General features: G+C 45.1%; 1 protein-coding gene across 5 annotated transcripts; it reads left to right on the top strand.

Moving 5' to 3' along the window:
- The first annotated feature begins 29,523 nt into the window (after positions 1–29,523).
- Positions 29,524–107,100, top strand: ETAA1 (ETAA1 activator of ATR kinase). Of its 5 annotated transcripts, none has more exons than XM_029593605.1 (6): positions 29,524–29,901; positions 32,535–32,672; positions 38,517–38,593; positions 58,315–58,433; positions 84,851–87,021; positions 104,424–107,100. In XM_029593605.1, the coding sequence occupies exons 1-6, from the start codon at positions 29,703–29,705 to the stop codon at positions 104,534–104,536; spliced, it is 2,817 nt and encodes a 938-aa protein (XP_029449465.1). In that variant the 5' UTR covers positions 29,524–29,702; the 3' UTR covers positions 104,537–107,100. The 5 variants fall into 5 exon arrangements, with proteins under 5 accessions (XP_029449465.1, XP_029449467.1, XP_029449466.1 ...); XM_029593604.1 differs by having other exon boundaries at positions 29,525–29,901; positions 32,532–32,672; XM_029593607.1 differs by lacking the exon at positions 32,535–32,672.
- The last annotated feature ends 37,079 nt before the right edge of the window (positions 107,101–144,179 follow it).

Here is a 144,179-nt window from a genome sequence, read left to right as displayed (position 1 = left end):
ACCCCTAGGTTTCTTACCTTGGGTGAGAAAGTAGGGGACATAGGCTGTTGAGTGATGCTTAGTGGTACGCTGCCATCTTGTGTGATTAGGATGTATTCTGTTTTTTCAGTGTTGAGTAACAAATTCAGCTTTGAAAGGAGGTTGTTAATGTGGGTGAGACAGGCATTCCAGAAGAGAAGAGTTTTTCACAGCGAATCAGTGATAGGTATCAGGATTTGAACATCATCAGCATACAGATAATAAGTAAGTTTCAGCTCGGAGAGTAGATTGCAAAGGGGAAGAAGATAGATATTGAAAAGTGTCGGGGATAAGGAAGAACCTTGAGGGACTCCTAGGGAGGAGATGAAAGGGGGGGATTCTTTGCTGTTAATCTTGACTTTATAATGCCTATTTTGGAGGAAGGATTTGAACCAGTTTGGTACGGTATTTTTGATGCCGATCTCCTCTAGCCTGTCAATAAGACACTGATGATTCACTGTGTCAAATGCAGCCGATAAATCTAGGAGGATGAGGAGACAGGGCCTTTTCTTTTCCAGGTTCATGAGTGTGATATCTGACAGCGAAATAAGGAGAGATTCTGTATTTCTGGCTTTGCGAAATCCTAGTTGAGCTGGGGAGTGTATATTGCTATTGTCCAGAAACTCGGAAAGTTGTTTGTTGACAATTCTTTCAAGGATCTTGGCGATGATAGGAAGGTTTGCAATAGGACGAAAGTTTGCTGGGTTGTCTGTGGAGAGGTTAGTTATTTTTAGAAGGGGTTTTAAGATAGCCAGTTTGAGAGGGTCCGGGACATGACCTTGTGCTAAGGAGGCGTTGATGATAAGCGAGATGGGTTTAGAAACTTCAGTGGCGCTTGAGATGAGAAGATTGGCAGGAATCGCATCTACCCTATCATCTATATATAATCTATATATAATCGAATGTACCCTATCATCCTGGGATTACCCTGGTTGCAGTCGCACCAACCCCAATTTGACTGGGCATCCTTGGAACTCTCCCACTGGGGCCCAGGTTGTCATGGAAAGTGCCTTAACGAGATTGCTCCTGTCATCTGCATGCCTACAACTCCAGTGATGCTGGGACTGCCGCCCCAATATGCATCTTTCAGTGATGTGTTTTCCAAAGAAGCTGCTGACATTCTTCCTCCGCATAGGTCCTATGACTGTGCCATAAGACTGAAACCCAATACTGAACCTCCTAAAGGACGTGTCTATCCACTCTCAGCGATTGAGAACAAAGAGATGTCTGAATACATCGAGGAGAATTTACAGAAGGGGTTTATTAGACCATCGAAGTCTCCAGTCGGCGCAGGCTTCTTCTTTGTGGGGAAGAAGGACGGTACCTTACGTCCTTGTATCAATTACCAAGGTCTGAACGAGATCACGATTAAAGACCGCTACCCCCTGCCTTTAATCTCAGAGCTGTTTGACCAGCTTCAGGGGGCCAAAATATTCTCAAAACTTGACCTGAAGGGGGCCTACAACTTAGTTTGCATTCGCAGTGGCGACAAATGGAAAACAGCCTTCAACACTCGAGACGGCCATTTTGAGTATTTAGTAATGCCCTTCGGCATGTGCAATGCACCCGCTATATTTCAGAACATGATGAACGACATCTTGCGGGACCTGTTGTACATGAGTGCCGTGGTATACCTGGATGATATCCTGATATTTTCTCAGGATCTGCCCACTCATCTAGAGGATGTCAAACAAGTACTACGCCGACTCCATGAACACCGGCTCTATGCCAAACTATCCAAGTGCGAATTTCATAAAGACTCCGTGCCTTTTTTTGGCTATATCGTGTCTAAAGATGGCTTCCAGATGGACCCTCAAAAGCTAGAGAGTATCAAAAATTGGACCCAACCTACCAGCCTGAAGGCCCTGAGACGATTTTGGGGGTTTACCAACTATTATAGAAGCTTTATAAAGAACTACTCTTCTTTAACAGTACCCTTGACCGCAATGACCCGCAAGGGTGCCAACGCTTCAAAATGATCTGCGGAGGCCATTTCCGCTTTTGAGAAATTAAAGACTGCCTTTTCCACGGAACCATGCTTGCGGCATCCTGACCCCAACAAGCCATTTATCGTAGAAGTTGACGCTTCGGATGTCGGCGTGGGGGTTGTATTGAGCCAAACTGGAGACTCTAAATCTTTACATCCCTGCTCTTTCTTCTCACGACGTTTCTCCCCAGCAGAGAAGAACTATGGGATCGGAGATAAAGAGCTCTTGGCTATTAAGCTAGCATTCGAGGAATGGTGGCCTTGGCTTGAAGGCGCTCGGCATCAAATAACCGTATTCACGGACCATAAAAATCTAGAGTATCTCCGCCATGCGCAATTTCTTAACCACAGACAAGCCAGATGGTCCTTATTCTTCAATTGTTTTGACTTTGTGCTTAAATATCGCCCCGGAGCCAGAAATACCAGAGCTGATGCCTTGTCACGCTCCTTTCTCTTGGAGGATGTTCCTGAAGAACCTCAGCAAATAATGGACCAGAAGAGAGTCATCTTGGCGACTACATATTCTGTGCCCGCTGGTAAGACCATCGTGCCTAAACACCTCAGGAAGAAAGTGGTCTTTTGGGCGCATGATTCCAAGCTGGCTGGCCATCCTGGTCAACGCCAAACCCTGCTTAACATCCAGAAGTTCTATTGGTGGCCTACTATCAAGAAAGATACCCTATCCTACGTGGCATCTTGTATCAACTGTGCCAAACACAAACCTGGTTCTGGCCAACCGTGGGGATTGCTGCAACCACTGCCAGTTCTGGAACAGCCTTGGTCACACATCGCTACTGATTTTGTAGTCGATTTACCCCTTTCTGGAGGAATGAATACCATCTGTGTAACAGTTGATCGCTTCAGATGGCCCATTTTGTGGCGCTGCCTGGCTTACCTTCAGCCTTGGAGCTTGCGAAGCTCTTCATATCGTACATTTTTCACCTTCACGGTCTACCAAGACACATTGTTTCAGACCGAGGATCTCAATTCATGGCAAGATTCTGGAGGGCCTTGGGCAAGTTATTCGACATCTCTCTAGACTACACTTCAGCCTATCATCCGCAATCAAATGGCCAAACAGAATGGATGAATAGAACCTTAAAACAGTTCATTCGAGCCTACGTGAGTTGCCGTTAGAATAACTCGGCTGAACTGTTACCTTGGGCTGAATTCTGGTATTGATCCAGATCAACTGGATCAATACCTTTTGAAGTGGTATATGGATGCTCTCCAACTTCGCCACTTCCACTGAAGCTCTCAGTGACGTCCCCAGCAGCTCAATCTACTGCTGATGAAATCCATAATCTGTGGACTCAGACGAAAGACATGCTAGTTAAAGTGAGTGAACGTGCTAAGAAGTTTATGACGCTCACCATTCTCAAGCGCCTGTCTTCAAACCTGGTGACAAAGTCTGGTTATCTACCAAACAACTCAGACTGAAGTTATCCTCCACTCGTTTTGCTCCTCGCTACGTTGGACCATTTCCAATCCTCCGACGTCTTGGCAACATCACTTACAGTCTGAAGCTACCACCCAGACTAAACATCCACTACGCTTCTCACATTTCACTCTTGAAACCTCTCATACTCAGTGAATTCTCTTCCAAGACTCAGGAACCACCTGCCATCAATGCAGAAGATGACCTAGAATTTAAGGTCGAAGAGATTCTTGATGTCCGAAAACAAGGCAAAACACTTGAATACCTTCTTTCTTGGGAAGGTTTTGGCCCCGAAGAAAACTCTTGGGAGCCTCAGGCTAACATCCTTGATAAAGAGATGCTCCATCAATTTCATCTCACGCATCCTTTGAAGCCTAAACCTGGTACCCGCAGAGACCGCCCTTTGAAGGGGGTACTGTTACGACTGTTGCTGCCTGACATCTCCACTCCGCCCTCCTTACATCTTTGGCGACTCCTCCTGCGGTTGATGGATGTCTGGCTGCCGCAGCGTCTGCCTGCCGTCCTCTCCAGTGTCCCCGGTCCAGCTTGGGAGCTGCAGCTCGCCATGTTGTTCAGCTGCCATAGGGCGCTCGTGCCGCGCAGCCCTGCTTCTTAGTCCTTCTTTGGCGTGAACCTCAGGGGCATGCCTGTGATGACATCAAGCATCCTGAATACAAAAGCCTACTCTATTTGCTAGCTAATCGAGTTAGCAAGGTACTCCTTACGGATGGGATTTGCTCTCTGAACTAACTACTCTGCCTCTCCTTAATTGGACTTACTCTATCGGGGTACCCGCTCCTCGGGGGCCTCTCTCATTTCTTTAAGGTTGCTGTCTGGAACTGGTACTCGCTCCTCGAGGGCCCATGTTCCCGGACTTGCTGCCTGAGCTCACTTCTGCTTGGAAGAAACTGCTACCTACACCATCAGTGAGTTACCATCTATATTCTCTCAGAGCTGTTCCTTGGAACCAAGTACTCGCTCCTCGAGGGCCTGCCTCTATTCCAGCTTCTGTGTTACCTTCTGAAAGAAACCACTGTGTGAGTAATCAACCAACGAGGCTCTATACCAGAACCCTGTGTATGCTCCACTGTACTCACTATCTCAGTTTCTCTCCACTACAGCACAGCTGTTGAGGGATCACTGTTCCAGTGTCCTGAGGGACTACAAGCCCAGCCGGGCTTCATCTCTACTCACTACTGCCACCTCTGGTGGCTTCTCAACTCTGTTTAATAAAAGATAATTCTGTGTTGTGTGTCCTAAAGCTGAGCCTGACCTGTGGTCCATCACAGGACTTCCCCCCGTGGGCGTGGTCGTCTGCCACAGTGTCCAAGGGTTCACCCAAAACCTTACAAACAATAACAGGTATACTTGCTCAAGGTAGAAAATAAAGCAGGAACAGCATCACAGAGCAGCGATTGGCTGAATTAGAAAAATGCTTTGCTCTATGTTGGCATTCTGGTCTCCTTGTCAACCTGTCTGACCCACTCTATGACAGGGCTGTGAGGTCACTTATGAGTCACAGGAAAGGGCTGGTTGCTATGGATACTCCCACATGACTTTCTCCTATTGCAAAAGGCTGATGATAAAGCACTGTGAACCAAACGAATGAAACTAATATGATCTGTTTCATTTGTGGGGCTCATCATTCGTTTCACGGACCCACGAATCAAACAAATAGGGACCTATTCATTGAGGATGCCACATTTGTTGAAAATGAATGCACATCCCTAATACATACAGCAAGATGTACTAAATAGTATTTTTTTATTTTAAGGTAAAACTTTCAATAGGACGCCTAACTGGCAATGTATGTACCTATTTTTTAGCCTACATAAACCAAGCTGATTTTCAAAACAAGGTACCTGCAGACCCTGAGTTTGCATACCAGGTTCTTATATGGATATAAAAATGCACATACTCTTAAAGGTGAATTTTAAATGTTGGATGCATGTCGAAATTGGGAGATGGGTATGCATCTGGTACTTGCAAGTCCACCTGATTTTATAAGGCGGGAGGATGCAAGCACAAGTGCTGATGTACCACTATCTCACCTCAAAGCAAAAAGGGGTGTGGTGTGGGCATGGGATGGGTGGGTGGGTGTGGTGTGGTGTGGGTGGGGCCAAGAAATGTGCAACAAGTACCTATGCACCTGGGTGTGCGCCCAGGTCCAGTGCCCTCTAACTTTATTTTTGCTATGGAAGAGATGTAATTTAAAAAAAAAATTGTAGGCATCTGTGAGGTGATAGAGAGCTCTAAGGAACTGGGGGGAGTGCAGACTAAAGAACCAGAGGGGGGTGGAAGGACCTAGCAGAACACTGGGAAATCCGATGGATGAGCTGGTAAAACAGGTCCTTAGCTGGATGCACATTTGTTATAAAATACAGGCAGTTGCGCTTCCTTAAGTCAACTTACACTGCTGAGCATGCACAAGAATAAAATTAGGTGCACAGATATGCCTGCCTAGGCTATTTTATAACTGTATGTGTATGTGCACACATATTATAAAATTTCCGAGTCTCTGGGCACATGCTGACATACACATGTATATGTGCTCACACACTCCCATTTGAAAGTTACCATTTCTGCCGCATAACTTTACTTCTGCTATGGATGATGTATAAGTTATAAAATAAAGATAGACAGATTGGTGGGGTTTTAAGGGTCAGGAAGTCTTATTCCTTACCTGGGTGAACTGGGAAAACTGGTAATGCTATCGGCGTGTGAGTCTTTTAAAATCCCCCCACTTATTCAGTAGAAGCAGCATTTGCATGCATTGATCCAGGTCCACTTAAAATTATGCACATATACATGCGTGGTCAGGCTATTTTTTTACATGCGTCCATATACGCATGTATGTTATAAAATGGTGGTATCCTTGGGCGCAGGTTGACAAATGTGTGCACATGTGCGCCTGCGTGCCTGTATAAAAGTTACTATCATAGGGAGAAAACCCTTAGTAATCAGGCCCTTAGATTGCAAGTTCTCTGGGGATGGGAAAATACCTAAAGTACATGAATGTAATCCATTTGAAGTGCCTGAAAAAAGCGGAATAAAAATCAAATATATAAATATAAATGAGTTGCTACAGCAAATTGACTAACTGAACAATAGCAAATAGTATTCTCCTAAGAGTTCTAAAAGAACTCAAATATGAAATTGCAGAACTATTACTGGTAATCTGTAACCTATCATTCTGATTTGCCTCTGTACCTATTTACACGGGCGGATTTTAAAAGCCCTGCTCGCCGGCGCGCCTATTTTCCATAGGCCGCCGGCGCGCGCAGAGCCCCGGGACGCGCGTAGGTCCCGGGGTTTTCGAAGGGGGCGTGTCGGGGGGCAGGACCCGATGACGCTGCGTTTCGGGGGCGGGACCGGGGGCGTGGCGCCGGCCCGGGGGCGTGGTCCAGGCCTCCGGACCAGCTCCCGGGTCGGAGGACGGCGTGCCAGCAGTCCACTGGCGCGCGTAGATTTACGTCTGCTTCTCGCAGGCGTAAATCTAGGAACAAAGGTAAGGGGGGGGTTTAGATAGGGCCGGGGGGATGGGTTAGGTAGGGGAAGGGATGGGAAGGTGAGGGGAGGGCGAAAGGAAGTTTCTTCCGAGGCCGCTCCGATTTCGGAGCGGCCTCGGATGGAACGGAGGCAGGCTGCGCGGCTCGGCGCGCACCGGCTGCCCAAAATCAGCAGCCTTGCGCACGCCGATCCAGGATTTTAAAGGATACGCGTGGCTATGCGCGTATCTTATAAAATCCAGCGTACTTTTGTTTGTGCCTGCTGCGCAAACAAAAGTACGCGATCGCGCTGTTCTTAAAAATCTACCCCTCAATGTACTTCAATGCTATATATGTAAAATGTTGTGATCTACCTCGGGGACAACAATATATAAAAAGCATAAATAAATAAATAAATAAATAAATAAATAAATAAATAAATAGGTAGAAAATGTAACACCATTTTGCAAAAAGGGCTCCGGAGTGAGCCAAATAACTACAGACCTGTGAGCCTCATGTTGGAGTGGGGTAAAATGATAAAAGCTATGGTTAAGAACAAAATTACTGGATATCAAGATAAACATGACTTAAAGGGGAAGATCCAGCAAGGATTTAGGAAAGGGAGGTTGTACCTTCCTGACCTATTAGAATTCTTTGAATATGTGAATTAGCATGAAGATAAAGGCGAGCCAGCTGACATAGTATATTTGGATTTTCAGACGGTATCTGATAAAGACCCTCATGAAAGACTCCTCAGAAAATAAAACAGTCATTGGATAGGAGGTGATTGGTAACTGGTTAAAAGGAAGCAAACAGTAGAACTAAACAGACAGCTTTCCCAATGAAGAAAAAAGATTATAGTGGTGTACCCTAGGGATCTGTAGTGGGACCTGCATTTTTTTAACTTATTCATTAATGGGTCGATTTTAAATCCCCAGCGCACGTAAATACCGGGAGATATGCACATGATAGGGCCGCGCATGAGCTGTAAGCATTTTCCAAGCAGTCTGGCCACGAGTGTATCTCCCGGTACAAGCAGAAGTGCCGGGTTCCTAAAAAGGGGCAAGCTGGGGGAGGAGCAGGGATGGGGCTGGGGCCAGCCGGGAAGTGCTATTAGACGCTAACCCGGTAAAGCATGTCCCAGCAGCCGGCCGGCACACAGAACTTACTTCTGTTCGTGAGACTAGGTAAGTTTTAAAACAAAAAAATTTAGGTGAGTTGGGGGGAGTTAGGGATCGGGGCAGAGGGGAAAAGGAAGGATAGTTAGGGGTTAGGGAACTGGGTAAGGCCTGATCGCATTACCACATGCTTTTAAATAAAATCCCCCTCCTTGCGTGCGCGAATGGGCACCCACCTGCGCACCTATATAAAGGAAATTCGAATCAAACAGTTACCAACAAGGGCCCTGAACTTGGTGGTCGGTGAAACAGATAAGTATGGGAAAACAAGTGTGGGAGCTTGCTGGGCAGATTGGATGGGACATTTGGTCTTTTTCTGCCATCATTTCTATGTTTCTATGTTTCATTTCATTTCTATATATGTATGTGCGGGTATCAGATTTTATAACATGCACACATGTTATACAATCAGCGTGTCCATGTGTGTGCGCCATAAACCCCTGGATTTATGCATGCAAGCCTTTTAAAATCTGGTCTTTAGATTTGATTTGGTTGGGGAATCATTTTGGTATAAGCAAGTGTGGGAGGTGTATCATCAATATTATGGTCAAACTGTATCCTCTTCTCTGTAACCCACTGTATTCAGATATTACTGTCTTGTCTTGGCTTGTAAGCCTGATATTGACATTCTGTATGGGCTGTGTTTAATAATGTTTTTCTTTCTGTTTTATGCTGTATGCCAAAAAACTGGAAACTTATTTTCAATAAATAGTTATAAAAAAAAAAGGGGGCTTCTGATTTTGAGTTTTAACTGATTAATATTGATAATTAACATCCCTCTCCTCCGTACCATGCAAAAAAATAAAATAAGTGTTTATTGGATAAACACTAGAAAAACACCACTTCCTCTAGTACTCTCTCAGTCCTCCCCTTACCTGCCTTGGAACTTGACTCTATGTTTGGCTTATCCATACTGATAAAATGAATTTAATTTAATCGGAAACGGAACCCAGCAATAGCATTTGCACTGTGAAAACAGCGATAAACACTGATTTTTTTGTACACTCAAAGAATCCCTTAATAGCTGGAAAATAAACATGTAATACAAATGGCAACTTCCAAATTGATGAGCGTGCACACATTTGCATGCATACATTGCCCCACGCCCAGGGACATGTCCATTTTATAACATACACTCGCATATGCACGCATATTATAAAATAGTCTGGCCATGTGCACATGTGCGCCATTCTCGCTTCTACTGCATAACCCCAGTTAGCCCCCAATCCTTAAAACTGCAAAGATCTGCCTAGTTTTCTTTAGTTTTTAATTCTCAAGTCATCCATAGCAGAAGTAAAGTTATGCGGCAAGGAACCCTGGTGCATGTCGGGGCGTTTAAGTATTTATGCTCACATCTCAGGTTCACGCCCTGTTGTGGAAGTGGACCCTTGGGCCAAGGGAAAGTTGGCACAATCTGCAGGGAGGAGCCCTGCAGGTCTCCTCCTTTGGCAGGTGGAGCTGGCTGAAGCAGAGACCAAACTGGAGCTTCGCCAATACCAGCCTATGTTCCTATTAGGATTGAGTCCTCAGGTGCCAAGGCCATCTGGTCTTAGGTGAAGGCTTCTGGAGATGAAGTCGTTGCAAGCCAGCAAGGAGAAGGAGTTTTGCTTGATGTGCTTTGCTTATGCACTTTGCTGTAGAAGCAGTCCTCGGTTTTCTCTTAATGTCTGAGCTTCAGTACGCAAGACTGTAAAAAAGTCATGGCTCATGTTCATTGTACTAGAAAGCAGAGTCAGGACAAGCAGTGGTCAGGACAGGTGGCAATCAAATAAGGAAAGGTTCAGGATGAGGTCAGAGGCAGGCAGTATTCTTGCAGTGTTGAGGTTCATGCAGTGGTCTGGGCAGGCAGAGTTCAGTCAGAAGTGGAATCAGGCAGTGGTCAGGGGCAGGTAGAGGTCAAGCAGTATCAAGATAAAATCCAAAGTCAAGCCAGAAGTCCAATTCAAGTCAATTCTAGAAGCTGGTCCGAGGTGAAAGCCAGAAGTCCAATCCAAAGGGCGAGGAACGAAGAGGAGGACAGGAAACGGACCACGGAGCAAGTTGAGGCGCTGAAGACAGATGAAGGAAAACTGACCAGGAAGACAAGAACTCAAAACAAACTAAACTGCCAATGGAACTGGGAAAAAGACATGGAAATACAGGAACTCAGGATCACAGCAGGAATCAGGAACCAGGAACACTGAAGCAAAGCATTTCTCTAAGGAGACGACCTAATGCCAAGGCAAGAAGCAAGTGCAGCAGTGGACTTCAAATAGTCTCCTAGTGGTGATGTCATCAATGGGCGCCATTTGCTTATTCATGCCATCGGCCCTTTAAGAAAAAGTAAAGTCAAGTGTGCATACCTAGGGAGGGCCCGGACCAACTCCGGCATCAGAGACCGGCCAAACACGGTGGCACACTGCAGGTAAGGAGAAGGTATCAGTGGTGCCCAGGCAGTGCGGCTGAAGCAGGAGCAGTGCGGTGATCGGCCGTGTCCCTCCTCGGGTGGTAAAGGATTTTGGTATGTCTTGCACAGTATGCCAGAAGATGGCCACGGTCATTCCAACAAGGAGCCCCCTGATTTCCCTGCCAATAATATCCGAGTCCCTGAACCAGGTAGCAGTAGATATAGTGGGGCACCATAGGGCATGGGGCATCAGTATATTTTAGTCATGGTTGACTATGCCACTCGGTTTCCTTGGGCCGTTCCCCTTCATACTGCATCAGCGAAGGTCATAGCGGGAGAACTAATCTGGATATTTTTGTCAAGTGGGGTTGCCCAGAATGCTTCTGACTAATACAAACTTTATGTCACAGTTCCTCAAACTGGTGTGGGCCTCATTGGGAATACAGCATATCAAAACCGCTGCCTACCATCCGCAAACAGATGGATTGGTAGCATGGTTTAACCGAACCTTAAAGGGCATGCTATATAATTGTATTCAAGGGGACCTCCACAATTTGGACCAGTTGATTCCCTTCCTTCTGATTGCTGTTAGAGGAGTCCTGCAGGCCTCCAAAGGGTTCTCCCCATTTGAATTATTATCTGGAAGACAACCACAGGGTGTCCTACAAGCCTTAAGCAATTTCTGGATGGTTAGGACCTTTCCCCCTACAAACATAGGTGGTCATATATCAAATCGCGTTATGGCTTTATCATGTGTGTTAGGGCCCTAACGTCCGCGATAATGCCATAACGCATGTGATAAATAATGCATCACGAGATGTGTATGCAAATTTGAAAAATTTAGTCAAGTGGGAGGAGTTTGGGGAGAGTAAATGAGGAATGCTTAATGTTGCGTGAGATAACAATGCACGCAATCGTGGGATTTAACGCTGGAAATAAGTACACCTTTTTTCCCAGTTTCGGGCAGGGAGAGAAAGACAGAGAGGCACACATATGTCAACTTTTTATACCACTGTATGAGGGGGCAGTAGGGCAAAGGGTAAGGTCAAGGAGTCCAGATGCGCAGTGAGGCAGTTCATAGCTGTCTGGAGGGCCTGAAATTTCTGGGCCAAGCCAAGAATGGCCTTCAAGAGGCTAGAACCAATGGGTCCATGGGCTTGGCAATCTGTTGCAGAAGTGGACCCTTGGGCCACGGGGGAGTTGGCGCAACCCATAGGGAGGAGCCCTGCAGGTCCCGTCCCCCCACCCCGTTGGCAGGTGGAGCTGGCTGAAACAGACACCCAACTAGAGCTTCGCCAATACCAGCCCACCTTCCCCTTAAGTTGAACCCTCAGGTGCTGAGGCCAGCTGGTCTTAGATGCAGCCTCTAGAGGTGAAGGAGGCAGTGGTCAGGGGCAGGCAGAGGTCAAGCAGCATCGAAGTCCAATGCGAGGACAATCCTGAAGTCCAATCCAAATCAATGCCAGAAACTGGTCTGAGGTTAAAGCCAGAATTCCTTTTCAAGAGGCGAGGAACGAAGAAGAGGAGGGGGGACAAGGGACCACAGGAGCAAGTCGAGACACTGAAGATAGACGAAGGAAAACTGACCAAGACGAGAACTGTAGATGAACCAAACTGCCAACAGAACTGGAAACAAGAAACAGGAACACAGCAACTCAGGAACACAGCAGGTATCAGGAACCAGGTAATGAAGTCAGGAATCAGAAACGCTGAGATAAAGCACTTCTCTAAGGAAACGACCTAATGCCAAGGTAAGGAGCAAGTGCAGCAGTGGCCTTCCAATAGTCTCCTAGTGGTGATGTCATTGATGGACTCCATTTACTTTCTGAGATCTAGGCATCATAATGGATAAATCATTGAAATTGTCAGCTTAGTGTGCTGCGGCAGTCAAAAAAGCAAACAGAATGTTAGGAATTATTAGGAAGGGAATGGTGAATAAAACGGAAAATGTCATAATGCCTCTGTATCGCTCCATGGTAAGACCGCACTTTGAATACTGAGTACAATTCTGGTCATCGCTTCTCAAAAAAGATGGAGTCAGAGAAAAGCTGAAAAGTACCCCCCCAGATATACTGGTGTGCCACCTGCGATCCCTCGGGGTGACCGCCGGGCTGGGAGCCGTCCCTGCTCCTCCCGCGTGGCATCAGGCAGCTTCTCCCCCATGGCCGGAATCCAAGATGGCCGCCGCCATCTTAGGCGCGAGGCCGCGCCTCCTCACCAGATTTAAAGGGACCTGATCCCTTTAACTACTTTCAGCTGTCTCCAATGAGCCAGAGCACAGGAAGTATAAAAGGAGGCTTCCTCTGCTCATTCCTTGACTTGGCAACGTCCTACGTAGTCAAGTCTGCTTGCTTCGGTGAGTCTTCTTGTGTTTTGGACCCTTGCTTCTTGGTTCGTGTCTCGTCTTGGTGATTCCTGGTTCCTGACTTCGAATTGGCAAGCGGTGATTCCTGGTGTGTGACTTCGGACTGGCAAGTGGTGATCCCTTGGTGTGTGACCTCAGACTGGTAAGCAACGACCCTCTGGCACTTGACCTCGGACTTCTTCTGGACCATCGTCTTCAAGGGCCCACCTAAGTCCCAGTGGCCCGGGTCCCTACGGGCTCCTCCCGGGGGGGCCGCGGGCTTCCAGGGGTGAAGCTCCAGTTAGCCCTTGCACCGAACTCTCAACTCCTTGACCTCTCAAAGGTCCACCTAAATCCCAGTGGCCCGGGTCCCTACGGGCTCCTTCTGGGGGGACCACGAGCTTCCAGTGGCGAAGACAGTTCCTCTCCTTGACGTCACGACTCTTCATCTGCCTCCACAGTCGCCTCAGTCTCCAATGCCGAGGGTCAGCTGGTCGCGTCTTCTGCTCCGCCTCGCCACCCGAAGGGAGAACCTACGGATCCACCTCCTCAGGTATACCATCCTCCTGTCAGTCCAAGCCTGAGCATAACAGATTGCCAAGTCCGTGGACCCGGCGGAGGTATCTGCCCGTCAGGCCATTCCTGGAATGGAGAAAAAGACCTCAGTATTGGCGGGATATCCGGAACCGGAAACCACTTAAAAGCCAATTGTTTCAGTCACCGGTCTTATATTCTCTCATTTTTATTTTATTTTAATAAAAATTTGTCAAAGTAACTGTTTTTGTCTATTTCTTTAATAAAAATTGTCCAGAATGACTACTTTTGTCTATTTTTTATTATTTGTTGGTGTAGTATCACTGTACTTTGATATTAATGATTTGATGAAATTGTCGTTTGTTGTTGATATTAAACAAAAATGCCTGTTTCTTTAATTTTTCCTTTGATGAAGCATCATTAATATCAACCATCAACTGTTAATTTTCTTTCTTGACTCTTACGATAATCACGTGGCACTTCTCAATAATTTTCTCCACAACATCAAATTGGAATGTTTCCTATTAGCCCTACTTGAAAAACTCTATCATGGTGTTAAAGATATGTTTATGCTTAAAACATTCTCTGCACCATATTGAATCTTTAATGGGTGCTTGCGGTATATGGCGCTTGTGGTATATAATTCTTTTGATCGCACTGCCGCAAAAATTGTTTGTGAAGTGTAGCGCTTGCGGTGTATGATTCCTTTTTGACCACACTGCCGCAACTTTTATTCAAACAGGTTAATTAACCTCTGCCAGCGTTCTATAACAATCCCGACATCTTATAAACTTTGAAATGGTGCACTTATCTGGCGCTTGTATCGTGTGTTTCCTGAATTACTGCGCCGCAGTGCCTCCGAATAGAAAGGTCTGCTTGACCGCCGCCAACGTGGCCGACGTTTCGCAATGGAAAACGCTGCTTCAGGGCGGGCTCTACGAAATAAAGCAAGAATCAATGTAATTACTAACTGGCAATGCATATGTTTGAAAAAAAATTTTTTGTACTCACAATCTTAACGTGTATCTCCTTTGAGTGTCGGGCTCAATCTGAAATTTTTTTCATGGCGTGACGTATGCATTGCCAGTTAATTAACCTGTTTGAATAAAAGTTGCGGCAGTGCGGTCAAAAAGGAATCATACACCGCAAGCGCTACAGTCTGGACCAGTTTCTGTCCGCCTTTCGGCAAATTTTTGATGAGCCTGTCCGCAAATCCACTGCTGTTTAAGAACTACTCCAGTTACGACAGAGTACTCGGACAGTGGCCGAGTATACAACAGAATTCCGTACATTGGCCACAGAGTTAAACTGGATGGAGGATTGCCTCCATGGAATCTTCCTGGAGGGGCTAGCCCCGCGCCTTCAGGATGGACTAGCAGCAAGGGAACTCCCGGATGATCTCGATGGCCTAATAGATTTAGCCAATCGCGTGGATCGTCGCATGTGTTTTCATCTTCCAGAAGGGAAGGCAGGAAGGAGGCCCTCGCCTGCTCCCAAGGCTGAAGCAGGAGCCCCTCGAACGCCGGCTGAAGAGCCCATGGAATTGGGCCGTGGGAGACTTTCCACACAAGAGCGCCGGCGGCGAATAAAGGAAGGACTTTGCTTTTACTGTGGCGCGACAGGCCATCAAATAGCCGCCTGCCCGGCATGGCCGGGAAACTCCCGGGCCTAGGACCTGAAGGAAGTCTCTTCCTGGGCCTAATCTCACCTGCACCTCCACTCACTCTACCAGTGGCGCTAACGTCTGCGGCCGGAGAATTCCACACGTTAACTCTGGTAGACTCTGGCGCCAGCGGCAACTTCATTATGAAGAGTTTGGTGGAGCACTTGAAGATGCCACAGGTCCGTGTTCTAGCTCCATTGGTCATCTCATCAATCCAGGGTAAACCCCTCCCGTGACATGTGACACACATCACGGAACCCGTCAAGTTGAGGGTTGGACTCCTTCATCGTGAGCGATTACCCTTCCATGTCTTAGAGCATTCTATACATCCTGTCATCTTGGGTCTCCCCTGGCTCCAGGAACACGGTCCCCAGTTCGACTGGAAGACCTTGCAGCTATCTCACTGGGGGCCAAATTGTCACAGCAATTGCCTCCAATCAGTGATTCCTGTCTTATGCTCCATCGCCTCTACCAGTCTTCAAGGCCTGCTGGCCTCCTATGCCTCGTACGCGGATGTCTTCTCAAAGCAAAAGGCCGAGATACTTCTGCCTCATCGACCATTCGATTGTGCCATCAATCTCCTCTCTGGCACTGAGCCCCCTCGGGGGCGCACCTATGCCCTCTCGCCTGTGGAGACGCAGGCCATGACACAGTATATCAAAGAGAATCTGGAGAGGGGCTTCATTCGGAAGTCAACGTCCTCAGCGGGGGCTGGGTTCTTCTTCGTTGGAAAGGACGGCACCCTTCACCATTGCATCGACTACCGGGGCCTGAATGTAATAACGGTCAAGGACCGCTACCCCTTGCCCCTCATTTCCGAGCTCTTCGATCGGCTGCAAGGTGTGAGGATCTTCTCCAAGTTTGATCTCCGAGGGGCCTATAACCTGATCTGCATCAAGGAGGGTGACGAATGCAAGACGGCCTTCAACACCCGAGACGGCCACTATGAGTATTTAGTGATGCCATTCGGGCTCTGTAATGCTCCAGCGGTGTTCCAGAACACCATGAACGAGATACTCCGCGATCTCTTGTATCGGTGTGTGGTCGTGTACCTGGATGACATTTTGATATTCTCAGATTCTCTGACCACTCACCGTCAGCACGTCGTCCAAATATTGCAACGCCTAAGAGAACATAGACTGTATGTGAAACTGGAAAAGTGCCTTTTTGAGCGGGAGTCCCTTCCCTTCCTGGGGTATATTGTCTCCAGTGAGGGTTTCCGTATGGATCCCCAGAAGCTGAAAGCCGTTCGGGAATGGCTGCAGCTGTCCGGATTAAAGGCACTCCAATGGTTTTTGGGTTTCGCCAATTATTACCGATCCTTTTACCCTCATTATGCGTCCATCGTTGCCCCGATGACAGCCCTGACCCGGAAAGGCGCGGATCCCAAGAACTGGCCTCCGGGAGCGGAGGCCACCTTCCATCGCCTCAAGGAGGCATTTCTGCAACAGCCGTGCCTACGCCATCCGGATCCGCAACGGCTGTTTGTCATCGAAGTGGACGCGTCCTCAGAAGGCATAGGGGCCGTTCTGAGCCAGACTTCCAAAAACCACAAGTTACGCCCATGTGCCTTCCTCTCTCATCAGTTCTCTCTGGCAGAGCGGAACTACGCCTTTGGCAACAAAGAGCTCTTAGCCATAAAGGTGGCCCTAGAAGAATGGTGTCCTTGGCTAGAGGGGGCACAACACCAGTTTACGGTCTATACAGACCATAAAAACCTTGAGAACTTGCATCGGGCACAACGACTCAATCCTCGACAGGCACGCTGGGAGTTATTCTTCACCCGATTCAACTTTGTTCTACGCTATAGACCTGCTGGAAAGAATATCAAGACTGATGCCTTATCACGTGTCTTCAAGGCTACAGAGACTTCTGATGACCCTCAGTTCATCATTGAGCCGTCAAGTGTCCTACTATCTGCCACCACGACTATTTCCCCCGGGAAAACTCTGGTTCCGCCGCACCTGCAGAGTCCTGAGCAATGGGAGTCCTGGCGTGGGCTCATGACTCCCATTGCTCTGGTCATCCAGGACAATCTCGGACCTTACAGACTGTGCCGATACTACTGGTGGCCTAAGGTCAACAAAGATGTCTGGTCTTACATAGAGTACTGTCAGTCATGTGCCCATCATAAGAGGATCCCAGGTTCGACCCCAGGCTTGCTTCAGCTTCAGCCTTTACCAGCTCCCTTGGAACCAATAAGAACATAAGAACATAAGACCCATCTTGCGACGGACTTCGTGGTCGATCTGCCGTCATCCAGTGGGAACACGGTCATATGGGTGGTCATCGACCGATTTAGTAAAATGGCATACTTCGTGCCACTCCCAGGGTTGCCGTCCGCACCACAGCTGGCCCAGCTGTTCATCCAGCACATTTTTAGACTACATGGTCTACCAAGAAGTAACCTCTCGGACCGAGGTCCTCAATTTACTGCCCGATTCTGGAGGGCCCTCTGCCAGAAGTTTGACGTCACCCTGGACTATACTTCTGCTTACCACCCGCAGGCCAATGGTCTTGCGGAGAGAATGAACCAAACATTAAAGCAGTCCCTCCATATCTACGTAAATGAGAAACAGGACGACTGGACAAGTCTGCTGCCATGGGCAGAATTTGCACTCAATTCTCATCTTTCCACGGCTACTGGATCTTCGCCATTCCAGATAGTCTATGGGAAGCAGCCACGCCCGCCGCAGCCAGTTCCCATTTCAGTCACGTCCCAGGTAGCCCAATTCTCTGCAGACGAGGTACACCGCCTGTGGATTTCCACACGGCGCACCTTGATCAAAGCGAGTCAGGTGGCAAACAGGTATGCCGATCAGCGACGAAGACCCTACCTGCCTCTGAGGCCGGGTCATAAAGTATGGCTGAACATAAGAACATAAGAAAATGCCATACTGGGTCAGACCAAGGGTCCATCAAGCCCAGCATCCTGTTTCCAACAGTGGCCAATCCAGGCCATAAGAACCTGGCAAGTACCCAAAAACTAAGTCTATTCCATGTAACCATTGCTAATGGCAGTGGATATTCTCTAAGTGAACTTAATAGCAGGTAATGGACTTCTCCTCCAAGAACTTATCCAATCCTTTTTTAAACACAGCTATACTAACTGCACGAACCACATTCTCTGGCAACAAATTCCAGAGTTTAATTGTGCGTTGAGTAAAAAAGAACTTTCTCCGATTAGTTTTAAATGTGCCCCATGCTAACTTCATGGAGTGTCCCCTAGTCCTTCTACTATCCGAAAGAGTAAATAACCGATTCACATCTACCCGTTCTAGACCTCTCATGATTTTAAATACCTCTATCATATCCCCCCTCAGTCGTCTCTTCTCCAAGCTGAAAAGTCCTAACCTCTTTAGTCTTTCCTCATAGGGGAGTTGTTCCATTCCCCTTATCATTTTGGTAGCCCTTCTCTGTACCTTCTCCATCGCAATTATATCTTTTATGAGATGCGGCGACCAGAATTGTACACAGTATTCAAGGTGCGGTCTCACCATGGAGCGATACAGAGGCATTATGACATTTTCCGTTTTATTCATCATTCCTTTTCTAATAATTCCCAACATTCTGTTTGCTTTTTTGACTGCCGCAGCACACTGAACCGACGATTTCAATGTGTTATCCACTATGACACCTAGATCTCTTTCTTGGGTTGTAGCACCTAATATGGAACCCAACATCGTGTAATTATAGCATGGGTTATTTTTCCCTATATGCATCACCTTGCACTTATCCACATTAAATTTCATCTGCCATTTGGATGCCCAATTTTCCAGTCTCACAAGGTCTTCCTGCAATTTATCACAATCTGCTTGTGATTTAACTACTCTGCACAATTTTGTGTCATCTGCAAATTTGATTATCTCACTCGTCGTATTTCTTTCCAGATCATTTATAAATATATTGAACAGTAAGGGTCCCAATACAGATCCCTGAGGCACTCCACTGTCCACTCCCTTCCACTGAGAAAATTTCCCATTTAATCCTACTCTCTGTTTCCTGTCTTTTAGCCAGTTTGCAATCCACGAAAAGACATCGCCACCTATCCCATGACTTTTTACTTTTCCTAGAAGCCTCTCATGAGGAACTTTGTCAAACGCCTTCTGAAAATCCAAGTATACTATATCTACCGGTTCACCTTTATCCACATGTTTATTAACTCCTTCAAAAAAGTGAAGCAGATTTGTGAGGCAAGACTTGCCCTGGGTAAAGCCATGCTGACTTTGTTCCATTAAACCATGTCTTTCTATATGTTCTGTGATTTTGATATTTAGAACACTTTCCACTATTTTTCCTGGCACTGTTCATCCGCCTGAAGATGCCATCAGCGCGATTGGCCCCTACATTTATTGGGCCATTTCCCATCATTCAACAGGTTGGTGTGGTATCTTATCAGCTTCGTCTACCGCCTTCACTCAAGATACACAACACGTTCCATATCTCCCTCTTGAAGCCCCTGGTGTTATCTTGGCCTTCCAGTAAGCTTCCGACTCCCCAACCTATTGCCTCCGAAGATGACCTCACCTATCAAGTCTGGGAGGTGTTGGACATGCGGAAGCATAGAAAGAAATGGGAGTATCTGCTCGCCTGGGAGGGGTTCGGCCCCGAAGAAAACACCTGGGAGCCGTTGGCCAATATACTAGACTGGGGCTTGCTTGAGCAATTCCACAGAGACCATCCATCTAAACCCAGGCCTCCAGGGAGGTGCCCTAAAGAGGGGGGTACTGTTGTGTTCTGCACCCGCGGTTGTCCGCGGGCGCACCCCCCTACCTGACCATAACGGCGACCCGCTGTGGCAGCATCGGGAGAAGAGCCGTACTCCGGTGCCCATTGTTCCCGCACAGCGGCGCGGGCCCCCGAGGTGACCACCGGGCTGGGAGCCATCCCTGCTTCTCACGCACGGCATCAGGCAGCTTCTCCCCCACGGCTGGAATCCAAGATGGCCGCGCCTCCTCATCAGATTTAAAGGGACCTGATCCCTTTAACAACTTTCAGCTGTCTCCAATGAGCCAGAGCACAGGAAGTATAAAAGGAGGCTTCCTCTGCTCATTCATTGACTTGGCAACGTCCTATTTAGTCGAGTCTGCTTGCTTCAGTGAGTCTTCTTGTGTTTCGGACCCTTGCTTCTTGGTTCCTGTCTCGTCTTGGTGATTCCTGGTTCCTGACTTTGGATTGGCAAGTGGTGATTCCTGGTGTGTGACTTCAGACTGGCAAGCGGTGATTCCTGGTGCGTGATTTTGGACTGGTAAGCGGTGATTCCTGGTGCGTGACTTCGGACTGGCAAGTGGCGATCCCTTGGTGTGTGACCTTGGACTGGTAAGCGACAACCCTCTGGCACTTGACCTCGAACTTCTTCTGGACCATCGTCTCCAAGGGCCCACCTAAGTCCCAGCGGCCCGGGTCCCTACGGGCTCCTCCCGGGGGGGCTGCGGACTTCCAGGGGTGAAGCTCCAGTTAGCCCTTGCACCGAACTCTCGACTCCTTGACCTCTCAAAGGTCCACCTAAGCCCCAGCGGTCCGGGTCCCTAGGGGCTCCTCCTGGGGGGACCGCGGGCTTCCAGTGGCGAAGACACAGTTCCTCTCCTCGACGTTACGACTCTTCGTCTGCCTCCACAGTCGCCTCATTCTCCAGTGCCGAGGGTCAGCTGGTCATATATTCTGCTCTGCCTCGCCACCCAACGGGAGAACCTACGGATCCATCTCCTCAGGTATACCATCCTCCCATCGGTCCAAGGGTTCACAAGCCTGAGCATAACAAATGGAAGGTCCACTGACTGGTTGATGTGGAAAGCCGAGACCACCTTAGGCAAGAAGGAGGGTACCATCCTCAGGGACACTCCCGACTCTGTTATATGCAAAAATGGTTCCCTGCATGATAATGCCTGTACTTCGGAAACACAACGTGCCAAACAAATAGCCACGAGAAAAACTGTTTTGAGAGTTAAATCCTTCAAGATGGTCCACTTGATAGGCTCAAAAGGTGAAGTGCAGAGGCCACAAAGAACCAAATTTAAGCTCCAGGATGGACAAAGCGCTCGTACCGGAGGACGTAAATGTTTGACACCGTGCAAAAAACGAGCAACATCAGGGTGACCCGCAATGGAAGAGCCTTCAATCTTACCACGCAGACAGCCCAAGGCCGCCACCTGTACTCGAAGAGAATTATAGGCCAGGCCCTTTTTCAAGCCATGTTGCAAAAATGCGACCAACCCAGTAAGAGCCGCGCTGACATCAGCGCCTCAGAGGGGGGACAGGAAACCAAGAAAAAAAGCTAAGGAAGCCCTTTAAAACAGGGCTACTCCCCGCGAAACTTCCTCTGCCGCCGGACCCACCTGCAAGCCGGGACCCGATCCAGCCAACAGGCCCCTACTCTGCCTCCAGCCAGCGACGCCGACCACGTGGCGCTCCCCTCCCTGAGCTCCTGCCCCGACCAACCCAGTAAGAGCCGCGCTGACGTCAGCGCCTGGGAGGGGGGCCAGGAAACCAAGAAAAAAAGCTAAGGAAGCCCTTTAAAACAGGGCTACTCCCCGCGAAACTTCCTCTGCCGCCGGACCAACCTGCAAGCCGGGACCCGATCCAGCCAACAGGCCCCTACTCTGCCTCCAGCCAGCGACGCCGACCACGTGGCGCTCCCCTCCCTGAGCTCCTGCCCCGACCAACCCGGTAAGAGCCGCGCTGACGTCAGCGCCTGGGAGGGGGGACAGGAAACCAAGAAAAAAAGCCAAGGAAGCCCTTTAAAACAGGGCTACTCCCCACGGCGCTGCGCGCCGGGCGTCACGCGCCGGGCGTCACGCGCCGAAGGTGCGCGACCAAGGGGCCTGCCCCTTGGTGCGCCCCTTAGTGTGCTCTCATCGTTCGTCTCCAACCCACTGACCAACTCCTCAATCTGACCAGACACCTACCTGACTCAACATAACGCTCACTCAACTCTCAACCTCCTCACTCAGCAGACGGACACTCACTCAACTCTCAACCTCCTCAAACCACCCCCTCGATCATATCCCAACTAAACTACTCCTATCGGTGCCAGATGCCATCTCCAGACATCTAGCAGATATCATATATTGCTCACTATCCCAAGGAATTTTCCCTGATGCACTGAAACTCGCTATCCTCAAACCACTGCTCAAAAAACCAAACCTAGACCCTAACGATCCCAATAACTTCCGCCCCATCTCAAATTTGCCGTTCATTGCAAAGATCATGGAAAAACTAGTCAATAACCAACTGTCAGACTACCTGAAAGACCACAACATTCTTCACCCTACGCAATATGGATTCCGCAAATCTTTAAACACAGAGACCCTCCTCATCTCCCTCACAGATCACCTTCTCATGGGGCTGGACAATGGACACTCCTTCCTTCTTGTACTTCTTGACATCTCGGCTGCATTTGACACGGTGAATCACTCCATCCTCCTCAAACTACTTACAGACATCGGGATAACAGGAACAGCATTCAAATGGTTCGACTCTTTCCTCAATAACAGAGGATACAAAGTAAAAATCAATAACAAAGAGTCTCATCGCATCAACTCCACAAGAGGCGTACCTCAGGGCTCTTCCCTGTCACCTACACTCTTCAATATATACCTGCTCCCCCTCTGTCAGCTACTCACGAAGCTAAAACTTAAACACTATCTATACGCAGGCGACGTCCAAATCCTCATCCCGATAACCGAATCCCTCTCAAAAACACTTAAATTCTGGGACAACTGTCTTCAAGACATCAACCACCTCCTAACGAACCTAAACCTAGTGCTGAACACATCTAAGACGGAACTGCTCCTTATTTTTCCCAACCTCAGTGATAACCTTCACCTGTCCCATACCAATACCCTGGTCAGCCAAGCAAGAAATCTCGGCATTTTAATTGATAACCAGCTAAATCTAAAGAGGTTCAACAACAACACAACCAAGGACTGCTTCTTCAAACTTCAGGTGCTAAAGAGATCAAACCGCTTCTGTATTTCCAGGACTTCAGATCAGTACTCCAAGCCATCATTTTTTCCAAATTGGACTATTGCAATTCAATTCTACTAGGTCTTCCCGCCTCTTCCACCAAACTGCTGCAAATGCTGCAAAACTCGGCCGCCAGAATCTTATCAAACGCCAACAGAAGAGACCACATCACACCTATCCTACAAAATCTGCATTGGCTTCCTATAAGCTTCAGAATCTTACACAAATGTCTCACCATCATTCACAAATCAGTTTACAATCAAACCCCCTTCGATATCCAATACCCACTCACTCTACACACGTCCCTAAGACCGATCAGAGAAGCATACAGGGGATCGCTTCACCCCCCCCCCCTGCCAAATCCACACTCCACTCAGCCACCAAAGAGAGAGCCTTCTCGACAGCGGCACCGAACATTTGGAATTCTATGCCCTCTGACCTTAGACTAGAACCCTGTCCATTGACCTTCAGAAAAAAAGTGAAGACTTGGCTATTCCAACAAGCCTTCCCTTAATCTGGGACCTCCCCATCTTCAGACTCACTCCAAGGCCCTCTAGTCATTGCATCCCCTTACCGCATTTGTAAATATTGTTGTATTGATATGGTTTAGTTCCGAATTCTTCTGCCATTGGCTCCTCTTATTCCCAGTTTGAGTACTCCTGTTTTATTGTAACTTTCATTTTTTCTTGGATATGTTAATGTTACTTCCCTATGTTCCATGTAAACCGATCTGATCTGATCCATATCAAGAATGTCGGTATATAAAAGCACTAAATAAATAAATAAATAAATAAATAAATAAATAATATAGAGGTCCGTCGTGGGGACACCTTCAACCCACTGCACCAAGAGTCAAAAACCTTCCAGACCCTAACATAGGCAATGGAAGTGGAGGTCTTGCGGGCTCTAAGAAGCGTGGAAATCTCGGCTTCCGGATAACCCTTCTTTCTCAGTTGTCTCTTTTCATAAGCCAAGCCGCTAGACAAAAGCGATCCACTTGATCAAAAAATACGGGACCCTGTCGTAGAAGATTCGGGATGTGTCCCAGACGCAAGGGACATTCTACTGCTAGGTTGATTAGATCCGCGAACCACGGTGTTCTCGGCCACTCCGGAGCCACTAGAACAACCAGCCCCCGGTGGGATTCTATGTGTCTTAGAACTTTTCCCACCAGTGGCCAAGGGGGGAACACATAAAGGAGAATGTCTGGAGGCCACGGAAGCACCAGAGCATCTACCCTTTCCGAGCCATGCTCTCTCCCGCGACTGAAGAAGCGAGCCGCCTTGGCATTGATCCGAGTCGCCATCAGATCCAAGCGTGGGGTCCCCCAGCAGCGAGTTATGAGCCGCATCACCTCAGATGACAGCCCCCACTCTCCTGGATCCAGGCATTGTCGGCTGAGAAAATCCGCCTGGACATTGTCCATGCCAGCGATGTGGGAAGCTGCGAGACGGCTCAGGTGACGTTCCACCCAGGCCATCAATAATTCCGCTTCAAAGGCCACCGGACGACTTCTTGTACCCCCTTGCCGGTTTATGTACGCCACCTTTGTCACATTGTCGGACAGAATCCATACTGCCTGGCGATGGACCAAGGGAACAAATTGATGGAGCAAACTGCCCTGGTTTCCAACCAATTGATCGACCATTTGGCCTGTTGAGGTGACCACCGTCCCTGCATGGACCTGGATTGACAGACTGCTCACCAACCTGTTAGACTGGCATCCGTCGTAACGATGATCCAAGGTGGAGGTTCCAAGTCCACCCCTTGAAGATGGTGCTCCAGTACCAACCACCAACTGAGACTGGTCCTGCCCGGTTCCAGTAACGGCAATTGCAGGCGATAGTCCTCTGACTTGGGGTCCCAGTGGGAAAGCAGCGCCCTCTGTAAAGGCCGCATATGAGCAAAGGCCCATGGGACTAATTCCAGAGTAGAAGCCATATGCCCAAGAACTTGCAAATAATCCCACGCTGTGGGCAAAGGGAGGGCCAACAGGCGCCGAACTTGAGACATTAAGTTGTCCATCCGCTGGCGGGGGAGGAACACCTTGCCCGCACGAGTGTCAAATTGGGCCCCCAGAAAATCCAACTCCTGGGACGGAACTAGATGGCTCTTGTCGAAATTGACTATCCATCCCAACCACAGCAGCCGTTCCAACACTGACTGCACCGCTACCTTGCAAAGTGCTTCCGACTTCGCTCGGACCAGCCAATCGTCCAGATAAGGATGAACTAAAATCCCTTGGCGCCGTAGGGAAGCTGCAACTACCACCATCACCTTGGTGAATACCCTGGGGGCCGTCGCCAAACCAAGGGGTAGGGCACAGAACTGGTAATGCTTCCCTAGGATCATGAACCGGAGAAACCTTTGATGGTGCGCTTGAATGCCTATGTGTAGGTAAGCCTCCATTAGATCTAAAGAGGCCAAAAACTCGCCCTTGTGGATGGCCGCAATGACCGACCTCAGCGTCTCCATCTGAAACCGCGGAACGCGCAAGGCCCGGTTGACCTGCTTCAGGTCCAGAATCGGGCGGAACGTGCCTTCCTTCTTGGGAACCACGAAGTAAATAGAATAATGACCAGTCCGGCACTCAGCTGATGGGACTGGAACCACGGTTCCCAGCGCCCGCAATCGAGATCATCTGAGCAATCACCTGTTGCTTGGGTGGGGGACCACAAGGTGACACCAGAAATAGATCGCGGAGCGGCCGAGCAAAATCCAAAGCGTAACCGTGACTTATAATGTCGAGAACCCACTGGTCTGATGTTATCTTGACCCATTCCTCCCGAAACAGGGACAACCTCCGTCCAATCTGTGGGACGGAGGAATGGGCCAGTGTCCCTTCATTGTGAGATCTTGTTGGGGGTAAAACTATGAAGGGCCCCGGAACATTGAGGCCTTCTGCCCCAAAAGGAATGCGCCCATGACTGCGAATGGGATGCTGACTGTCGCTGTGCGAAAGAAAAACCCCTCCCCGCACGAAACCTGCGCTGACCACGGAAATGGCCCCTGAACGTGCCTGACGGGCGAAACAGTCTGGGCTTGTCCTCAGGAAGCTTATAAACTTTGTTGTCACCCAAGTCCTTAATAAGCTGTTCCAGCTCATCCCCAAAAAGCAATTTTCCCTTAAAGGGAAAGGAACCCAACCGGGATTTGGAGGAGGCATCTGCCGACCAGTTACGGAGCCATAAAAGTCGCCTTGCGGAAACCGCCGCTGACATCATGCGTGCAGAAGTGCGAGGAAGATCATATAAGGCGTCTGCTGTGTAGGCGACCGCCGACTCCATGCAGTTGGCCTGTTCTGCCTCCTCCGTAAGCAACTGCTGAACCCAACGGAGAGTGGCCCTCTGCATGAGACTGCTACAGACTGCGGCCCAGACGCCGAGCGCAGAAACCTCAAAAATGTGCTTCAGTAAAACCTCCAGCTTCCGATCCTGAAGATCCTTAAGCACCGTTCCGCCAGTCACAGGAATGGTGGTATGCTTAATTACAGCCGTGACCGCAGAATCTACCTTGGGAAGCTTGAGGTTTAAGGATTCGCTCGGCATGGGATACAGCTTCTCCATAGCCCTGCTGACTCTTACAGAAGCCTCTGGAAAATCCCATTCCCTGGAGATAATTTGAAATAACTTAGGGTGGAATGGGAAGGTTTGCGGTGGACCTCTAAGTCCCACTAACACAGAACCTCCGGGAGAGGAATCCGCCTCAGGTTGCGGAGCGGGAATCTCCAATTCCCGCAACACATGTGGAATCAAAGGATCCAGCTCATCCTTACTGAATAAGCGAAGGATCTGGGGATCATCCCCTTCCACCTGCACATGAGTGTCCACATCCCCGCCCATATCCAGGGCGCTGGTGTCCTGGGAAGGACCCGCAGACTCGAGAAAATCAGGTTCCGCTGCCGGGCGAGGAAGACGAGCCCCTGCCCTCCCCTGATCCGGTGCGGCTTGGAACGCTTAGAGAAGAGGGCAGGGGAATCCTCCCAATCCGTCTCAGCCTCTAAATAGGCTTTGGGGAAGATTTTATAATTTTGCGCGAGCGCGTACTTTTGTTCATGCACCAGGCGCGAACAAAAGTACGCTGGATTTTATAAGATACGCGCGTAGCTTATAAAATCCGGGGTCGGTGCGCGCAAGGGGGTGCACATTTGTGCAACCTACTCGCGCCGAGCCCAGCGCGTGCTGCCTGTTCCCTCCGAGGCCGCTCCGCTCCCTGCCTCCAGCTGCCCGCGAAGATAGACGCATCGCACAGGCGAAAGCGGCCCCTGTGCGTGCAATTGGCCGCTCAAGACGTGACGTCACATGCCGTGACGCCAAACGTCGTGACGTCACATCTTGAGCGGCCCAATTGCACGAACAGGGGCCGCTTTCGCCCGTGCAGGCGTCCATCTTCCCCAGCAGCTCCGGGAGGCAGGGGAGCCGCGGTCCGCCGATGTCCGTCTCCCGAGGGGGGCTGCAAAAAAAGTAAGTCGCTTCGTCGCTTTACACTGCCAGTCCTCTCTCCCCTCCTCCCAGAGCAAGGCTGCTTTTCGCGCCTTGCCTCGGGAGGAGGGGAGAGAGGACTGGCAATCCCGAGCGTAGGATTGCCCGTCCTCTCTCCCCTCTCTCTCTTTCAACTTTTTTTTCCGTTTTTTCAATTTTTTTCACTTTTGTTGCTTTGGGAGGAGGGGAGAGGACTAGGGCTGCCCTGAAGACCAGCACCCATGGACGCGGCCAGGGCAGGTGAGCGGGGGCTGCGGGAAAGTTTGCCGCCTACCCTTACCCCTGCCTCTAACGCAGGGGTAAGGGTAGGCGGTAAATTAGTAGGTTAAACGCACGGCAAAACGGCAGGGTAAAAAAGCGATAGTCGGGGCGCGCGTTACTGGATGGTAGGGAATAGCTAATTCGATCGTTTACATGTAATATACATGCTGCGTGCGGAAGGGGTTACCCGGGGATTTAAGGACGCGGTAAGAGTAGGTTAAAGGGGATTGTGGATCGCAGGAAGGGCTAACGCGGCTGGAAAGTGAGTAGAAAGCGGGTTAGGAGCGGGGTAAATGCGGCCGCACTTTACTGGATTGACCTGTCAGTTGGATCTACTCTTTGGGATCTGCCTGGTACCGCCTAGTGGTCTGGATTGGCCACTGTCAGAGACAGGATGTTGAGCTAGATGGATCTTTGGTGTGACCCAGTATGGCTAATTTTATGTTTTTATAATTTTAGGATCCAGGAGGACCAGGACCTGATATTATTTGGGGGCAGGATCAGAGGCTGACACAAAGGCGTTAGATTTTCTTACTTTTTGGACCAAGACTAGGTATTCAATCATTGACTCAATTCCATGACACATTAAAAGTGAGATGCACTAAGGACTTTCTTTCATTTTGTTTCTACAGTGCCCTTGCTAATTTAGCAACCTGTACTAAAACAGAGGGAAGCATTCTCTCCATCTCCTCCCTTTAATCAAGTAAGAGGCAATGATGGTTCTCCTACCACATACTATCTCTGACAGCTCTGTTTCCCTCTCAAAGATAAGCCCTGTGCCCAATTGCTGCTTAACATCCTTCCTGTTAGCACCAGAAAAGCAATCTTAGATAAATAAAAATTGCTATTTAGATTGTGTGATTAAGTCCCCATAGAATAAGATATGTATAAACAGATATTGTTATATTTGTGGTTTCAACCTACTTGAGATTACCAGCATTCTAAATTTATAGTCTTAACCCTTTTTCCCAATCTCTGAGAGCGCCACTTACTGTTTGGGTATTGGTATCCTTAAGAGACCTTTGTTTTTAGTTTATATTTTATTATTTGCCAGAACTGTATCCGTGTTTATTATAACAAGTACAAAAACATAAGAGATCAGTAGGAAAAATGACATTTTTCCAGGTAAACATAATTTTTGTACTTGTAATAGTTACATTTCCTGGTGAAATAAAATAAAAACTGAAAACAAAGGTCCGCAAGTATCCTAGGGGCAGGACCATTGCCAGGCTAGACACCAGGAGGGGAGGGAAGGAACCAACGACAGGCTCCCTTCCGAAGAGCAAACATAAAGGTTCTTATTTCCTCGGTTGTTGCATAAGAGCAGCAGTGGCACCCTCCTGGTCTCCTGCCCAGGCAGCACCCATCTTATCTTCCCCTTCTAATAGCCCTGTCTAAGGAAACAGGGAAAACCTCTTAACATCCATGAAACCCTATCTGCGAGGGATTCTTGTCACAATCTCTTTATAGTTTGAGAGCTGCACTACTTTTGTTTGCACCTGATGAAGGAGGTATATCCTCGGAAAGCTAGTCAAGCCATGTTTGAAGTTAGACGAAGAAAAAGGTATGTGTTTTGTTGAACTAAAGTAAAAAAGAAAAAAAAAGTAATCCGAGACTCTGCTGGCATACAAAGTCACTAGCATTCCGCTCCAAGAATTGTAGCCTGGCCGAGAATAATACCAACAGCTGAAACCACGCCCACCATCCCGCGCGCGCGGCCACTCAGCAGAGAACTCGCCTCCTACGTGCCTAAGAGTTCCGGCGGCCTTCAGCCTGCCAATCACACTTACTTCCGGCCTTCCCACCCACCAATCCGCTGGAGGGGGCTGCACCTTTCTGTAAAATGGCGGACTTTGCGAAGAGCAGTTCCTGAGAGCCGATTTGCTTTATAGCGGTGCACTGTTCTTGCATTGGAGAATGTGTAGCCGCCTGGGACCATGACTAGCAGACAGGAGCAGAATGAAGTCCCGGAGAAAAGTGGTTCCGGACGATGAGGCGAAAAGCCGCGATAGGGTCGACAGGAAGGCGACCCCGGTCCAAAGCAACCTCGGTGGCTGCAGCAAACTGAGCCGAGGGCTGCGGCCTAGGAAGGAGGCTCAACCGCTTCCTGCCTCGCCGGCTGTCCCTGCAGCCAGCGGCTCCTCGGGCGCAGCTCAGGGTGAGGCCTTGGACTCCAGCGCCGCGCTTAATGGGGCTTCACGCGATCTCCGAGTTCGCTTTTAAACCCATTTCTGATCGTAAAAGTCTGCCAAATATATGAGAATGACAGTCAGTTGCATTCATAAAGTGTATTTTCTGATCCAAAGCACCACATTCTTTTCAGCTTTGTTTACTATGGGAATTGAACTGTCTGCACCCGTAGGGAGTCAAATTTACACATTGGTGCAAGATCTGCATATTCCTTTCATACATCTTTTAGGCTTGATCGATATTATCTGGGAAACCATTGAGCTGCTTATCACAGACCTGCTGCTGCAGTTGTTGGGGACATATAAATTCACATGTTTTCAGAGCTCTACCTGCCCCTTATCTTGGTGCAAAAGTGACATTTTTCGCTTTTAAAAACTTCACTTTTGGGGTCCATCTCCGTGCAATATGGGAGAACCAGGTTTGATTTCACAGCTTTGTTTCTGATCCTCTTACTGAGCACAGCAAAGGATGCTCTAGAAATAGTATTCATTACCCCTGGGAGAGGTATGGGGATAGTCTGAAAAATCGGGCAATGTGGACACCTGCTTCGATACTATTTGTGCTGGGTTCCCTAGAGAATTGTGTGTAGCAAGTACCAGAGGGTTGCTGTAGCAAGTGGAACATAAGTTAAAAAAGAATAAAAGTTGTGTGGTAGCTTACTAATCCAATTAACTGCCAGCAAAGTAGCAGAAGGTATCTATCTGGGCCCAGACGTGTGCTGGCAGCCCCACAATCAAATTTTCAGGATATTCACAATGAATATACATGAGATCAATTTGCATCACTGTATACTCAGTACATGCAAATTTTTCATAGATATTCATTAGAGATATCTTGAAAAACCCAACTGGCTGTGAGGTTTGGGAAGCACCGATTTAAGACACAGTTTTCTCTCTTAACTCTTCAGATCTCCTTATAAGAACTACAATGTTGGTATCTATACTTCTGATTCAGTTATTTGTAAGTCATTCTGACACATGGACATCCACCCCTGCTAAATTTCAAAGACATTAAAAAAGTGTCCATTAATATATCTGAGGCAACTGAATGTGAAAATCTTTCAAAATGACAAGTACAGTAAAGGTCCAGTTTGGCTCATAATTTTGTTTCTCTTTGGTCAACAAAAAAAAATTCACATTTGTAGATGGGACGTTGAATAGAATATTTTACCTTTGAGAGAGCAATTTTGCTTTACTAAAAAAAAACCAAAAAACAGACTATCCTAGCATCCAGCTAAGTGCAAAACAGGACAGTTGTGATTCTGGCTGGATGCTGCTGTTTTAAAAAAAAAAATGCCTTCAGAATTGCACTAAGTTGCTGCACACCACTGTGCAGTAGCAGTTTATGATAAGGTTCATTCCACCAATCTAGTGATGGGGATGTAAAGTAGAAGCACCCAGAAATCTAAGAGGAGAATTATTTTTCATAGATTGACCAGCACTTTAAAAAAAGAAACATTCAGATAGAAAAGGCATTCCTGCCCACTGCAGCTGTCTTTTACAGTAGAAATTAACATTTTTATAGCTGCAACTATATTCTCATATTTGTCCTAAAAAGTAGCATTTTCCTCTCTATCTGAAAAGATATTGAGTGCATTTCACTATTACTGTCCAAAATTCATATTGCACTAAATAGCATTTTTCAGATATTGACATATGTGGAATCTAATAATGTATAATTGATTTTTCAAGATATTGTATCAAATTTGCCTTTCATTTGGCAATGCTAAGAAGAAAAAATGGGACTGGAAGTTGGATTACGTCTATTCACTGTGTCTTTTACCCACTTTACCTTCATTTCAGATTGAAACATTTTAAGAAATGGTTGCTAACATTTTGCAGCAGTTGTGGAAAATAGTCACCATCCACTGTCATAAAGCTTACAATCTAGTGTCTCTTCAGCATAATGTTATTTTATTATTTCACTTGAATAATGCTTTCATCTGTATAAATGCTATATACTTGCACCAACAGGGGCTAAATTTGTTACAATCCTAATTCCATTGGGAGAATTATTTCTTCAGGTTAACAGACTAGTTTATACAGCCTTAGCTAGAATTTAGACGTCATCAAGAATATTAGCTTTACTTTTGAGAAATTCCACATGAAATGCCCTTGATGAGCCATTAGTTTGGTGATGACTTTGGGAAGGATGCAGCTTTTGGTGGTCTTTGAAGGTCTCCCTTCCAAAGTACAGACCAGGCCCCAATGCTTATCTTCTGAGTTCTCATGTTATCAGGGCAATACTTTCTCTGCTGGAGTCCAAACAAGGAGTAGAGTGAAGCTCCTTTTCATATGATGGGATAGCAGACTTGGGTAGTATTAAAAGGAGCTGGGGTTAGTCGAAGAAGGCTTACCAAAAATATTTAAAAAGAACCTTAGGGTAAAAATATCAGAGGAAAGCAATATAGAAAACTTATTCTGAAAGCAAAAATACTATTTAGCTTTTTTCAGATTTCTATTGTGCTAGTAGATGTATGTAGCACAGGTTCTGTGTCTCGGAGGTACTGCAGCTATAACATGTCTAATACTTTTTCTCACAAAACAAATATTCCTGTGGACCACAGTTTGTAATTACCTGCCTCTTTTATTTACATAGTAGAACAATATTTATATAAGACTCCAAAGCGATATTCAAAAAGAAACCAGTGCTTGTCTGCCTTCAGCTCCCCTTCCAGTGATGCAGAACTGCAGGAGGAAATCTTTTGGGATCCACAGTCACCAACGCTGAATGTATTTGGTAACTTGTAACATTGTGCTGATCTATATAGCAGCAGTATTCAGATGCATAATTTACCTAAGGAATTGAATAGAAAATACAAGAAATTAAGATAATCTGAATTTGCAGAGCTCAATCTGTCATCTTTTTTGCTGTCAAATTGTAATTTTTTTATTATGCTTGGATTTGAACCGTCTTCAGCATGTTTCGGTTGACTCTGTTGTCCTTTGTCTTTAAGATTGACAGTTTTACAATTTTTCTTATTCCCCCTCCACCTGTCTGCAAACATGTATAAGGACCTTTTTTCAGCTTTCATTTTTATTTTTTCTGGGAGTATATCAGTGTTTCTTACAGAGAACAAAACTGGTGGAAAATCAGTGGGAAAAAAATGTCATTTCCTAGTGTGTAGCCAGATGGACTCAGGACCAATAGGTTATGCTCCCCTGCCAGCAGATGGAGACGGAGTCAGATTTCAAAGCGGACATCACTCTACATACACCCCTGCAGTGACCTCAGCCCTTCAGTATTTCTCTGTCTCCTGCAGATGGTGGACGTATTTCTCCCTATAGAGTTTGCTGTACTTTTTGGAAGTAGAAATTCTACATTTAAATTGGAGAAAAAATTGAGCCCCACACTCCTGCGGTGATAGCTAAAGGTCCCTCCCCCAGTTGAGAATTCCTGAGACGATTTCCGAGATCCCTCAGAGGTGTGCCATGGTCTGGTAGCCAGTTCCCGGCGTGGACTTTGCTGCTTAAGCAGCTGAAAGGCAACGGGTGCAGGAAGCCGAGCGCAGCGGTGACGGCCAAAGCCCTCTAACCCTGCAGCCGGAGACCGTCTCTGTACTCAGCCGATAAGTGCTGAGCCCAGGTAAATAAAAAAAAAAGATTTACCTCCCGATTCAGAGATGGAGGGGTTTTTGGTCAGACTTCGGTCTCTTTGCTCAGCATGCTGTACCGATGTCTTTCCCGATCCTGTTGGGGTAAGGGGAAGTGGGCTTCCGAGCGTATTGAGCGGCCCCTGGGTGGGTTAGGCCCTGCTTTAGGCTTGGTTGGCACATTGAAAGGTAGGCTGCGGCAGCGCCATCTTGCGTGTGGCTTTGTATGTGCCGTATTGCCCTCCATGCAATGTCGGTAGATGAAGGTCATCGGCTTTGTGCCTGCACCGCTCGCATAACATCGCGCACGTACATACGCACACAGTATTCCAAGCGTAAAATACAGGCAAAGCTGGGCACACGGTCTGTGCGTGTGCCTCACCACGTCCCGCCTAGGTGCCCAAAATCTGTGCGCATAAAATTTTAAGCGCGAGCTGACAGAGTGCACACTTACTGCTGCCAATGGCTTCGACGACCAAAAAACATAAGCACCTTTCTCTCTGCGCTGCTTGTCATATTAGGGCTTCACAGTCTGACCTGAATTCCAACTTATGTCAGCATTGTGAGGAAGCGTAGTGAGAGTTGAATAAAGTTTTTGACCCTTAATTCCTTGAAGGTCCAGTTAGTAGCTCTCTCCTGTTTCAGGGGCAAAGTGAACGGAACCCACCTGTCATTGCATTCGGACGTAGCCCGTTTTCTGAAAGGGGTGAAGCACCTCTGGTCACCCCTATGGTGGCCAGTTCCCTTGTGGAATCTTAATCTAGTATTGGAATTTTTGGCAGGACCCTCCTTTCGGCCTCTGCGCAGTCTTTCCTTGCGTTTATTAACCTTGAAAACGGTGTTCCTGATGGCGATGTGCTCGGCACGTCGAATCTCTGAACTGCAGGCATTGTCATATTGGGAAGTGTTTCTCTGGATGATTTCATACAGCTTCATACTGTTCCATCCTTCTTGCCCAAGCTAGACTCGGAGTTTCATTTGAATCAGTCCATTTCGTTGCCATCCCTGGATGTTGTGTACTAGCTCCTGAAGGAGGAGGAGTTAGCAATCTGTTGGGATCTGCTAGCAGGTTAGCAATCTGTTGGGATTTGCTATGCGGATGGGAGGAGCCAGCAAATGAGAATAGCAGTCTGATAGAATCCCCTCCCCAAAGGGGAGGAGTAGCAATCTGTAGTGAACTGCCTCCTATGGGTCTACTAAGGAATGGCAATATGTTATGATGTAGACTGCAGAGTTGGCAATCTATACCAGCGGAGTACTAGAGATGGTGCTCAGCTGGACAGAAAGTAGATAGGTGAATTCTTGGGCCGATGGCAGATGACAGCTCCCCCAGGAGGGAGTCCCGAGAGGGACCACCGTCTAGACTGGAGTATGGAGACAGACACAGATAGTTCTTTTATTAGATAGGTAGTATAACCACCAGAGGTGGCAGTAGTGAGCTGGTATGCCCGGCAGGGCTGAAGTTCCTCAGATACTAGAACTGCGATTCCCAGGTTGCTGAGCTGCAAAGAGACTGTAGATAGTGAATAGACAGGGTATGCAGATATACATAGCCAGTACTAGATGATAACTCACATAAGGTCTTGATAGCTCAGTAGCTGGAAAGGGTTAGGCCCTCGAGTGAGTACCTGGTTCCAGGGAAAGCTCTGAGAGAGCGGTGGTCACTCACAATAATCTGTATCTGGAATAGCTTCTAGTCAATAGAGAATCTTCAGAGTGTTCAGGAACATAGGCCCTCGAGGAGCGAGTACCAGTCCTATCTGTAATCGGAAATAGAGAAAGAGAATGAGGCCCCCGAGGAGCGGGTATCCCTGGTAGGTCCGCAGAGGCAAAATTGCAAGGGTGAAGCAGGTCCGATGGAAATCCTGCAAGCAATCCTTTGGATGCAAGTAGTCTTGGACAGCCGAAGCTAGTCCAATCGGAGTCCTTGCTAACTCGATCTGTTAGCAAAAGTAAAGACCTTTTATGTTGGAAGCGGATGATATCAATACAGGGGGTCGCCCCTGAGGTTCGCCCCCCTGCTGGTATATACTTCGGAGCATGCACGCGCCCTACGTCATCAGGAACATGGCAGATCCGCAGTGTCGAGCCAGCCCCGGGACGCCGGGGAGAAGCGGCATGGAGACGCCGCGGCATCAAGCTGTCCATCAGGCACGGAGGGAGTCGCCACACAGGTAGAGAAGGTGGAGCGAGGGCGAAAGCAGGCACGAACGCAACATTGGATAATCACAAGGATGCGGAAGAATACCGACTCCGTCATTTGAATGTCAGTAAACTTTTGACGTGGTATCTGGAAGTTTCAGAACAAATCTGTAAGATGGATCACCTGTTTGTCCGTCACTGTGGAAGGAAGCAAGACGAACCAGGTTCGCGGGCTACCATAGCTCGCTGGATTAAAGAGGTGGTCACGGGAGCCTATGTGAAGGCGGAAAAGCCATTACCTTCTCAGGTTAAAGCTCATTCCACTAGAGCTCAGGCAGTTTCATGGGCAGAAGCTAGCCTGCTGTCTCCCTTCGATATCTGCTGAGCAGCGATGTGGTCCTCCTTGCATACCTTTTCCAGGTTCTATCACCTGGACGTGCAGGCTCGAGAGGATGCAGTCTTTGCAAGGGCAGTGTTAATCGGACCGAGGGCAGCCTCCCGCCCTGACCAGCTTTTGTACATCCCATTGGTCCTGAGTCCATCTGGCTACACGCCAGGAAATGAAGAAATTAATTACCTGATAATTTTTTTTTTCCTTAGTGTAGACAGACAGATGGACTCAGCATCCTGCCCATGGCACCATTCTTGGGCAGCCGAGGAGTCACCCATGGAGTGGATATCGATTTCAAGAGATTACAGGTAAGCCAGTATCCAGTCCCTAGATCAGGGCATTTATATATTTTTACTGGGGTTCAGTGTTTATGATTGGTTGAGTACAGTTATCTGTTTTTAATCAAGTTTTTTCAAGAGTATGTCCACAGTGGCTTTTGAAGAGAATACTGAAGGGCTGAGGTCACTGCAGGGGTGTATGTAGGGTGACGTCAGCTTTGAAATCTAACTCTGTCTCCATCTGCTGGCAGGGGAGCATAACCCATTGGTCCAGAGTCTATCTGTCTACACTAAATAAAACGAAATTATCAGGTAAGTAATATCTCCATTTGTTTCCACTGATTTTTTCCTCATTGATGGTTGTTATAAGAAACTGATAAATACCTGGGAGAAATAAAAATTGAAAACAAAAGTCTCTAAACATACACAAACACTGAACTAGTGTTGTTCTGTCTTTGAAAATGTGTTGTTTTTATTACATTTTCTGCCTTGTGGCTTACTGTGTTTACTTTTCTCTTTTCTGTTATCTGTCTTACTTGATAGGTAGTTCAGTATTTTTTTTGTTTACATTTTAACTTTTGGAACTGCTTATGCAGGTTTCAAGTGACATACGCAGTCTAATGAGAACATATAATAAAATGCCAAATATCTTCATCTCAACCATAATAAAATAAGTTGTTAAAAAAAAAAATCAGCAAAAGAAAGGAATTAACAATCTGGCTACCCAAAAACTAAAAAAAGTTAATGCCCATCTGAATGATAAATCATTTAGCAGATGTAGTGTATTTAGCAATTTATTCCACTGTATGGGAATAGTAGAAGGAAAAGCCCACATTTTCTGGCCCTGTGTTAATGATGAGTTCACTCAATGGTTTTACCTGTTTACCAATGGGTGCTGTAGAAGTAAAAAAAAAAAAAAAAAAAAAATCATCTCTGGACTTGAGATGTGTACTGTTAAGTATTAAAGTTCCAGAGTGGTATCTAGTTATTCTTGCAGAGTTAAAAATCAGTGCATTCCACATCTCACCTTAGTTAAAATAAAACTTATGACAGCACACGTGGCATAATAGAGTTGTTACTGAAAACCTGTTTCTGCCACATGTTGTGAGCCTTGGCCAAGTCACTTTATCTCCCATTGCCTCATGTAGTCACTTAGATTGTGAGTTGCCTGGTGCAGGAATTTGTGCTTGTATTTAGGGCACTATATAAATGTGGAAATAATAAAGATCTGTTGTTCTGAGCCCCATCCTGTCTCATCTTTTGTCGTGGTCGTCCTACATAGGAGGCCCTCTCAGTCATATCATGTCTATCAATCAGGCCCATACAGTAAACCGCGTGGGAGAGCCGGCGCGCCGAGGTGAACGCCCGCTATGTAACGCGCCCAGGCACCTCTCCTGGCCGCGCAATTCTGTATTTAAATTAGGGCCTGCGCTAATAAGGAGGTGTTAGGGACACTAGTGCGTCCCTAGCGACTCCTTATTGGCGGAAGCAGCAGCTGTCAGCGTGTTTGACAGCCGACGCTTAATTTTACTGGCATCAGTTGTTGAACCCACTGACAGCCATGGGTTCGGAACATGGACGCTGGCAAAATTGAGCGTCCGTTTTCCAACCCGTGGGCTGCGGGCAGATTTTTTTTTTTAATTTTTGGGGCCTCCGACTTAATATCGCTATGATATTAAGTCAGTGGGTGTACAGAAAAGCAGTTTTTTCTGCTTTTCTGTACACTTGCCCGGTGCTGTCTGAAATTAACTCCTGCCTGTGGCAGGAGTTAATTTCTGAAAGTAAAATGTGTGGCTTGGCCGCACATTTTGCTTTCTGTATTGCGGGTGAATACCTAATAGGCTCATCAACATGCATTTGCATGTGATGAGTGCTATTAGTTTCGGGGGTTGGCCGCACGTTTCCACGCGCTATTATTACCCCTTACTCTATAAGGAGTAATAATAGCGCGTCAAAAACGCGCATCCAAATGGGGACTAACGGTGCCCTCGGCTGAGCGCACCATTCTATATTGGCCTGAATATTTTTAAAATCACAATTGAATTCAATAATGCTGAAAAAAGTATGCCTGCAATACCTCATAGGTTTGTCAGTAAAATCTCTATATGCAAACTTAAGGCATGTGAAATGCTTTATTACTTAGTTATAGCAGCTTACTTTTTTTTTTTTCCACTTCCCAGGAAACGAGAAAAGAAAACGGATTGGCAGTACATGTACCGTTGAAATTTCAGAGATTGTTAATCGTATTCCTCCTCAGGTAAATACCACACTTGTGCAGAAAACAGAGCCTGATACTTATCCAACAATAAAAGCATTAATTTATACAACTCCCGGGGGCATAACTGAAATTTACACCTGATGGCCGTTTCTACTCCATTATATGACTCCAAACACGAAAGTGACGAAGTGTTACATAGTTTATATTGAACTTGGACTAAAAAGGCAAATTTTATGGAGTTAACAAATGGACCATTAGCACTACAGTCTTGCTTTTAAAACCCACAAAGCATCTCTATATTAGAAGCTTGAGTTATTTAGGAATTACTTTTCATGACTTTTTTTTTTTTTTTTTAATTATGAGTTTTGATAAAAATGCAATGCTATTGTGGAATGGAAAGTGAGTGAATGGACTCTGCCTTTTTTTTTTTTTTTTTTTTTACTAGTTTAGATAGGTCAAATCCCATTTTATTGGTGTTCTTTTCTATAAATTGTCACTATGCTAACAATTATGTTATGTAGCCAAGAAGCCCTTGGGCTTTTTCTTTTTTTTAGTTGTTAATCAATGGAAAGAACAAAAGAGATGACAGTTTTTTATAATGTAATTGATGGGAGTATTATACAATTAAACCTACTAATTTCAAATGTGCAGATTTTCAGTAGCCTGAAAAACAAGCACACATCACAGATCAGTTTTTCTGTGGTTAGTGAATGAAGAGGGTTTAAAATACAAAAAATTCCTTTTTAGGTCGATGGTTAAGTTCATATTTTGTTTGTATGATTACGCTTGACTGCAGGTGATAATGTTTGTTGTGAATTTGTTCTGACAAGGTATACCAGTTGTTAAAAAATAAATTGGATTTTTTAAATTTCAGTAGCGAACCCATTAAAAACATAAGATTTGCCATAATGGATCAAACCAAAGTTCCATCAAGCATAGTATCCTCCATGTCACAAGCACCTGGCAGGATCCCAAGGAGTAGATAGAGGTCCTGTCTTAGTGTCCAGTCAGATGAATCCAGAACAAGTGGGTTTATGCTCCCCTGTCGGCAGATGGAGACAGAACAAACTGACATCATAGTATATAAACCCCTCTAGTAACATCAGCCTGCCAGTATGCTCCATTTCCAGAAGATGGTGAACGTGCATCTCCCCACCGGGGATTGCTCGATCTGAGAAAAATTGGAGCATTAAGGAGAAAAGAGAGGATTTCCACCGCTCTTCTGCGGTGATACCATAAGGTTCCTCCCCCATTTGAGAATTCCTGAGGTGATTTCTGTGGTCCCTCAGAGGTGTGCCTTGGTCTGGTAGCTGGTTTTTCAGCCGGCGTGGACTTAACTGCTTGCGAAGCTGAATGGCAACAGGTGCAGGAAGCCGAGCGCGGCGGTGATGGCAAATGCCCTCTCTCCCCGCAGCCGGAGACTGACTCTGTACTCAGCCAGGTAAGTCTGAGCTCTGGTAAGTGTTTAAAAAAAAATAAAGAGAGACAGTAAAGGAGGGTTCGGTTAGGGCTTCCTTTCTTTCGGTCTCCATTCTTGGTGCACTGTTCTGATGTTGGTACCGCTCCGGGGGAGGTCTAGGGATATGAGCAGCCTCAGATGGCTAGACCCGCTTTAAGGCTTCTTGGTTGTACGCCTCGAAGTAGGTCTCAACGGCTTTTTGGGCGCTTCTTAGGCTGCCCTCTGCAGGATTGTTGGTTCTGCGTGAGGGTCTAGTTGTACATTCAGTTTTTCGGATTGCCTAGTCAGCCTTGTTGTGTGTCTAGGCTAGTGCTTACTTATGCGTCCAAGTTAAGCATTTTATTGTGCACCTGTCCCTTGAGCGGCTCTTATTCTATGGACACCTAGATATTCGGTGCCTAGTGTTGGGACACCTAAATATCGGACGCCCAGTTTTGGACGCCTGGAATTTTTGGACGTCTTAAAAAAAAAAAAAAAAAAAAAAAGCTAGACGCATACCTCCAGCTGCTGTTTAACACACTGTCGGGCATAATGGCACCTATACCTAAAAAGACTAAGCACCTTTCTCTTTGCTTGTCATATTAAGGCATCTCAGCTAGGAGTGCCCGCTAATTTGTGCCAACGTTGTTTGGAGGCTCAGGAAGTTTTATCCTTCTCTGATTTCATGAAGCTTGGTTCTTCCCAGCTGAATGTCGGTCTGGGTAACGACGGCTTAGGTAGGGCACCTGATTTTGGCACTCCCCTAACTGGTTCCTCAGCTGGGGATGGTAGCTCTGTGAGTATGCCCAGTGTGCCTCCTGGTTTGGACACTTCCACATTTTCCTGGGTGGACCTTTTCCAGGGGTTACAATCTTTTCTTCAGGCGCAATCCTCAACACAATCCACTGCTCCTAGAGTGGAAGAGCAGGTGGGAACTTTCCCTGGGCATGGATGATGATGCCAATCCTGATTCTCTGGAGGATGGAGAAATCGCTCCAGGTCTAGAACCATATAGAACTATGTTACAGTCTTTTCATAGCGATGAACTGCCAGCTGTGATCTCCCAGACCTTGGAAATGCTCAAGGTGCCTGGCACAGATCTCTTGTCTGAACCAAAGAAAAATCCCATTTTGCTTTCCTTACATAAAGCCTCTTCTTTCTTCCCAGTTTTGGAGGCCATGCAAGAATTGATTGATCTTGAGTGGGGTGCCCCAGAAGCTAATTTCAAAGGGGGTTGGGTTGTGGAAGGCCTGTACCCTCTGGATCCAGTGGTAAGAGAGCGCTTATGTTTTCCGAAGGTAGATATGCTTTGGGGTAGATTTTAAAAAATAGCGCGATCGCGTACTTTTGTTTGCGCACCAGGCGCAAACAAAAGTACGCTGGATTTTATAAGATACGCGTGTATCTTATAAAATCCGGGGTCGGCGCGCGCAAGGGGGTGCACATTTGTGCAACCTGCGCACGCTGAGCCCAGTGCGCGCTGCCTGTTCCCACCGAGTCCTCTCCGATTTCGGAGCGGCCTCGGAGGGAACTTTCCTTTGCCCTCCCCCCACCTTCCCCTCCCTTCCCCTACCTAAACCCCCCCCCCCCCCCCCCGGCCCTATCTAACCCCCCCCCCCCACCTTTGTCGGCAAAGTTACGCCTGCTGAAAGCAGGCGTAACTTTGCGCGCACCGGCCGGCAGCCCCGCTCCATGATCTGGTCCCGTGGGCTGGTCCGGAGGCCTCGACCACGCCCCCGGGCCGGCGCCATGCCCCCGGGCCCGCCCCCGAAATGCGGCATCGTTTCGGGAACGCCCCGACACCCCCCCTCCCCGCCCCTTTTCCAAAGCCCCGGGACTTACGCGCGCCGGCGCACATAAACCCGGAAGGATTTACGCGCGCAGGCCTTTTAAAATCCGCCCCTTTGTGTGCAGTTGCCAAGCGGACCACTATTCCCATGGAAGGAGATGCGGCCTTGAAGGATGCTCATGATAGAAAGATTGAGACTATGCTGAAGCATGCATTTGAAGCAGTGGCAATGACTTTGCAAATCGCTTCTTGTTATTCCTTGGTGGCCCGCTCTTGTTTGCTTCTCTCCCAGAAGGTTGATGACTTTGGGGTTAATTCCAGGGCAGTTATGGAACCAGCTGCTGCCTTCTTGGATGATGCAGGCTGTGATTTGGTTCGCACTTCAGCCAGAAGGGTGGCTTCCATAGTAGCGGCCAGGTGCCAGTTATGATTGAGAAATTGGTTGGCCAATGCGACCTCCAAGGCTAACCTCACCAAGTTGCCCTTTAACGGCTCGCTTTTATTTGGGAATGAGTTGGACAAACTGGCCAGTAACTGGGGCGAATATCCAGTTCCTCATTTGCCAGAGGATAAGAAACAGACGCAGCACTCCTTTTTCATGAGGGGTCGTGCTTGAGGATCCAGGCGTTTTAGACCCTACAGAGGAGCGACCTTTGGACTCAGCCTTTTGGTAGGTCTCGGTCCTTTCACCCCAGACAACCCAGAAAGGACACAGACTCGGGAAGTGGAACCCCCAAGCTTCCTAATGAAGGTTTGCCAACCCTCCTATGGGAACAGGAGATAGGGGGACGCCTCTCTCTGTTTTATTGGAGGTGGATTGAAATCACATCGGATCAGTGGGTCCTGGAAGTGATACGAGAAGGATATGCGATGGAATTTTGCAGTGTTCCTCAGGGACATGTTCATGGAGTCTCCCTGCAGAAGAAGCAGGCAGTGGAAAGTATATTGACAAGGCTCCTCAGTCTGAGGGCTGTGGTCCCAGTTCCTATGTCTCAGGAAAATACAGAGCGATATTCCATTTATTTTGTCATGCCAAAGAAGGAGGGCGCCTTTCATCACATCCTGGATCTCAAAGGTGTCAACCGTCATCTGTGGGTGAAACATTTTTGCATGGAAACTATAAGCTCAGTTATAATGTCTGTGCAGTCAGGGGAATTTCTGACCTCCCTGGATCTATCAGAAGCGTACCTTCACATTCTCATCAGGCCCGAACATCAGTGCTTTCTGCGCTTTCTGTGCCATTTTCAGTTTGACACTGCCCTTTGGTTTGGCCACCGCTCCAAGAACCTTCTCCAAGGTAATGGTGGTAGTTGTGGCAGAATTGAGGCAGGGTGGAATCCTAGTACACACCCGTATTTGGATGACTGGCTAATCCAAGCCAAGTTTCCGGAAGAGAGCCGTCTGGTGACTCAAGGTGATTTCCCTGCTGCAAGAACTTGGCCTGGTGGTGAACCTGGTCAAAAGCAGTCTTCAGCCTACTCAGATGCTGGACTACCTCTGAGTTCGTTTTGACACGAAGTAGGGCAAGGTGTTCCTGGTAGAAGCTCGAATTCAGAAGTTGCTAGTGCAAAGCCAACTGCTGTGCTGGCTGCAGGTGGAACATCTAAGGAAAGGAGTTTTTGGACGTCTTAAAAAAAAAAAAAAGCTAGACGCACGCCTCCAACTGACTAGTGCTGATGACGGATGCGAGCTGACAGCGCAAGGCCGCTGGAATGCAGAGGACGCTCTCTGGATCAGTCGCCTGGAAGCCAGAGCAGTCTGGTAGGCATGTTTACAGTTCAGCAACAGACTACAGGGTCATTCGGTTTGCATAATGTCTGACAATGCTACAATGGTGGCTTACATCAGTCAGCAGGGAGGAAGCAAGAGCCAACAATCGTTGCAGGAAATAGATCAACTTATGGAATGGGCAGAAGTGCATCTCCAGATGATCTTGGCCTCACATATCGCAGGCAAAGACAACGTAAAAGACTTTCTCAGCAGGGAGAGCCTGGAATCAGGAGAGTGGGCATTGTCAGTGAGCCATTTCATCTGATTCAGGATTGCTGGAGTCTTCCCTTTGACCTGTTGGTAACTTTGTGAAATGTGAAGGTTTAGCACTTCTTCAGTTGCAGAAGAGATCCGAAATCCTTGGGGATTGATGCCCTAGTACAGGAGTGGCCAGAAGACAAGTTGTTGTATGCCTTTTCTTGATGGCCCATGTTGGGCAGATTGATTCGAAGGATTGAACACCACAGAGGGATGGTGCTTTCAGTCGCTCCGGATAGGCCCAAGAGACACTGGTATGCTGATCTGCCGAGGCTCCTGGTGGACTTGCCTCTTTGACTGCCAGTGCACAGGGACCTGTTGTGCCAGGGATCTGTTCTTCAAGAAGATCCAAATTGATTTTTTTCTTACGATTTGACCCTTGAATGGGCTCGCTTTCTGAAACGTGGCTATTCCGTGGCAGTAATTTCTACCTTACTAAGAGCAAGAAAGTTCTTCACTTCCTTGGCATATGTGCGGGTCTGGAGAGTGTTTGAGGCCTGGTGCGAGGATAGAGGTATTCTTCCTGTCTTGGTCAAGATTCCGCTCAACTTGGAATTTTTGCAGGATGGCAATCATAAAGGCTTGGCTCTCAATTCCTTGAATGTACAGGTAGTGGTGCTCTCCTGTTTTAGGAGTCAGATTTGTGGATCCTTGTCGGCTCATCCTGATGTGGCCCGTTTTCTGAGAGGCGTGAAACATCTTTGGTCTCCCTTGCAGTTTCTGGTGCCCTTGTAGAGTCTTAATTTGGCATTGGACTTCTTGGCAGGCCCTACATTTAGACTGCTGTGTACTCTTTCCTTGCGGTTGTTGACCTCGAACACTGTATTTCTGGTGGCACTTTGTTCTGCGCATAGGGTTTCTGAACTGCAGGCCCTGTCTTGCCTGGAACCATTTCTCCAGGTGATTCCAGAGGCAGTACAGCTGCATACTGTTTCCTCCTTTTTACTGAAGGTGGTCCTGAGTTTCACTTGAATCAGTCCATCTCCCTACTGTCCTTAGCGAAATTTAGAGGAGTATTGTTTGTTGCGATCCTTGGATGAGGCATATTCTCAGATATCTCAAGGTTACTGAAACCTTGCGGAAGTTGGACCGTCTGTCTGTCCTTCATGGTGGTACTACACAGGAAGAACCAGCCTTGTGGGCTACAATAGCTCGCTGGAGGATGCCAGAAAGCCGTTACCTAGTCAGATTAGGGCTCATTCCACTAGGGCTCAGGCAGTGTCATGGACAAAAGTTAGATTTTTGTCTCCCATCAACATTTGCCGAGCTGTGACATGGTCCTCCTTACACGCCTTTTCCAGGTATTATCATTTGGATGTGCAGGCCCAGGAGGACTCGGCTTTGCACATGCGGTTTTGACTGGACCACGGGCAGCCTCCTCCCCTACGAGGGAGTAGCTTGGGTACATCCCACTTGTTCTGGATTCATCTGACTGGGCACTAAGAAATGAGAAATTACTACTTCCTTTTCTTTAGGTCAGTCAGATGAATCCAGCTTCCCTCCCTTGGTTGCCAATGATTGATTATAGTCCTCTTGTGTGGTTACAGGGATTACTGGTAAGTGTTAGTCCAGTCCCTAGACCAGAGTTATTACATTCTTGTCTGAGCCCAGTGTTGCCCATTGGCTGAGTATTGAAATGGTTATCTGTTTTTAATCAAGGTTTTTGCTAGTCTGTCCACAGTTGCTTTTGAAGAGAATGCTGGCAGGCTGATGTCACTAGAGGGGGGTTATATATTGTGACGTCAGTTTGCTCCATCTGCTGGTAGGGGAACATAAACCCACTTGTTCTGGATTCATCTGACTGTCCTAAAGAAAAGGAAATTATCAGGTAAGTAGTAATTTCTCAGTGCTGCTTATCTGAGGGATAAGCAGTGGATTTCTCTAAGTCTACCTTAATGGTTTGTAGATTTTTTTTTCCAGGAACTTGTCCAAACCTTTTTTAAAACCAGCTTCACTAACAGCTTTCACCATGTCCTCTGGCAGCAAATTCCAGAGCTTAAATATATGTTCCCTGCACATACCGGATCAGTCCAGACTCCTGGGTTTTGCCTCTGCACCAGCAGATGGAGACAGAGCAAGATTTGACTGGCTCTGCCATATATACCAGGGTACCACCCACAGTCAGCCAGTATTACTCTGTCTCCAGCAGATGGTCCGGGTGCTCCACTCACAGTCTGATTTAAAAAAAAAAAAACCAAAAAAAAAAAAACCAGGGAGATAGGTAGAATTGGTTTTGGTATTATTAGTTGATTTGAATTGGTTTTTATTTAAAAAAAAATAAAATTTGCTGAAGGAAGAAGGACTCCCGGTTGACAGTCTTCGTCTCCCAGGGGGTTTGGCAGGTCCTGAGGGGACCATCCCCCCTGGTTCTGCAGGCAGCTGTGGCTAAGGGTCGAGGGCCCTACCTGTGCCTTGTAGGCAGCCTAGCTTGGGGTGATACCGGGGAGCCCGGATCACTCACCCCAACCAGACCACTTCAGGACCCATTGGTGGACAGCGGAGCAGGTCAGGCGACGTTTTTATGTGTAAAAAAAAAAAAAAGACTTTTTTCTCTGGCAGATCTCTCTTAACTTGTTGCTGCGGTGATCCGTTTGTGGAGAGTGTTTTTTTCTCCTCCCTTCTTCGTTTTCGCTAGTTTTCTTGGGTCGGCCCGGCTACCCGATGCCACGCGGTCCGGCCTGCGTCGCGTGTGGGGCGGATCGCACACGCCTCTCGTGGGATGGGCTTTGCTCTGCCTGCATCCCCGGAGGTGAAGGGACCTCGCGGCCAGTCAGGGGGGTGCTTGTGAGGTGCAGTTTGATGGCGATCGCCATCTGGGAACTGCCTGCCTCGTCTCACAGACCGGGGCCGGTGAGCGCGGGAAAAGCCACTATTTTGGGAGCCGCTTCGATTGCGGCTCTGATCGGGGGGGGGGGAGATGGAGATTTCCCTCCCCCCCCTCGCAGCAGACAGCTGCGAGGCTTGTTCAGGCAGCATCGGCTGCAGGGGGAGGACAGGATGATGATACTGGAATGGATTCAGAAGGTTCCTGTTCGTCCTTTTCTTCAGATTTTATTTTAGCCAAGCATAGAGCCTTTAAGGCTCGCAAGGCCTTAAAGAGACATGCTCCTAAGTCCGGAGGCTTCGGGGCACCGCCTTCCCCAGCCAAGAGGCAGAGCCAGACGCTGGACCCGGGGAGATCTTCCAGGGCTCAATGTCCGTTACGGGCTATCCTACCCCGTGTGGATGCGAACTCTGCTTCGGAGTCCCCAGATCCGGAAGATCCAGATGAGACTACCCTGCCCCTGAGGGGGGTCGAAGGAGTCGGCGACCACACTCATAGAACTGCACGGCAGAGTCAGGTCACTGAGGGTGACGATCCTAAGGTGGTCCGCCTGATACGTAGGGATTAACTAGGTCCCCTAATTTCTGCAATCCTGGAAGAGTTAGGGATTGCGGCGCCTCCAGAGGAGTCTCGTTTTTGGGCTCAGTGGACCCAGTATTGTTGGGCCTGAGTGGTCCTCCTACAGCCTTTCCCTTCCATTTTTCGGCTATGGACTTGGTTTTTCGTGAATGGGATACTCCGGAATTGGGGTTGAAGGTCACAAAGGCTATGGATAAACTTTATCCTCTTCCAGAGGATGCTTTGGATATACTTCGGGTTCCGAAGGTGGATGCTGCATTTCTGCGGTGATGAAAAGGACTACCATTCCGGTTACGGGGGCTACAGCTCTTAAAGACCTTCAGGATCGGAAATTAGAGGTGCAGCTTAAGAAGATCTTTGAAATCTCCGCCCTAGGGGTCCGGGCGGCGATGTGTAGTAATTTTGCCCTGAGAGCGGGGCTTCGCTGGGTGCAACAATTGTTAGCCAATGAGGGCCTTTCCGAAGGAGAAGCATGTCAGGCAGGCTGCCCTGAAGCGGTAGTGGCCTATAGTGCTGATGCCCTTCATGATCTTCTGCGCACTTCAGCTCTTCCATGGTCTCAGCAGTATCAGCTCGCAGGCTGTTGTGGTTGCAAAATTGGGCGGCGGATGGAGCCTCCAAATCCCGTTTGGGTTCCTTGCCCTTTAAGGGGAAACTTCTCTTTGGGAAAGAACTGGAGGATATGATTCAGTTCCTGGGCGAGAATAAGGTTCACCGCCTGCGGGAGGACAGGACGCGATCCAGGGGATCCTTCTCGGCACGATCCCGATTTCGAGGGGCTCGCAAGTCTCACCCAGCTCATACAACCACTTCTTCCTTTCGTCGCATGTCAGCAGTCTTGGTCCCAGCCTTCTCGGGGCCGGCACTTCGGTAGGCCTGGGGTCTCCCAGATGTCTTCAGGTGGGAAGCCGGCACAATGATGTCAGGCCGGTCCATTCCTCGGTACCAAAGATAGGGGGCAGATTGTCTCTTTTACGAGGAATGGGCCATAATCACGTCGGATCAGTGGGTGCTCTCCGTGATAAGACACGGCTACGCTTTAGATTTTGCACACCGTCCCAGCCTGAGGTTTCTAATATCCCCGTGCGGATGTGCCGAATAACGGCAAGCGGTCAAACACACCTTGCATCGTCTTCTAGATCTGGGGTCAATCGTTCCGGTGCCGCCTCCAGAACAGAGAAGGGGATGTTTATTCCATATACTTCGTAGTTCCAAAAAAGGATTCCTTCCGACCCATCCTCGGCCTAAAGCGTGTCAACAGATGTCTGCGGATACCCCGTTTTCGCATGGAGACATTACGGTTGGTCATCGCTTACGTTCGACTGGGAGAGTTTCTGGCTTCTCTAGACCTGACAGAGGCGTTTTTACACATTGGGATCAGACAGAACCACCAGAAATATGAGATTTTTCATCCTAGGGAACCATTACCAGTTTCAAGCTCTACCATTCGGTCTTGTGACAGCTCCCAGAACGTTTACCAAGGTTATGGTGGTTGTGGCAGCTCAACTTCACCGGGAAGGCTTGCTGGTGTACCCGTACTTGGACGATTGGTTGATTCGAGCGAAGTTCGAGAGTCTGTGTCACTCGGCAGTACAACGGTTGCTACAGTTGCTGAAGTCTTTCGGTTGGGTGGTCAACTTAGCCAAAAGTCACCTAGTCCCATCCCAGTCGCTAGAGTTTTTGGGAGCCTTGTTCGACACCCGTCAGGGAAGAGTATACCTGGTTCCATGGCCTCAACGCTGGTATTGGTCCCGTGGTCATTCGTGCACATGCAGCCTTTGCAATCGGCCCTGCTTTCCCGTTGGAGTCCCGTTTCCGAACAGTTCTACCTTCCCCTGTCCTTGACGGAGTCCGCCCATTCCAGTCTAGGGTGGTGGCTGTGTTCGGACAATCTGCACAAGGGTGTTCCACTGACAGTGCCGGAATGGATGATGGTCACCACGGATGCCAGCCTTTCTGGTTGGGGAGCCGTTTGTTTGTGACAGTTGGTTCAGGGACTCTGGTCTCCAGCGGAGTCTCGGTGGTCGATCAACTGCTTGGAAACCAGAGCAGTTCGCCTAGCACTACGAGCTTTTCTTCCTCTCCTTCACGGGAAGTCGGTAAGAGTGCTGTTCGACAATGCAACCAGAGTAGCCTACATCAATTGGCAGGGTGGAACCAGGAGTCCACCAGTGGCATTGTAAGCTCGATTGTTGATCCAGTGGGCGGAACTTCACCTAGCCGGCATAGCTGCATCCCACATAGCAGGGGTGGACAATGTACACGCAGATTTTCTAAGTCGAAATCAGCTCAACCCCGGAGAGTGGGAGTTAGCGGACAGGGCTTATCAACTCATCTGCGACAGATGGGGCACGCCGTACATGGATCTCATGGCGACTTTCAAGAATGCCAGGGCCCCCACGCTTCTTTGCTCACCGCAGGGACACAGGGGCAGAGGGTGTGGATGCTCTAGTGTTGGCCTGGCCGACGACTGTTCTGCTGTACGTCTTTCCACCTTGGCCTCTGATCGGCAAGGTGCTTCGTCGCATAGAGACATACCCATCGGATGTGATCCTGGTAGCTCCCGAGTGGGCCCATCGGCCATGGTTCGTGGATCTGCTCAGTCTCGTAGTAGAAGGTCCACTGCGCTTCCTGCTTCTTCCGAACCTTCTTCATCAGGGTCCCGTTTGTTTAGATCAGGTAGATCGCTTTTGTCTAGCGGCATGCCTTTTGAGAGGAGGCATCTAAAAGGTAAAGGTTACTCGGACGCGGTCGTGACCACTCTCCTGAGGTCACGCAAGGTGTCGACTTTGCTATCTTATGAACGGTTTTGGAGGATTTTCGAGTCATGGTGCGTTGCAGGTCAGATTGTTCCCACTCGGGCGTCGGTATCTAGCATTCTAGCTTTCTTCCAGGATGGTTTGACCAAGGGCTTGTCCTGTAGTTCCTTGCGGGTGCAGGAGGCAGCCCTGGGCTGTTTGCGTGGTTCTGTAGGTGGGGTGGCATTAGCGGCGCATCCTGATGTTTCGCAGTTTCTTCGTGGGGCAAAATATTTGCGTCCACCGGTGCGTTCTCCATGTCCATCCTGGAATTTGAATATTGTCCTTAAGGCTTTGTGTGTGCTTCCTTTCGAACCGTTGAAGAGGGCGACTATAAAAGACCTCACGTTGAAGGTGGTATTTTTGGTAGTAATTTCCTCGGCGCGTCGGGTCTCTGAATTGCAGGTGTTATCATGCCGGGAGCCTTTCTTAAGGATCTCAGATTCCGGGATTAGTTTATGGACTGTGCCACCCTTTCTTCCGAAAGTGGTGTCTTCTTTTCATTTGAATCAGTCCGTGGAACTTCCTTCATTTTCCAATTTGGATTGGTCAGATCCTCTTTCCAAGGAGTTGAGAAAATTGGATGTTTGAAGGTCACTTCTGCGTTATTTGGAAGTTACTAACACTTTTAGGGTCTCGGATCATCTCTTTGTTCTCTGGAATGGCTCAAAGTGGGGTAATAAGGCCTCCAAGACCATAATCACCCGGTGGCTGAAAGAGGCCATAAATTCTGCTTACTTGCTTTCTGGAAAGCCTTTACCGGTAGGGCTTAAAGCGCATTCCACTCGTTCCCATGTGCCTTCCTGGGCTGAGTGTCATCAAATCTCCCCACAGGAGATTTGCAGAGCAGCAACTTGGAAATCGTTACATACTTTTGCACGACATTACAGAATCAATGTGCAAGATCCGAGCGGGGGAAATTTTGGTGTAGGCGTGTTGAGAGCGGGCCTCTCCAGTTCCCATCCCACGTGTGTACAAGCTCTGGTAAATCCCATGAGTCTGGACTGATCCGGTACGTACAGGGAAAAGAAAATTAGGTCTTACCTTCGATAATTTTCGTTCCTGTAGTACCAAGGATCAGTCCAGCGTCCCACCCGCTGTGTGCATAAAAGTTGGGGAGAGTCCGCTACTGCTATTTGTTTGTGTTGTCTTCTGATCTGCGGATTTTCCTGCTGTTCGTACCCTTATTTATGGGTCTGGTTTTCTTGTTGGGGTCAGTGATCCATATGTTTAGTTTCATTTCCTGTACATAGTATTGTTCAAGAATCATTCTGCTTTGACATTACGTAATACTGGCTGACTGTGGGTGGCACCCTGGTACATATGGCAGAGCCAGTCAAATCTTGCTCTGTCTCCATCTGCTTGTGCGGAGGCAAAACCCAGGAGTCTGGACTGATCCTTGGTACTACAGGAACAAAAATTATCGAAGGTAAGACCTAATTTTCTTTTAAGTAAAAAAAAAAAAAAAAAAAAGGCAAAAAACCTGTTCTCATATTTATCTTAAATGTACTACTTAATAACTTTATATCATGTCCCCTAGTCTTTGTACGTTTTGAAGGAATAAACAACTCCGAATGTGAAAACTTGCTTTGTGTAGCTGTAGTTTAAATTGCTCTTCCCTTCTCTTGTCCACATTAAATGTCATTTGTGTGCCCAGGCTCCCAGCCTTGCAAGGTCATCTTGCAATTATTTTCCTACGATTTGTAGAAAATTGCCTTTAAAGAACGTAGCTTACCTTTTTGATCTTACTAACATCTACAGTGTGGGGAGAGCAGGCTTAGACCTGAGGAGGAGGGGGAAGGATAAAATTTTACTGTGCACATGGAAGGGGGAAGGAAACTGACAAAAAGAATACCATGCAATGAATTCAGAAGTCTGTTCAATAGAGCTAATATTAGGACAATTTTTAAAGCCATTCATGCAAGTAAATATTGATTTTTGTACATAAGTTGGTTTTCTGAAAATTCTCACACACGAGGTGTTCTACAAATCACATACTTTTAGCCACATGTTTTGGAGACATTCCAGGCCAGCATTTTGGGTGGGATTGGAAAGTAGTGTATGTAGGTTGTATTTCCAAGTCTACATGTTATTTGTGGTAGAACATCTTTCTGCACAAAAAGTAGGTGCAAAAGTCTGTGCATGCTTTCATTTTGAAAATTGGGGCAAAATCTGCAGGTAAATAATACTCGTGGATTTTGTCCCACATTGAACAGATTGAAAATTGCTCGCTAAAGGTATAGATTCAGACCAGGATATAAAGTTTAAAGCTGTTGAATGTCATTCTTTAGTATGCTATAAAACTGCCTGCCTTAGAATGAAATTGTGTACCTGCATGTATCTCTAACGTGCTGCTGCTTTCTCACAGATGGGTTTTCCAAGGCATCAGATAGTTTGGCACTCTTAAAGGAGAAGTACCACCTCTCATTTCCATCGTCCTCGTATCAGGCTCCTACTTTCTTCATTCTATCACAAAGAGGCCGATGCAATAAAGGCGCATAGAAAGCAGGCTCTGAACAGTCAGCGCCCGCTCTCTTAACGCACACATGGCGCCCCAAAGGGGGGGCGCCATGCAATATTTAAATTAGGGGATCGCGTTAGCAAGGATGTGCAAGGGTCACTTGCGATCCTAGCGCATCCTTGCTAACGTTGAACCCACATGATTTTCGTGACTGCCATGTGGCAGTCACGAAAACCGATGCCAATAAACCCGGCAAGTGACCCGCACAGACGGCCAGATGGGTGGGGGTGTGCGCTGAGCGAAAAAGGAGAGGGAGGAAGCAGAGACGGTGCCAGGGAGACCCGCAGTGGCAGGAGTGGAGTTCCCGGGCTGTGGTGGGCGGTCCCCGGGAGAAAAGACAGCGAGACACCCCCTTAGCAGGGGCCCAGGAGAGGGGGGCAAGGCAGCCGCTGCTGCTTCTGTGTCATTCTTAGCCCCGGACAGCATGAAATCGCCATTTGAAAGCAGAGGAAACTGTCAAGAGAAGACGGGGAGGGCAGGCGCTGCTGCTCTGGAAGGCTAAGTAGGGTCATGCTTTGATGCTGTGGGAAGAAACATTCAAAATTGTTTTACCTTATTGGGTAAGCATTAAAATAATTGCGCTATATCAGTGAGTTTGTGACTTGCCTGGGGCTGAAAGTTATATAAAAAGTTTGTAGCCTTATTGTACACAGTTATATGAATTTCGGCAGTAGAGAACATTGTCTTTGACAGTTTTTCTTAGCTTTCAGTAAATGTACAGTCCTGTAGTGTCATGTTGGTGCATCTACAGTGCAGAGGTTACATAACCAAGTAGAGCTTTTGTACCAGCTATGCATTTATCCTGGTGGCATGTCTTTTGCTTATTTTCTTTGGGCAGCTGCAGTGAGCAATCTGCCAATAGCCCTCTGTTGGCCAGAAGAGACTGTATAGTACATTAGTCCACTTCCACTTAAAAAGATTGTAGTAATAACATAATCACTGCCTGATTCATTAAGACTTTTCTCCTATTCTGTGTCTAATGTGTCTATGAGTCTTGTGTAGTAGTAAGGTCAGTTTGTTCTCTATTTTGTGACAGACAGTGGAATAAAACTGTAGGAGGGAATGAGAAGGAGAGGGTTCCCCCCTGCTGTGTTACTACTTCCACCTTGTCAGGCTACCTGGCACTCAGGAAATGATTGTCTTCTCTTGTGCTACTTTAGTTGTATGGATGTTGTGTAGAGGTTAGATGGGGTACTGCACTCCTTTTCAACAGTACTGATTTGGTCTAATGTTTTAAAAGAAAACTATTCTGTGCAGTATTTCAGAACAAATAGTAAAGCAGACTCCTTAATTAAATATATAAATGTTAAATCAGTATGTTTGAAAAAAGCACTTCGGTTCACAGTCACAAATCTACCTATTACATCTATCACATATCATCATCACACTTAATTGTTTCACACATCTAATGATAAACAATGAGCTGAGCTATAATGGAGGGGCAGAGATTAGAGATACAGCTGAGAATGCAACAGTTCCTTTATCACTGAGCAATGCTGATTGTTTTTCCTTACATTCACCTTTCCAGGTACAGAGCTAAAGAAATAAATGGAAAGCTCATCTACTCTAACTGCATTTCCTGTTGATTGTACCACTCTTTACTGTACTTATTCTCTAACTTTAAATCTCTTCTCATAGAGCATTATCGTAGCTTGCCTTTGCTCTGTATTCATCCATCCAGAAATGTAGTCTCTAGGATTGTATACAGTATGGAGATGTCTTAGCAGTGATGTGTTGAAATGTGCCTGCCTGTGAAAAGAAATCTGACTTTGATGGATGGACATGAAAAGTGATAGGCACAGCAGCATTGCCACTTTATTTTTTCTGCTCATTGCACTTTTCCCACTGACCTCCAGCTTTCCTCTTTGCCTTTGGACACTGGACAGTTCTTTGGTAACCTGGTATGATCACCCCAGATGCCTTTCCTGTTTTTCTTCACCCCATCATTTACTACTCCTTTGAGCTATTACCGTACTTCCTAGATGTCTGTCTCTGCACTTCTTACCATTACATATTATCTGCTACTTTTGACCATTTATCAAACTTTTTAGATTTTTCTCCAGTTTTGTACTTTTTTCTGGTTTGTCATCTTGAAAAAAAAAGTCTCAACTTCCCTTTTAATCCCTCTATAGTATCAAATCCAATACTTAGGTTTCTCAAATAGGTCTGTTTTTCAGAATAACTAAAATAATATCAATTAACCTCAGTTTTTGATTCATTGTGAAGGTATTTTGAAAGTGTTGCAGCCATAGGTGGTCTCAAGGCTTTAGGAAGTTGCAGGTGATCAAGTTAACACATTTCAATTATGACTTATACTTAAATTTTTAATTATCAGGTGCATTTCATAGTTTAGCTTTTCAAGTGAATTGTTTAGTCTCTAGAACAGAATGACTAAAAAAAAGATTAGTCATGATCAGAGGTGGAAACACATTTAGAAAACTTTGACATCAGCTACATTTCTTAGGAGCCAGATCCAAAAAATTATGGTTTGTCTATTTTTAATACTGTTGGCTGTTTTTTGCATGTTTCTTATCTATATTTTGGATTTCTTTTTTTTTTGTTTCACTAATATGTTTTCATTTTATATAATATTTTGGTTTTCTTTTTGATATATTTTTTTTTATTTTGTTGGGCATTTTTGTTTAGGGTTTGTGGGTTTTTGTTTTTGTTTTTTTTTTTTTTTAATCTTTTGCTTCACTCATCTAGCTCTTGTCTTCTGAGTGAGCAAGGAGTAGCCACAGGTTGAAGCAATTCCACCCAGATTTGCCACAATGGCAGCAGCTCTGCCCAGGCCTACCCCATCAGCAGCTCTCTTTAGGCCTGAGACTAGGACAGCGGCTCTCTTCAGGCCTAGACCAACAGCAGTCACCAGGTATTAAATTTTAGATGCCCTGGCAACTCAGAATTTTCCACTCCTGGTCATGGCAGCAGTTTGTGTTTGATGTAGTTTTATTATGTAAGCAGAGTTCTGCACCACTGCTTAAACTTTTCTCCGAGGACAAGCAGGATGGTAGTCCTCACACATGAGTGATATCATTAGATGGAGCCCTGATGCGGAAAACATGTCAAAGTTTCTAGACTAGGCACACTGAGCATGCCCTATACCACATCTCCATGCAGGGTCCCTCTCCAGTCTCTCTCTTTTTCGTGGAGCAGTAAGCCTCATGGTGTGAATGAGCTCACGTTGGCTAATTTTGACCTTATGGAAAACTAGTTTTTTCTTGTGCTTTTTGTGGTTTTTCATCGTTCTGTTGCTGGGTCCCTCTCTGAGCCCTCCCATAGCGTTTCCTAGTCAGGGCTTTTGGTGGTTTGGATAAGTTTCCTTTCACGGAGGATTCCCTGTGGTGGCGGTGCATTGGTTATCCTTGGTTTGTGCCCCTTTTGTTTCATCCATCATGGCCACATCGAGCTTTTGGTGATGCCCCAGTGCCTGAGGACCATGTCCATCACAGATCCATATGAGATATGTGTTCTCTGCCTGGGGCATCGTATGATGTCTGGAGTTGCTGCTAATGTTCCCAGATGATACTGAAGGGATGTCGGCTTCATCTCGATAAGATGGAGCAGCTCTTCAGGTCAAAGAAGTCCAAGCATCAACAGCATCAGCATCAAAGGACCAAGGGGCTTTACCAATGGACATTAAGCCATTAGCATTGGTGGGACCATCAGTTATGTTGATACCTCTGGCAGATAGGGGCGCTGGAGACTGACCATCGTTGATCTCCTCTGGGCCGAGGATGTCAGGTTCCTCGCCATTGGCCTCAACACCAGTTCCCGTTGATGCACGATGCCAGGCACAGGGATGCACTGACTTTTGCTGCGATGCCCCTGAACTGATCCAGCAGTGAGGAGTGCCAATCCTCCATCAATGCAGGGGGTCCGTGACAGTCTCCACTGGTCCTGATGCCGGTCACTGATCCACCCATTCGGTGTTGGCATTGGCAATGTTCGAGGATGAACTAGAGCGCCAAATTCATCTAGCATCAACTGGGTACAGCAGGGCTTCGGTCATTGGCACTGAACCCATTGCTGCCCGCCCTCGTACCACTTCCAGAGAAGCTCAGAGTGCTCATCTGTGCATTACCGATCCAGCTGGCACCAGTTCCTAGGATGGCATCAGTGCTTGGCGGGGCACCAAGACCTCCCCTTACCAATATGGTGGTCGTTGCCAGTTCCTCTGAGGAGGAAGCTCCACTGAGGCTGACAGAGATGCTGAGGCCTGCCGTCCTCCATCCAGTTCTTCCGGTGCCTGCATCCCTGGACAAAGGCCGAGCACCTAGGTTCCCATCTCCTGAGGCTTATTGTGAGGATAAGGAACCCTATGATCTCTGAGGGATGACACTACAGAGTCCTACTTCAAAGGCTCTGTGTCTTCCTTCAGAACCTTCTCCTCCAGAGGCGTGAAGAAAGGCTCCACCCAAGAACTTGACCTTCGCATGTTTTGTGAGGGTGATGGTGGAAGCCATCCTGTTTCAGTTATTCACGGAGGAAGATGCCAGGCTCAAAATGCTTGTGATCCTCCAGTTCATGGAGCCTCCTAAGGAGATCGTGGCAGTCCTGGTGCATGAGACCCTTAAGGAGTTGCTACTGAGGATATAGGAACACCCCCTCACAGTGTCTCCCGTTGATAAGAAGGCAGTCGGGTTCTTCTTTATCCAGAAGACTGCTGGATTCGATAAGTGTCAGCTGCCTCACCAGTCGGTGGTGGTGCCTAAGGTGGTGATGGATTTCCATCTTAACCAGTCAGTCGTCTTGCCAATATTTTTTCCCAGGCCCCATTCGCACCAAGATGAATGAGCACTGCACAGTTTGGAATGCAAGCGAGCCTTAGCCTTCTATCTGGAGCAGAGAGAAGCCCAAAGACAGTCCACCCAACTTTTTATTTCTTTTGATAAATATAGGTTGGGCATTGTTTGGCAACAGCAGATACTATCCTATTGGCTAGCAGATTGCATCTCCTTCTGTTGTGCCCAGGCAGGGTCTGCATCTTGAGGGGTTATGTCAAGGCTCATTCATTCAGAACCATAGCAGCATCGGTGGCCCACTTGTAAGCAGCACCCATGGAGGAGATCTGCAAGGCTGTGACATGGAGTTCTCTCTACACGTTCACGTCTCATTCTTGTCTGGATAGGGATGCCCAATGCATCAAGGAGTTCAGCCAGTCTGTCCTTTGGAACTTGTTTGAGATGTAGAATCCAACTCTCCCAACTAGGGCCTGTCGTTTGGGTTCAGGCCATCTTCCTCTCTATTTCTAACAGCACCCATGTGGTTGCACCCATTGGCACGTGGTTGGGTGTCTGTTGGTCCCCTTTTGTGTTGGAGAGCAGTGTGTAGCTAGGGATTCACCCATGTATGAGGACTACCATCCTGATTGTCCTCAGAGAAAGAGTTGCTTACTTGTAATAAGTGTTCTCTGAGAACAGCAGGGATGTTAGTCCTCATGAAATCCACCCGACACCCCACGGAGTTGGGTTTCTCCTATATTTTATTATAATTAGAATTCTGTTACAAGACTGGAGAGGGACCCTGCGTGGACACATGGTATAGGGCATGCTGGACATGCTCAGTGTGCCTAGTCAAAGTTTTAAAAACTTTGTCATAAATTTTTCAATCTCCATCTGATGATGTCACCCATGTGTGAGGACTAACATCCTGCTGTCCTCGAACACCTGTTACAGGTAAGCAACTCTGTTTTCTCCCATGATCAACTAATTGTTGACATGTACAATAATGTCACATTTTGAATTGTCAGATTTATGATCATTGTGTAATTATTTTTTAAGGATAAAAATCAATCTAACTCTGAAGTAGCTCATCTGGCAATGTGGATTGGTGAGGATGCAATTCCATGTACACCGGGAGTAGTAAAAATGCGAGGCAGGACAAAGCTAAGTGATGCCAAGTAAGTATGTCTACAGTGCTGCATGTGTCTACTAATGCCATGAAAATAAGTAGAAATAATAAACTAAGTTATAATGAGTTTCTGCTTTTATGGTTTGTAAGCAAAAGCATACATTTTCCTTGTGTAATTATCCATTAATGAATGTTAATACACATTTCCTTAGTGGGTTATGCACCTCTGCCAGAAGATGGAAATGGAGCAAAAGCTGATGTCATGGCTATATAGTCCTGCCCCGAAATCGCCTGCCAGTATTCCCTGTCTCCAGCAGTTGGTGGACATACATTTCCCTTCAGGGGATTGCCTGTGCATAAAAAAAAAAAAGAAAAGAAAAAAAGTTGGAAAGCAGATATTGGAAAGACAAGCTGTCTATGTAGCACTGCTTGCCTCTTGAGGTGATACTGTGTGGTCCCTCCCTCAGTAGAGTGCCTTTAGTCTGGCATGGACCTAAATTCCAGTTATTCGTTGCAGGCCAAGAGAGGCTTGACAGTGAAGGCTTTAGCCCTACCCCCTCCCCGTAGCCGGGTCCTGTTCCTGCTCTCAGCCAAGGAAGGCTGAGCTCAGGTAAAAGGTTTTTACTTAAAAAAAAAAAAAAAAAAAAAGACAAAGGCGTTAGCAGGAGAAGGGTCTGGTTCCTTGGTGTTGAGTTGTCTCGCTTATGTCTCTGGGAAGTTCTGTGAGGTGAGGAGAGAGTGCAAGCTCGGGTTTAACAGCTGTTTGGCTCTGCCCCGCTCCCAGGTTTCTCCTATTTTGGTGCGTGGAGGGCCACGAGGTGGTTTTGTGCGTTTTTTGCTGCAGGCCATCGGAGCCAGCTTCTGCGTCCGTTCTCGTCTGGTTTAGTCGTCGGAACTGGGCATCCAGTTGGATGAGTGGCCTAAGCGTGTGGACTTGGATGCATGTTTTTTTGTACGTCCATTTTGGGCACGCTTACACGTGCAGTTAAGCTAGGCACGCGCCTTTATCGATCTGCACACTTACAGCATGGTGTAGAAACCTAAGCGCCTATTTATCTGTGCTGCATGCCATATCAGGGCCATTCAGCCGGAGCTTTCTTTAAGCCTATGTCAGTCCTGCCTGGATGCTTGGGGAGATTTGTCTCCTGAGTTTTCAGACTATGGTCCATTTCCTCGGTCTGAGGGGAGTGGAATCGAGAGAGACACGGCAGGGTTGTCCACTCTCTTGATTGATCTGCTGTTCGGAGCCATAGGGGTCACTGGCTTGCAGGACATCAGGTTCGGGCCTGGAGTGCACACATCCTCTTCCTGGGTAGAATTCTTCCCAGGATTGCAGACATTTTTACAGGGCTGGTCTTCGAAAGCAGCAGTGCCTACTAAAGTAGCTCCATGCCCGCTGAGTGCTCCTCTGCCTTTTTCCACAGTCAAGAGCCATGACGCAGTGCGGTCTGACAGAGCTCAAATGCAGAGGGTTCAGGATGATACTGATGATGATGGGGGTGCCTCTTCTGGTGAGGAAGGGGACATTCCCCCAGATTTGGAGCCATATAGAACTCTTCTCTGTTTCTTTCAGAGAGATGAGTTGCCGGGTTTGATATCTCAGACCCTGAAGACCCTTGGAATGGCTGGGCCAGACTCCATGGGGACGCAGAAGAAGGATCCTATTTTGGTCACCCTGTGCAAGGCTTCTTGTTTCTTTCTCCTCTTAGATATTATCCCAGAGTTGATTATCTGGATGAATATCTTGCTCTCTTGTAAGCTGTACATATAGCTGAGAGTGGGTAGCCTCTTTCAAGAAATCTTTTAGCCAAAATATATGACTGTTGTTTAAAGTCCTGATCAGATGAACAAATACGTCTTAGACAAAAATATTGGCTCACAGGCAAACCATTTTTAAATGCTTTAGGATGGAAACTATGATATCTAAGTAGATTGTTTTTCTCCATTTCCTTCCGGTATAGTGATGTTTTAATTGTTCTGCCCTCTTTGATAATGGAAATATCCAAAAAAGAAATTGTAGAAAAACTATAATTAAATGTACATTTCAAATCATTATCAATTAAATTTAGCCATGAAAAAAATTGCTGTAATTGATTTTCACTCATTGTCAGCCTAGCGTGCTGTGGCGAACAAAAAAGCAAACAGAATGTTAGGAATTATTAGGAAGGGAGTGGAAAATAAAACAGAGGATGTCATGCTTCTGTATCACCCCATGTTGAGACCACACCTTGAATACTGTGTACAGTTCTGGTCACCGCATCTCAAAAAGGATATTGCTGCACTGGAGAAAGTGCAGAGAAGGGCGACCAAAATGATATGGGGCATGGAATGGCTGCCCTGTGAGGAAAGGCTAAGGAAGTTAGGGCTGTTCACTTTGGAGAAGAGACGACTGAGGGGAGGGATATGATAGACGTCTACAAGTTAATATAAATCAGCTCTTTACTGTCTCTGATAATAGAAGGACTGGGGGGCTCCATGAAGTTAGCAAGTAGCTCATTTAAAACAAACTGAAGAAAATTCTTTTTCACTCAGTGCATAGATAAACACTGGAATTAATTGCCAGGGGATGTGGTTTCAGCAGTTAGTGTTACTGAGTTTAAAAAAGGTTTGGATAAGTTCCTAGAGGTTAAATCTATAAACTGCTATTATGGTAATTAATAAGCAATAGTAGATTGTGATCTGTCTAATGTTTGGGTACTTTCCAGGTACTTGTAACTTGGATTGGCCAAGGTTGGAAACGGGATTCTGGGCTCGATGGACCCTTGGTCTGACCTAGTATGGCATTTCTTATGTTCTTAGGGGTAGATTTTAAAACATCTACGCGTGCCGGGCCTATTTTAAAAAGGCCCGGTGACGTGCATAAATCCCCGGGACGCGCGTATGTCCCAGAGCTTTGAAAAAGGAGAGGGAGCGTGGCGGTCCAGGGGGCGGGGCGGGGTCAAAGGCTCCCTGCACAGTGGCCATTTGCCGCTGTCCTGGGGGTTGCGTGCTGGCAGGCTGCTGGCGCGCGCAACAGGTATGATAAAGGTTGGGAGGAGGGTCTAGGTGAGGGTTAGGGGAAAGGGAAGGGAGGTTAGGTTAAGGGGTTGGGAAGTTCCCTCCCAGGCTGCTCCGAATTTGTTATGACTCCCCAAGTAAGCCTTTATTTCTACAGTTTCCGCTAGTCCCTTTATTTTCCTTGAAAGTATGAGATAAGTGGAAATCTTTATTAATAGGGGAAAAGATTAATCTTTTGTAACCTCTGTAGCTTGTAATAAGCTTTTTTCTCCTGGCCTAGATTCTGTGGTGTTTAAGACATGGCAATGAATGGACCTCTCTTCTTTAGGTCAGCTGTAGATTCCGGGTCACTTTGTAGCTTTTAATGATTTAATGAATAAAGTCTCCTTTACAGTTAGAGAGAGATATTATCTCTATAAACATTTTTATTGAGTGGGAAGATTTTGGCAGATCTTGCTTAATGGAAATGACTGTTTGAAGGTTTATGCTCTGATCTTCCAAGGGCCATATTTTTAAACTTTACTCTCTACTTAATAAAGCTTTAGTAGCTAAACCTAAACATATTTTGGCTTGTGATGGTACCTAACTTAACAACGGAATAGAAAAGCTTTTAAATAAAAAATAAATAAATCTGGTGATCGAAATTGGTGAAGATCAATGGGTGACATTTTGTGGACATTAAAAAAGTTGTTTCCTTTTTGATTGTTGAGTGGTTATATACAGTAAAGTTCTCTTTTGGTGGTATTTGACACCTTATCGATTATATCAAATATATTCTGGAGAAGAGAATGCATGGAGGCACTGTGGAGAAACTGAGTCGTCTTTTCACCTATGGAGGGGGGTGTCCTAAGATCTAGGTTTATTGAGAAAAGATATCTTTAATTTTTGAAATAACAGAATTACCTGAAGATCCTAAGCTCTCTTTATTGGGCATTATGGATCTGGATTTGGCTATTCCTAAGAAAAGTTGTCAGTTGACTCTCCAAATAATTCTAGGAAGGGAAAAAATTTTTTTGCTAGGAAAAAACGTTATGCTTCCTGGGAAGGCAATGTTACAGTGTCTGATATGGAGAGTATACTTTCTGAGTTATTTAACTGGTCAAAAATTATGCTGTTACTAAATATCATGAGATTTGGAATTGGGCTATGCTCAGGGATTGTGATTATTCTTGCATGATGGGACTTAGCCTGCTAGTCTTTTTTTTATTTTTTTTTTTATTTTTTATGTTGAAATCTTTTATTAACAATTTGTTTGTGGAGCCTGCCATACAGAAAAACTATACAATGTATAGAATGAATCAAACTTACAAGTCAATGAACATTAAGCATAAAATAGCAAACTAGTAAGCAATACACTACGGTAAATAAAAAGTTACATTGTCAGTAATGCGGATAATCATATGCAAACATATGTAAACAAAAGGCACAAGAAGAAGAAAAGGATAGTGAAATAGGAGAGAAGGAGAGCAGAAAGGTTGAAAGGGAATGGCAGATAAATAGGAAAGACAAGAAAGAAGACAGAAAGGAGAGTAGGAATGAGAAGTGTGAAAAGAAAAGATCCAAGTAATATCAGGTGGGCAGATTAGATAAGTGGTGTGTCAGTAGCATTAGGGTTCAAGTTTAGATAAACATCTAATGGTTTCCACACTTGTGACCAAGAAGCTAAACGTCTAAATTTGATCGCCATAGCTTTTTCATATTTCACATATAAACATACTGAGTTCCACCATAGATGTTCAGATAACAGGTCGCTCTTTATCCAATTGGTGAGAATATTATGTTGCGCAACTGTGAGAAGGAAGTCAAGGAGCTTACAATGGGGGCTTGAGAGGGAAAGAGAAGGGTGAGCCCCCTTTAGAATAGTAATTGAATAGGATAGTGGGATTTCTAGTCTAAGGATAGCAGATATTGTTTGCCATACTTGGTGCCAAAAGGAGAGTGTATGGGGGCAGGAATACAACATGTGTTACAAAGTGGCCTTGGGAGAAGTACGTGACCAACAGTTATGTGAGGGAAGAACTCCAGCTCTGTGAAGTTTCCACGGGGTCCATACAGCTCTATGCATAATAAAAAACGTGGATTGTGTTAAGCTTTATCCTACTGATAAAGAGATACACATCATAACATTCCAAATATAATTCCAGGAAGTTGAGGAAATAGTAATGGACATATCCTCCGACCACACCTTAGATAGCGAGGACTGGGGAGGACCTGGAGACAAGTGTTTGATCAACTTGTTTAAACGAGAAGCCAGGTGTCCTTGAGGACCATGTTCCCGGTATAACTCTAATAGAAAAGGAGTTTTGTCTGGATATATGGTTGTACCTTGCAATGATGTGAGAACATTTCGGAGCTGCATCCAAGCAAAAAATTGAGAGCGGGGTAGAGAGAAAAAATCCTGTAACAGTGTGAATGAGCGAAAAACAAGATTATCAAAAACGTCTGAAAGAGACAAATTGTCGCTTTACTCCAAATAGGCCAATGTAATGGCCGATTATCAATGCGAAGGAGAGAGTTACTCCAAAGCGGACCATATTTTGATGAGCTCCAGGAGTAAGTCAAAGGTGGGCGTAACTTTTCCAGCTCCCAAAACGCTCTATGCAAGGAACATAGCAGTGGATTAGAATCTTTTATAGAGGATAGAATAGTGCCACGAAAAAATTCCATAGGTAGAGGTGAAAGTAAACTGTTTTCCAATCCAGGCCATCTTGGGCACTCCAGAGAGGGTAAAAATCAGGAGAAATAGAAGAATCCTGGCTGTAGCATAAAAGCTTGGTGATACCTATAGAAGTCAGGAAAATTAACCCCTCCCTCTTGTTTGCCAGCTTTTAATTTACTCAAGGCTATTCTGGGGGTTTTAGAATTCCATAGAAAGGATGTCAAAATCCTATCTACATAGGAAGTAGAAATCTTTAGGGAAAAAAATGGGAACCATTGCAAGTATATAAGTGACTCTAGGAGCCAATACCATTTTAATCATTTCTAATCTTCCCCACCAAGTCAAATGTAGAGGGGACCACTTAAGGGTGGTCTCTCTAAGCTGTTGCAATATTGTGGAAGCACATTGAATGACCGTGTCACCGGGATCCGTATAGAATCTAATCCCCAAGTATTTAAGACCTTTTTTTACTTTTTGTATCTGGTATTGAGAGATATCTACCAAAGAACCGGCATAGTTAAGAGGAAGGAGTTCTGTTTTATGCCAATTAATTTTGTATCCAGAGAGAGAGGAGTATTCAGATATAACAGAAAAAAGTTTGGGTAAGGAAGAAGATGGATTCGTAAGAAAAAGAACATCATCATCAGCATAAGCAGATAACTTAAACATTTCTGAACCCACAGTTACGCCAGTAATATCAGGATCATTACGAATGGCTGTGAGCAGTGGTTCCAAAGCCAGGTTGAAAAGTAGGGGAGAAAGAGGGCAACCTTGTCTTGTTCCTCTAAAGAGTGGAAAATGAGTGGATTTCCAGTTATTAATGTATAAAAAAGCTGAGGGAAAATGATAAACATGCTTGACCCAAGATAGGAACTTGGGACTGACGTCATACCATTGTAATACTTGAAATAGATAAGACCATTCGACCCTGTCAAAGGCATCTAATGAGATGGCTACCACCGGTGAGGGCGAGTGAAATTGAGGATGGTTAAGATGCAGGAAGAGTCGAGAATTGTTAGTAATCAAAAGGCCTTTAATAAATCCTGACTGGTCCAGGTGTATTATGGACGGCAATAAATTAGATAGTCTAGTAGCCAAGATTTTTGCGAAAATTGTATAATCCGTGTTGAGGAGTGAAATTGGTCGATAGCTGTTAGAGAGTCATCTCTCCCTGGCTTTGGAAGCACAATCACTGATGCCTCAGTGAACGCAGATGAAGATTGTGGATATTCTAGCATAGAAGAATAATAAGACAGGAGATGAGGAGCCAAAGTTTGTTGAAATGTCTGGAAGAAGTCAGTAGTGAATCCATCCGGGCCTGGTGTCTTACCAGGGGACATAGACGATATAGCTGCAGATATTTCAGTTAAATGGATCGGTTCGTCCAATTGTGATGTTTGTGTGTCCGACAATGTTGAATGCGGTAGTGGTAACAAAAATTCCTTTAGTCGTGTTGGGGAGAAAGAATCCTCTGATTGGTATAAGGAAGCATAGAAGTCTCGAAAAGCTTGCAATATATCAGCGTCTGTTGTTAAGATTTCTTTAGAAGATGAATTTTCACAATGTTGTTTTTGTCTTTCCTTTTCTTCAGTAGGGATGAAAGAAGGTGACCACATTTGTTATTTTCTGCATAGTAACGAGCCTTATTGTGGACTAGGTGGAGCTTCACTTGTGCACTGAAGGATTGATTATACTGAAATCTAGCATTTAGTAATGGTTTGAGAGTATTCGATGAAGGATGCTGGATATGTGCTTTCTCTAGTCTTTCTACTTCCTGATGTAATTTGATCAGTTCGGTTTTATGAGACTTATGCTTGTGGATGGTATAGCTGATAATTTCTCCTCTGATAGTAGCCTTAAAAGCTGCCCATATCGTGGGAGTGGGGATGTCTGACGAAGAGTTGAATTGAAAAAATTCCTCCATTTTGGTTTGGAGTGAAGAAACAAATGTCGGGTCCGCAAGTAAGGACGAGTTGAACCGCCACTGACGATCCATTTGTATTGGCGATTGGAAAGCGCAAGTGATAGTGGTCGCTGCATGATCCGAAATTAGGATGGGATGAATTTTAGGGTCCTGGATTCTGGGAGTCAGGGCGATGGAAGTAAGAAAATAGTCTATTCTCGAGTAGGAGGAATGAGTAAATGAAAAAAAGATGTAGTCTATAGCAGTGGGGTTAAACAACCTCCAGGGGTCAGAAAGACCATAGGTATGGACTAGGTGTTTTAGGGTCTGCGTGGATTTTGAGATTGAGGGTTTAGCAGAAGACCGTTTATCAAGTATGGGGTCCATGGGTTGGTTAAAGTCACCTCCTACTATGTAATGAGCGGGTTCCAGAGACAGCAATTGGGTGAAAGCCATCTGAAAGAAAATAGGGTCGTCTTGGTTAGGCGCGTAAAGATTCAAAATCGTGAATTTTTCATTTTGCAGTAGAATTTGAATAAGATTCCAGCGCCCTTCTAGATCAGCCCTTTGGTGCAAAACTTGAGCTCCTAATCTTCTATGAAGTAAGATAGCAGTTCCCCGTTTTTTCTTAACAGCTGGACTGAAGAATACTTGGCCTACCCATTGTTGTTGTAATTTTGTCGATTCAGTTTGAGTCAAGTGAGTCTCTTGAATCAGCGCTATATCGGCATTAAGTGATCGCAAATAAGTAAGAATTTTCTTCCTCTTGATAGGGTGGGAAAAACCATTAACGTTTAATGAGACTAATGTAAAATTGGGAATGATGGTTGCCATGGTAGATATTCACTATGAAAAAACAGCCTAGCTTGTCTGCCATTATTAGTTATAACTAAATAGGAGAAAGTGGGTCTAGGAAAGAAAGAGAAAGACATAAAAAGGAATGAGTCCAAGCAAGGTGACAGCTTCTGCCCATATGTTCAATAAAGACTGGGAATTTGAGGACAGAAACAAGAGAAGAAGCTGGGAGCTAGAGCCTAACAGTGGAAAACCACTGCAAGCAAAGGAAGAAATTAAAGAGCCTCTAAGCAGACAAATGGCTCCAGACCTTCCGCATCCACTTGTTCTAGAGTAGTGGATCTGAGAACACCAACGCAGAGCCAGGTTAATATATTCTACTAAAAAAAATGCAATATCCAATAAAGAAAAGAAAATATCCAGTAGCAGGCACCGCTGCTCAGATAGAGGCAGAGGTCACTGAATCACCTCTATCTAGAAGGAAGCTTCAGTCGTAAAACATGTAAAATGAAAATCACCTCCTCCTCTATCCTCATACTTGGGGTTTGGAAGTCTGATGAAAATGAAACAGTTGTCTGAAAGAGTCAAAATCATTATTACCGACAAAAAATAAATCCAATGTAGTCGTATAGCTGAGCCCAGCTATGAGGTCGTAAGAGTTGGCTCAAGAGGAGCAAGTAGGAATGATTTGAGAGCAGCGATCAATAAGAAGTCGTTATCATTTCAGCAGCTGTGTCTTGTTGCGCTAGGAATTGTTCTGCGTCATGAACGTTATGAAAATGTTTTGTTTGGTTACAAACTGTAACCTTTAGTTGAGCTGGATACAGAATCCCATATTTTGCTCCCATGGCCTGCAGCCGCGGTCTCATGGCAAGGAAAGCTTTCCGATGGTCGGCAGTAGTCTTCGCCAAGTCGGGAACAAACAGTATTGAGTTTCCTTGATATGTAAGAGGGGCTTTACTTCGGGCTGTTATTAATATCAGCAAAGCTTGAGGATATCTTATGATCTTGAAAATGATCGGCCGGGGAAACCATGGGTTTCGTGGGGGCTGAGAAGGGACCCGGTGAGCATGTTCTATTTCGAATGGGTGCTCAAATGTGATGTGTAGTAGAGCCGGGATTCATTCGGAAAGAAAGGTAACCATGTCTGTACCTTCAGCTCCCTCTGGTACTCCCAGGATCCGCACGTTGCTGTGCTGATTCCTGTTAGATAAGTCTTCAATCTCCTGCTGAAGCCTTTCAACGTCTTTAGAGATATGCGGCAAAGGCGCAGTAGTTACTGTGTTTCCAGGTCATCCAGTTTAAGTTGAAAGGAACCCAGTTGCGTTGTCACTGCGTGTAGTTCTGATCGAATGGCTGCTGTAGCATCGATATTTAGTTGAATCATATCTTTTAACTGTTTGAGCTCAGCAACCACCAATTCAGAAGACGCCATTGTTTTCGACGCTGGGGCCTTGTCCGGTGAGGGTGGATCCTGCTTAGCCCGTTTTGTGCCTGCTGCGGCCGCAAATGCCGCCTCGATCTTGCCAGACTTCGAAGTTGACATCTTTGTAAGTAAGAGGGAAGATGATTTGCAAGGGATATTGCAAAATTCGGAGGCTTTGTGTGGCGAAATGGATGGGAGTTTCGCGGAGCAAAAGGTTTAGGCGGCCATCTTGTCTTAGCGCTAGAGTGCCCCTCGCCTGCTAGTCTTTTAATTTCTTGTTCTCTTAGGTGACATGGTGATATGGGAGGAGGCAGGATGTGCTGAAGAGGATACAGTAGCTTTTTGCGTTTAATGGGTTTTTTTTGTTGATACCTGTGGAGGTATACAGTTAAAAAAAAAACAAACAAATAATAAAAATGCTGGCTAGGTGTTTGGAGTGATGTTAAGTAAAGACCCAAGCCTGTTAGGTTTATATTTGTATTACTGTCTTATTACAATATCTGAACTTAATGTTCCTTGTCAGTATGTCACCATGCTAATTCACTAAATATTTAAATTACAAAAAAGAAATATTAGCATAAATATGTATTAGATTAATTATGTCAATTAATCGGCTCAGTGTGCTGCAGCAGTCAAAAAAGCAAACAGAATGTTAGGAATTATTAGGAAGGGAATGGTTAATAAAACGGAAAATGTCATAATGTCTCTATCACTCCATGGTGAGACCGCACCTTGAATACTGTGTACAATTCTGGTCACCACATCTCAAAAAAGATATACCGTATTTTTCGCTCCATAAGACGCACCTGACCATAAGACACACCTAGGATTCAGAGGGGGAAAATTTAAAAAAAAATAAATTGTGCTAAACCGGCTCTGCGTCTGGGCGTCTTATGGAGCAAATTAGGGGAGTGCATAGCTTTTTTTTTTCTCCCCATTTTGTTTTCGGGTCTGGGGAGGGCCATTTCGGTCCACTCCCCAGATCAGAAAACTTTTCTTTCTCTGGGAACCCCCCCCCCATCCCAACCCTTTAAATTAACAACCTCCACCCCCCTGACCCCCAAGTCCTGCCGAATTAATTTCCTGCAACCCCCCACCCTCCTGACCCCCCCAAGACCTGCCGAATTAATTTCCTGCAACCCCCCACCCTCCTGACCCCCCCCCAAGACCTGCCAAACGTCCCTGGTGGTCCAGCGGGGGTCCAGGAGCGGTCCGGGAACGATCTCCTAAGCGTGAGCCGTCGGCTGCCAGTAAACAAAAATGGCGCCGACGGCCCTATGCCCTCACTATGTCACTGAGACCGACCGCTGCTGTTGGTCGGTCTCAGTGACATAGTGAGGGCATAGGGCCGTCGGCGCCATTTTGTTTACTGGCAGCCGACGGCCCTATGCCCTCACTATGTCACTGAGACCGACCAATAGCAGCGGTCGGTCTCAGTGACATAGTGTGGGCATAGGGCCGTCGGCTGCCAGTAAACAAAATGGCGCCGACGGCCCTATGCCCTCACTATGTCACTGAGACCGACCAACAGCAGCGGTCGGTCTCAGTGACATAGTGAGGGCATAGGGCCGTCGGCGCCATTTTGTTTACTGGCAGCCGACGGCCCACACCCAGGAGATCATTCCCGGACCCCCGCTGGACCACCAGGGACGTTTGGCAGGTCTTGGGGGGGTCAGGAGGGTGGGGGGTTGCAGGAAATTAATTTGTCAGGTCTTGGGGGGGGGGGGTCAGGAGGGTGGGGGGTTGTAGGAAATTAAGTCGGCAGGTCTTGGGGGAGTCGGGGGGGGGGGGGGGGGGGTTTGTTAGGTTTTTTTTTTTTATATTCGCTCCATAAGACGCACATACATTTTCCCCCCACCTTTGGGGGAAAAAAAGTGCGTCTTATGGAGCGAAAAATACGGTAGTTGCAATGGAGAAGGTACAGAGAAGGGCAACCAAAATGATAAAGGGGATGAAACAGCTCCCCTATGAGGAAAGGCTGAAGAGGTTAGGGCTGTTCAGCTTGGAGAAGAGATGGCTGAGGGGGGATATGATAGAGGTCTTTAAGATCATGAGAGGTCTTGAACGAGTAGATGTGACTCTGTTATTTGCACATTCAAATAATAGAAGGCTAGGGGGCATTTCATGAAGTTAGCAAGTAGCACATTTAAGACTAATCGGAGAAAATTCTTTTTCACTCAACACACAATAAAGCTCTGGAATTTGTTGCCAGAGGATGTGGTTAGTGCAGTTAGGGAATCCGGGTTCAAAAAAGGTTTGGATAAGTTTACTTAGGGAATAGCCACTGCTATTAATTGCATCAGTAGCATGGGATCTTTTTAGTGATGGGTAATTGCCAGGTTCTTGTGGCTTGGTTTGGCCTCTGTTGGAAATAGGATGCTGGGCTTGATGGACCCTTGGTCTGACCCAGCATGGCAATTTCTTATGTTCTTATGTTCTTAATTGCAAACAAAATATATAAATTGCAGTAAATTGCAAAAAGTCTATTCATTAGAAACATTTTCCATTAAGTATTTTTTATTTTAGATATCACATTTTTCAGCATCTGTGTGCCTGATTTTGTTCCTTTTAGATTTTTCTCCATTTCTATTCTTTTGCTTTTTAATTTTACTTTGTTCCTTTAACACTCTTCCTTTTTTTCAGAGCTCTTTTTACTACATCCTCTCTGTACAGATTGCCTCTCATCTTTCTTCTGCTACCAAATCTACTTTTGTCCACTTCCTCTCCCTCCTTCAGTTTCTTCTCCCTCTCGTTCACTCTGTCTCACCCTTTTCTTCTATCCACTTTTTCTCTGATACCATTATGAAGTTCTTTCTTCCTCCGTCCACCCTCCTCTTGGCAAACATTATGTGGCTTTGTTCAGTTTGACTCAATGTTCTTCCAGTTTACCTTGATAACATAGAATTCCAACAGGTGCTCTGTGACTCACAGAAAATTAATATAAAGCAGCAGGCATGCATTCAGGTGGACAGTAGAGAAAGTGGCTCCTCATAATCTAGTAAATGTGCCTGTTGTTTCCCTCGGTTCTGGATTAAAGGTTTTGAAGCACTTGCTGCAGATCTGTGAGTAACTGCAGGCACTGACTATAATACCTTTCAGCAATGATAAGTTTACTGAATGGGGTGCTAAGGATAAAGATTTACTAGGAGATGATTTTATATAATGTAGATTGCTAAAAGTCCTGAGCTGATTTTGGCTTCCTGGGATGACTTATCACATGTTAAACTGTCCGTGTTCATTAGTAAAGTAGACACTTGTGTTCTGGCTTATGTCTTCTCTGTGCATTGAGAACATGCACTAAATATTAGGATTTGAATTGGGCCTTAACTGATGTTAGAGTTACACATAGAGGTCTTGCCTGAACCTTTTATGCAGCAGTGATTTGTTTATTCATAAAGTCCAAATTATCAAATTAGATCTGTTGAGTGTTTTCCATTGAAATCATGGTATAAAAATACATGGTAGCTATAGGAATTTCAGTTAGCCTTGCCTTGGATCAGTAATATATTTAACATTCAAATCATATAGAAACAAAGGTCAACAAATAAGTTGTGGGTGATATATTTTTATTGGACTAAATACACTATGACTAGATTTCAAGAGCTATACCTCGCTTTCAAGAGCTATACCTCCTTTATCAGATCAGTGCAGAAATGAGCCTCATGTTAAATCAATGATGTATTTCCTAGCGTGTAGACAGATGGACTCAGGATCAATGGGTTTATACTCCCCTGCCAGCAGATGGAGACGGAGCATGCTGATGTCACAGTATATATAGCCCTGTAGTGACCCCAGCCTGCCAGTATCCTCCGTCTCCAACATATGGTGGATATGCATCTCCCTAAGGGGATTGCTTCGAGCTTTTTGTTTTGTTTTTTTTTAATTTATACATTTTATTGGCAATTAAAAAGAATTTTCCAAAACCACATACAATTGCCATGCATAGAAAATATACATCAAACCTTATTTACCATTGATATACACACTTGGCATATAAAGAGTCAAGTTTTCATTAAAGCTGGTCAAGACATAACTGCTTATCTATACCGATTTTACAAGTATGAAATCCCCATCCCTACCCCTCTCCCCCCACCCATCATCTGCATCATTAAGTCCGCGTGGGAGAAGTTTATGTATTCGGATATAATTTTAAAATGTTAATGCACGTTAAACCATTGATAATCCACTGGGAAGGAATTGCCATAATCCAAGTTAATTAGTTGTGGAGGACAACCATGTTTCATATCTCGACCAGGTTAGTAAGAATCTGGATAGAGCCCGTTGTTTGAATGCAGTAATTTTCCCCAGAGTGTGCATGGTAAGTACTTATGACTGAACATCCTGCAAAGTGGGAACATTCGGGTCCTTCCAGAATTTTGCTATGGAGCATCTGGTTGCAGTAACCACATATTTAATAAATCGATTTTTGGCTTTATCCCACCCCGGCACTTCTTGGTTCAGGGGAGCCTGAGGGGGAGTAAGACTTACCAACCCCCTCGAGGACAGAGGTAAGCCAAAGCGACACCTGTTGCCACAAATATTGGAGTTTATGGCAAGCCCACCAAAGATGAAAGAAAGTTCCCTTATCTTGACATAATTTCCAGCAGGAACCTGAAGATCTTGGGTACATGTAATGTAGTTTTTCTGGAGTGATGTACCAACAATAAAACAATTTATATCCATTCTCTATGTGATTGGCCGATATCAGTCCTTTCTCCAGTTGTGTATAGACCTGTTTCCAATCAACCGCCGACCAGCCACAATGTAAGTCCCGTTCCCAGGTTTTGATGTGAGCAGAGTCTAACTTAAAACTTCCATTTAGTAGAACATAAATTTTAGAAACAAGTTTTCATGCTTTATCTGCATGCCTACACATGTTTTCAAAGGCAGAGATCCCAAGTTCCAGGTCCGCCATCACTTTTCTATATAATATAGTGTCTGATCTGTAAATAATTAAATACTTCAACCTCGCATAAGTGATATCTGTCACATAAAGATTTAAAGGAAAGCATTCCACCAGTTTCCCAAACATTTTCTAGTTTCGTAATGCCCCTTGTAGTCCAGCTCCTGAAGGCCATAATGTTTTCAGATGGTCTGAAGGAGATATTATGAAATAAATGTGTGCTTAAGAAATAAGTCCTCTGCCCTACTAACAGTTTCTTCCACTGCTCCCATAATTGTAAAGTAATATGTACCATCTCAAGGAGATGTGACGGCCGTCTCCATGTGGACCGTGGTTGCCATAATATAGCATTTATAGGCAATGGACCCAGGAGTGCCTGTTCCAATAGCACCCAGGGTTTCCGCCTTTTAAGTTTATGCCAATCGACAGCAGCTTTAAGTTGGGTCGCCCCTTGGTAATAATGCAAATTAGGCATCCCCATCCCCCCCTGGGATTTGGGCAAGAAAAGTATTGTTTTAGCAACCCAGGGTTTTCTACTCTTCCATAAAAGTTTGAACAATCTCTGTTGCCATCTATCAAGAGTTTTAGTTGGGACAAAAGTGGCAGAGTTTGCAGGAGGTTTAGTATATGAGGAAGTATATTCATTTTTATTACTGCTAATCGGCCCTATCCATGAGATATTATAGCGATCCCATTCCTCCAAATCTTTGTAAATTTTGGCCAAAGAGGGGGGTAATTAAGTTGGAATAGATCACAAGTATTTCCTATATCTATGCCTAGATATTTTATCTTGTTTGAGGCCCATTTAAATGGATGAGATTGCCGTATCTACTCGGCAAGATCTATGAGTACAGATATATTAAGTAGCTCGGATTTCTCCCAATTAATTTTAAAGCCCGATACTAGGCTGAAGTCTGTGATCTCCTCACTGATTGCTGGGAGGGATTGGATGGGCTCAGTTATTGTGAACAATATATCGTCTGCAAACAACGATAGTTTTGAGGAGATGTCTACTATCTGTACCCCTTTAATTATGCTGTTATTGCGAATCCTGTGTGTGAAGGGTTCTAGGGATATAGCAAAAAGTAAGGGGGATAGAGAGCATCCTTGTCTCGTGCCCCTTCCCATTGAGAGAGGCTGAGAATATCCCTCATTTACTTTCAGGCAAGCCTTAGGAGCTTCATAAAGCTTTTGAATCCAACCAATAAAAGTCTCCCCAAATTGGAAAGCCCGCATCATTTGAAATAGAAAAGGCCAATGCACGAAATCAAAAGCTTTTTCAGCGTCCACAGCTAAAAGCAGTAATGGTATATTATGTGTCCGGGCCCACCAGATAGAGTCCACTGTTTTCCAAACATTGTCGGAAGCCATCCGCCCAGAGATGAAACCCGATTGGTCTGGATGTATCAGATCCAGAAGGAGATTATTGAGCCTGTTAGCCAGAATTTTAGCTAGGATTTTCATATTGATGTTAATGAGGGATATTGGCCGATAGGATCAACAGACTGTCGGGTCCCTCCCTGACTTCGCTATAAGGATAACTCCCACTAGATTAGCAGAGGGGGAGAGAGTTAATGGGCCTTGTAGCGAATTAAATAGTTTGACCAGGACAGGAGTAACAGTATCAGAGAATTTTTTATAAAAGACCGCCGTGTATCCATCTAAACCGGGTGATTTTCCCAGTTTCAGACTTTTGATAGCCCAAACCACTTCTGCTCCTGAGATGTCTTTAAGCTTCATGATATTATTTTGTGCTAGCTTAGTTTTTAATTTACGTGCAAGTTGTTTTCCGGCCTTATTTCTCCTTCATAATGAATTTGTTTGCTAAGCTCCAATTTATAGGCTATCTGCGCTGCACCCAGCTCCCCCAGTTGCAGTTTAAGATGATCGTTTTGGGCTAAGGTCTTACCTGAACCATTCTTTTGATGCAAATCTCCCAGACGTCGTAACTGCGCTAAGATGTTCATCCTTTCTATTTCGTTGTTTCTTCAGATGTGGCCCCCCTAGCTATTAAATTGCCCCAGATAACTGCTTTAAGGCAGTCCCATAAGACCATGGGAGAAGTGGCACCCGTGTCATTAAATTGTAAATATTCTAGCATATCTTTCCTGAGCTGTGTACAGAAACCTGAGTCTTCAGGTAGGCTATCATTGAGCCTCCAGTACTGCTGGCCCTTATCGTACTGTGAGATATTAAGAGTCATTCTAATAGCGTGGTCAAACCATGTTATAGGTTCGATAGTTGGGTGAGATATCTGATTGATACATCCCTTATCCGCAAAAAATAAATCTAGGCGTGAATAAGATTGGTTAGCCCTCGAGAAGAAAGTATAACTTCTGGACTTAGAATATTTAACCCTCCAAGTATCAAGCAATCCAAGTCTGGCTAGGCAGGCTTTGAGAGTCTTGTGATCCCTCCCCGCGGTCTGGGCATAGCCAGATTAGTTATCTAAATAGGGATTTACCGTGAGGTTGAAGTCACCCCCCAGAATGAGGTGGCCCTCAGCATTGGCATCTAAAAGCTGTGACAATTTCTCAAAGAATATACCCTGATTTGAGTTTGGTGCAATTATATTTATTAGGGTGTACTTCACACCCCCTATAGAGATAACTAGGAGTAGATATCGACCCTCTGGGTCCTGAAGGCAAGACATCTCTTCAAAAATAAGAGCTTTCCCTATTAATATTACCACCCTAGTATATTTATGTGCTTTAGACCTTGTGGCCCAGAATTGAGCAGGATATAAAGTGTTCTTTAACAGGTGCTCATACCGCCTTTTAAGGTGGGTCTCCTGAACAAACGCTACTGTTATCTGGTGCTGGGTCAGGTCTGAGAAGAGGCGGTGTCTCTTATCGGGAGAATTTAATCCCTTGACATTAAGGGAGAAAAAATTTCTGGTCGCCATTTATAAGCAAGGTAGTGGTGAAAATAGTAAAGAAACAATGGTGGCTGCTCAAGTTTGTGAGGAAGTAACCAAAATAACCTTTCGTGCCATTTCATTCTTATATAGTGCCTCCCAGCTTTAGAATATCCCATGCTTTCTCCGCTGTATGCATTCCCACGCTGCTTACAATTTTTCTTTACCCCCTTAAGCCCCCCCCCTGCGTTCTCCAAACCCTCGCAGTGTAACCCCACCAGGGAGGCACAACTGCATTCTTTAGGGAGGAAACAATCATCTCAACATGTTCACGTCCCTCCCAACAAAAAGTAACTGTTAAACTGAAAAAGATATGAAATTTCTAATCTCCATAGATTTTAACCTTTAAAACTGTTCATATCTTAGGCATCCGTAACTGATTATTCAAGACTAGTGCCATGACGTAAATATCCCTTATTGTGGATTCTGACTAAACGTATGAGTCAGAGTCATCTGGGATATAGAACACTTAAATCCAGCATCCAGAAGTGCAGTGATAAAGAGTGGTAAAGGCAATATAAACTCAAGTTTGTTCGCATGGCAGGGTTACAGTTTCCGGATTGCGCTTGAGTCTGCGGTCTCCCTTGGCCACCCGCTGCCAGCGGGGTGGGTCACCTCTCCGAGTTGTGGACTTCGAGGTAGCTTGTGAGTCTTCAAATCCTGGGTAACCCGCTTCCTTTAATACGCGAGTGGCGTCTGACAGAGTTTTAACTCTATGGGTTTCCCCCTTTAGGGAGAAGCTCAACCCAAAAGGGAAGAGCCAACGATAGCGCACATTAACTTTACTGAGAATGTCCGTGACTCCCTTCATTACCTGCCTCTTTCGGATGGCTACAGGGGATAGATCGGCAAAGATCATAATGTCTGTTCCCTGCCATGACCAGGTCGCTTGCTTCCTTGCAATCGCTACTATTTTTTCTTTAATCGCAAAATCATGGTAGCAGGTGATCACGTCACGTGGCTTGTTGTTCAGCCTCGACCCTAGGGCTCGATGAGCTCGGTCAAGTTTTACCGCAGTTGGGTTCTCCGCTGTTGAAGAATCAGGAGCTTCCAATAAGAGCATGGTGCTGATCTGCGCCACAACTGCCGCACTGTCCTGATGATCCGGCGTCTCAGGAATTTCCCGGAACCGCAAATTATGGCGGCGGGAACGATTTTCCATATTTTCGATTTTGCCTGTGAGTAGCTCCACTTCTTTCTGCAAGGAAGAATATCCCTCTCATGCCATCTTGATTTCCTCGCTGTTCGCTTCAGCTCTAGTTTCGACTTCAAAAATTTGCCGGCCATTTTCCGCGTTCTCCTCTTTGAGCTCCTCAATAGAGTTCATTATTTCATGTTTATTATTGTAGATGTGTTGTTTTAGGTCCGCAAACCATGTCTTCATCTCTGCCCGTGTCGGGAGATCATCTTCCTCCAGTGCAGTATCGCTTGCGGCGTCCCCCGATATCGGGCCGCCTTCTGGCATTGCCATGCTTGTTAGATCGGGCCCGTCGCTAGGACTTTGTTTGTGGTAGGAACATTTTCTGAAATCGATTGATTTTCTTTTTATCGACATCTGGGGGAAACGAGCTGTAAAACCTGTACTTCTGGTTAGGTATTGTGCCACGGATACCTGTGATGGTTGGAGATTTGCTTTATTGCTGGAGGAGACTCTGCTTTAGGCAGCCATCTGCTGAAGTGATGTCACTTCCTCTCCGCTTCGAGCTTTTTGGAAGGAGAAAAATTTAAATTCTAAATTAAGGAACAGAAAGCCCTGCTCTCCTTTGGTGAAACGTAAAGGTCCCTGAGGTTATTTCCATGGTCCCTCAGAGGTGTGCCTTGGTTCGGTAGCTGGGTTCCCGGCATGGAGTTAGCTGCTAGCTCAGCTGAAAGGCAGGTGCAGGAGGCTGAGTACAGCAGTGACAGCAGATGCCCTCTCCCCCTGCAGCCAGAGACCGTCTCTGTTCTCAGCCGGTAAACGCTGAGCTCAGGTAAGGTTAAGAAAAGCAAAAAAAAAAGTTTTACCTTTGAATCAGAGATAGAGGGGTTTCAGGACTTCCTCGGGTCTCCGTGCTTAGCGCGCTATCCCGAGGTTCGTTCCGCTACCGTTGGGGTTAGGGAACTGGGCAGCATGGAGGGTTGAGCGGCCACCAGAGGGCTAGTCCCGGTACTTAGGCTTTTTTCTTGCATGCAGCATGGTAGGCCATGACAGCATTTTTCGCGTGCTCCTATGCGGGCTCTGCTGCCCTGTACAGGCCGTCGGTGAGCACAGTGTGTCAGCTGTTTTGTGCTCGAGCTGTTCTGATGCACGTTTACCACAGCGATGGCACTGGTAAGCAAGAATCCTAAGCGTTTTCCTATTTGTGTTGCCTGTCATATTAGGGCTTCTCAGCTTGACCTGGCTTCTAACTTGTGTCAGCGCTGCTCAGACACTAAGGGAGAGTTGTCTTCCTCGGATTTTGCTAAGCCTGGCTCCTCCCATTCTGATGATGCGTTGGTCACATCCTTGACTGGGGGGATGCCAGATCTTGGTTCTCCCTTGACTTGGCTCCTCCGCCGGCGAGGGCAGTTCTGTGGGACCAGCTCCAGTTCCTTCTGGGCTTGGTCTACATCCGGCTGCTTTTTCTTGAATGAAATTTTTTCAAGGCTTACAAGCTTTTCTTCAAGTGCAGTCCGCTTCCCCCATTTGTCTGGTCGGACCCTCAGCCGATGGCTTCTCTCTCTTCCAGTCCTATGCTTAAGCACCGGAGCTCACCTTGGTTCCCTGCAGGTGTTCCCGTCAGGAATCCTGATGGCACTGATGATGAGGTTGATCCTGATTCCCTGGAAGATGGGGAAATTCCTCCAGGGTTGAAACCATATCGAACCATGTTGCGGTTATTTCATAGAGATCAACTGCTAGCCCTGATTTCCCAGATCTTGGAACAGCTGAGTGTCCCTGGGTCAGATGCCATGTCGTAGCTGAGGAAGAATCCCATTTTGGTTTCCTTATGTAAAGCCTCTTGTTTTTTCCCTGTGATGGATGCCATCGGGAATTGATAGATCTGGAATGAAACGCCCCAGAGGCAAATTTGAAAGGGGGGTTGGACATTGGAAGGCCTGTTGTACCCCCTTGTTCCAGCTGTCAGAGAGCGTTAGTGTTTTCCCAAAGTGGATGCACTGGTATGTACCGTCTCTAAGCGGACGACCATCCCTTAAGAGGGAGCAGCGGCCTTGAAGGATGTACATGATAGAAGGATTGAAGCTATTCTTAAGCAAGCCTTTGAGATAGTGGTAATGACGTTACAGATTGCTTCCTGTTGTGCCCTAGTGGCGCAATCTTGTATGCTTCTCTCTCAGGAGGTAGATGAGCAGTGTTGCCAAATGCCAAAAATGTTTATAGCCCAATCAATCACAAAATCTAGCCCAAAACTAAAAAAAAAATTGCAAAAACAAAAAAATGTTAATTATGCAAGATTCTACACAAAGTCCTGCATTGTATGCTGACAAATTGACAAAAATACCTATGGATATAAAAAAGTTTAAAAACAAGGCTAGAAAAGTCTAGAACTCTAGGTTGTCGGAGAGAAGATAGTGGACTCCTGCGCCGGTACCCTAGTTCCTTTCTCTCCACTTGGGTTTTCTCTTTTGCTAATAAAAATCAAGGGGGGGGGAATGCAGAAATTAGTATACAACTGAAAATGGCGGCCCCTAATTATAGTGTACAGGAGGTATATTTTCTGTAAAGTAGAAAAAAAATATAAGCAAACAAGTCATAGGCAATACCTTTTTCATGGACTAAATAAATCTGTGACCAGCTTTAAGATAGTGTGATGGTGTAATTTTGTACACAAAGCAGTTTCTCCATACTTCCAATAATCAAGCTCTGACTGCACAAAAAACGTTTTTGGTTTTTTGTTTGTTTTTTTTGCTTCAAATCTCCAGTACCATTATTATTCTGCCTTTCAAATGCATGGGCATATCTCCAAACCTTGCGACCTATGGACCTTTTGATATTCTAAACAACCTAAAATATTGAATTTCAGCAATTAAAACCAGCTTCACTGATAGTGCACAAGATCTGATAGATTCAGTAACTTTATTGAGTAAGTTTAAATGCATAAGTGTAGTTTGATTACTTAGTTGGGGGAGAGAGCCCACCGGGTAGGGAGAGAATATAGGAGGGGTGGAAAGGGGAGCTGCTTCAGTACTAGCTTCTAGAGCATTTGGTGGTGGGAGCACTACCACCTCCCACTTACACCTATGCTTCAGAGACTACAGCTACAGTGGCACGTTCGTGCTTCACACTCCCATAGTTTCAGTTCATGCCATCAAGAGTGTACGAACCAAGTTCCACCACCAGCCTGTTAACTGCCTCATTTCTCCCCAGTAGCATTCAGTCAGTGTGGCACAGCACAGTTCTGAAATAAAAAAAAAAAATACTAATAGTATCTGGAATAAAGATGCTTGAAACGTTTTACTACTTTAAAATTATTTCATCTGAGTACAACGTTGTTTCTAGGTACAAACCTTTCTTGCTCTCTACAGCCAGCTAAAAAGCCAGGCAGTAGCTGGTGATATATCAGCAAAAGCACTTCTGGAGACCAGGCAGATGCCCAAGTTTAAAAAAAAAAAGGTAGCCCAAAATCCTGCAACTGAAAAAATGAAAAAAATTCCCGCACAATCTCTTTGAAAACTAGCCCAATTGGGCAAACATTGTTGATGAGTCTGGCGGGAATTCCAGAGCAGTTATGGAGCTTACTGCTGCGTTTTTAGCAGATGCAGGCTGTGATTTGGTCCATACCTTGGCTGGAGGAGTGGCTTCAGTGACAGCAGCCATTCTTCAATTCTGGTTGTGAAATTAGTCAGCTGACACAGCTCCAAAGCTAATCTTACCAAGATGCCCTTTAAAGGCTCACTCTTGTTTGGGAGCAAGTTAGAGAAACTGGCCAGTAAGTGGTTGCTGTGGGATAGGAAGAAGTTACAGCGCCCCTTTGGTATGAGAGGTCATCTCCGGAGTTCCAAGTGGTTTCGTCCCTACAGAGGATCAAACTTTCAGCGACTCTTCCCTTCTGTAGGTCTCTGTCCTTTTGTTCCCGACAGCTCAGGAGAGGGAGTGGACTCGGGTGGTGGACCTTCCTGAGCTTCCCAATCCACCTTCCAGAACAAGAGATGGGGGCGTTTCTCTCTCTTTTATTGGAGGTGGGTCGAGATCACGTCTGACCAGTGGGTCCTGGAGGTGATATGAGAAGGATATGCATTGGAATTTCACAGTATTTCTCGGGACATGTTCATGGTGTCCCATGCCACCCCACAGAAAAAGCAGGCAGTGGCGTACACGCTTCAAAGGCTCCTCAGGCTGAGGGCTGTGGTTTCGGTGCCCATGTCTCAAGAAAGTATGGGGCGATATTCCATTTATTTTGTTGGGCCCAAGAAGGAGGGCTGCTTTCGTCCCATCTTGAATCTCAAGAAGGTCAACCATCATTTGAAGGTGATTCATTTTCATATGGAAACCTTAGGCTGTGTGATAATGGCGGTGCAGACGGGGGAATTTCTGACCTCCTTGGATCTGTCAAAGGCTTATCTTCGTATTTCCATCTGATTGGAACACCAATGGTTTCTACGCTTTGCAGTGTTGGGTGCCATTATCAGTTTTGGGCGCTGCCTTTTGGTATAGCCATCGCTCTCAAAACATTTTCCAAGGTCATGATGGTAGTAGCGTTAGCCTTGCGAAAAGAAGGGATCCTGATGCACCCGTATTTGGATGTCTGGCTGATTTGAGTCAAGTCTCAGGAAGACACACAACATGATCTCCTTATTGCAGGATCTCTGTTGGGTGGTGAACCTGACTAAACACAATCTTTGGCAATCCCTGTTGGAGTGTCTCGTGGTCCGGTTCGACACATGGAAGGGCAGAGTGTTCCTACCGGAAGTTCGGATCCAGAAATTGATGTCTCAGGTGCGACAGTTGGTGAACACCATAAGCCCGATGGTGTGGTCCTACCTTCAGATGCTTGACTTGATGGTGGCTACCCTGGAAGTGATGCTGTGGGCAAGGGCGCATATGCATCCTCTTTTGTGCTCTATGCTGTCTTGTTGAAACCCGCAGTCTCAGGACTATGTGGTTCAGCTCCACTTGCCAATGGAAATTTTCCACCTCCAGTGGTGGTTGCAGGAGGATCATCTGAGAAAGGGGAGTTCCCTTGTCCTCTCCGACCTGGGTGGAACTTACAACAGGTGTGAGTCTCCACTGTCTGGAGTTGGAATGCTGAAGAGTCCCGCTGGAACATCAATCGCCTGAAAGCCCAGGCGATATGGCTGGCATGCTTGCAGTTCATCCACAGGCTGCAGGATCAAGCGGTTCACGTGATGTCAGACAACGTGACGACCGTGGCCTATATCAATCGCCAGGGAGGAACCAAGAGCCAGCAAGTGTCGCAGGAAATAGACCAGCTTATGGAATGGGTAGAAGGTCATCTGCAGATGGACCTCTGCCTCTCACAGGAAAAGACAACCTAAGAGTGGACTTTCTCAGCAGGGAGAGTCTGGACCCAGGAGAGTGGGTGTTGTCAGCCGAGGCGTTTCAGCTGATTGTGGATCACTGGGGCCTTCTGTTCCTAGACCTGCTGGTGACGTCTCGCAGTACAAAGGTTCCTCGATTCTACAGTTGCAGGAGAGATCCATGGTCCCTGGGAATAGACACACTCGTACAGGAATGGCCGAAAGACAGATTGCTTTATGCCTTTCCTCTGTGACCCTTGTTGGGCAGGATAAATTCACAAGATCGAAGGCCAAAGGGAACTAGTACTCTTAGTGGCATCGGACTGGGCCAGGCATCCATGTATGCAGATTTGCGAAGATTTCTGGTGGAGACCCCTCTTCACCTTCCACCACACATGGATCTATTACAGCAGGGTCTGGTTCTTCACAAGGAGCCAACTCTGTTCTGTCTTACGGTTTGGCCCGTGAGAGGGCTTGCCTGTTAAAGCGTGGATATTCCTCTGTGGTGGTTGCCACCTTACTCCGCGCTTGCAAGTTCTCCACTTCCTTGGCGGATGTGTGGTTTTGGAGAGTTTTTGAGGCCTGGTGTGAAGAGCAGGGTGTTCTTCCTTGTTCAGTTAAGATTCCACTCATTCTGGATATTTTTCAGGATGGATTGAATAAAGGATTGGTCCTTAATTCCTCGAAGGTGCAAGTTGCGACTCATGTCTGTTTCAGAGGTCTGGTGAATGGTGTTTCCTTGTCGTCTCATCCAGATTTGGCCTGTTTTTTGAAGAGAGTGAAGCAACTTAGGCCTCCCTTGAGGCTATCAGTTCCATTGTGGAGTCTTAACTTGGTGCTGGATTTTTTGGTGGGCCCTGCATTCCGACCACTGCATAGCCTTTCCTTGCGGTTGTTGACCTTGAAGATTGTGTTCTTTGTGGCTATATGTTCAGCGCATTGAATTTCTGTTCCTTCGGGTGACTCTGGGTGCTTAACTGTATACTGTTCTATCCTTTTTGCCCAAGATAGTCTCGGACTTTCATTTGAATCAGTCCGTCTCCTTGCCATCCTTGGGTAAGGTCAGGAATGCAGAGGAGTATCATCTCTTGCGCTCCTTGTTTGTCAATTGACTTGTGTGCGGTGTCTGGAGGTTTCTGAACTTTTTTGAAAGATGGATTGCCTATTTGTTCTCCATGGCAAGAATAAGCAGAACACTCCGGTTTCACGGGCTACCATAGCTCCTTGGATTAAGGAGGTAATCACGGTGGTGTTTGTGGATGCTGAAAAGCAGTTGCCTACTCAGGTTAGGACTCATTCCACTAGGGCTCAGGCAGTGTCATGGGCAGAGGTTAGTTTGTTGTCTCCCGTCGATATCTGCTGAGCTGCAACATGGTCCTCCTTACACACTTTTTCAGATTTTAAGGTCTGGATGTAGAGGCACGAGAGGATGCAGCCTTTGCACTTGTGATGTTGACTGGACCGCGGGCAGCCTCCCACCCTGTTGGGGAGCAGCTTTGGTACATCCCACTGGTCCTGAGTCCATCTGTCTACACGCTAGGAAATGGAGAATTTACTTACCTGCTAATTTTGTTTTCCTTAGTGTAGACAGATGGACTCAGCTTCCCGCCCTTGGCTGCTGCATGAGTGTGTCAATAGTCCTCCTTTGGGGCTCTGGGTCCCAAGGGATTACTGGTAATTGTTCATCCAATCCCTAGCTTGGGGTATCTAGAATCTTACGTGAGTTCAGTGTTTATGGCTGGTTGAGTACAGTCCTGATTACCTGTTTTTAATCATATTTTTAATCAAGTTTTTTGGTAATCTGTCCACAGTTGCTTTTGAAGAGAATACTGGCAGGCTGGGGTCACTGCAGGGCTATATATACTGTGACGTCACCTTGCTCCATCTCCATCTGCTGGCAGGGGAGCATAAACCCACTGGTCCTGAGTCCATCTGTCTACACTAAGGAAAACAAAATTATCAGGTAAGTAATTTCTCCATTATTAATTTCTGGGTAAAAGACAAAGAATATTCATATATTTTGATGTTTATTTTCTGAGAAATACAGGTGTATTTTTATTTATTATTCTTGTGATTAAAAAGCAAGTTTTAACATTCAGTTGTATTACGTTCAAGGCATTCTTATTGAAAAAAAGAGTATTATATGGATAAGATAGCGCCAAAAATTAATTAGTTGACACCATGAAGATTTCATAAAAAGTGTAAAGATGATATAGAGGCCAATGTAGCAAAAGTAAGATTTGATTATATTGGGTGTGCATGCAGTTGTTACTATTGCCTTTCAAAGGGATAGATGAATTAAGTTGTTTAACCTTATTCTATATATAGTATTGTTTGAATCAGATTAAATAAGGTGGAATATATTTTTAGTTGAAATCTTGATTTAATATTTATCTTTCCTTGGTAGGCTTAAATTAAAGAACAGTGAAGAAGAACTAATGCAGCTGGTTAAGCAGTTTAATAAAAATCTGGTAGATGCAGTTCAGCATCAAGACATTCAGGACCATACCTCTGTTTCAGATACAGAAACTTTAAATAATGGCGTGCATGAGGAGGCACAAGTTCATGAGCTTCATTCCTTTCTGGAGGAGGTCCCCGAAGCAGACATTGCTCTGACTTTGAAGCCAATAAAACATAGCTCTGTCGTACCTCAGTTAGAACCCAATGAACATAGCAGTCAGAAATATGTGGACCAAGAAGCTGAAGTTGCCTTCAATGCCCTTTTTGATTGCTCTACTCAGAGGATGAGTGGACGGTTGAGCCAGTCTCTGTTGGATGCATCGATCAACTGCTTAAGTGAAAATAAAAATGTTCCAAGAGAAAGCAGCCAATACATTTCTAAACAAACAAAAAATGAGGAACAGCATATTTCTAAAGATTTGTATTGCAAGCAAAATTCATTAATTCCATGTCCAAGTATCATCCAGATGGGAAGTCCAAAGGGAGAGAACACCCTCAATATACCAAAGGAAAATGTAACATCTAAGACAGGACTAATAGAATCAAGTATACAGACTACAATGCCTATCAAGGAAGATGAACTTGATGAATGGGGCAGTAAGGATGAGGACTTACTAAAGGATGATTCTTTTATTATGCAGATTACTCAAAACCCTGAATTAATTTCAACTTCTTCAGATGATTTACCACCTATAAAACATTCCAAAAGCTTGCTTGCTTCCAATGAAAATAGTAAAACTAAAGCCAAAACAAATGAAAGTTCTTCATTGGTGGCTGGTGTAACTCTTTTAACTCAATCAAACAATTTTCAGTATGTGCCCAGCAAAGCAAATAAGGGTATAAATAATGTTGCAAAGTCCTTTTCAAACTCAACTGATAGGATAGAGAAATCAAAGGTAAAAGGTAGCCCTCTGCAAAATGAGCGTACTTTTAAAGATATAAAGATAGGTTGTGAGAAAAGTACTCAAAACAAAGTCTCAGGTATTGCATCTCATATTTCTGTCAAACCTGAAGTTAAAAGTGCAAAGACTGATTTTCTACCAAACTGTAGCTCCACTATTAATGTTTCTGGAATAGGATCATATTCAGTCTCTGAGCATTATAACTCTGGTGGTTCGCAGTCTGGAAATTATAGCAATAACACGCATGCTGTTTCTCAGCAGTGGCCTTCAGGCTCTTCTACTAATAAAGGGTCTAATGGAGCAGGGATGTTAGCTGTCCAGACATGCACAGGTAAACAGAATCAGCTTGAGACCCTAACTAAATATCCTGTCCCTTTGGATGACTGGAATGACCCCAAGTTCTGCGATGAAATTCTAGATATGTTTTGTGAATCGGATAGTTTGTGGGAAACAGATGAAAAGGAAGATGATGATTTGCTGTACCAGGCTTGTGATGCTATAGAAAAACTGACTCAGACCCAAGATGTTATGCAGGAGAATGAGACAAGACATGAACTTGTGCAGCAAATACCTGCCAGTTGCAAATCTTATCCAAATATGAGTTTGGCAGTAACTAAGCAAGGACAATCCTGTGAATCATTACAACTCAGACATGTAAGTCATGGCATTTCTTCACTGGATACTTTGTACAGTAAAGGCAGAGCTGCAAGAGAAAATGCAATCAAATGCAGGAAATCGGCTATTGGACCTGCAAATTCTATAGCTGTTACTGAACATGCACCGGCAATGAACAAATCTGTAAAATCCCAAAACTGCAGTCTAAGTGTTTTGACGAATAAAGTTGCAGTAAAGTTAAGCAGGTCGCATTCTACAAATGCAGAGGGCTTTGCCTCAGAACATTGTTCAGTTAGCTACAACCATGGTGAGAATAATTCACAAAACGCAGTCAAGACGCTGAGTAGCAGTTTTGCTAACAAGGCCTCACTTGTACCTTCAAAGTTCACTTTTACAAAGGTTAAAAGTTCTCAGCTAATTGCTGTTCATACTGAACATGATAGTATTGTTCCAGAATGTACTTTTCAAACTGAATGCAGAAATACGAATTTGGGTGAAGGCAAGAATCAGTCAACCATCCCTTTATTTCAGAGTGTACAAATTAGTCGACATTCCTCTCTGAAGAGGCATCTTTCAGAGGCTTCTATACAGTCTGCAAAAGGTATGCTTTTAATTTTTTATACATAAAAGTAGTTTGTATCTGTTAATAAATATTGAAACTAAATTAGTTGTAAGCTTTCCACAGCAATATTGAAAGATTGAATTTAGTGAACACTTGGGTTGTGCGCAGAAAAAAATGTTTTGGTTAATTTGTTTTGTATCACCATAAAATGTTTCATTCATTTAAAATAAAAAAAAAAGTTTATTCATTTATTTCCTATTAAAGTCAATGGGAAAGTAAGCATGAAATTTTGGGATAAAAAATTGGTGTTTTCTAAACAGTTGTGTGGTGAACCCCTTGGTATGATCTTTATTATGCCAGGTAGAAGTGTACAAAACCGATTGGGTAGGGAGAACCTGCCATTATCATGTTTTTATTGGGTGTCAAAAGACATAATTATCATATAGTATATGAAGAGATCAATAGCCATTTAGACGGATAACACATAGCTACTGCTGAGATTCATTGGCGTGTTCAGACTTCAGAATCCCAAATTGTGTCTCAGCAAGAGAAATTAACAGACTTAGATCAGCGGGTTACCCAGATACACAATGTTCAATCTGGCTTGGTCCAGAGTGACTTGGTGCATTCAAACAAGCTTGAAAATCTGGAAAATGCCATTTGTTACTCAAATTTAAGAGTTTTGAATCTTTCCAGCATTAAAGTAGCACCGCTGGAGCAATTTAAAAAATATATGCTTGAGGTGAAAAATACCTTTCCAAGCAGTTCCACCTATTGCAAAAATGTACTTGTTGCCTGCTGAGAGGAGAGATGGCATTGCTACAGGAAATCCTCAAGGTTCAATTATGAGAGCTGAATTATTTTCTTTTCTTGAAGACTTGGGAGAAACTCAAGTTGAGCACAGAGGTACATTACTTGTTAACTTTTTGTTTCCCCTAGATCATGACTTAGTATTCAGGCACTTGCTTTATAATAGGAATGTACTTTTTCTATGGACAGAAGTTATGGATATATCCACATATAACTAGATCTATGCAACTTCGAAGGAGAAAGTTTCTATGTATCTGCCAGGAAGCCCTGGATGTAGGAGCAAAGTTTACCTTGCGTTATCCATGCAAATGTATTCTTAAGGTTAATAACATTCGTTATATCTATTTTGAGCCATCTCGGTTGAGATTCTTTTTGGATTCACTTAAATCACCTGTAGACAATGCTAACTAACTCAAGTCACAGAAATATCTAGATGCTTTATCTTTCCTTTATCTTTCCTCAATTTTTATTTTTTACTTTTTCTCTGTTTCTTATCGCTCTTGATGTGCCTTGAGTCCTCTGGCTGCGAAATTGGGTGGCGGATTTGTCCTCCAAGTCCCAGCTTTGTATCTACCCTTTAAGGGCAAGCTCCTGTTCGTGGAGAATCTGGATCAGCTAGTAAAGCTGCTTGCCGAATCGAAGGGCAATCTGTTGCCGGAAGATAAAAGATCTTCTAAGAAAGTCTTCCCTCCTCGAGCTAGGTTTTGGGACTCTCGCTGCTTCAGAGCGGGTAGATACTCTGCACCTCCTGCTTCTAAACCTGCTTCGCGTCGCCAGCAGTCCTTTCGAGGGGGTCGCCGGCCCAGAAGAGATTCTTGGTGCAGGAAGTAATAAAAACCCGCAATGAAGCCATGAGCACCCATTCCATCGTCGAAGCTGTCGGAGGCAGATTATCCAACTTTTACATGGAATGGGCAAGAATTACATCAGACCGCTGGGTCTTAGAAGTGATCAAAGATGGGTATGCACTGGAGTTCTCGCGCCCTGCCGGGAGGTTTTTGTGAAGTTCCGAGTGGCCTCAAGTGTCAAGCGAGAGGTGGTCCGGGTGACTCTACAACAACTTCTCGAGCTCAAAGCTATTGTCAAAGTTCTGGAGGCTCAACAGGGACAAGGTCGGTACTCCATGTACTTTGTGGTCCCCAAGAAGAACGGCATGTTTCAGCCCATCCACGATCTGCAGAAGGTGAACCGTTGCCTTCGGGTTCCTCACTTTCGTATGGAAACCCTGAGGACAGTGATGGCCGCGGTTCGAAAAGGGGAGTTTCTCGCTTCTCTGGACCTCACGGAGGCGTATTTACACATTCCGATCTGGCTGAATCACCAGAGGTTTCTGCGATTCAAGGTCTTGGGACGACACTTCCAATTTCGAGCCCTCCCATTTGGTCTCTCAACAGCTTCTCGCACGTTCACCAAGGTGATGGTGGTGGAGGCGTTGGCCTTCCTTCGTCAGGAGGGAATCTTGGTCCACCCGTACCTGGACGACTGGTTGATTTGCGTGAAGTCTCGGGTGGACTGCGAGACATCAGTGCACACTCTAAGTCCCGCCATAGCACTGGAGGCACTTCTTCTGTTCACCTGGGCGGAGCATCATCTCGAGGGCATTGCTGCATCCCATGTTGCGGGAGTAGAGAATGTGCAAGCCGATTATCTCAGCCGTCAGCAACTAGACCCAGGGGAATGGGAACTATCTCTGGAGGCATGGAATCTCATTTGCGCCAGATGGGGAACTCCTCAGCTGGATCTGATGGCAATGCAGGCGAACGCAAAAACAGTTCGTTTTTTCAGCTGTCACCGAGAACAGGGCTCAGTGGGCATAGACACTCTCGTGTGTCCTTGGCCCATGGGGATTCTGCTGTATGCCTTCCCGCCCTGGCCCTTCATAGGTCGGCTTCTCCGATGCATAGAGCGACACCCGGGAAGAGTGATTCTGGTGGCGCTGGAGTGGCCACGTCGTCCGTGGTTCGCGGATCTGGTACGCTTGGCTTTAGAGGGTCCACTTCAGCTGGTTCATCTAACGCATCTGCTCCGTCAGGGGCCCATATTTTCGGATCGGGAGGATTGCTTCTCTCTCGTGGCTTGGCTTTTGAGAGGTGACGTTTACGCTTGAGGGGTTATTCAGAACAAGTCATTTCTACCCTCCTACAGGCAAGACGTCCAGCCACGTCTATGATCTATATGAGAGTTTGGAAGCTTTTTGAGACATGGTGTCGTCAGCGTTCCTGTGATCCTTTAGCGCAGTGCATGTTCCTCGGGTGCTTGACTTTCTGCAACAGGGCCTCGCTAAGTGCTTGGCGTTCAATCCCCTTCATGTACAAGTTGCAGCTCTAGGTGCCTTGCGGGGAAACTTTGACGGCTGTTCGCTGGCAGCACATCCGGATATTGCTCGGTTTCTTAAGGGGGACAAACATTTGTGCCCTCCCATCCATTCGGTGTGTCCGGATTGGAGTTTGAATTTAGTCCTGCAAGTTCTATGGGGCGCTCCTTTCGAACCTCTTCGTGGAGTTTCCCTGAAAGATCTAACTTTGAAAACGGTGTTTTTGGTGGCCATTTGCTTGGCCCGTGGATCTCAGGCGCTGTCTTGTCGGGATCCTTTTCTTCGGATTTACAACGATCAGGTATTGTTACGTACGGTTCCATCCTTTGTCCCTAAGGTGGTTTCAGCCTTTCACGTCAACCAAACTGTGGAGCTTCTGGGGTTCCCTAACTGGTCACAGGAGTCTTCTCAGAACAGAGACCTTCATCTTTTGGATGTGCGGTGCGCCTTATTGCGTTATCTGGAGGTTACCAATGACTTCAGACATTCTGATCATTTGTTCATTCTCTTTGGTGGCCCAAAGAAGGGGGACAAAGCATCAAAAGCGACCATATCTCAGTGGATTAAGGAAGCCATTTGCGCGGCATACATAGCCTGAGGGCGTCAGGTGCCTTTGGGTCTCAGAGCTCATTCCACTAGGGCTCAGGCTACCTCCTGGGCAGAGTGTCAGTTACTGTCACCTCAGGAGATCTGTAGGGCGGTGGTGTGGTCGTCTATTCACACTTTTACGAAACATTACTGATTGGACGTTAATGCTTCTGATGAACCATCCTTCGGGGAGACTGTGCTTCATGTGGGTCTTTCAGGTTCCCGCCCAGTGTAGGGTGGCTTGGGTACATCCCACTTTTCTGGACTGATCTGGGTATGTTCAGGAAATGAAAATCGGTTCTTACCTGCTAATTTTCGTTCCTGTAATACCACAGATCAGTCCAGAGGCCCACCCCTTTCTTCAGAAACCGAAAGACTGTCTTGGTCAGAACCAGCTTAAGTTTTTTATTGTTGAAGCTCCCTTTTTGCAGACATGATTCATGGAGCAGTTGTTCGGTCTGGTTTTTTGCCAGCAACGAAGTGGTAGTCTGGAAATTTGGTTGGTGCTATCCTTCGTTATTTAGTTCTGTTAGCATGGGCTTGGGTAAGGTCAATACTGAGTCACTGCAGGTGGCACTCTTGCTATGTAGCAGTGTCCAAAGTTCTAATTGTTCTCTGACTTCACATGCTAGTAGGGATACACAACCCACTTTTCTGGACTGATCTGTGGTATTACAGGAATGAAAATTAGCAGGTTAGAACCAATTTTCATTTCTCTCATTGACACCACCAAAATTTGCACACACTTGTATACAGGGGTGGAAGATTCCAAGACATCAAATAATTGGCAAGCCGGACTGGAAGAATGACTGAAGCAGCCCAAGAGGATACATTTCTGCTCTAGTGGACCTGTGTTGGAATTGGGGAGATAGCTGCTGTGATCAGCATCAGGCTGGAAGGACAGGCACAACTGTTCCAGTGAGTCCAGAAAAGGAACCTTTGCCATTGTGATCAGACCCTAGTTCTAAGAAGCCACCACCACTGCAGTTGAATCTGGAAAGAGTCAGCAAACAGAGGCTAGCAGGAAAGGAAAAAAGTTAATTAAAAAAAAAAAAAGGCAAAGAATACAAGTAGACAAGCAATTAAGCCCAAGATAAAAATAATCCCAAAATAATCAAAGAAGCAACAAATAAAAAAAAAGACAAAACAAAATAGCAACAAAAGTTCAAAAAGCACAGGAAATTAAAAAAAAAACAACCTGTTAAGAGGAGAAATGTTTGCGCTGACTCCTAAAACATTTCGGCTGGTTCACAAGTTTTGTAAATGTTTTGCCACCCCTGCTTATATATTTCCATGACCTTTACATCCTCAGTTTTTTCTGTAGTTATCTCTTTTATAACCATGCATCATACTTCCCTTCCTCTCTGGTAAGGTTCAGGTTGGTACCCCAGTTCCATATGAGTGACATCACCAGTTGTTCCAAGTCTGTAGCTGGGTTGGATTTGTAGTTAGTGTCATTTCCAGTGATGAAGATGAACTTCTGAACTACATTTCCCATGATATAGAGTAAATACTTGACGCCTGGAAATGTAATGACACTTTAAAACTCATATTTAACTAAATATTTAGTTGTGGCTCATGCAGCAATAATAAAATAAGGATCTGAATAATAGGAAACTTTTGAAAGTCTTAGATTCATTATAGTATCTTCAGCACATTCTTGTGAAGTATAATCCTTATATACTTGTTTGTACTACAAATTCATTTATTTATTTATTTTTATCAGCTGTTTTCTCTTGCTGCTTTAGGCTTCCGGTTCAATTAAAACACCATCTTCTGGAGATATAGTATATTACTATGAACCTTCATTCATAGCTACATGGGTTTTTCCAGAAATGTTTTAATCCCTTTCCCCCTCCCCCTCAGCTAGCCCAGCCATCACAGTGACAGTCCGTAGCCCTAAGGCCACAGAGCACTTGCTGAAGAAACAAATATGCATGCAGTCATGATGTGTTGCTATTGTATGACAACTGGAATTCCGTACTCCAGGAGGCTTTGAGCATGTACTTAAGCAGTATCCCCAGAAGCTGGGATTGAAAATTAAACCCAGCTTTTGCATATGGCAGCACACAGAATCCATCATGCTGACCCTTTGTTACTAGAATTACATGAAAATAATTTTGTTCAGTCTAGAAATGTGGTACGCAAATTGGGCATAATATTAGGTGTCCATGTCAATTAACCTAGTACTAATGAGTCATTCTCTGTATCCCCAACATAACTGACAAACCTGCTGACTTGGTATCATCCCTAGTTCACCTGCTCCAGGATGATATTGAGTTGTGTTCCAGTATTTAATTCTTATAAGGATAAATATGGTAATTAGACTGATTAAGAAAAGATCCATTTTATTTCATTTTTACACAAAGTGTACCAAAATCTTGTACAAGTCTTAGTGAATCTTGCTTAAGGCTCCTTACCTGTTAGAGCATGAAACTTTTCTTCCTGGCTCAAGTTCATCTGGGTGATGATTTCATGCTCCCAAGAGCTTTCTGCCTAGTAATTGGACCATACATGCATTGCTTCTCACCACTCTTGGCAGGACAAGCTGCCCTTTAAAAAAAAAAAAAAAAAATTGAAGTAAATAGGCAGAAATGTTGGAAACTGCAGCATGGAGAAAACAATCATAACTTTGATACTGACATCTTCTATTTTTGTATTAAAGCTATGAGAGTCTGAGGAAGCTGTTTATAATTTAGAAAGCTAGCCAGTTTGTTTGATGTTATGGTGTACTCCAAGAAAACAGAATCTGTACTTTAGCCTGAGAGTTTTTCACTTAGAGCATACAAGCCAGAAAAAGCCACTGCTACTGTAGTAAGGATTTTTTAAACCACTTTCTTCTGTTTACTACATGTCAAATTTACCATGGCAGAGGAGGAAAATCTTCCAAAAGCTGGTGCTATTCCAAATGCGCTAGTTCCCTGCAAGTTTTTGAATTAAGGGCGTATTGTCTTCTCTGTGAGGAAGGAACCTCCCAAAGACACTCAGCAAGCAATATTCTGCTCAGTAAAGTTCAAGGGATGATGTGGCCAGACATTTACAACAAGTTAATATATGATTTCCTCTTTCTGCCTTAGACCCTGTATTTATTGAGTGGCTAAATAAAATGTTTGCAAAAACCCAAAAAGAAATTTTAAAAAGTTCTCATTGAGCACATCATCCAGTAAAAGAGCAAAGAGAGCCTCTTATCTCTAGAGTCTGTGACACTTCATGCTGAACAGATAAATGCTCTGCAGGAGCTTTAGAATTTTAGACTCAGATGTATAGAACTCCTCAGTGTGATATATTTTTTGATCATACTAATTAAATTTTCTAACTAAACATTGCCTTGAAGATGAATCTTCACTTTCTAGACAATATAGGCACCTCAAAATGCACATTCTTAGGCATTCCACAGAAAGCAGGGAAATCTTGAAAAGGACCTCGAGTGATCATGTCTGATGATATAAAGATAAGTGTGATAAGATGGTGACCAAAACCAGAAGGAAGCTAGGGTGCATAGGGAGAAGTATAGCCAGTAGAAAACAGGTGATAAAGCCTTTGTACAGGCCATTGGTTAGAACTTCACCTGGATTATTGTGTCCAGTTTTGGAGTCCATATCTGTAAAAGGAAATGGAAAGACTGGAGGTGGTCCAGAGAAGGGCTACTAAAACAGTATAAGATCTACACCAATTGCTTTATGAGATGAGACTGAAGGACATAAATATGTATAACCTAAAGGAGAGGAGAGATGGGGAGATATGAAAAAGACATTCAAGAAAATGCACAAGAAGCAAATATTTTCCACATAAAAGCATGCTCAAGAAGAACATGTCAAGATATGAGGTTCTAAGGGGGTAGACTCAGGAGCAACAGAAATGGTGGTGGCTGCATGGAATGGGCTCCTAAGGGAAATGGTAGAGTCAGAAATGGTTACACAGTTCAAGAAAGCATGGGTTAAGCACACAATTTATAGATGCAAAGAGAAGCCAGGGATCAACTGAGGGGGTAACAGGAATTGGGCAGATTAGATGGACTTTACCGTTCTAATCTTCCATGATTTTCTGATTCCTTTTATGGGTGAGATAATAAAGAATTAATGAGTGCCTCTTGATCATAAGAATAATATTCCTAAATTACTATCTGAAAAATGAAACGGACATAATTGACAAATGTTCTAAGTTAGTAATTGTAAACTCACCTATTTCAGGTATTGCAAAAAACCTATTATTCCTGTAGAAAGGAATTTAGGTTTAAAGGACTCTATGAATTATCATTTGTCTTGAGAGAGTCTGAGTTAAATGGGACTATTTTACTTTTATCTGTATATTCCATGATACAGTGACTTGCAAAAAGTATTCGACCAACCAACTGGAAAAACCTGGAGAAAATCTGTCAGGAAGAATGGACAAAAATCACTCCCAGTGTGCAAAGCTGGTAGAAACTTACCCTAACAGACTTAAACCTATTATTGCAGCAAAAGGAGGTTCTACCAAGTATTAGTCTGAAGGGTTTGAATACTTATGCAAGCAGCATTTTTCATTTTTTAATTTTACTTTACAAAAAATGCAGAGAAATAATGAATTGTGACTTCGGAAATTTACTTTGAGCATATTGGTTTGCAATAAGCATACTGTCTGGAATATTCTGTGTACGTGTCATTTGTGATCCACACAAATCTGACATTTTAGGGGGTCAAATACTTTTGCAAGCCTCTGTGCTATCATATGCTGTATTCAGAAACCGGAGCTTGATTTGGTAGAATCTATAGACAGTTCTATGTATTTGTTTCTAACTTTTTAAATATTTCAGCTAGATATTTATTTAATTTATTTATTTAAATTCTTTTAATATACCGATGCTCAAGACCAGGTCTTATCGTACCGGTTTACAGTAAACTAGGGGTAACCAGTTAACAGAGCAAACAACAACAAAAGTTACATTATAACAGGGAATGTAGAACTAGGCTGTTAGAGAAAAAATAGGTTAAACAAATTCTAACAAATTTTAAAAGTTAAGTTAAATTCTAACTGGAGAGAAGGGCAAAAGGAGGAGAGGGTGCTTACAGGATAAGAATTATGTACAAATTTACCTAGTATATATGAAAATTAATCAAATTTACAAATTTACATAATGTATATTAAATTAAGCAATTAGTCGGGCAACAGTTCCTTTGAGTTGCGGAAATGGACGCATCCATGAGGTAAGAGACTGTGTGGGTGACCCTGAGGCTTTTTTTAGGGGTAAGCTTGGGCGAACAGCCAAGTTTTTAATTTTTTTCTGAACGTGATATGGCAATGTTCCTGGCGGAGATCTGGCGGGAGGGAGTTCCAGTGAAGCGGTCCAGCAGTTGATAGTGCCCGTTTTTCAATAGAGTTGTGAAAAATGGATTTTTTGGGGGGAACTTGGAGGGAATCTCTATATGCAGATCTGGTGGGTCTTGCAGAGGAGTGAGGTTTGAGGGGTATGGTAAGTTGGAGCGAGGATTCTTGAAATAAGGTTTTGTGGATAATAGTAAGTGTCTTGAAGAGAATTCTGTGGCGAATGGGTAGCCAGTGAAGTATTTTTAGAATCGGGGTGATGTGGTCCATGCGGCAGGAGTTTGTGAGGATCCTGGCTGCGGCGTTTTGCAGCATTTGAAGAGGTTTGGTAGAAGAGGCCGGGAGACCAAGTAACAGCGCATTACAATAGTCTATCTTTGAGAATAGTATGGCTTGAAGGACCGAACGGTAGTCATGAAAGTGAAGGAGAGGTCTAAGTTGTTTTAATACCTGTAGTTTGTAAAAGCCTTCTTTGGTGGTGGTGTTGATGAATTTTTTAAAATTCATTCTGGAGTCTAGGAAGGCTCCAAGGTCTCTCACTTGATTTACTAGAGGTATGTTAGTATTGATGGCTAGTATGTTGTTATCATTAGGGGAAATGATTAGCTGTTCGGTCTTGGACGTATTGAGAACGAGGCAGAGACTTGTGAGAAGGAGGTTGATGGCGTGAAGGCAGCTATTCCAGTAGTTTAGCGTGTCGGAGACGGGTTCCTTGATGGGGATTAGGATCTGCACGTCGTCCGCATAGATGAAGTATGTGAGGTTGAGGTTATCGAGGAGTTGGCATAGGGGGAGAAGATATATGTTGAATAGGGTCGGCGAGAGCGAGGAACCCTGGGGAACTCCTTGTTTGGCAGCTACAGGGTGCGACTCCTTGTTGGTTATTTTTACTTTGTAGTATCTGTCGCTTAGAAAGGATTTTAGCCAGAGGAGAGCAGCACCTGAGATACCTATTTCCATGAGACGGTCGATGAGGATTGTGTGGTTCACTGTGTCAAATGCTGCCGAGATGTCTAGCAGAGCTAGAAGGTATGATTGACCTTTGTCGAGGCCCAGGATGTTGTCAGTTAATGAGAGTAGGAGAGTTTCTGTATTTCTGCGTTTCCTGAAACCGAATTGCGATGGGTATAGGATGTCGTGGGATTCGAGGTAGTCTGTGAGTCTAGTATTGACCAGTTTTTCCATTAGCTTGGCTATGAAAGGTAAGCTAGCGATAGGGCAAAAATTTGTGGGATTAGATGGGTCCAGGTTGGGTTTTTTTAGTAAAGGTTTCAGCGAGGCTGTTTTCAAGGCGTCTGGGACTGTTCCGTTTGTGAGTGAACAGTTTATAATCGTCCAAAGGTTTGGCGATGATGTTAGGAATTGTAAGAAGGAGTTTGGTCGGAATTTGGTCTATTGGATGCGATGAGGGCTTCATTTTCTTGATGATGGATTCTATTTCCAAGGAAGAAGTGGAATCAAAAGATTCAGGGACCGTTTGTGTGTCGATGGGGCGTGGTTTTGGTCCGGAGGAGGCTGGGAATTGTGACTGGGGTTAGGGGTGGGGTTGGAGGATGTTAGCGGGATAAGTAGATTTTTTATTTTGTTGTCGAAGAAGACTGCCAGCTCGGTGGATTTGTTTTGTGCTTCTTCTTCCAGGATGATAGGAGGAATAGGGGTGGTGAGTGTGGCAACGTATGAGAAGAGTGTTTTTGGGTCGTATATGAAGCCGTGTATTTTTTTGGCGTAGAAGTCTCTTTTGGTACGAAGAATAGTGGTCCTATAGTAGCTCATAGTGGTTTTGTAGGAGGCCCGTGCCGTATTAGTGGGGTTCTTCCGCCATTGTTGTTCTTTATGTTGAAGGTTTTGTTTAAGTGTTCTTAATTCTGGTGAGAACCAGGGTTTTTTGTTAGTACAGGCAGGATTAATATTTTTGGATGTCAAAGGGCATATTTTATCAGCTGCTGCGTGGGTGATGATTAGCCAGGATTTCATGGCGGTGTCCGGATTTGTGAGGTCCAAGTTAGTTAGTTCCTTGGAGAGCGTGTTGCTGAGAGTTTCCATGGAGCAGATTTTTCTAAATTGGATCGTGGATTTGGAGATGTTGTTGGTGGGTTTATTCTTTATGGAAATTTCCGTTTCTATAATTGAGTGATCTGACCATGGGATGGGGGTGCAGATAGGAAGAGCAGTGGTCGAGATCGGATCATTCGTAAATATTAGATCTAGTGTGTGTCCTGCTTTATGCGTGGGTTTGTTAATAATTTGTTTGAAGCCCATGGCCATGAAGGATGAGAGGAGGGCTTCGCAGTTGGCTGAGGGAGATGGGGAGTCCACATGAATATTGAAGTCTCCTAGCAGGATCGCTGGTGAGTTGGTATTGATGTGTTTGGCTATAAGCTCTATAAGGGGTGATGGGTCGGATTTTAGGAGCCCAGGCGGGGCGTAAATGAGACAGATCTGGAGTTGGTTAGATTTGAAAAGCCCGATTTCAAGTTTAGTTGAAGTTTTAATTGCATGCTGGGTTAGTCTAAGATACATTACAGATGCAGCCTATAATGGTGTGCTTTTGTTAGCTAAAGACATGGCAGGAGATGTTGCATCGGTCCGTCTATTATTCTTCAAATCCCTCTCTGCTAGGTAGTTCATATGAGGGTGATACTTTTTTTGGTCTTCAGATAAGGTTGTCAAAGATATTGCATAAGGTAAGAAAACCTGGTAGGTTAAAAGACTCACTCCTTCAGATTGCAATGTAGAGATTTAAGAGAGATAGCAAATAGTTATCTACATCAAATTCTTGTGTAAAGTTTCTTCTCAAATGAAGAAATCTCCAACAACACTGATTTGAAGACCAGAGCTAAGTGTGCAATTTGGGAGGTAGAATACAAAAATTCCTCAGTACATGGAGAAAATTAGTATCAGACGTGGAGATTGGGCATTGTGAAATCGGGTTTCCTTACACAAATTCAGAATGTTTCACACCATTTTTTCATGCACTCACATATTCCAAAGAATATGTAAAAATCATTCATCTTCAAAATTTGCTGCAACATCTGTTAAACATTCAAGTGATAAAAAAAAAAAATCCTCTGGAGGAAAGACTTCAAGCCATATATTCTAACTTTTTCATTGTTCCAAAGAAAGCTGCAGGCTAGCATCCAGTGTTGAACCTCAAAGATTAAACAAATGTATAGTCTCAAAGAATTTCAGAATGGAAGGACACAGAGCCATAATTCAAGCCATGTGATTAGGCAACTCCTTTGTGCCTCAGACTTACAAGAAGCCTATTTACACATTCCAGTAATCAACTTTCACCAGAGGTTCCTTGGATTTACCATACTAACAGGTCGATACAGTAAAGTGTGCTCCGTCGGAGCACACTGTCAGCCTGCTCTGGACGCGTGTTTTCCCTTACCCCTTATTCAGTAAGGGGAGGAAAACACGCGGCCCACCCGCGGCACCTAATAGCGCCCTCAACATGCAAATGCATGTTGAGGGCCCTATTAGGTATGCGTGCGGGATCCAGTAAGTAAAATGTGCAGCCAAGCCGCACATTTTACTCTAAGAAATTAGCGCCGACCCAAAGGTCGGCGCTAATTTCTTCTGGCGCCAGGAAAGTGCACAGAAAAGCAGTAAAAACTGCTTTTCTGTGCACCCTCCGACTTAATATCATAGCGATATTAAGTCGGAGGTCCCCAAAAGTAAAAAAAAAATAAAAATAAAAATTTGAATTCGGCCCGCGGCTGTCGGGCTGAAAACCGGACGCTCAATTTTGCCGGTGTCCGGTTTCCGAGCCTGTGGCTGTCAGCGGGCTCGAGAACCGACGCCGGCAAAATTGAGCGTCGGCTGTCAAACCCGCTGACAGCCGCCGCTCCAGGCCAAAAGGAGGCGCTAGGGACGCGCTAGTGTCCCTAGCGCCTCCTTTCCTTCGTTTGCACCGCGTCGCCTAATTTGCATGCTGGAGCATACTGGATAGCTCGCACCGGCAAAGGGCCGGTGCGTGCGCCGGGAGAGCGGGCGTTCGTCCGCTCTCCCGCGGTTTTACAGTATCGGGCTGTAAGTGAGCATTATCAGCCTTCAGCAATGCTCTCTGGCCTCTCCTTTGCTTCCTGAGTGTTCACCGAAGTCCTTATTCCTCTAATAATTACAATTGAAGCAGAACAGCCTTTATCATTGTGTCCAATTCTGTAGGGAAATGATTTCAACTCTTGAATCACATGATTGGATAATAAATTGTGAAACAAGTTTTCAAGATCTATCACATTTAACTCAAGATCCCAATTTTTGCACTTAATCATTTACAGTATTTTCATTTTAGCTCGTGCCTTTTCTTTGGTAGCGCATGACGAGTTGAATTCATGGAACAGTAGGTACTTGGTTGGAAATAGTCATGTTATCTGATGACAGCAGGCAAAATCTTATTTCCAAAACAATTTTCAGCATATGAGCTGTAAAACTGCTCACAATGCATATATCTTTTAGGTCTGTTGGTCTGTCTTCAGATTTGGTTCCATTGGTAAATGTTCATTTCAAAAATCCTTCAAACTTGGCTCATAAGAGGATGGCTGATTCCTAGACTAGACCTTTTTCCCCACTAAAATAAATTTCAGAGGTGAAGGACTGTCTTCTCGAATTGGAAAATAAAAGAATGAATCTGCTAAGGATATTCCTTCAGCAAGAGCTGTGTAGATTTATAAAGCTGCTTATGCAGACCAGACGATATTGTTATACATTACATGGAAAATTTGTAGAAAGAGATTGTCAGCTGAGGAAAAATTTCATATGAATGTTTTAGAAGTGAAAGCTGTCAACAAATTCAATACCATATTTCAGAACTTGTATTTATCAATGTCATGTCAGGATACAGTCAATGTATTTTTATCATATCTCAGCAAGCAAAGGAATGTGTGTCAGAGAGAAACAGAACGTTTCTCATGAGCAGAGTAACATTCATTAAAAATTTAATTTATGTTCTGCTTTTTCAGGCAGTTCAAAGTGGATTATGTTCAGGCATTGTAGGTATTTCCTTATCTGCAGAGGAATCTAAAGGCCTGATTCTTGAAGGCATTTTCCCATAGACACTTAATGGGAAAAATGGCTTGGTGAATCAGGCCCTAAATTTGAGTCTGAGACAATGGATGGTAAAGTGACTTGCCAAGGTCTCAAGGAGAGCAGCAGTGGGATATGAACCATGGCTTCCCTGGTTTGCAGCCCGCTGCTCTAATCATTAGACTACTCCACATAAATAAGACAAACAGAATATTCAAGCATCATGGCCTAGTAGATTTGACCTTCATCTACAAAGTGGGATCTGGTCAAGTCTTTTCAGTATGACTTGTCAGTAGTGTGGTTGTGAGCAGATGTATCTTTGTGTTGCAGTGGTTGAGTATAAGATATAACATTATTATATCAGAGACAAAAAAATATGTAAGCTCTTGGAACAGATGACGTAGCCCAAATGTGTCATTAGCATATTTTATATGTTTTTCTTCTTCTTGTATGATCCCAAAAGTCAATCAAAAGATAAAAACTTTGCCAACCTTTGTAATCCTTATATCTTTCTATTGGCTGTACAAGGCCTTGTTTCCGGATCTGTTAGAAATGTTTATTATCAGACTAATTTGGCTTCCCTTTGTCTCAGATATGTCTCTTAGCTTGACGGCTTGGAAACTGAAAGGAGAATATGAAAAGGTTATTCTGAAAGTTTTGATGTTTTTTTTTGTTAACATTTGATGTCCAACAATTCTCTGACATCAAAATTGGTTACAGCAAAGTAGCAGTTTACAATCAAAAAATAATTAACTTACCCGTCTGCCATGTTTACATTACCCAGCCTCCCCTCTCAATCACAGGTAATAGATTTACTGTATTCCAGTAAGCAGTCTAATAATAAAATGTATTTGTATGGAAAATATTCGCAAGCTTGTATATACAGAGGTTTCATCACTCATCAATTAAAACTATATTAGTGTTCCTTTTTTAGGGGTTGGACATAGGGTTATATGCAAGCACATTAAGAGGATGTGCTGCTGGTACCATAGTAAATGAGATATCTTGTCAAATACAGGTAATGTTTCTGAAGGTTGCTAAGTTAACAAGACACAGATTCTTCATAGCTCTGTGAGATTTAACTCTGGTTTTGAACTCAATGATTCTCCATTTGAGCCATGAAGTTCCACTAGTCTTTATATTTTGGCTATCAAAATTGTTTTCTTGATTGCTGTACATTCAGCAAGAATTGTTAATTTAGAACTATATCTGCAATATCTCAATTTAGACTTTTTTAAAGACTGTATTATGCAGTGTTTCATTATTTGTTCCAAAATTAATTATGCTTTTCAGTAAATTAAGAGATGGTGGTGTAAACTGTGACCTAATCTTAGTTTTGTCGGAGGAGAATTAATGTCATCATTTAGATGTTCAAAAGCTTTAAAGATTTATTTACAAAGAACCAAACTTTTAGAAAATCTGAACTGTTTATTATTTCTGGAGCAACTAAAAAGGTCTATCAGCTTCAATGCCATCAGATTTTCCTTGAATTTTCTGTGGTATTTCACAAGTTTATAAAAAGATGAAATAAGTTTCATTACATAAGATGAGTAGCTACATTCTCTGCAGAAAAGGCAAGCATCTGTAGAAGAGATGCAAAGCTACAACTTCGCGTTTCATCCGTAGCTTTACTAATCACTACAGAATAAATAAGTGGTCAGCTGTTGATGTCAAATTTGGAAGAAGGGCTCAAGCTGCAATCATCCCAACCCTTAGAAGTTCTTCTTTTGTAAGTGCTTTGCTGCAGACTTTGAAACAGAACAGGAATTTTGTGTTGGCATCAGTTACCATTCTAGTAGCTCAATGTCTGCACCATCCCTTCCAAATAGCAAATATACCTATTTTTGTCAGCTGTTACATCCTTGTCTATTCAGCTGCACATACTGATCTTCCTCATTAATAATTCATTTTATTGTATGTTTCTGTTCACTTCGAATATCTTTCAGACCATACTTTTAACTGGGTGGGGAAACTCTCTCTGCAACATGGCATCATCACCCAGATGAGCTTGAGCCAGAAAAAGTCTCAGAGCCTTTGGAGAGAGAAACCTTTGGTCTCAATTCACTTTGATCTGCATGCAGACTGAGAGATAATAAAACAGTAATCAATAAGACATTCAGATTTAAAAAGTGTAAAATATTAACTTAAAACTAGTAGTATTATAGATTTTTCAATGCCAATTGTATAGTGCCAGGAATCTAATTTTTTATTTTTTTTTGTGAAAGGGTCTGATTCACACTTTTTAGGGTCTAAATAGCTAAGGTATTGAGTAATCTGTAGGAACCATGGCCGGCACATTTCAGGTAAAGCTTGGAAATTGCAGTAATTTTGAGGAAAAGAAGACTTAAGATATGTATTTATCAAATCACCAGTTTTAGGGTAGACTGACACTAGCAAGTTGCTGAGCTATGCTATGCTTAGAGACCTTTGTTTTCAATGTTTAACTTTCCTGGAAATCTATCAGTGTTTGTTACAAGAACAAAAATGGAAGAGATTAATGGGAAAAAATGACGCATCATTTTTATAGGTAAATATAATTTGTGGTGTTGAAATTATCACTGCTAAATTCCGGGCAGAAATAAAATTCAAACTGAAAGTGAAGGTTCCTAGCTATGCTATATATATAGTTTGAAGTCCTTTATATGCAGACCAGTGCTTTTGTCAGCTCACTGTTGTGATGACCAAGAATTTTGTTGAAATATTAACATCTGCTTATGAATCATGGATTACCCGACCTTATTGACTGATTGGGGATTATTCACTTAAAACATCCTGTGCGGCTCAATTTATAAAGCTATTCATGTTTATATTTGTAGGAGTCTCACATACTAGTAATTTGAAAAGTATGATTGCTCAAACTGAATGTGCAAGAAATCACCATACTTTCCATTTATCTTAACGTCTTGGATGACTAATCTATTTGTCAGATTTGAAGTATGTGGTTTTTGTAACTTGTATCTAAAATGTATTGTGTGTCCATCTGACTTAAAAGCTTTTACGTAGGAAACTTAATATTCAGTTTGCTGCCTGACTTGCACTTCTAGTGTTGCCATCCAGCCTGCACAGTTTTACCATCCACTTCTTTATGTAATTTGATTGCTTGCTTTCTAACATGTTAATGGGAAATCTGCACTTTGTTGTCAGGTGTCAAGAAATCACTTGTAGAGCAGTCCTATTTTACAATCACAGACTCTCTTCAGCTACTTGTGAGTGGTGTGTTCAGTGCTTAGCATAATAAAATATGAATCTGCTCTTGCTCTAAGTAAGTTACTCCTGTTACTACATATAAAAACATGCTGCTTCCCAGCTTGAGCTCCCTTGCACATTTCATGTGTAAAAATAGACAAAGTATTTAAACTGGAGCTAATAGCTGTTTTCTTTTTTGTACTGTTTGTGACAGAACAGAGAAGTCAAAAATGTTCTCAAGAAGAAATTGAAAGAAAAAAACAAGAAGCACTAGCTAGAAGAAAGATGAGATTGCAGACACAACTTAAAGACACCTCACCTACCTGATTGAGCAGTTGACCAGATCAGAAACTGAGATTGTAAAAACTGCATCTGCCTGGGATATCAGGTCTTGTTTCTCTGTGAGAAATTTAATGAAGAACTGAAAGCAATTATTTGTATTCTAGTTTAATAAATTAGTGTTTACAATTGTAAATTGCCTGATCTTTGATATGTATGAGGTTCAGATGTGTGAAAGGACATTCTAAAAATGACTCTTTAGTTTTCCAGTACACAGTGTTACAGTTTGTATCTAAACCTAAAACAAAATTCTTGTGCAAATGATTTCAAAAATCTCATTTGGCTTTGTTGTTGTGGACATTCCTGATGCTGAAGCTGTGTATAAACTCGGAAGAAGCGTTTTTGGGGTTTTTTTGTCTAATTCAGGCCTTTCCAAACCTGCTCTGGTGACCCATCAGTCAGGCTTTCAAGATAAATTTGCATACATTGGAAGTCCAGTATATGCTAATTTACTTCACACTTATTAATTATGGATATCCTGAAAGCCCGACGACTTGTGGGGTCCCCAGGAATAGATTTTGGAAGCCCTGGTCTAATTGATTTTCTTCTCCAGGTGCATAAAAATTCAGTGGGATTAAACTTTTAATGTAGGATTATCTGACCCATCATCAGTTTACTTTTACTATATGAAAGTTGGAAAGCAGGAAGCTAAAGTTAGTGTGCGTCTGTGCCACAAGGACAATTTTAGCAAGGTTGAAATATTGTATATTGATTATGAAGAAATGTAGCTACATGAAAGATTACAGAGTAATTCCTTATCGGTTAAAGTAGCAGTCTTTCATTCTGAGAGACATGGAAAAACAGGATCTTGGTTAGCTTTTTATTATTGTTTTCTAAATGCTTTCAGGTATTTAAAGGGTCCATAATTAGTCCTTGAGAGGTTAAAAATGGCCCAGACTTTGAATACTAATGGGTAGAGTAATGCATGATCACTCAGTAGAAAGCTAAGAAGTTTCAGTTAAGATATTAAAGGAAAAATCACCAGTACTGTATGGTGAAATTTATTTTGTAATACTCAGCTTAATATGTTCTATTTAAAACCATTTACTTTATACTTTTCTTCCTGTTTCCAGCCTAGCACATTCAAATGAGTTTTTTTTACCTGTTCTATTTTGCCTACTTTTCAAAACTTGTGTGGTTATGCAGACATGAATCTTGAGTTGTTTAATGTTGCAGTTGAAAGGGTGTTAAAATATAGGATCTTTGCCAGTCTTTCTTTATTTAAAAACATTTATTTTCCACACACAAAAAGAATTTTCTGGTTGGGTTACATATTTGACATACACAGTTATACACGAGTATATACGGTACTTTTTAAGTCGAGAAATTAGTCTCAAACTTCATCTTGGAAAACAAGGTCACCTTATCCACAATGCAATGGTCTATTTACTCCTTTCCTTCCCCTCCATGGTTATCCCTGGTCCGTTCACCCGCGAGCTGAGGATCCTAGCAGGACTACGAAGGGAGTCGCAGTTGCTCAGGCATGTCCTCCCTACTCCCTTGCCAAGGCCTGATTGTCACGCTTAGAACACATGGTTCAAAGTGCAACACTGGAACCCCACGAGAGAGGAGGGAAGACACACCTGAGAAGCCGCAACACTCTCGTCATCCTTCTAGCAGCGGGTGAGTTAAGGGATCTGGAGGGGAGGCACGGGAGAATCTTTCCTACTGCCACCATCCTCTTTCTGGCTTCTTCGCTTGTATCTTCAACCCACGGGTGAATGGACTGGGGTAGCCATGGGGGGGGGGGGGGAAGCAGTGAACGACCAGGGGATAGCCATGGGGGAGGGAGGGAAGGAGTGAATGACCAAGGGTGGCCTCGACTTATCCACGGGTCATAACAAATTTCTTAAATTTTGGGCCAAAAACTGCTCTTGATTTATCCACAAGATGGACTTCTACATGAATATATATGGTATAATAGGGGTTGTAAAACCAAACATTTACAGGTTTTAGAAGGACCCACACCATAAGAGTAATGTTGCTCATATTTCTTTTTACCAATTAAGTCTTAAGGTGACTAAAATGTTTTTTTTTGTTTGTTTTGGTAAAAGATAAAGCTTCACTATGGGATAAAAACATTTCCAGTTTTTCAGTGTAATATTTCTTGTTTGCAGCTGTTTCACAGTCCTCACTATAATTCATTTTAATTCATATTGATTTTTATAGGCAGATATTTAAATTGATTATTTAGTTGATGCATTTTGTCACTAGGTGTCAAGTGATGTTGCTAAAGTCAGTATTGCTGGTATTTTTAAGTATGTGCACAAATGCGGAATTTTGTACTAATTTCTTCAGTGGCAAAGCAGAAAACTGAAAATACATGCTTCCTGGATTTAACTTTCATGAAAATTTAACAATTATGTATTAAAAATAGTGTACTCTTGAGACAGTGTTTGAGAGTCACATTTACAAGATGTGTATCTTTTTTAAGTATCTATATTTGAGTTTTTCCACTTTGTAACATCTGTTTAAATCTCTTGCAGTAGACACAGCTAATAAATATATGGATGCTCAGCAGATTTGTAATTTAATAAAGCCAGTTGATTTACTTTAGTTGTTGCTCATTGGAACCTTCGGTATGCATTTTTCCCATACTCCAGTGCTTGGTAAATTTCATTCTAAATAGGTCTGATAGAATGTTATTTATTCAGTAAATACAGCTAAAATGTTGCACATTTATATCTGACCAGTGAATACAAGCATGCAGCTGTATATACAGTTCAGAACTGGATATGTTCAGTAGAATTTCTGGATATGCATTAGATACAAAAGGAAAATAGACACTTAAAAATGCTAAATTAATTTAATTAACAGATTGGGCTTTTTCAGAAATATAGATTTTTAAGTGGGAGACATTCCCTAGCCATAATAATTATCTTGAAGACTTGGGAATTTTAAGAAAGCTGGTGTAATATGGATAGAAGTTTGTGCTAAAACAGGGGTTTTCCAAACTTGATCCTCAAGGGCTGCAATCCAGTCAGGTTTTTGGGATTTCAAAAATGAATATGCATGAGATCTATTTGCCTGCATTGCTTGCAAATAGATCTCATACATATTTACTGTGGAAATCCTGAAAACCCAAATGGGTTGCAGCCCTCGAGCATTGTTTTGGGCCCCCCTTGCCTAAAACATGGAAAGCTAGTTTTGGTGACAGATATATTTTGACATCTTACTTTCAGTAGTGTTTGGTACTACATGTATAATGTGACTGTATAATTTCTTCATGTAATTTTTTTCTAAAGACATTTACTTTCCATCTGCATGAAAAGTGGTGTTTTGTAAAAATATGTAAAAAATGATGTCTAATAAACTATGGTTTCTTAAATCAAATCTATTATGTTCTGACCTATGATCAGAATTTATTTGTAGCTTTTCCTGGTTTTGAAATACCTATGCAATCTCCCTGGAAGGCTCACCTACAGTAGGTGATTCTCATTCCTGCCTGCCAACCCTGTGATAACGGGATAAGCAGAGAGGTAACTATACAATTAGAAGTGGTTAATCACACAAGTTAGGAGCTCAGAGAGGGAATCACAGCTCATGGGGAACTTTTATGGAGAAGGCACAAGATCTGTCATGAAAACATTCAGTATTTAAAGTATGTGAACTTTGCATAAATCTCTGGAAGAGCCTTTCTTTTTGAGAAGCTGAATAAGCTGAGCCTAAAGATCAAGAAATAAGTATTACAAAGTAAAAGCAATTGAAGGAAAGATGGTACCTTTCCTTTACCAGTAAAAGTACCTTCTATCATTGGAGAACTAACCAATTGAAGAGACATTGTATTCCTTACTCCCAATATCTGTACTTTTTTTTCTCTTTTTCTTCATGGATGCAAAAGCCGGACGCCTTGCACGGTGTGCATGGAAATGGAAGCCAAAGGAACAGGGCAAAGCGTCCCTGCATCTGGTGTCTGCAAAGGTTCCACACGATGATTGAACGTCCAAGGCAGGCCGAAACATGGACGACTTGAAAAGGGGAAAGTGATGTATATGACAAAACAGAACCGTTAAGGAAATGCCAAAAATGTATTGACACATTTATAATAAAAATAGTATATAAAATACTTTTCGGTGCTGGAAACATCTTTCATCCTTGGATCACAGCTCCTGAAATAAAACACAAAACAGGATTTAGCTTTCGCTCCCCAGGCATGGTAATGAGAGGCTAAGGGGGTGGTGCTAGCATTTGGAGTAGGTGGGATGTTGCGAAGCATAGATGACAGAGACAATCGCCAATCAAGATATGCACCATCTACTGTTATAATAAGGAAAATATTAAAGGATTTTGCAGAGGCATTTTGTTGAATCAAGAGTGCATCAATCTCTGGACAAGGGGTTACATGAGAAATAAGTCTCAATCCTTCTGCAAACATCATAGCCCCACGCTGTGTTGTCCACCTCTGCAGCCAATTCCAGAGGTGGATCTGGCGGCAAGTTTGCAACCTCAGCATGCACACCAAACTGCAAACAAATGTATAGCATGCAGCAGGCTATAATGCTCGTCACCTTTTCCACACTTGCAGGGTTCCACCAGAACGATCCAAGAATCTGAATCTGCCATTCAGTACTCCGAAGGTCCGCTCTATCACATTTCTCATACTGGCATGAGCCTTATAGCGTATTTCTCCTGCAGTGTGTGGGGACTGGAGGAAGAATTAGCAACCAAGGTTTACAGCCATAGCCGCCATCACCTATATATGGTGTAACCAAGAATTCATAAAAAAACACTACAGTGAAAACAGCAAGCATAAACATCGCATATAAATATACTCTTAACACTGCCATCCTTAATGCATGCCATCTTCCTACCTGGCTATCTAGAACCCATCCCATAGCCAATGTCACTGAGCAGTCAGCTGTCACCGTATCTCCCCTGTGGGAAATGGACTTCAAGCGATAAATGTGCAAAAACGTAGGAGTCATAGCAGCTCTCAGGAAACCTTGCAAAAACATTAAGGATTCAAAGGTGTGCCTCACATACAACTTGCACATTCACAACTTTGAAATGTCTATGCTAATGCCAGAAGTCCAAGAAGTAAGATGGGAGAGTTAGTGTATAGCAGTAAATGATGAGATTGACATAATTGGCATCACAGAAACCTTGTGGAAAGAGGATAACCAATAGGACAGTGCCTATATCAGGGTACAAATTATATCGCAATGATAGGGAGGATCAACTTGGTGGGGATGTGGCACTTTGTCAGGGAGGGTATAGAGTCCAATAGGATAAAGATCATACAAGAGACTAAATGATCAGTAGAAACTGTATGGGTAGAAATCCCATGTGTGTTGGGTAACAGTATAGTGATAGGAGTATACTACCATCTACCTGGACAAAATGGTCAGACATGATGAAATGCTAAGAGAAATCAGGGAAGCTAACCAATTTGGCAGTGCAATAATAATGGGAGATTTCAATTACCCCAAATACACTACATCTACCAGTTCACCTTTATCCACGTTTATTAACCCCTTCAAAAAAAAATGAAGCAGATTTGTTAGGCAAGACTTCCCTTGGGTAAATCCATGTTGACTATGTTCCATTAAACAATGACTTTCTATATGTGCTACGATTTTGATCTTTAGAATCAAAAAATCTTCGCACCCCACAGTCATGGGAGGGGAAGTGAAGGAAACAGCTTGATCTTCACCTGGAACTGGAAAGAAGCAGCGATGTAAGTGCTGCGTTTGTTAGACCCGCCCCCCCATGACGTCACTAACATCGGACAGTTAAGACAGCCTCAACACCAGGCGTCGCGCGCCAAAGGGGCTCTCCCCTTTATGCACCCCTTCGTGCAAACCTTTGTGTATATGTAAAAATTTATTTTTATGTTTCCTTTGTTAACTAAGCTGTTTCATTGTATTCGACTAAGGAATTTTTTCCTGCTTTTTCTGTTTCACTGTAAACCGGCATGATTTGTATTTAATGCAAGAATGTCGGTATATAAAAGTTAAAAATAAATAAATAAATATTGACTGGGTAAATGTAGCATCAGGACTTGCTAGAGACAAAGTTCTTGGATGTAATAAATGACTGCTTCATGGAGCAAATTGTTTCAGGGACCAACGAGAGAGGGAGCTATTTTAGATTTAATTCTTAGTGGAATGCAGGTCTTGGTGAGAGAGGTAACTGTGGTGGGGCCACTTGGCAATAGTGATCATAACTAAACTGGGGACTATACAGCTCTAACACTAAATTTTCAAAAGGGAAACTGATAAAATGAGGAAAATAGAAAAAAACTAAAAGGTACAGCCTCAAAGGTTAAATGTGTTCAAAGGCATAGACATTGTTTAAAAATACAATCCTAGATGCACAGTCGAGATGTATTCCACGCAATAAGAAAGGTGGAAGGAAGGGGAAAACAATTACCGGCATGGTTAAAAGGTGAGGTGAAAGAGTCTTTTTTTTTTAGCCCAAAAAAATCCTTCAAAAATTGGAAGAAGGATCCAGCTGAAGAAAATAGGATAAAGCATAAGCATTGTCAAGTTAAGAGTAAAACATTGATAAGACAGGTGAGGAGAGGATTTGAAATGAAGTTGGCCGAAGAGACAAAAACACATAATAAAACCTTTTTTAAAAAAAATATTTTATTTTTTCAGTTTTTACAAATATTGTAGACACAATTACATTGCCAATAAAAGAGGTCATCATTTAAGTATATATTCATCTTATTCAAACAAAAATAAAGAAATTATAGAATTAATAAAGAATCAAACCATCTTATATCCAAATGGATGATAATAACTTGACCAGAAAAGGAAAACACTTTTTAAAATATATCCGAAGCAAGAAACCTGTGAGGGAGTCTGTTGGACTGTTAGATGATCGAGGAGTTAAAGGGGCTCTTAGGGAAGATAAGGCCATTGCAGAAAGACTAAATGAATTCTTTGCTTCTGTGTTTACTAATGAGAATGTTGGGGAGATACCAGTTCCGGAGATGGTTTTCAAGGGTGATGAGCCAGACCAACTGAACCAAATCACTGTGAACCTGGAAGATGCAGTAGGCCAGATGGACAAACTAAAGAGTAGCAAATCACCTGGACCAGATGGTATACATCCTAGGGTACTGAAGGAACTCAAAAATAAAATTTCTGATCTATTAGTTAAAATTTGTAACCTATCATTAAAATAATCCATTGTACCTGAAGACTGGACGGTGGCCAATGTAACCCCAATATTTAAAAAGGGCTCCAGGGGTGATCTGGGAAAATATAGTCCAGTGAGCCTAATTTCAGTGCCAGGAAAAATAGTGGAAACTATTCTAAAGATCAAAATCGTAGCACATATAGAAAGTCATTGTTTAATGGAACATAGTCAACATGGATTTACCCAAGGGAAGTCTTGCCTAACAAATCTGCTTCATTTTTTTTTTGAAGGGGTTAATAAACGTGGATAAAGGTGAACTGGTAGATGTAGTGTATTTGGACTTTCAGAAGGCGTTTGACAAAGTCCCTCATGAGAGGCTTGTAAGAAAACTAAAAAGTCATGGGATAGGAGGCGATGTCCGTTCGTGGATTACAAACTGGTTAAAAGACAGGAAACAGAGAGTAGGATAAAATGGTCAATTTTCTCAGAGGAAAAGGGTAAACAGTGGAGTGCCTCAGGGATCTGTACTTGGACCAGTGCTTTTCAATATATTTATAAATGATCTGGAAAGGAATATGACGTGTGAGGTTATCAAATTTGCAGATGATACAAAATTATTCAGAGTAGTTAAATCACAAGCGGATTGTGATACATTACAGGAGGACCTTGCAAGACTGGAAGATTGGGCATCCAAATGGCAAATGAAATTTAATGTGGATAAGTGCAAGGTATTGCATATAGGGAAAAATAACCCTTGCTGTAGTTACACGATGTTAGGTTCCATATTAGGAGCTACCACACAGGAAAAAGATCTAGGCATCTTAGTGGATAATACTTTGAAATCGTCAGCTCAGTGTGCTGCAGCAATCAAAAAAGCAAACAGAATGTTAGGAATTATTAGGAAGGGAATGGTTAATAAAACAGAAAATGTCATAATGCCTCTATATCGCTCCATGGTGAAGACTGTTCCTTGAATACTGTGTACAATTCTGGTCGCCGCATCTCAAAAAAGATATAGTTGCGATGGAGAAGGTACAGAGAAGGGCAACCAAAATGATAAAGGGGATGGAACAGCTCCCCTATGAAGAAAGGCTGAAGAGGTTAGGGCTGTTCAGCTTGGAGAAGAGACGGCTGAGGGGGGATATGATAGAGGTCTTTAAGATCATGAGAGGTCTTGAACGAGCAGAAGTGAATAATTTATATTTTCAGATAATAGAAGGACTAGGGGGCATTCCATGAAGTTAACAAGTAGCACATTTAAGACTAATCGGAACAAAATATTTCTTACTCTTTGCCAGAGGATGTGGTTAGTGCAGTTAGTGTAGCTGGGTTCAAAAAAGGTTTGGATAAGTTCTTGGAGGAGAAGTCCATTAACGGCTATTAACCAAGTTGACTTAGGGAATTGCCACTGCTATTAATTGTATCAGTAGCATGCGATCTTCTTGGTGTTTGGTACTTGCCAGGTTCTTCTGGCCTGGTTTGGCCTCTGTTGGAAATAGGATGCTGGGCTTGATGGACCCTTGGGCTGACCCAGCATGGCAATTGCTTATGTTTTTTATGGATTTGCTTGCGGTTCCTACAGAAACTCTCCTCTTCCGACTTTGGGGTCAGTGCAATATGGGTGCAGTATAGGACCCAACACATTCGACATCCCTGCAGTTTCACTGGGTCTTCAGGAAACACAATGTAATTCTTCATGCACCTCATCATTGCCTTAAAAACCTGTGTGAAATGCTGTGAGAGAGAGGCTGGGACATCCACGCAATGATACCAACTGGTCCCGGTCAAGCCACCATGAAAGATTGGACCTGGCGGTTTCTGAAAGCGATAGTGGGAGATAAAACTGCTCTGAAATTGGATCCCACTGGGATAGCAATGCTTTCTTTAGAGGTCTCATATGAGCAAACACCCACGGGACCAGCTCTAAGGTCGAGGCCATGGAACAGAGAACCTTCAGGTAATCCCAAACCCTGAGTAATTGGGCATTCAACAAGTTCCAAACCTCAGCCTGCTGCTTGACAATCTGCTCCTTCGTGAGAAAGACCTTCCCCACTTGGATATTGAACTCCAGAACCTGCAAAGGAGAAAAATAACTCTTGGACAGATTCACTATCCATCCCAACAATCTCAGGCGTTGCAACACCACTTCCATCACTCGTCTGCAAAGGTCTTACAACTTCACACAGATAAGCCAGTTGGCCAGATAGGGGAGGACCAGCACACACCCTCTTTTCTGAGAGCTGCCACCACCATCACCTTAGTAAAGGTCTTCAGGACTGTTACCAGTCCAAATAGGAGGGCACAAAATTGAAAATGGCTCCCCAGCTGTAGGTACCACTGATGACCCAGATGAATCCCTATGTGCAGATATGCCTCAATCAGATCCAGGTAAGCCAAGAACTCCCTGCTTCTCACTGCTGCTATGAGGGACCTCAGAGTCTCCATCCGGAAATAGGAAACCTTGAGAGCTACATTCACCTTCTTTAAATCCTGAATTAGATGAAAGGTTCCTTCCTTTATTGGTGCCACAAAATAAATGGAATAACGCCCCGTCCCAGCTTGTCCTGGGGGACGGGAATAATGGTACCCAGCATCCTCAGTGACTTCTCTGCCGAGGCACAAGGGGACACCATAAACAGGTTTTTGATTGGCCGTGCAAATTCTAAAGCATAGCCTTGTCCTATCACACTTAAAACCCACTGGTCCAACGTGATTTTGAGTCAAGTGTTCCCTGATGACAGGGACTGAGGAGTGGGCTGGCCTCGTTTCATTGCGCAGGCTTGGCTCTTCCATTACCTTGGCCAGAGCCATCACGATTTGTCCTGTGCCCACGAAATGGCTGGTTCCAGGACTACGAACTCCCCGAGGTCTGCTGTTGGCTGACAGCTGGAGCCCTGCTCTGACGGAAACACTTTTGCCTCAGAAAACAAGTGTGCACAGGGAGAAATCCTTTGGATCCTTTTGGCTTGCCCTCTGGTAGCTTGTGCACTTTATCTCCTAGATGCTTTATCAGCTGCTCCAAGTCTTCCCCGAACAGAAGTTTGTCCTTAAAAGACAATGCTCCCAGCTGAGCTTTTGACGAAACATCTGCTGACCAGTTTCATAACCAAAGAAGCCTCCTAGCAGAGACTGCAGACATCATAGTCCTGGAAGATGTGCAAATGAGGGCATACAAAGCATCTGCACCATAAGTCACCGCAGCCTCCAATCACGCCACCTGTTTTGACTTCTGGAGTGACATATCTCTGTCACGCTGCAACTGCTGCACCCATTTCAAACTAGCCCAGAGCAATAAAGCTGCTACACACAGCTGCACAGATGCCAAGAGCAGACACCTTGAAAATCTTCTTGAGATGCATCTCAAGCTTCCTGTCCTGCAAATCTTTAAGAGCTGCTGCACCAGCTACCAGATTGGTGGTCCTTTTTGTAACTGCTGAAACCAAAGCGTCCATCTTCAGCACCTTAAGGCCAGTCTCCGGAGTGTCCCACTCCCTGACCACCAGCTCTTTAACCAACCTGTGAAAGGTGAAAGTCTTGGCTGGATCCACTTCCTCCAGGTCAGCCTGCTCCTGTGAAATGGTTATTCCTAATTCTGCCAGAAGACTTTGTGCAGCAACAAAATAAATTCCTGCGAAAAAGGGAGGAACCCTCCCAATCCTCATCCAAAGGATCTTGTTCCTCCCCTGACTGGCCCCTATGGGACCCTCGAGCCTCCTCCACGGAGTGATCAGCTGGAGAAAGTGCAGGTGGGAGATCCCCTCCCCCTGCTGCAGTTTGTTAACCTTCGCCGCGAATGTCTCCAAAATGGCCGCCATTGCTGCGCCCAGTGGGAATGGATCAACAGCCTCCTGTGTCACAGCTGTAGGCCTGCCAGATCTGCTCTGTGATGAAGATACCTCTACGGTTCTCCCCGATGTGCCCTTCCCACCAGAGAGGCATCGGTGACAGTAGCTGCCTTGAGAGAGGTGTGTGACACTCTCCACATGCAGCGCATCGACAGGCACATCACACACCGAACAGGAAGGCATGCTCAGAGCCGCAACAGGTGTTCACAACTTAAATGAAGCCCTTCTTCCATCAATGGGGAACATAAACAACAAGAAAAAACAATCCCTGCCTTCTTTTTCCTTATTTTTTGGTAAAAACTTTAATGAACAAAGAGCAAACCCATTAGCTTATCTGAAGGGTGGCAGAGGTTTTACCCAAGGGTGAGGGAACTGGGCCACCAGCTTTCACCCCCAGTATGGATCAGCGAGCAATCAAGGGTCCCCAACACTGCTTGACGTCCTCTAAAACCAGGAAGGATGGTCTCACCAGGACCTGCCAACCTCCTGGGAGAGAGGGGTCCCCCCTGGGGGCTCCAAAATCATTGCCGCACTCTTGTATCACTGCCTTCTGCTCCATGGCAGGCTGGAAGGGAGACCACGATGCAAAAATATTTTGCCACAGTTTGAAAAATATAGTCGCCTTTTTATTCATACTCACCTCTTCAGCGGCAGACCAAGGATCCAGGCAACATGCCCCCCCCCCCCCCACACACACACACACAAACTGAGGGCTTCTAATCACTGCTCTACTGCATTCCCGACACAGCAAAACCTGCTGAAAGCCAGCAGCCTCCAAGAAGCATAATAACTGTATAGCCATGCTCCCCCACTGTTCCAATGACTCGCACCACTGCAGCCAGGAAACAGAATAAAATAACTCACTAGAGTTGGGATGTCATTCACAGATACCTACTGATCAGCTCCTCTGAAAGCCCTAACTTCCTGGTGAAGCACCTGAAAGCCTTTCATTCTTTCTTGGGTATTCCTTACTAGATCTGGAAAAATTCTGACTGTGAGCATGGAAAGAAACATTCATGTTCTTGAAGTAACATCACTAAGGACATGCTCATAAATAAAGGAAACCATTAATATTGCCCTTTCAGTTCCTTCTTGAGTGGTAGTTTCCAACTTAGCAATCAATTTACCAAATTCTAAAGGAAATTGTGAGACCCCTCTCTCCCTATTAGCAGGCACAAAAAGGAAAAAAGAATACTTTATTAAATGCTGGAACTTTATCTGAGAGAACATGTAAGATATCAGTCAAATATTTCCTCAATGTCACATGAGGTTGTTCTACAAATCAAGGAAAATTTAAAAATCTCAGATTTGTGCCTCAGATTTTGAATACTAGTCTGAGTGTATCAAATCTGTATTCAATTGCTAGCTACTTTGATAGAAAAAGATATTTGTTCGATTTGGCTACAGTGCCAGCTAACCCTGTTTTTTTTTTTATTTACCACACTTTTAAATTGATCTGAGATGGTCTCTCTGTCAGTGCCACTGAGAGAAGCTGCTAGCAGTAGCAATGGCATTTTGCTGCTTATTTTACCCCCCTGGGGTAGGTTGAAAGCAGAATTTGGATGTTGTGGGTGGGAGATATATTCAATTTCTAGCTAGTTTGATAGAATTGCCATTGAAACAGATATTTCATCAATTTTGCTGCTGTGCCAAGCCAGGCTTTTTTGTTAACTGGCATAACTGCAGTTTTGGGTTTTTTTTTATTGAACTTAATGTCTCTCTGTGCTCTTTTATTCCAAGAAGGCAGTGCACTGGGCATCAGTAACAGTGGGCACTGGGTAGTTTTGCAGACTCATGTATATTGGGACAGTGGTGGTCTCGGAAGCCAAATCCCCAGTGGGCCTCTTTTGTAGTAACAACTTTGTTGTGTGCACATACATTACATTAGTGCACACATCAAGGCACTGTGTCTGTGGGCAGCCAGTTTTGCAGACTCATGCATATTGGGACAGTGGTTCTCTCTGAAAGCAAATCCCCAGTGGGCCTCTTTTGGAAATAATTCTTTTAATTGAAATCCCTAGTAGGCAGTGACATTAAATCCATAATGTCAGGGAAAGCTAGATGTGGTCGAGTGATTGGGACTGGGAGAGGATACACCTCAAAAGGGAGTGCCAGTCCCCCATTAAAGTTAAAAAGGGACCTGTTCCAATCTAAAATCTCTGGAGGGGCAGGCAGTTCCATCCGGAAAAAAATGAAATATAAAGATGATGCATTACCACCACCTGTTTCTGACCCTGTAGTTTTGGAGGTGAGGGAAGGGGAGGCTGAATCATGTAAGCCAAAATGGCGACACCCAAAAGCAGCAGCGTGACAGAAGACTCGACTTATCGTTGACAATGTAGTGCAGGCACTGTTTTATTCTGATTCCAATGAAGAATCGTCTTGCGTGGGATTCTCATCATCAGAAATGGAAGAAGTAATAGCTGACAAAGGTTTAGGAGGATTCATTAGTCCTGTCTTAGCCTCCACTTCAGTGCTACAGGGGAGAGATGAAACTGATGATGAGGAGGAAGAGCAGACAGCACCGGCACAGAGTGTGACTGATGCCCCTGGCATTGTTTCTCAGGGTGCACCCACTACTTCAGCTCCAGTGCCAGCATCCACCCCGAAGGCTATAGAGAAGGGATCATGAAATACATCTGCGATCTGGAGCCACTTTAAAGTGACGGAGGACCCGCATTTTGCTCGGTGTAATTACTGCAGCAGGGCTATTAGCAGAGGCAAACAAATGGGACATCTATCTAATTTTGGCATGACGCATCACATGAAGAGGCAACATCCAACAACAGTACTGCCATCTGGGGAGGGTGGCAGTACCAGTCAGGGAACCTCTTTTTCTAGGCAGTGTAAAGCAGTTGAAAAGGAGCAGGGTCACCCCATGCTCTCAGCCCCTTCTAGCAGTCAGGTGACAGGCCAGCAGCCCCCTGCCCTGTGGCAGAAGTGACAACCCACCATGGAGGAAATGGGGTGGGGTGCAGTAATGCAATCCCAGGGTAGGAGGCAGGTAGCCTCAAAAGTTGTAACCAGGAGCATTGGGGAAATGATTGCCCTTGACGACCAGCCCTTGTAGATAGTGGAGAATGTGGGTTTCAAGCATTTTCTGAAGGTCATAGAACCAAATTACAAAGTCCCCTCCAGAACCACATTTAGCAGAAAGGTCATCCCCAGCCTGTACAAGCAGTGTCACAGTCACATCCAAGCGCTGCTAGCTAAGGCACAGGGGAGTGTGCATTTCACCTGCGATATCTGGACCGCCATGAATGCTGCACACTCTTACCTCTCCCTGACAGCACACTGGTGGGACCTGACTGAGGCAGGGGCAGGCAGCAGCTCTATTAGTGAACAAGTATCAGGGTGGAGGTGGGCTTTACTACATACCCACCTAATAGACGAGGCCCATACTTCAGCCAATATTCTAGCATGCATTAGACAGATGTTGGTGGGCTGGTAACTACACCAGTGAGACAGATCCGCTGGCATATTGGGCACCGAAGTCCACTGTCTGGCCACATCTAGCCAAAGTGGCTCAGTGATATCTGTCATGTCCACGAACCAGTGTGCCCAGTGAATGTGTATTTTCAATGACAGGGGATATCATGAGCCCTCACCGCTCAAGGCTGGCACCAGAGTTGATGGAAATGCTAGTGTTTTTGAAAATAAACCTGCCTTTGCTTGGGTTTCCAAATTTTCCCTGTGAATGGCAAGATGAATAAAAGCAAATGAAAGCCTTGTAGCAGCTCCAACTGCCTCCTATGTTCCAGATAATATCAGCACTGCAGCACATGTACCTGACCTGAAATGCTGTGTCTGTCTGTCCACTGTCCAGGCCATACGTCTCTAAAGGGCTTGACTTCTAACGCTGTGACTGTCCATCCACATTTGGAATGTAAGAACATAAAAAGCTGACTTCAGATGTTTGGAGCTTGCAAATTTCATATGCCTAACAGTTTTCCTGACCTTCATAATATGGGCCATGTTCCCGAAATCTTTCTTAGGTGCCAACAGTAATGTTTTTAGTACTATAGAAAGCTCAACTGGTGGTAGTTGCACTCTAGTTCATCCTCTGTGTTCCCATAGTTTACAGAGGCACTGTGTAAACTAGAAAGTGAACATAAGTTGATATTGTAGACTTGGACTTGAGTAGCGGTTTTCTTATTTCTGAGAGCTCTTTAAGTTCCTTTGTCATCAGTTGAAGTGCATAAGTACAGTTAATAGCTTCTGGGTATCCACAAATAATCTCCAGCTCATTTCTTGCTGTCTGTCTGTCTGTCCAGGATTTATGTCCCTAAAAGGGCTTGACCTCTATCCTCGATTGCTATGCCTGTCCTTCCAAGCTTTACGTCTCTACAAGGGTTTGACCTCAATTGCTGTGCCTGTCCATCCTGGCTTTACACCCCTACGAGGGCTTGACCTCTATCCTCGATTGCTATGCCTGTCCTTCCAGGCTTTACGTCTCTGCAAGGGTTTGACCTCAATTGCTGTGCCTGTCCGTCCAGGCCTTATGTCCCTAAAAGGACTTGACCTCTATCCTCGATTGCTGTGCCTGTCTGTCCAGGATTTACATCTCTACTAGTTTTTGACCTTGAATGCTGTGCCTGTGCATCCAGGTTTTATGTCTCGCTCAATCCTCAAAATTGAATGCTCAATTTTTGAGGATTCAATCAAAATTGAATCCTCAAAATTGAATGCTGTGCCTGTCCGTCTAGGCCTTATATCCCTAAAAGGGTTTGACCTCGAATGTTGTGCCTGTCCATCTAGCCTTTATGTCCCTAAAAGGGCTTGACCTCTATCCTCAATTGCTGTGCCTGTCTGTCTAGGCTTTACATCTCTACTAGTTTTTGACCTTGAATGCTGTACCTGTGCATCCAGGTTTTATATCTCTGAGGGCTTGACCTCTATCCTCAATTGCTGTGCATGTCCGTCCAGGCTTTATGTCTCTAAAAGGGTGTGACCTCTATCCTCGATTGCTGTGCCTGTCCATCCAGGCTTTACATCTTTACAAGGGTTTGACCTCAAATGCTGTGCCGGGCCATCTAGGCTTTATGTCCCTAAAAGGGCTTGACCGCTATCCTCGATTGCTGTGCCTGTCCATCTAGGCTTTATACCCCTACGAGGGCTTGACCTCTATCCTCGATTGCTATGCCTGTCCTTCCAGGCTTTACGTCTCTACAAGGGTTTGACCTCAATTGCTGTGCCTGTCCATCCAGGCCTTATGTCCCTAAAAGGGCTTGACCTCTATCCTCGATTGCTGTGCCTGTCTGACAAGGCTTTACATCTCTATAAGGGTTTGACCTCGAATGCTGTGCCTGTCTGTCCAGGATTTATGTCCCTAAAAGGGCTTGACGTCTATTCTCGATTGCTGTGCCTGTCCATCCAGGCTTTATGTCTACAAGGGTTTGACCTCGAATGCTGTGCCTGACCATCCAGGCGTTATGTCCCTAAAAGAGCTTGACCTCTATCCTCGATTGCTGTGCCTGTCCATCCAGGCTTTATGTCCCTATGAGGGCTTGACCGCTATCCTCGATTGCTATGCCTGTCCATCCAGGCTTTATGTCCCTAAAAGAGCTTGACGTCTATTCTCGATTGCTGTGCCTGTCCATCCAGGCTTTATGTCTACAAGGGTTTGACCTCGAATGCTGTGCCTGACCATCCAGGCGTTATGTCCCTAAAAGAGCTTGACCTCTATCCTCGATTGCTGTGCCTGTCCATCCAGGCTTTATGTTCCTATGAGGGCTTGACCTCTATCCTCGATTGCTATGCCTGTCCATCCAGGCTTTATGTCCCTAAAAGAGCTTGACCTCTATCCTCGATTGCTGTGCCTGTCCATCCAGGATTTATGCCCCTACGAGGGCTTGACCTCTATCCTTGATTGCTGTGCCTGTCCATCCAGGCTTTACATCTCTACAAGGGTATGACCTCAAATGCTGTGCCTGTCCGTCCAGGATTTATGTCCCTAAAAGGGCTTGACCTCTATCCTTGATTGCTGTGCCTGTCTGTCCAGGACTTATGCTTCTATGAGGGCTTGACCTCTATCCTCGATTGCTGTGCCTGTCCGTACAGGCTTTATGTCTCCTCAAGGGTTTGACCAAGAATGCTGTGCCTGACCATCCAGGCCTTATGCCCCTAAAAGGGCTTGACCTCTATCCTCGATTGCTGTGCCTGACATCCAGGCTTTATGTCCATAAAAGGGCTTGACCTCTATCCTTCACTGCTGTGCCTGTCTGTCCAGGCTTTATGTCTCTAAAATGGCTTGACCTCTAATGCTGTGCCTGTCCATCCAGGACTTATGTCCCTATGAGGGCTTGCCCTCTAATGCTGTGCCTGTCCATCCACACCTTATGTCCCTAAAAGGGCTTGATCTCGAATACTGTGCCTGTCTGTCCAGGCCTTATGTCCCTAAAAGTGCTTGACCACTATCCTAGGTTGCTGTGCCTGTCCATCCAGGCTTTACATCTCTAAAAGGGTTTGACCTTGAATGCTGTGCCTGTCCATCCAGGATTTATGTCCCTACGTGGGCTTGAATTCTATCCTTGAATGCTGTGCATGTCCATCCAGGATTTATGTCCCTAAAATGGCTTGACCTCTATCCTTGATTGCTGTGCCTGTCTGTCCAGGCTTTACATCTCTACAAGGGTTTGATTTTGAATGCTGTGCCTATCCGTCCAGGCTTTACGCCCCTATGAGGGCTTGACCTCTATCCTCGAATGCTGTGCCTGTCCACCCAGGCTTTATGTCCCTCAATGGGCTTGACCTCTATCCTCGATTGCTGTGCCTGTCCATCCACATTTGGAATAAGAACATAAGAACATAAAAACATAAGAAAATGCCATACTGGGTCAGACCAAGGGTCCATCAAGCCCAGCATCCTGTTTCCAACAGTGGCCAATCCAGGCCATAAGAACCTGGCAAGTACCCAAAAATTAAGTCTATTCCATGTTACCATTGCTAATGGCAATGGCTATTCTCTAAGTGAACTTAATAGCAGGTAATGGACTTCTCCTCCAAGAACGTATCCAATCTTTTTTTAAACACAGGTATACTAACTGCACTAACCACATCCTCTGGCAACAAATTCCAGAGTTTAATTGTGCGCTGAGTAAAAAAGAACTTTCGCCGATTAGTTTTAAATGTGCCCCATGCTAACTTCATGGAGTGCCCCCTAGTCTTTCTACTATCCGAAAGAGTAAATAACCGAGTAACATCTACCCGTTCTAGACCTCTCATGATTTTAAACATCTCTATCATATCCCCCCTCAGCCGTCTCTTCTCCAAGCTGAAAAGTCCTAACATCTTTAGTCTCTCCTCATAAGGGAGCTGTTCCATTCCCCTTATCATTTTGGTAGCCCTTCTCTGTACCTTCTCCATCACAATTATATCTTTTTTGAGATGCGGCGACCAGAATTGTACACAGTATTCAAGGTGCGGTCTCACCATGGAGCGATACAGAGGCATTATGATATTTTCCATTTTATTCACCATTCCCTTTCTAATAATTCCCAACATTCTGTTTGCTTTTTTAACTGTCGCAGCACACTGAACAGACGATTTCAATGTGTTATCCACTATGATGCTTAGATCTCTTTCTTGGGTTGTAGCACCTAATATGGAACCCAACATTGTGTAATTATAGCATTTGTTATTTTTCCCTATATGCATCACCTTGCACTTATCCACATTAAATTTCATCTGCTATTTGGAGGCCCAATTTTCCAGTCTCACAAGGTCTTCCTGCAATTTATCACAAAAATGCTTGTGATTTAACTACTCTGAATAATTTTGTATCATCTGCAAATTTGATTACCTCACTTGTCGTATTTCTTTCCAGATCATTTATAAATATATTGAAAAGTAAGGGTCCCAATACAGATCCCTGAGGCACTCCACTGTCCACTCCCTTCCACTGAGAAAATTGTCCATTTAATCCTACTCTCTGTTTCCTGTCTTTCAACCAGTTTGCAATCTACGAAAGGACATCGCCACCTATCCCATGACTTTTTACTTTTCCTAGAAGCCTCTCATGAGGAACTTTGTCAAAGGCCTTCTGAAAATCCAAATATACTACATCTACTGGTTCACCTCTATCCTTTGCCCATACAATGTCACAGGGGCTACCGGTGCCATTGGTCAGCCCCTGTCACATGGTAGGAGTACAAGATGGCGCTGATGGCCATGTGACAGGGGCTGACCAATGGCACCGGTAGCCCCTGTGACAAAGGCTTATCGGCGCCATGATGAAACCGGCACCGAGGGTGGGAAAGTGTAGGGGATGGTTCCCGGACTCCCCGCTGGACCACCAGGGAGTTTTGATAAGTCTTGGGGGGGTCAGGAGGGTGGGGGGTTTGTTTAAATTTTTATTTAGGTTGCCGTATAATTCGGCGAAGATTCGTGTATTCGTGGGGAATCGCGATATGTTTCGCTTCCCCACGAATACAACGAATAGTGCAATATACGTTGCGGATTTCCAATACTGCAAAAACGAATGCACACCCCTAATTACTCTGTGGGGTAGATTTTATAAATGTACGCCCGCGTGTACTTTTGTTCGCGCACCAGGCGCAAACAAAAGTACGCCGGATTTTGTAAGATATGCGTGTAGTCGTGCATATCTTATAAAATCCGGGGTAGGCGCGCGCAACGGGGGTGCTCATTTGTGCACCTTGTGTGCGCCGAGCCCTGCGCGCGCTGCCCGTTCCCTCCAAGGCCGCTCTGAAATCGGAGCGGCCTCGGAGGGAACTTTCCTTCAGCCTCCCCCCACATTCCCCTCCCTTTCCCTACCTAATCAAACCCCCCCCCCCAGCCCTATCTACACACCCCCCTATTTTTATCGTGAAAGTTACGTCTGCCGATTGGCTGCCGCCGCGTAATTCCCCGGCCCGGGAGTGATTTTGGAGGCCTTGGCCATGCCCCCGAAACACCCCCGGGCTGGAGCCACGCCCACAACATGCTCCCCCCGGAACACCCCAAACTTCGCGCCGCCCTATGACACGCCCCCCTAGCAAAGCCCCGGGACTTACGCGCGTCCTGGGGCTTGCGCGTGCCTCCGAGCTTATGCAAAATAGGCCCGGCGCATGCAGGGGGGTTTTGAAAGGGTTACGTGCATAACTTATGCACGCAACCCTTTTAAAATCTACCCCTGTATGTTTTTTTATAAATCTTCCCTTTCTCTGAAATTTCTTAGCAAATTCCAGAGAAAGCTGCACTTTACTCAGAAGCGATGTTACCAGGATTATTCTCTCCCCCAAAGGACAGGATTGAGAATATGAAACAAAAAGACCTAAACTCTCCATCATAAACTAGATGGATTGGAAATCTTACTGGCCCCTGATTGAACGTCCCACAGTAGGAGAAGGAGCTGGAATTTTACTACAGATGCTTCCTGATTCCCAAGAAAACTGGAAAATTCAGACCTGTGTTATTTCTGAAGGACTTGAATGTGCATCTGAAAAGAAAGTCAGTTCTTGTGAAGTCTAGTACTATTGCTTAAGTCTAGTTTGGCTCTGATCAGTATGATCATTGGTTTGTTTTTGTTTCCTACCATAACCTCATTCACACTGTCTCCATTTGTCAATACAGGTCCCATGTCATGTCACCATAAGTGAGCTCCTCAAAAAGTTGTTTGAGAAATGTTTGAGTCTGCAATTTACATGTTCTATCTTCCATCTGGTAGATTTCCCTATTAATAGCAATTCTTCTTTGCATGCTATTCATTCAGTGGTTTCTACAATGTCCATAATTACCCCCTCTCTCTGTGATGGTAGATGTAGATTACACCTACAGTAAACAGGTATTAAGCACCTTTGGTAATTTCTTTATACTTTGTTCCCCTGACTATCCAGAACATGTGGCAGTCTCTCCAAAGGAATGGTTCAGACCAGGCATGTCATCAATGGATGCAAGCTTGAACTCCCTTGGGTTTGAACTGGTGATGAAGAGAACCTCTATTAGAAGTGTGGTACAATCTTTCTTTCTTTTCACCTTCTGCTTTCTGTATTGAATGTGAAATAGCCTTAATGATGAATTTTTGTTTTTTCCTTTCTTTTAGTCTTGGTGGACATTCTCATGCTGTGCTTCCAGAAGAAAGAGATTTCCCCAGTCCCTAGATGCAGAGGGAGAATCCTCTCATACCCCAAAATCCTGAAACCCTCCTTTCTTCCAGTATACCCTAGGAAGGAGGGAATTATAACTAGAAAAACATATTTGTACTCATCTTTTGTTGACATTTAGTGTCCTTTATCATTTTTTCCTAAGCTTAGTAATATATGTGCATGAATTGTGCTTCTGCGTGCAGGACTTGAATACATGAGCACAAGCTGGGTTCTAGTACAAAATACTTGTGATGGCAGACCTGGGAAGGGACATTTATGGATAGTATGTTGAGATACTTCTGCAGTAGGTATTAACTGTGAATATTGCTTTTCAACAGATAAATATTTCTTTATAATAGCAAGAAATGACTCCAAATGAGATTTTTGTTTGTAGCTTTTTCCTGAAACATTTAAACTATTTATTTATTTAATTGTAAGTATTAATGTATCACTTATGCTGGTTTTCCATATTAAGTGGTGTACAAAAGAAACATGCATAATAAAACATGTAGTAAAACTTAAATCACTAAATACAACAAAGTGTATCAAACTAAAATATTACCTTCAATAAAAATACTGAAAAATTTAAGAAAAAGCCAACTAAAATTAATAATCATAGCTTCTTCTTCAAAAGAAGCTATTAAGACCATGAAGCTCAAGTGGCAACTCATTCTACCAGGTAGGACTTCTCATCTGAGAAACCTTCAATCGTACAATCTTGGAGGTAGGATCCTATAAAAGACCTTTTATCAACTGAATGCAAAGAACATGGAGGGACTTACCTCTCTAGTTTGTTAGCTAAGTAGACTGGGCCATCATCTTGAAGGGCTCTGTATATCACAGTCACAACCTTAAACTGGATTCTTTGAGTGACTTGTAGCCAATGATGTTTTTAAGCACAGGGGTAATATGATCTTTTAGGGATGTGAATTGGGCTTCGGACGATTGAAAATATCATTGATATTTTCAAAATCGTCAGAAATCGGGGGCTCCCCCAAAATGATAGGAAAACCCCACGATATTGATCGTGGGGGTTCCCTTATCATTTTGGGGGAGGGCGGGAAAAACGGCACACAAAAATAACCCCTAAACCCACCCCGATCCTTTAAAACTAACCCCTTAGCTTCCCCCACCCTCCCGATGCCCCCAAAAACCTTTTACAGGTACCTGGTAGTCCAGTGGGGGTCCCGAGAGCGATCTAAATGTTCTGTGATTTTATTCTTTATAACAGTTTCCATGATTTTTCCTAGCAGTGAAGTCAGGCTCACCAGTCTGTAGTTTCTAGGCCACCCTCCAGTCTTCAGATACAATGGATGATTTTAATGATGGGTTACAAATTTTTACTAATAGGTCTGAAATTTTATTTTTGAGTTCTTTCAGAACCCTGGGGTGCATACCATCTGGTCCAGGTGATTTACTACTCTTCAGTTTGTCAATCTGGCCTACTTCCAAGTTCACCATAATTTGGTTCAATTCATCTGAATCATAACACTTGAAAACCATCTCCGGAACAGGTATCTCTCCAATATCCTCTTCAGTAAACACTGAAGCAAATAAATTGTTTAATCTTTGCGATGGCGTTATCTTCTCTAAGTGCCCCTTTAACTCCTTGATCATCCAATGGTCCAAAGATCAAAGAAGACCAAAAGGCGTTAATTATCTGTAGATAAAAAAACCCCAAAAAACACCCCAACATACACTTAGCAAAAGCTGACTGGATATCTGTATGAAAGATGATGAAAAGATAGTGGCACTAACAAACTTTATTATAACAAAAAATGATAAAATCTGAAATGTTAATATAATAGCCAAGCAGTTTAAACATCATCAAGAATTTAGAAAAATTACATAGGATCCTTAATTTGATCTTTCTTATATATTGTTTACAAAAACAGCTTCTACCAGAAATTGTAATGAAAACCTTTTTAATCAGTCCTTTGTTCAAATGTAAATGTGGTGAATGTTGTCCTCAGCTTGTCTCCGAACTTTATCTCTCTAGCATGCCCTGTTGTTTCATTTACCCAGTCAATTGTGGGGTAATTGAAATCTTCCAGTATTACTGCACTACCTGTTAGGTTAGTTTCCCTAATTTCTCTTAGCATTTCACTGTCCGTCTCACCATTCTGGCCAGGTGGACGGTAATATACTCCTATCACTATTCTCTTCCCCAACATACAAGGGATTTCTACCCATAAAGATTCGATTGTACATATAGGGGTGGACTTTTAGACTTACGCGCACACGTCCATGTGCATGCTTCCTGATGTGCACACATGGATGCGGCTATTTTATAATACGCGTGTGTCAGCGTGGTCCCTTTTCCCAGTTCCCTCCCAGTCTGCTCCAATTAAGGAGCAGACTGGGAGGGAACTTTCCAAACCACCTAACTAACCTTCCTCTGTCTTCCCCTCTCCTCCCCGCCCCCCTATCCTATCTAACCACCAAATTTTTATTTTACCCTTTGCTCCTCTTCTGGAGCAGTAGTAACTTGTGCTTCCCCAGCACAACAGCAAATGGCTGCTTTACCGGCCACATCCAGTCTCTCTTCTCTGGACCACCTCTTTCTCTGGGCCTGGCACTTCTGCGTGTAATGGGGGTTGCACTCATGGTTGGGCCCCTTTGAAAATGCGCATGGCGCATACAAAGCCCGGCCACACGCGTAACTGTTTTAAAATTCGGCTGTTAGCCTCATGCAGGATCTTTATCCTGTTGGACTCTATGGCATCCCAGACATAAAGCGCCACTCATCACCAAGATTCTCCTCTCTGTCACTGCGATATAATTTGTACCCTGGTATAGCACTATCCCATTGGTTATCCTCTTTCCATCATGTCTCTGATATGCCAATTAAGTCTATGTCATCATTCACTGCTATACACTTTAATTCTGCCATCTTACTTCTTAGACTTCTGGCATTAGCATACAAACATTTCAAAGTGTGTTTTTTATTTGTATTTACATTCTGCTTTTCAGTTGACAGGAACAAACTAGTGGGATAGATGGGTAGGTTTAGAGGTCGGGGAGGAGAGGGGAAAAGATAGATAGGGTTAAGGAACTTGTCTAGGTCTGATTGCGTCGCACATATTTTTCTAAAATTCCCTCCCCCCTGAGCGTGGAGGAGGCCATCCGCTTGCACATGCATGTGTGGACAAGAAAATCCAATGCGTGCATATTAGGGATGTGCATTCGGATTGACCGCATATGGAAAACGCAACTCAAATTTTTTTTTTTACTTAAAAAAAAGATGGGGCGTATACGAGCAGATTTCCGACATAAATGAACATAGATATGTCGGATACGGCGAATCGCCATGCGCGCGCTTTCTCGCCGCCATTACCTGCGACTCGAGCTCGGAGCCCCGGATTACCTGAAAATGGCGGCGCCCCTGCGGTAACCATGCCAACCTGTCTGACCCTGTCCTGTGAGTCTCAGTGACTCACAGGAAAGGGTGGGACAGGTCGGCATGGATACCGGAACGCAGCGAATCTGCGTTCACCTTTTCAGAGACGCACTGAATGCAGCGAATCGCGCTGTCATTCCGTGCTTCTCTGAGGATTTCCTGACGAGCCAGCAGCACTATAAAAGCAGCAGCAGCACGAGGACTGACGGACATTGTCAGCGATTCAGTGGGGAGGTGGGATCGGGATCGTGCAGGGTGGGCTTAGGCAGGCTGAGGCAGAGAAGATAGCAGAACCCGATTTGATAGACAACACAGAACAGAACCAGATTTGATAGACAACACAGAACAGATTCTTTGTTAGGGAAAAAAAAAAAAGAACATTCTTATTGAGTGAGTCTGTACATTTTATCCTGGGCAGTGCCAGGCAGGGCTGGCAGTACTCTGCCTCATATTTGCTATTTTTAAACAGACTTAAAAGCATTCTCCTTGAGTGGTTCAGTGCTGGCTGGGCAGCAGTTCCAGGGCTGGGAGTACTCTGCCTCATATCTACTTTAGTTCTATGTGCACTGCAGTGCACACAGACAGACACATTCCGTGCATTGCCAGGCAGACAGTGAGGCAGTGGGCATTGTAAACAGAGTGAACATTGCCCTTCAGCAAGTCTGTTACATTTGCTATTTTTTAAACAGACTTAAAAGCATTCTCCTTGAGTGGTTCAGTGCTGGGTGGGCACTGGGCAGCAGTTCCAGGGCTGGGAATACCCTGCCTCATATATACTTTAGTTCTATGTGCACTGCAGTGCACACAGACAGACACATTCCGTGCATTGCCAGGCAGGCAGTGAGGCAGTGGGCATTGTAAACAGAGTGAACATTGCCCTTCAGCGAGTCTGTTACATTTGCTATTTTTTAAACAGACTTAAAAGCATTCTCCTTGAGTGGTTCAGTGCTGGGTGGGCACTGGGCAGCAGTTCCAGGGCTGGGAATACCCTGCCTCATATATACTTTAGTTCTATGTGCACTGCAGTGCACACAGACAGACACATTCCGTGCATTGCCAGGCAGGCAGTGAGGCAGTGGGCATTGTAAACAGAGTGAACATTGCCCTTCAGCGAGTCTGTTACATTTGCTATTTTTAAACAGACTTAAAAGCATTCTCCTTGATAGACCACGTGACCTGATGAGCCGGTAAGCTGCGTGCGGACCGTGCTCCTGGCTCCCCCACCACCTCACAGCGAATTTTGGCCTCGAATCTTTGAGCAAAGTGGCGTCCCCGACAGAACAGGGAACACAGAAGCCGATTACAGCTTTTTTTTGTGCCGACGAAGCCGCCATGTCCGCGAAACCGCAGAGGAAGGACAAGCTTCCCACACGGCAGAGTGAGGCCAAAATGGCCGCCGGCCCCCCGAGCCCTGGACCCGCGACGGGAACGACGGATCTCGTGAGTGAAGTGACCGGGGCAGTTGTCAAAGCGCTTGAACCGAGGTTCAGTGACCTGGGGCAAAAAATTAATTTGGGTAATGAAACGCTTTTGGAAATAAAACAGCAAGTAGCTGATACCCAGCAACGTGTGGCTGATGTGGAAGCTGAGACGCAAAGTCTATTACAAAAACAGGGCACAATGCTCAAACAAATCTCAGACTTAGAAAACAAAGTTGAAGATCTGGAAAACAGATCAAGAAGGAACAATCTGAGATTCGTGGGGATGCCAGAGTCCGTGGCAGATAGGGACCTTGCATGCTTATTAGAAACATGGCTGCCGGAAGCTCTCAATCTGCCTCATCTGGTTGGCAAATTGGTTGTTGAAAGAGCGCATAGATTGGGGATGAAGAAACAAGATGCCCCTAAATCCAGAGTGGTGATTGCACATCTCCTGAATTTTAGTCAGAAAGCAGAAATCATGCAAGCATTCCGCAAATGTGACTCTCTGCTCTATGAGACTAATAGAATAATGCTCTTTCAGGATTATTCTGCAGCTCTATCTGCTAGGCGCCGGGAGTTCTCACCCTTATGTGCTGATTTATTCAAAAGGAAACTGAGGTTCAACTTACAATATCCAGCCAAACTTCGCATGGAGCATAATGGAGTTTGGCATAGCTTTGAGTCAGTGGCGGAGGTGAAGCAATTTTTAACTGACAAGGTGGATTCCCGCTGAAGCGCTCCTCTTAGGGCCGCCTCATGGCGGTGCTAGAAACATGTGGAGTGATAGGCTCGGCTCAGTGCCTTGGCTCTAGAAGGGGAAAAATCTTTTTTTTTTCTCTTTTTTCTTACTTTACATACGAAACAAAAGGTTTGGTTTGTGATGTTTCTGTTCATTGTTCAGCCATAAGATGTTATAACATTAGACATTGTTGGTGGGGAGCTGGAGGGAGGTGGATCGGGTGGTCTTTCTCCTCCTATTAATGGAGGACACGAATTTGGTTTCTAGACGGGGAAAGGGAATTGGGGGATGGGGGGGGGGATGTTCGCTATGGCCCCTAGGGCTTTTGATATTGCATCACATGTTGTGGCTTGGAAATGCATATATTGGGCACATACTTGCTGATGTATATGTGATTTGGGGGTCTGTTTGGGGGTCCTCCCTAGGCTGGGGGGGTTGGACCCATGGGAGTGCACAAGCTTCTGTTCTGTTGTGGGGGAATGCCTACTACTCTCTAGACTATGGCTGAAACCCTACGCTGCATTTCCTGGAACGTAGCGGGTCTGGGTTCTCCCATAAAACGAGCTAAAGTGCTTCAATCTTTGAGGCGTCATAAGGCGAACATTGCACTACTGCAGGAAACGCACCTTACTGAAGGCGAATGTCGCAAATTAGAAAGAGATTGGGTGGCGCGGGTATTCTTCTCTCAAGCGGTAGGTCGGAAGGGAGGTGTTGCTATTCTTATTGGGAAAAATGTGGTGTTTGAAGAGGCACAGAGTTTTTCTGATCAGGAAGGGAGATATGTTTTAGTCACTGGAAAATTGTTTGGGACACTCGTCACCCTATGCAGCGTATATGGCCCCAATGTTTATAGCCATGAATTCTTTCAGGACCTGATACATTTTATCTCTCTCCATCAAAAAGGATTACTTTTTGTAGCAGGGGATTTTAATCAGGTGATGGATGGCGAGTTAGACAGATCCACCAGGGGCTCAGGTCCGCAGCAGCGGAAAGACAGAGGCTTGCCCTATTTTTGCCACCAGGTGCAGCTGGTAGATCCCTGGAGGCTTCTACACCCGGAATTGCGTAATTATACTCATATAGCGCGAGCCCATCCTATGATGTCTCGCCTTGATTATATATTTGTGTCTCCCCAGTGCTTTAATACGCTGAGGCTGGCTGAGATTGGGCCGGAAGAATGCTCCGACCATACCATGATTTGGGTGGAGGTTCAGTTGGGGGGCCCTAAGTCAGATCAGCCCCGATGGCGCTTTCCGGCATACCTGTCGGAAGATGTGGGATTCCGTTCCTACCTTCAGGACAAGTGGCGTGAATATACCCTTAATAACGCTCAGCACATGGATACCCCAGCGCTATTTTGGGAGGCGGGAAAGGCCACCATCCGGGGTGAGATAATAGCCTATGTCATACGACAGAGGAGGATTGCCAATAAACAACTTATTGACATGGGAAATGCAGTTACTAAGGCTAGGGGGTACCTTGCCTCCCATCCATCCCCACAAGCCAAACGTGATTACAGGGACCTGCTTTACACTTTAAACTGTTACATTCACCAAAGGACACAGAGGGATCTATTACACCAGGCACACAAGCTGTATAGGTTTGGGAATAAAATGGGGAAACTATTGGCAAACCAGGTCCGGGCCCAACGGGGAATGACATTTATTCCTGTGTTAACAGACACCTCAGGTACCAGACATACCAAGGGTGCCAGGATATGCGCCATCTTTCGGGCTTTCTACGAAGGATTATATACCAATGATACACCTGCACAAGCAAATATAACCGAAGCGGAATTTTTCCGCCATTTAACCCTTCCCAAAATTAGTCCTGCCCAATTGGAAGCGGTGAATGCCCCCATCACAATGCAGGAAATTTGGGACAACATAGGTGACAGCAAGGCGCATAAGGCTCCAGGCCCGGATGGGCTAAATGCGGATTTTTACAAATTACTAAAAATGGAAGTTGGGGAGCCCTTACAATGTTATTTCCGCAGTATACCTACAGTGGGGTTCTCTAAAGAAGCCACAATGGCGTATATTACTGTACTACCAAAGGGTGGTAAAGATCCCCTTAATCCGGCGTCTTACCGACCAATCTCTCTACTGAATTATGATGTTAAATTATTTGCCCGGATTCTGGCTAATAGGCTTAGCAAGGTGTTACCAGAACTAATCTCCATCAATCAGGTGGGCTTTGTGAAGGGGCGGAAGGCCAGCCGACACCTTCTGAGTTTGTGGATGGCGATGACACATTGCTCGACCCATCGCATTCCAGCCTTAGCAGTGGGCTTTGATGCCGAAAAGGCATTCGACCGGGTGGCGTGGGACTATCTATTTTCTGTTTTGCAGAGATATGGTTTTCAGGGCACGGTCCTCAACAGCATTGCGGCTCTTTATCACCATCCGCAGTCCATGATAGTAGCCAATGGCCTCATGTCTGCCCCGTTTAAGTTATGCCGCGGAGTTCGGCAGGGTTGCCCTCTCTCACCCTTGCTCTACATCCTGTCCCTTGATCCTTTATTAAGAACAATTCAGGAAGATTCGGGGGTGGAGGGTATGCAGTTGCGGGGGTCTCAGTTTAAAATAGCTGCTTTTGCAGACGACGTTCTGATCTTTGTGATCAACCCAGTTGCTTCTCTTCCCAGAGTCCTAGCACATCAAGCACAATTTGGGGTTTTTTCGGGATTAAAAATTAATAGAGAGAAATCGGAAGCTATTGACATTCTTGGTTCAGTAAAGGGACTCTGGCCGGGGGCTTTCCCACTGCGTTGGGTGACCTCTGAGATGAAGTATCTGGGTATTAGAATACCAGTGAATGTTAATAATCTATATGATGTGAATATCCTGCCATTGTTGAAAAATACGAAACGGAAACTTTTGGACTGGATGAACCTGCCACTGTCCATCACGGGACGGATACAGCTGTTTAAAATGATTGAATTGCCCAAATGGCTGTATATCATGCAAATGTTGCCCTTGTGGGTTCGGAAGTGTCACATACAAGAGTTGACTGCAGCTCTTCGGACATTTATTTGGCACAATAAGAAGGCCAGAATTGGTATGCCTATGCTTATGCGAACCCAACCAGAAGGTGGTCTTGCTTGTCCCAACATGCATCTGTATAATGTGGCCCTGCTCCTCTGTCACCTACAGGACTGGATACGAGGTACGAGTCTTTTCATTCCACGTGATCTACTTCGTGATTGGTGCCACCCGCTGGACCTTTGTAATTTACTTATAGCCCCCAGGTCAGCCTTGCCGAAGCATGTAGGGGACTTTCCATATATCGGGGCGTGTAGGAAGGCCTGGAAAAGACTGTGCTCTCAGCTTTCGGTCCCTTGGAGGACGCTACAATTTGCTACTATATGGGGTCTTCCACAATTTTCCCCTAGTTGGGACCCTTCTATTTTTCGTCAATGGTCTGAGTTGGGTCTTACTCACATTGAGCAGCTAAGGAACCCCACTGGACACGGATTGTTGCCTTTTGCTGAATTACAGGTGCTATATGACCTTCCACAGACACATTTTTTACGCCTACCTCCAGATCCGACATTTTATCGCCACTTGGGAAAATCCACGAAGATAGGAGTCTTGGGGGAGCGGTTGGAACTGATTTTTCCTATCACTCCTCATCGGACTTCCTGTGCCACAATGCTTAAAAAACTTACCACTTTGAATTCCACAACCTGGTTGAACCACCTGACGGACCGCTGGAATGAAGATCTGCAAAGTCAGCTCTCCCCAAGGCACCTGGCCATTTGCTTCCGCACCATTGGCTACTACACGGATAATGTACAATTAAAGGAAGTCCAATTCAAGTTACTCCACAGAATTTATGTTACCCCGGCTAAAGCCTGCCAATGGAAGATGACCACCTCTTCCGCTTGTTTTAAATGTGGGTCGGAGGGGGCCAATCTCTGGCATAACATCTGGGATTGCAGCTTTATCAGCATGTTTTGGCAGAAAATTTTGGCCTATGTGGGGAGGCTGTGGGATTGTGTTATTCCTCGGGACCCGCAGCTGTGTTTACTCCATCTCTCGTCGGACCCTAGGTTGGGGTCGTAAACTAGCGCACTGGGACGTTTCTTGCGCAAAAGCTTTCTCTTAGCCAAGCAGGTCATTCTGTCTCACTGGATGGATAAAGACCCGCCAACCTTTACGCAATGGCGTCTAAAACTTCATCAGATGGTGGTCTATGAACAGATTACGGCGAAGGTGGCCCTGTCGTCTAACAAACAGGACCAGTTTCTCGGAATTTGGAACCCATATCTCTTTACCTTACATCAGCGGGCCAGGAGCAAGATTTTAGACTTCTCCTCTTGAATTGGCCCTCTCGGTGTGCTCCATCATCGTCTGGACTACTTACCTGGACTCTTTTTCTTTTTCTTCTTTTTTTTGTGGTAGTTTTCTGAAACAGGTATCGCCTCTAGGCCACATGTCTATCATGTATCTCATGGATTTCATGCATATTATGTATTTCATGTATATCATGTATTTCATATATTTCATGCATTTCATGGTAATGTTTTTTCCTGGTAATGTATCTTGGTTCAACAGCTGTTTGCAATTGCAATTGCTTTCTGTGTATTGCTTGGTCTGAGGACATAGCGGACGGGGGGGGGGGGGGGGGGCGGATGGGGGTTGGGGTTGGGGTTGGGAGGGATGGATGGATGGGGAATGTGACCGTCTGATAATCTGCACATTGTACATGCTCGTGGTTGTACTGTTAAAATGTTATAAATAAAGGTTACAAAAAAAAAAAAAAAAAGCATTCTCCTTGAGTGGTTCAGTGCTGGGTGGGCAGTGCCAGGGCTGGCACTGGCAGTACTCTGCCTCATATCTACTGAAAAGGAAGCTTGTTCTCTGTGCACTCACTGCACACACACAGACACATTCCGTGCATTGCCAGGCAGGCAGTGAGGCAGTGGGCATTGTAAACAGAGTGAACACATTCTCCTTCAGTGGTTCAGTGCTGGGTGGGCAGCAGTTCCAGTGCTGGGAGTACCCTGCCTCATATCTACTTTAGTTCTATGTGCACTGCAGTGCACACAGACAGACACATTCCGTGCATTGCCAGGCAGGCAGTGAGGCAGTGGGCATTGTAAACAGAGTGAACATTGCCCTTCAGCGAGTCTGTTACATTTGCTATTTTTAAACAGACTTAACCGCATTGTCCTTGAGTGGTTCAGTGCTGGGTGGGCAGCAGTTCCAGGGCTGGGAGTACCCTGCCTCATATCTACTGAAAAGGAAGCTTGTTCTCTGTGCACTCACTGCACACACACAGACAGACACATTCCGTGCATTGCCAGGCAGGCAGTGAGGCAGTGGGCATTGTAAACAGAGTGAAGATTGGCCTTCAGCGAGTCTGTTCAATTTGTTATTTTTAAACAGACGTAACCGCATTGTCCTTGAGTGGTTCAGTGCTGGGTGGGCAGCAGTTCCAGGGCTGGGAGTACCCTGCCTCATATCTACTGAAAAGGAAGCTTGTTCTCTGTGCACTCACTGCACACACACAGACAGACACATTCCGTGCATTGCCAGGCAGGCAGTGGGCATTGTAAACAGAGTGAAGATTGGCCTTAAGCGAGTCTGTTCAATTTGTTATTTTTAAACAGACGTAACCGCATTGTCCTTGAGTGGTTCAGTGCTGGGTGGGCAGCAGTTCCAGGGCTGGGAGTACCCTGCCTCATATCTACTGAAAAGGAAGCTTGTTCTCTGTGCACTCACTGCACACACACAGACAGACACATTCCGTGCATTGCCAGGCAGGCAGTGAGGCAGTGGGCATTGTAAACAGAGTGAACATTGCCCTTCAGCGAGTCTGTTACATTTGCTATTTTTAAACAGACTTAACCGCATTGTCCTTGAGTGGTTCAGTGCTGGGTGGGCAGCAGTTCCAGGGCTGGGAGTACCCTGCCTCATATCTACTGAAAAGGAAGCTTGTTCTCTGTGCACTCACTGCACACACACAGACAGACACATTCCGTGCATTGCCAGGCAGGCAGTGAGGCAGTGGGCATTGTAAACAGAGTGAACATTGCCCTTCAGCGAGTCTGTTACATTTGCTATTTTTAAACAGACTTAACCGCATTGTCCTTGAGTGGTTCAGTGCTGGGTGGGCAGCAGTTCCAGGGCTGGGAGTACCCTGCCTCATATCTACTGAAAAGGAAGCTTGTTCTCTGTGCACTCACTGCACACACACAGACAGACACATTCCGTGCATTGCCAGGCAGGCAGTGGGCATTGTAAACAGAGTGAAGATTGGCCTTCAGCGAGTCTGTTCAATTTGTTATTTTTAAACAGACGTAACCGCATTGTCCTTGAGTGGTTCAGTGCTGGGTGGGCAGCAGTTCCAGGGCTGGGAGTACCCTGCCTCATATCTACTGAAAAGGAAGCTTGTTCTCTGTGCACTCACTGCACACACACAGACAGACACATTCCGTGCATTGCCAGGCAGGCAGTGAGGCAGTGGGCATTGTAAACAGAGTGAAGATTGGCCTTCAGCGAGTCTGTTCAATCTGCTATTTTTAAAACAGACTTAACCGCATTGTCCTTGACTTGGTCCGTTCATTTTGTTATTTTAAACAGACTGAGCATTCTTCTTGAGTGGGTCTGTTAATTTAGTTATTTTAAACTGACCGAACATTATTATTGTGGGACAGTGGGCAGTGTTACCACTAGTACTCATTGACATTAAATCCATAATGTCAGGGAAAGGGAGATGCAAGCGACTTAGTGGGAATGGCAGCGGAGGCACCGCAAAAGACACCAGCGCAACACCACCAGTACAGGTAAAAAGGCAACTGTCGCAATCAAACGTCTTTGTAGGGGATGGCAGTTCCATGGCAAAAAAAAAGAAATCAGACCATGAAACTTTGCAATCGCCAGCACCTGTTTCTGGCACTGTAGTTTTGGAGGAGAGTGAAGAGGAGGCAGAGTCTAGCCAGACAAAAGTTACACACCCAAGAGCAGCCAGGGGACAGAAGTGTCCTGCAAAACTTTGCGGTGACAAGGTAGCGCTGGCACTGTTAGCTTCTGATTCAGAAGAAGAATCTTCTTGGATGGGATTCTCATCAGAAACGGAAGATGTTATACCTGAGCAATCTTCGGTAGAATTGTCAGTTAGTCCTGTTTTAGCCTCCACCTCCAGAAATCTGCAGCAGGGGAGACATTCCACTGATATCGAGGAGGAGGAAGAGCTGTCAGAAGGGAGACAGAGGGTGACTGTTGCCCCCGCTGGCATTGCTTCGCCGGGTGCAGTGGGTGCACCACCCACACCCAGTAGTACCTCAACTCCAGTGCCACCATCCACCCCCAGGGCGGGAAAGAGAGGAGGATCACAAAAGAAATCTGCGATCTGGGCACATTTTAAAGTGACAGAAGACCCGCGTTATGCTCGGTGTAATTACTGTGCCAGGGATATTAGCAGAGGCAAGCAACTGGGACATCTGTCAAATTTTGGCATGGAGTATCATGTTAAGAGGCAACACCCAACAAGATTACTGCCATCTGGGATGGTAGCATTTTCCGTCAGGGGACCCCTTCCCCTTCCAACCAGGGTGCAGTGGTAGGAAAGCAGCAGAGTCAGCCCACGCCCTCATACCCTTCTAGCAGTCAGGCGGCAGGCCAGAAACCCACTGACATGTGGGAGAAGCGACAATGCACCATGGAGGAAATGGGGTGGAGTGCGGTAACGCTATCCCGGGGTAGGAGGCAGGCAGCCGCAAAAGTAGTAACCAGGAGCATTGGGGAAATGATTGCCCTTGATGACCAGCCCCTGCAGTTAGTTGAGAATGTGGGTTTCAAACGTTTCTTGAAGGTCGTACTTCCAAATTACAAAGTCCCCTCCAGAACCACATTTAGTAGAAAGGTCATCCCCAGCCTGTACAAGCACTGTGTCAGTCGCGTGCAAGCACTGCTAGGTAAGGCAGACGGAAGAGTGCATTTCACCTGCGATATCTGGACCGCCATGAATGCTGCACACTCTTACCTCTCTCTGACAGCACACTGGTGGGACATGGCAGAGGCAGGGGCAGCCAGCAGCTCTATTACTGAACAAGCATCAGGGTGGAGGTGGGCTTTACTGAACACCCACCTGACGGACCATGCCCATACCGCTGCCAATATTCTAGCATGCATCAGAAAGATGCTGGCGAGCTGGAAAGTACACCAGCGAGACAGTAAAACGCGGGCAGGCTTTTTTGTCACAGACAACGGTGCAAACATGGTTAAGGCAATAAGCGATGGGCGGTTTAAGAACATCCGATGTTTTGCACACACTCTGCATCTGGTAGTGAAGTCAGGTTTGGGCTTGGAGTCCAAGGACAAGGAGACTGAATACCTGCGTAGGTTAATACAGAAGTGCAGGAACATAGCAGCACACTTCCACAGAAGTGTCAGGGCGGGGCAGGTTCTCCGAGAAAATCAGACTGCTTTGGATATGCCCGAGAAGCGTCTCATTCAAGACGTTCCCACCCGGTGGAATTCCACCTTTATGATGCTGGAGAGGTTATTGGAGCTGCAGACACCCCTTCATGAACTTTCTGGTACAATAGACATAGGTGTACAGAATCCCCTAGGGCATCACGATTGGTTAGTCATGAGTCAGCTGGTAAAAATCCTGCAGCCCTTCAAGGATGTCACGGAGGAGCTGAGTTCCAGAAGTTCCACCTTGGCTGACATCATCCCTATAGTGAAATTCCTGGATGACCATTTGGAAGGCATTAAACGGCAAGAGGGAATGACTGCTGAGGTGCTGCAGTGTGTGGACGTTTTGCAGCAGCAGGTGAAAGACAGATTAAGGCCTTTAACAGAGGACAGCACATACATGCTCGCCTCTGTCTGTGATCCCCGTGTGAAAGGTAAAATCGCCCTACAGACCAATTGTCTGTCATTTGTGAAGGAGCTGTTGTTAGCACAGGTCCGTGAACAGGAGCACCATAGGCGGAGACAGATTAGGCTTGAAGCACAGGTGGAAACAGCAGGCACGTCACAGAGTTGTGCTGCTGCTATCCCTGGCAGGAGAAGGACTGTGTCAGTGACAGATACTATTACTAGTGCCTCCACCTCAACGTCAGAACGCCCAAGGCATGTTGGCCATAAAGATACATCAGTAGTGCAACAGGCGAGAGAGAAAGTAACTGGATTGAGTGACTCTCAGCCCTCCCAAGCACAGGAGGAGACAGCAGCAGAGCTGTCAGTGAAACGGTATCTCTCAGAGCCGATAGAGAATACGCAGACAGATCCGCTGGCATATTGGGCACACAAGTCCACTGTCTGGCCACACCTAGCCAAAGTGGCTGAAGGATATCTGTCATGTCCACCAACAAGTGTGCCCAGTGAACGTGTTTTTTCAATGACAGGGGATATCATGAGCCCTCACCGCTCAAGGCTTTCACCGGTCTTGATGGAAATGCTAGTGTTTTTGAAAGTAAACCTGCCAGTGCTTGGCTTTCCCGATTTTCCTTGTGAATGGCAAGATGAATAAAAGCTATTGAAAGGAGCCTTGCAGCAGTTCCAATTGCCTCCTATGCTCAAGATAATGTAAGCAGTAAGCACTGCAGCACATGTTCTTGACATGAATCGCTGTGTCTGACCGGCATCTACTGTGCAGCCCTAGTGTTCCCACAAGTGTTTTAACTCCGTTGCTGTTCCTGCCTGTACCTCCAGGCCTTGTGTCCCTAGCTGGGCAGTTCCATTTTGTTATTTTAAACAGACTGAGCATTGTCCTTCAGAGTGGGTCTGTTGATATTGCTATTTTAAACAGACTGAGCATTGACCTTCAGAGTGGGTCCGTTAATTTTCTTATTTTAAACAGACTGAGCTTTCTTCTTCAAGGCCGAAGTGGAGAAGGGTTCCATGTGAACAGCAGTTCAACATGGGTCAGCCGGTCCTAACAGATAGGCGAGCGCCGTTCGGAAGGGACGGGCGATGGCCTCCGTCGTCCTCGGCCGATCGAAAGGGAGTCGGGTTCAGATCCACGAACCCGGAGTGGTGGAGAATCGGCGCTGGGCTCTTCCCTCTTCACTCGCCGTTACTGAGGGAATCCTGGTCAGTTTCTTTTCCTATGCGACTTGTGTCCCTAGCTGGGATTGACCTCTGTCCTCCAATGATGTGCCTGTTCCTCCAGGCCTTGTGTTCCCACAAGTGTTTTAACTCCGTTGCTGTTCCTGCCTGTACCTCCAGCCATTGTGTTTCTACTGGTGTTTTAACTCCATTGCTGTGCCTGCCTGTCCCTCCAGGCCTTGTGTCCCTAGCCGGGATTGACCTCTGTCCACCAATGATGTGCCTGTTCCTCCAGGCCTTGTGTTCCCACAAGTGTTTAACTCCGTTGCTGTTCCTGCCTGTACCTCCAGCCATTGTGTTTCTACTGGTGTTTTAACTCCATTGCTGTGCCTGCCTGTCCCTCCAGGCCTTGTGTCCCTAGCCGGGATTGACCTCTGTCCACCAATGATGTGCCTGTTCCTCCAGGCCTTGTGTCCCTAGCTGGGCAGTTCCATTTTGTTATTTTAAACAGACTGAGCATTGTCCTTCAGAGTGGGTCTGTTGATATTGCTATTTTAAACAGACTGAGCATTGACCTTCAGAGTGGGTCCGTTAATTGTGTTCTTTTAAACAGACTGAGCATAGTCCTTGAGTGGGTCCGTTAATTTTGTTCTTTTAAACAGACTGAGCATTGACCTTCAGAGTGGGTCCGTTAATTTTCTTATTTTAAACAGACTGAGCATATTCCTTGAGTGGGTCCGTTAATTTTGTTCTTTTAAACAGACTGAGCATTCTTCTTCAAGGCCGAAGTGGAGAAGGGTTCCATGTGAACAGCAGTTCAACATGGGTCAGCCGGTCCTAACAGATAGGCGAGCGCCGTTCGGAAGGGACGGGCGATGGCCTCTGTCGTCCTTGGCCGATCGAAAGGGAGTCAGGTTCAGATCCCCGAACCCGGAGTGGCGGAGATTCGGCGCTGGGCTCTTCCCTCTTCACTCGCCGTTACTGAGGGAATCCTGGTTAGTTTCTTTTCCTACGCTGCTTGTGTCCCTAGCTGGGATTGACATCTGTCCTCAAATGATGTGCCTGTTCATCCAGACCTTGTGTTCCCACGCGTATTCTTATTTCTGAGAGATTTTCCGATTCCTTTGTCATCAGCTAAAGTGCATAAGATGCGTTGATGAATAGTTTTGAAGATGACACATATGGCTTTATAGATGATACGGAAGTGGACGGGTAGCCAATGTAACTCTTTCAGAATGGGAGATATGTGGTCTCTCTTTCTTGCGCCTGTTAGTAATCGGGCTGCTGAATTTTGAACCATCTGTAGTGGTTTGGAATAGGATGAGGGCAGACCTAGCAATAGGGAACTGCAGTAGTCTAATTTCGCAAAAATGACTGCTTGGATGATCGTTCTGAAGTCTTGAGCATGGAAAAGAGGTCTTATCCTCTTCCGAACCTGGAGTTTATAGAAGCAGTCTTTGGTTGTTTTGTTGATATGTGCCTTGAAGTTTAGCCGGTTGTCTATTATCACTCCTAAGTCTGTAACTTGTGTGGTAGGTAGGTTGGTGGGAAGAGTAGTGTTGGAGATATTGTTTTCAGGAGAGATGAGTAGGATTTCTGTCTTGGATGAGTTTAAGATGAGGTGTAGGTTGTTTACTACTTGTTTGATTTTCTGGTGGCATGTTTCCCAGTAGTCAAGAGTTTTAGAGTATGTGTCTTTGATATGGATGATGATTTCAATATCATCTGCGTAAAGGAAGTACTTTAGATTGAGGTCGGTAAGAAGTTGGCAGAGAGGAAGAAGATAGATATTAAATAGGGTCGGAGATAATCAAGAACCTTGAGGGACTCCTATGACAGAGTCAAATCTTGAGGATTCCTTGTTTTGGAGTTTAACTTTGTAACCTCTGTTATCGAGAAACGTTTTGAACCAGGATCGGACGGTGCCGCTGATTCCTATGGACGAAAGCTGGTTTAGGAGGATGGCGTGGTTGACCGTGTCGAACGCTGCGGAAAGGTCTAACAAGATCAATAGGAAAGAGTTTCCTTTGTCGAGGCCCATTAAGATATAATATTATATCTTACAGTTGTGGTTTGGATCATATTCTTTAGGTCAAGACGGTTGTCTATAATTACTCCCAGGTCTCTCACATGGTTGTGGGTGAGAAGGTGTTTGTGATGGATCTGAGATGGGAGGTTTTCTTGCTTGTAGGAAATGAAGAGGAGTTTAGTTTTAGAGGCATTGAGGACCAGGTTTAGACTGTTGAGGAGATTAGTGGTGGCTTCGGCTTGTAAGCTGTTGTTCCAAAGTGCGATGGCTTTCTTAATAGATTCTGTTATGGGAATAAGAATCTGAACATCGTCTGCATAGATGTAGTGAATGAGGTTAAGACTACTTAACAGTTGGCAAAGGGGAAGGAGGAAACGGCGGGGGTAACGGCAAAGCTGCTGCCAGGGGGGGCTATAACACGCGCCGCCGGAGCGGCGGGCCACCTGCCCCCCCTGGGCCTTCCCAGCCGACACGGAGCCGGTTGCGGCGCTCCGCCGCGGAGGAAATGCGCCCTGCGGCCGTCCGGGAGGCGTTCCCCGCCCCCCCCGCGAAAGGGGTGGGGGATGCGCCGAAAGCCCCCCCGGTCCCACCGAACCCGCCGCCGGGTTGAATCCTCCAGGCGGACTGCACGCACCCCACCCGTTTACCTCTTAACGGTTTCCCGCCCTTTTGAACTCGCTCTTGAAAGTTGTTTTCAACTTTCCCTTACGTACTTATTGATTTTATATATTTACTTTATTTTTTTATTCCTGGACGGGGCCGGGGCCGCGGACTGCACGCACCTCACCCGTTTAACTCTTAACGGTTTCCCGCCCTTTTGAACTCGCTCTTGAAAGTTGTTTTCAACTTTCCCTTACGTACTTATTGATTTTATATATTTACTTTATTTTTTTATTCCTGGACGGGGCCGGGGCCGTCCGGGAGGCGTTCCCCGCCCCCCCCCGCGAAAGGGGTGGGGGATGTGCCGAAACCACCCCCGGTCCCACCGAACCCGCCGCCGGGTTGAATCCTCCAGG

Source organism: Rhinatrema bivittatum, chromosome 3 (assembly GCF_901001135.1).
Source record: "Rhinatrema bivittatum chromosome 3, aRhiBiv1.1, whole genome shotgun sequence".
Lineage (NCBI taxonomy): Eukaryota > Metazoa > Chordata > Amphibia > Gymnophiona > Rhinatrematidae > Rhinatrema > Rhinatrema bivittatum.
Note: the sequence above shows the minus strand (reverse complement) of the source record. Positions and strands in the feature narration are given on the sequence as shown.

What these genes read in the sequence shown, in the direction of transcription:
- ETAA1 (XM_029593604.1), top strand. Translation starts at nt 29,703, where the DNA reads ATGAAGTCCCGGAGAAAAGTGGTTCCGGACGATGAGGCGAAAAGCCGC. An exon ending in TTAATCGTATTCCTCCTCAG is followed by an intron (nt 38,594 to 58,314) that starts GTAAATACCACA and finishes TTATTTTTTAAG; the next exon opens with GATAAAAATCAATCTAACTC. An exon ending in TTCTATACAGTCTGCAAAAG is followed by an intron (nt 87,022 to 104,423) that starts GTATGCTTTTAA and finishes TGTTTGTGACAG; the next exon opens with AACAGAGAAGTCAAAAATGT.